The sequence below is a fragment of the Myotis nattereri genome (assembly GCF_964212035.1).
Source record: "Myotis nattereri genome assembly, chromosome: 8".
NCBI classification, from domain to species: Eukaryota; Metazoa; Chordata; class Mammalia; order Chiroptera; family Vespertilionidae; genus Myotis; species Myotis nattereri.
In genome coordinates this window covers 9,599,826-9,744,004 of record NC_138083.1, presented here as the reverse complement: position 1 = coordinate 9,744,004, position 144,179 = coordinate 9,599,826, and the positions used below count along the sequence as shown (strand labels likewise).

General features: G+C 47.8%; 2 protein-coding genes across 5 annotated transcripts; one reads left to right on the top strand and one right to left on the bottom strand.

The window, feature by feature from the left end:
* Positions 1 to 49,232: 49,232 nt before the first annotated feature.
* BCAS1 (brain enriched myelin associated protein 1) lies at positions 49,233 to 117,067 on the bottom strand (the record flags this gene model as incomplete). Of its 4 annotated transcripts, none has more annotated exons than XM_081096539.1 (12): positions 49,233 to 50,369; positions 52,978 to 53,274; positions 55,829 to 55,894; positions 63,194 to 63,367; positions 68,242 to 68,283; positions 73,778 to 73,954; positions 81,167 to 81,211; positions 82,104 to 82,259; positions 98,617 to 99,197; positions 105,342 to 105,420; positions 108,004 to 108,080; positions 116,920 to 117,067. In XM_081096539.1, the coding sequence occupies 11 exons, from the start codon at positions 108,073 to 108,075 to the stop codon at positions 50,295 to 50,297; spliced, it is 1,764 nt and encodes a 587-aa protein (XP_080952665.1). In that variant the 3' UTR covers positions 49,233 to 50,294. The 4 variants fall into 4 exon arrangements, with proteins under 4 accessions (XP_080952665.1, XP_080952664.1, XP_080952666.1 ...); XM_081096538.1 differs by lacking the exon at positions 116,920 to 117,067 and adding an exon at positions 78,263 to 78,397 and having other exon boundaries at positions 108,004 to 108,075; XM_081096540.1 differs by lacking the exon at positions 63,194 to 63,367 and having other exon boundaries at positions 116,920 to 117,053.
* A 16,416-nt stretch (positions 117,068 to 133,483) lies between these two features.
* Positions 133,484 to 134,928, top strand: LOC308523559 (polyadenylate-binding protein 2-like). The gene has a single exon (XM_081097599.1). It carries the CDS (start codon positions 133,512 to 133,514, stop codon positions 134,046 to 134,048), a length of 537 nt encoding a protein of 178 aa, XP_080953725.1. The 5' UTR covers positions 133,484 to 133,511; the 3' UTR covers positions 134,049 to 134,928.
* The last annotated feature ends 9,251 nt before the right edge of the window (positions 134,929 to 144,179 follow it).

The window sequence follows — 144,179 nt, the reverse complement described above, 5'->3', positions numbered from 1 at the left end:
CCAGGGGGCAGCTCCTGCATTGAGCATCTGACCCCCTGGTGGTCAGTGCACGTCATAGTGACCAGTCATTCCATTGTCCAGTCGATTTGCATATTAGCCTTTTATTATACAGGATTGACTATCCTTCCCATGCTGTACTTGACATCCCGTGATTCTTTTGTAACTACCTATATGTTCTTGTCAATTCCTTCAGCTTTTTCACCGGGTCCTCCAACCACCCTCTCATCCGACAACCATCAGTCTGTTGTCTGTACCTATGAATCTGACAAAACAGGCTCTAAAAAAGGAGGTACGTCCACATGATAGACTACTGCTCAGCAATAGGATGGGATGAGCTGGTGAGTTACGCAATGGCATGGATGAATCTCACATTGTGCAAAGTGAAGGAAAACAGCCACAAAGGGGCACACGCTGTAGGATGCCATTTCTATGAGAGTCTAGAAAAGACTAATCTCGTCTACAGCGACAGAAAGCAGATCTGTAGTTGCCTCTGCGGGCGCTGGTGGTGTTGGTGCTGCCTAGAAAAGGGCATGGGGGTAGGGGGACTTTCTGGAGTAATGAGCACATTCCATCCTTTGTTTTGGGGGGATGCTAATTACAGGCTTGTATATAATTGTCAAAACTGAGAACAAAACTGAAGACCTGCATGGTATTGTATGTAAATGATCCTGCCATTTACATAGGGGCGAGGAAGAGCTGGCCTTAACTGGAGGAAATGCCCTCTACAGCCCATCAGACTCAGTGAGCCTCTCCCGCCCTTGGTGGGCACAGCCACACTTGGAAGGAAAAGGAGACACTTTGGTGTTCTGATGTCTGCCAGCTGCAAAGGGCGCGGGGCAGCACGTTTCCTGTCTTAACCAGGCTCTCGCTGAAGGAAATAGCAGCGATCACTCCTCTGAGCCCTGGAACTTGGGGACGAGAAAGCCACTTCCGGGCCCCGCAAGCACTCTTGGCTCAGCTGGGAACGGCTTCCACCTGCTCCCTCCTGGAGCCTGCTGGTGGCTGGGCCCACTGACAGCCTCACTGTCTGTCTCTGGCCAGAGCCTGCTCCACCCCGCGCTGCACAGACCCCCTGAGTGAGCACATGGTCCCCCACACAGGGGAGGTGGAGAAGCAGAAGGCATCTAGTTTATTCTCAGAGGCCAAGTGCAACACAGCTGCCTCCATCAGGCAAGTTGTTAAGACCTCTGACTTCCTTACAAATCTGAGGCCAAAGTCTGAATCGTTCCTGGAAGGTAAGAGCTTCCTATGGCTGCTGTAACAAATGACTTCAAGTGGAATGGCTTAAAACAATAGAAGCTTATTAACTTGCAGTCCCTGGGGTCAGACTTCCGACACAGGCCTCCTTGGGCTAAAATCAAGTGTTGGCAGGGCTCACTCCTTCTGGAGGTTCTAGAGGAGTGTCCATCTCCTGGCCTTTCCCAGCTTCAGAGCTGCTGGCATTCCTTGGCTCCTGGCCCCTTCCTCCAGCCTCAAAGCAGCAACATTGGATCTCTGTGCCGCTCTTCCATGGTCACATTTCCCCTGACGCCTTCCTGCCTCTCTCTTCCAATTTTAAAGACCCCTTGTGCTTACACTGGGCCCACCTGGAGAATCCAGGATTGTCTCCCGAGGCTACCTCAGCTGATGAGAGACCTTGGTTCTATCTGCAAGCATAGCTCCCCTTTGCCATTCGAGGTTCTGGAGATAGGATACAGGTTCTTCTCTTTGGGGAGCTGCTATCCTTCCAACTACGCTGCCTGATGTTCAAGTCCGACTTCAACTCACAACCTCCTTACTCTCTTAAAATGGACCCGGATTGATAGTTTGGGTCTGAGATTTACAAGTTGTATGGATAATGACAGCAACAATGATAGTGCTCACACATGGAGAACAAGACACAGAGCAGGCACAAGGCGCACACATTTGATCCTTCTAGACCCCTCTGGAGTAGATATCATCACCCCCATTACAGATGGGGAAACTGAGGCCCAGGCCGTATAAATAACCAGCCCAAGGTTACTCAGCTTTTAAATGCAGGTCCAAGGTGGGAATCCTAGTTTGTCTGACTTTAGAGTTTTTGGCCTTAACAGCAAATGTCTTAATAATAAACCTTTACAACATTACCGACCACCCTTTCTCTGAGCAGGGACTTTATATGAATGAAGATTAAAGATAATGTGTGTCCAATGCTTATCAAATAGGAGAACCCAAGATATAGGTGGCTCAAAAATAGCCTTGTTACCTCTTTATGCCTTTCCTGCTCCTCCCTCCCTCCCTCCCTCCCTCCCTCCCTCCCTCCCTCCCTCCCTCCCTCCCTCCCATCTTCTTATCCATGCAAGACATCTAAAAAAGTGGATGCCATGTGGTGTAGTAGTTAAGACCTAGGGTTGAAGTTCAGGCTGCCTGGGTTCAAATTCCTCTTGGGCCTACATCCCCTCTGTAAGCCTCACTTCTTCCCTGTTTGTAAAACTTGGCACCTTATCTACCTTACCAAGCTGTTGGGAGGATTAAGAACCCTCAGGCATGGACACAACACACGGAAAACTATCATGATTAAGCCCCTTGTGTGTGTCCATTACTGAAGTAGGTAGTGTGAGTAAGGAAAGGGAGTGTGACCTTTGTTCTTCACACACACACACACACACACACACACACACACACGTTAATGACATAGAATGGGAAATTAGGAAGAACTGAACACTGGAGGCCAAGACAGTCGATAACATGGTTCTAACTGTGGTTAGGAACTCCATGAAGGACGAGGAAGGAGAGGCAGGACTCACTAATAAAGAACGCCGGGCGAATCACACAAACCGTTGTTGTATGCAGTCCTCGGCGGGGCCCCTTGACCACCGTGCTGGGCTATTTTACTCGGCAGATGTGGCCTACCACAGCGCCTCTCAGCACAGCGCCTCGTGTACGAACTTTATGATTTTTGCTGTATCTGTCGCTGCTTCGTCTAGCACAGTGATGGCGAACGTATGACACGCGTGTCAGAGGTGACACAAAACTCATTTTTTTGGTTGATTTTTCTTTGTTAAATGGCATTTAAATATATAAAATAAATATCAAAAGTATGTCTTTGTTTTACTATGGTTGCAAATATCAAAAAATTTCTGTATGTGACACGGCACCAGAGTTAAGTTAGGGTTTTTCAAAATGCTGACACCCCGAGCTCAAAAGGTTCGCCATCACTGGCCTAGTACTTACTTAATATTTTTCTTTAAGTCCACCCACTACTTACACTTAACTACATTTATGTAAAAAGGAAGCTCTGCATCACGATAGTAAATGGGAGACCGATTTGCTTGTCACAGATAGAAATTGGAAATAAATACATGACTTAAAAGTAATAATAATTTTGCCCAGACGCCGGCTAACGCCATTCTGGAGCCCACCAGCGGTCCCATAACACACTGGGGATGCAGCATTCTCGTGGGAAGAACTGGGGACTGTGCGCCTTGAGGTCCTTGCTGCCTGGCCTCTCTGCTGCTCAGATGCTTGTCTTTGGCGATGTTCACAAACATGGCCACCGTTGCTGAGGAATGACTGAGCTGAGCAGTTGACACCCAACAGCTCACTCAGTTCTGACGAAGGTTCCAGAAGGAGGTTGGATCTGTGAGGAAACTGAGGCACAGAGAGGGAAAGTGGTTTCACCTCGCCACGCAGCTCATGACTGGAAGAGCAGGAGAGTGAACCCCAGAGCCTTAACTGTTGGGCAAGATGGCTCACTGGGCTGGCCACTTATGGTAGCTGAGAACCCTCCATTGAGCTAATGGGCGCTGAGCATGGGCCAAACACTCTTCTAAGCATTTTTTTGGTATGAACTCATCTTGTCGTCATAGCAGCCTGTGAGGGAGGTCTCAGCATTATCCCATTTTACAAATGAGAGGTCTGAGGTGCAGAACCTTAATGAACTTGCAGTTAGTAAACGGTGAACCTGGATTGGAACCCAAAGGGTCTGGCACCAGAGCCCACGTCCCCACAACTGATAAAGGCACCCCTGTTCATGTTATCGCCTTGACGGTTTCAACTCTACAACGGAACATTTATTGTTGGTCCCGGGACTTATCTAGCCCCTGCCAAGCCCTCCCTTGCTTTATTTCCTGTTGAAGGTGAAACTCAGATGACCTTGGCCTTCTCAGAAATTCCCCTCATGCCCGGGAAGGGGCACATTCATTCATTCATCTAACCGACATCATGGATATCTGCCCTGCCAGGCGCTGTGCTGTGTGCTACAAACCAGCAAACAAGACAGCAGTTAGGGTGCTGGCTCAGATGGGAGACACTGCAATCGCACGACCCCGGCCAGCCCGGCACCAGCCTCCGCCAGCCGTGGGACTTGGGGTTCCAAACCCTCTGAGCACCTGTTCCCTCAACTGTAGAGTCAGATGACTACAGCAGCCCATACGTTTCTGTTTTCATTTTTTCCACAATTCACTTCTTTGGAGAGAGTTTTTGGGTGAGTGTTTACTTACTAATACCTCCTTAATTCATTTATCCTGTCGAGTAGAGGAGTTTCATGATGCTTATCATAAGTTTTTTTGTTGGTTTGTTTAGCTGACTGTAACAGTAATACAGGCTCCCAGCCCTTTGTCTCCGAACCGAGGGGCCAGATTCATTTTGTGAGCCAGATTTTTTTTTCAGATTTTAGATGCATTTTGCTTACACTGAATATCAAATAACACGTCACTATTTCTTCAGAGAAATGTATAAGAATCCCCACCACCTGAGGTCATGAAAGCCCTCACGTAAACTTAGAGGAGTCCAGATTTGCTGCCAGATGAGGTTTGTGGATTTTGGAATTATGTGTGAAAAATTATGAAAGGGACTAACATGGTTATGGTGGAAAATTTGAAAAAATACAATAATGTACTGAAGAGAAAATAATCATAGTAGTGAGAGATAACTACTGAAATTTCCCTGTATCTTTTCTAACTCATTAAACTATCCAACAATATTACCTAACACCTACTATACATTCTAGGCCAGGGTGCTAAACCAGGGTTGATTTTGTCCCCAAGAGACATTTGGCAACATCTAGAGACGTTTTGGTTGTCTCAATTGGGTCGGGGGATAGGTACTACTGACATCTACTGGGTAGAGGCCAGGGATGCTGCTAAACATCCTACAGTGCACAGGACGGCCCCACAACAAAAAAATTATCCAGCCCCAAATGTCAATTGTGTCATGATTGAGAAACCCAGGTCTAGGTTCTGGGCATACAGCAGTGAACAAAACATTAAAAAACTAACCTGCTTATTATGCACTGATAAAATATATGTAATGAATACACACAAATATATGTATTTTACAGATTTAGTATTATTTGCATATAGTTGTTTTTTAAAAATATATTTTTATTGATTTCAGAGAGGAAGGGAGTGGGAGAGAGAGAGAAACATCAGTGATGAGATTCATTGATCGGCTGTCTCCTGCACACCCCCTACTGGGGGTTGAGCCCACAACCCAGGCATGTGCCTTTGACTGGAATCGACCTCAGGACCCTTCAGTTAGCAGGCCAACGGTCCATCCACTGAGCCAAACCAGCTAGGGCTTGCATATAGTTTTTTTTAAAAAGTATATATTTTATTGATTTTTTACAGAGGGGAAGGGAGAGGGATAGCGAGTTAGAAACATCAATGAGAGAGAAACATCGATCAGCTGCCTCCTGCACACCCCCTGTTGGGGATGTGCCTGCAACCAAGGTACATGCCCTTGACCGGAATCGAACTTGGCTCCCTTCAGTCTGCAGGCTCTATCCACTGAGTCAAACTGGTTAGGGCATGCATATAGTTTTTTACTTAACATTGCTTCATAAACCTTTTACAATATTATCAAAAATTCTTCAAAGACATATTCTTTATGCCTATAAAATGTTTCTTCATCCCTGGCTGGGTGGCTCAGTTGGTTGGAACATTGTCCTGTACACCAAAAGGTTGCCGGTTCAATCCCTGGTTGGGGTGTGTACTGGAGTCAATCGATAGATGTTGCTCTCTCACATCGATATTTCTCTCTTTCTCTCTCTGTCTCTCTCTTTCTTTTCCTCTCTTTCTAAAAATCAATAAACATATCCTCAGGTGAGGATAAAAAAAGTTCCTTCAGAAAGATGTGAAGTTATTTTTTAAGTTCTGCTATATTAAAATAGATTTATTTCCATTTTCCCTATTATTTAAAACTAGAGGCCTGGTGAACGAATTCATGCACCAGCGGGGTTCCTGGGCCTGGCCTGCGGGATTAGGCCAAAATGGCTCTCTGATATCCCCCGAGGGGTCCTGGACTGCTAGAGGGTGCAGGCCAGGCTGAAGGATCCCACAGGTGCACGATTGGGGCCAGGGAGGGACGTGGGAGGTTGGCCAGCTGGGGAGGGACTGCAGGAGGGCTCCAGGGCATGTCCAGCCCATCTTGCTCAGTTCTGATCAGCTGGACTCCAGCAGCAAGTTAACCTACCAGTCAGAGCCCCTGCCCCCTGGTGGTCAGTGCACGTCATAGTGAGCAGTTGAGTGGCCTTAGCATATCATTAGCATATTATGCTTTGCTTGGTTGAATGGATGACCAGATGACCAGACACTTACCATATCAGGCTCTTATTATATAAGATAATACTGTGATGGACATTCTTACATCCACATCATTGGTGGCACTTCTAATTATTTTATTTGATTCTGAGCCTTGGGGTTCATCCCAGAAGTGATGTGACTGAGTCAAAGGGCAGAGCCTTAAAAAAAGTCCTTGTTGTACATGATTAAATTGCTTTGCAAAAAGTTTGTCCCAAGTTTTACTTTGTGTTGTTTACATTTAAAAGTCTGGGGTCTTATGGTGTTAAATAACAAATAAGCTACCATAACACATCTAGAAAATTCTGGAAGAGGCTTTCAGAAGGAGGAAAGTAGTATGTTGGGTTCAAATTCAACTCGCCATCTGAACCTGAATGGAGGGGGTCTGTTTCCTCCCCATAAGCCCCATGGTGCTCATTGTATTTTAATCATCCTAGAATGCAAACAGATTGACTACAGTTCTAAGACTAGGCAACAATTAAGAAGGGACTGACTTAAGGGAAAAGACAAAGAGAGATCAAAGTTGGAAAGCTGTGCGGCAGAAAACCCTGGAAGGAGGTGATCCCCATTTCCAAGCATTGAAATTCAGTAATTAAACGGGGAGAGGAGGAACTTCTTGTGGGGACACAGATGGGCCAAAAGGTTATGGGATACGCTGAACAATGAGACTTCCGGAGGGAAATGTCGAGAAGAAACTTCTGTGTGGTTCTGTATGAGAATAATCTGTTGAGGAAATGCTAGCATTCCTTACAGAGTCAGGAGGCGAAGCAGCAGGGGAGCAGGGCGGGTCGCATGATGGCATCTGTCCTCCCGCAAGTGTTGAAGGAGAACAGCTCGGACTCACCCCCGTCAGCGAGCAGTCTCTGCTGAAACCGCAGTTGACCGGAGAACCTTGATTTGAAGGGAGGAGATTTCACATTTTCTCTCTTTTTTCTTAATAACTTTTTCTATTTTTTCCATTTCACTTGCCATGCAGTATCGTATTAGTTTCAGGTGTACAACGTGTATATGCCTCACGAAGGGATCACCTCACGGGTTAGCAGCTGACTCCCTACAGAGTTACTACGATCTTATCGACTATATTCATTCTGTTGTATTTTACATCCCTGTAGCTGTTTTCATAACTGGCAATGTCAACTTCACCTCTTCCGCTCACATTTTCTCTTTACCTGCTGCTAAAGGACAGCAACAATGACAGAAAGCTCATCATCTTAGAGACGGGGTTGGCACATATTTTCTATAAAGTGAAGGATCCTAGATATTTTTGGCTGTGCAGACCTCCAGGCTCTATGTCAACCGCTCACCTCTGCCTTTGAAGGCTGAAAGCAGTCATGGCCATATGCCAATAATGCAGATGGCTGTGTTTCAATAAAACCTATTTACAAAACAGACAGTGCCCAGAGAGTGTAATTTGCTGACCCTTGACCTAGAGAAGTAGGAAAGAGTTTCTGAGAGATCTGGGTTCAAATATCCTCTCATTTTTCTTGAGTCTAAAAAGGAGTTAATCACCCTGGCCCATATTGCTCAGTGGTTAGAGCCTCTGCCCATGCACCCTAAGGGTCACAGGCTCAATTCCAGGTCATGGGAACATACCTGGGTTGCAGGCTCAATCTCCGGCCCCAGTAGAGGCTCGCAAGAGAGGCAAACATTCGAGGTGTCTCTCTCACATTGATGTTTCTTTTTCTTCTGTCTCTCTTCAGCTTCTTCCCTCCTTTCCACTCTCTCTGAAAAGCAATGGAAAAAATATCCTTGAGTGAGGGTTAACAACAACAAATATTAAACAAACAAGCAAACAAAAAGCGTTAATAAAAATATCTACCTTATGGCCCTAGCTTGTTTGGCTCAGTGGATAGAGCGTTGGCCTGCAGACTGAAGGGTCCCAGGTTCAATTCCTGTCAAGGGCACATGCCCAGGTTTCGGCTCTATCCTCAGTAGGGGGCGTGCAGGAGGCAACCAATCAATGATTCGTTCTCATCATTGATGTTTTTATCTCTCTTTCCCTCTCCCTTCCTCTCTGAAATCAATAAAAATATATTAAAAAATATCTACCTTATGAATTTGTTCTCAGAATCAAATCGAACAAGTCCTAAATAATGTTTAGCCTAAGCCCGGGCACACAGAGCTCTGTAATAAGAGAAGGGAATAAAAACGAAGGCGGGTGTTGCTCTGGTTCTTATCCCACTGGTTGTGAGTTTGGGCAGCTGTTTGCTCCACTAGCACGCACTCCTGAAGTTCAAGGCCCACATCTCAGTTAACACATGTCCCAGCCCCTGTGCGCGGGCACAGCGCAATGGTGTTCTTGCGGGCTGTCTAAAGGCAGAGGGGCTGGAGAGGTGGTGTACTTAGGAAAGGCAGCTGGGGAAGGCAGCGAAGGGCAGGGCAGGGCCCGAGAAGGAGCTAAGCAGAGACCCTTCTCCACGTGCCCAGCTTCAGCCGGACCCTGCAGCCTGAGTCTCCCTGGAGGCAGAGCGGCTGGCCTTTCACCCGGGAGAGTCAGCTACGCTCCCCGCTGGGGGGTGAAGGACAATCTCCCAGGTCAATGGGCTCCTGAGGAGCTGAGGATTGACAGCTGGAAGCTGTTAGCTGTCAGCATCGGCCTTACCGCAGCCTGCGAGGGTGCCCTGCCCTAAGGGTGGTCTGGGGGGACACGACAGTCTTCCATACAGTGCCCGTGTTCTGAGGTTATGCTCTAAGCCACCCATGACACAGCTGGCTTATGGCAAAAGGGAGATGGCAGAGCCAGGGTGACTAAGTCATCTCCTGTCACGCCAAAGAGAAGTTGTTCAGCTTAGAGGCTGGACCCAGGGACGGGGAGGACCTTGGTGGCGATGCTCTCACTCTGCAGGGACGGGAAGTGGCTGCTTTCCCAGTGGCCCGTGACAGTTCCTTTGCCCGGAGGAGCGAGTGGCATATTCAGATGACCCAGCACTGCTGGGCACAGAAATTAAAAATTCTAACCGGGATCTCAGAAAATGAGGTCACAGTTCACACCTCCCCGGGTTCTCACGTCTAGTGGGAGTGGAGTCAAATTCTAGCTCTTGTCACTTTAGCTTGTGATCCCGAGCCAATTATTTAGCATCACTAAGCCTTGGTTTCCTCACCTGTAAAATGGGAGTAACAGTATTTCCTAATTCACAGTTGTTAGTGTGTGTGTGTGTGTGTGTGTGTGTGTGTGTGTGTATTAGAATTAATGCTTATAAAATACTTAATACAGCGCCAGGCATGCAATTAAGGTTTAATACATGGTAGTTGTTGTTTTTTAACTTTCTTTGTTGTGGTGGGGTTTTTGTTTTCTGAGAAATGGTATTGCCTCAAAAAGAGAAAGAGAAAGAGAAAGAGAGAGAGAGAGAGAGAGATGGTATTGTCTAGTACACTGTTTCTCAATTGTCATTTGCATATTGCTTTGGATGTTAGCCATATCTGTTACCTCGCGTACTACTATTTATCTAATATACATTAATGGACTCTAAAAAAAGAACCTTCAACACTATAAACTTGCAAATCGGACCAGTGTTCTCACGGTGCAGGTGAGCGGTGCCTGACCCACCGGGAGTTAGCCGCGAGCCTGTGGACACGGCAGCCCCGACACTGCTGACGGTCAGTTGCATCCTACCTGGGAGCCTGCCTCGCTCCATTTCATTCCTTCCTGTCTGGATCCAGGCCCTTCACCCCCTCCCCCGAGTGAGGTCACCCTGCTTCTGCATGAGCTCATTGCGTGCTCCTGCTCGGCGAGGCGTTTTATGCGTCATGTCAGGGGCATTGGCTCCATTCAGCATCGGGCCCGGACAGACTATGAGGGAGGGTGACTGGGATGACAGGAACGTGGGAATCCCCCTTCTTTGCCTGAAACAGCCGGGACTGGAACCCGACTGGAATATGAGCTTTGTCCGGGCTGGAAACAATCTCCTTTCCCAGTGACTTTTGCACGGAAGTACTTGCCAATACGTGCTGGCAAGCCTCGCAGACAGGCTGGAGAACGCTTAGGCGTCTGGGCTCCGCAGCAGAAAGAGTCATTGTTGGTAACGATGTGTCCCAGGGGAGTGGCATGTCAGGACGCGGGCGGGGGAGTATTGGATTCACCTGACTCTCCCTGCCCCTTATCCCATTTGATTTCTTTACTGTTGCAAGAGTCTAATTGGGGAAATAGGCTTGCTCTCCGTGGATTTGATTATTGTTATTGGCAGCCTGTTCGTGACAACCTTCCCCGGGAACTCCGGAGCCGCCTCGGAGGAAATGAGAGCAGGAAATGCCCATGTCCTTACACGGAGCCCGGTTCAGAGGGGCTGAGTCAGGACCCAGGTCTGTGGCTCAGATTCCACGGCAGTTTTAACCCCGTGCCTGGACCTGCGTCAGAAGGTCCGTAATTGGAATGAGGGCAGGTGTCCAGCCTGCACCCAACTCGGGAGGCACACAGCCGGGATATGGTGTTGATGACTCCCGACACTGAAATGTTATTCTGACTATTATAGACTCTAAAAATAAAAATAAAAAGTAGATGGGGCAGGATCTCGAGAAAGGCTTCATTCTGCTTTTAAGAATTTTTATTTGTTATCATTTATTAGCATGTGTTCAAGGCTAAAAGGAAAAAAGGAGGGGGGCAGGCATAAAAGTGGGGAGCCATAAATACACTGGTTTTTAGGCTCCAAGAAAAGTAGTCTTGGCTATTACATCCTCCTCCTTCTGACCTGAACTCTAAATAGATAGCTAAATACTTATTTGGGTTTATGACCAAACTTTGCAAGCAGAAAATCCACTAAACCAAGAAATAAGTGCTTCCGCCCATCCATGCTCAAGGTCGGACACTGATGTTGAGGAGACGGCCTGTTTCAATTGCAGACAGTTTGTCTACGGAACCCTAGAAGGTGTTCTAATCGCTGATGAATAGTCATTTATGTATCACCTGGGATCAGTCCACGCCATCAAATGCGGATATCTGCGATGTGTCCAAAAGAATCTTCAACAATCGGTTTCCATCACAGACCTGTAAACTCACCCCGACTCACTGGTTGGTTATACTTCTTTCCTGCCTTCTGCGATGTCTATTCACCCACATTTTTAGTTTATGACAAGCACACACTCCCAAATATCTGTCCTTACTGAGCCTCTATGTCACGCTCTGGCACGTGGGGTGCTGCCCCATGACCCTGTAGCTTAGGTATAGATAGGCAGGTACCCTTTTCCGTGGCTGCCCACTGAATGGGTGGTGATTTCACCATCAGAGGCATCAGCCTTGGACTTGTTTTTCTTGTGTAGACAACGCTTTATGCTGAGTTACCCACAGAACAGCATGCAACCAGGAACAGGGCTGAGCGGTCTAGAGCTGCAAAGGAACATTTTGTAAGCCAGTTGCATAACCACCGGCTCCTGTTAGAGCTTGTGCCTGAGAAGACTCTTCCTCGCTCAGCCTTCCAGAGAGCTGTGTGCCCCCAGGGCACAAGGACACTGGGCGCTGTCTCCAACAATGTGGACAGGTAGGGGCCCAGGACCACACAGAGGCCGGGAGAGGCCCAGGCCACCCCTGCTCCACCCAGCTTCTGGCATCTCAAGAAATGAAAATGAAGCGTTGCCAAAGCAAGGGTTACCAAAAATGATGGAATGTTTTCAATGTTTACATTAAACAGAATAAGAGCTTGGATATACATAAACTACTGTTGACTGTAACAACATTGTGCTGTATACAGGATTATAGGATTTATAGGACGAATTATCTTAAAATGAGCTACAGGCGACATAATTCTGCGAATGGGACACCAGTTTCAAGTTGTCTTATTATTGCTTCCCTGAAGCCTGTGATCTTTTTGAAGATGACCTTGAAAGTTTGATAAGAGGCCAAGGATCTCTCGACCCCTCGCTGCCAGCCCTACTGCATGACATTAACATTAATTTTTAAAAAATTTAGATTAAAAAATGATTACGTTGTGTCTTGGGCCTCCTGCCTTCTTAGACCTGGACATAAAAGGCAATGTGAAGTAGCAGAACCATTACTTGATAGGGATCCAAAAAATTCAAAGCTTGCTCTGCGGCTTTGCCCCGCGGCTTTGCCCCAACCAGTTGTGTGGCCTTGGAGCAGTCACTTAACCTCTCTGGGTTTCCCCATCTATAAAAATGTAAGTGTTGGATGATGATGGTCTTGTACATTCCTTCCAGAACTTTATGATTATACCAGTTCCATGTGAATGGCCTAGGTAGGAGGGATACAGCGGTGGGGTAAAAACAGAACAAAACACAGTGTTCCACACAGATCCAGTCCTGCCTACAGGGAGCTTACATTCTATGTGGGGGTGGCATAGGATGGGAGTAGATAGTGGTGTGTGTGTGTGTGTGTGTGTGTGTCTGTGTGTGTGTGTGTGTTGACAATCAGCAAAAATGATAGCTGTACAATGTCACAGAGGGTGGAGGCCATGAAGAACACTACAGATAGAGTGGTCAGGGAAGGCCTCTATGGAGAGATGAACTCTAATGCTTCCCATCTGCTGGAATGCTGTTGAAGCAAGACAACAACAAAGGAGGTGCCATAGAGGTGGGTGGAGGACTCAGTGGGCAGAAGGGCCATTGAAGGATCTGATGGATACAGGAAATGACTCCTTGGTGAGTCAAGAGGAGGAGAGGAGAAAAAAGAGAAAGGAGAGCGCAGGGAGGGTCAGAATGGGATTTCTGTGACACTGCTGAGTACCCAGGAGTGAGGCAGGTCTGGATTTGAATCTGGACTCTAAGTACTTAGCTGCTGTATGACCAGCCTGATCCTTAGCCTTTCTTTTTTTGCAAGAGGAGATTAAGAAGCCCCGCCTTGTGAGGGAGAATGAACTTTGTTTCCAAAGACAAAGCCCAGGGTTGGGCACATCAATAAACGCCCAACCTGTTATTAGCATAGTGTTTGCTAATATTGATTGTGCATCAGCCAAATCCTCCTTCACCTGTATTCCTTCCTCTCACTCTCTCTCAAACCAGCCTAGGAGGCAGGCACTGCTATGGTCCCATTTTACAGAAGGGGTGTGATTGTGAGTCATCTTTATTACTTGTCCTCGGGCAACACCAGAGGGGTTAGGTGACCCAGCAGCTTAACAAGAATGTCAGCACAGACAGGCTGGACTTTAGCTGGAGGTAGAGAGCGAAGAGATACCAACTTCGTCAGATACTCATTTATTTTTCCCCATCCGACATGCATGTCTTTTATTGAGGTATAATTTCCATATGACACAATTCCCAGGGCTAAAATCTTGTGGTGAATTTTGACAAGTAGTTCCAGCCACATAATCTTCATCCAACCACCGTGATAGTGGATTTGCTTTCTCGCTCTAGTTTTCCCTTTCCTAGAATTTTAAATAAAGGAACTTGTGTACTTCTTTCATTGAATATGTTTTTGGGATTCACCCATGTACTTGAGCAGATGAGTAATCCCTTCCCTTCTGGTGCTGAGTGGTATTCCATCACCGGGATGTACTGCTATTTGTCTTTCATCTCTCACCAGTTGATGGGCATTTGGGTGTTTTCCAGTTTGGGGGCTGTGATGGATAGGACTGCCATGAATGACTGAGTTCAAGTTTTTGTGCAGACAAACGCTTTTATTTCTCCCAGGTAACACCTTGTGGGGGGTCGCTGGGTGGTATGCAAAATGTATGTTTCACTTTATAGAGACACCAACCTGTTTGACACTGCAGCGGCACTGTTTTTGCATTCCCATCAGCCCTGTACAGAAGTTCTCATTGCTCTGCATCCTTGCCAATAGCTGGTATTATCAATCTTAAATTTTAGCCATTTTAGTGGATGTATGGAAATATCTCACTGTGTTTTCATTAGTATTTCACTAATGACTGATGATATGTGCTTATTTGATGTTTTTTTAATTTATCTGTTTAAATATTTTGCCCATTACAAATTGTTTGTCTTCTTATTATTTTAAGGAGTTTTAAAGAGGTTTTTTTAAAAAAATATATTCTGGATTTTCATCTAATACATATACTCTCTGCAAATATTTTCCCATTTGTGACTTGCATTTTTGTTTTCTTAACTAGTAACTTTTAAAGATCATAAGTTTTAAAATTTTATGAAGACTAACTTATTCATTTTTTAAAAATATGGATGACCTTATAGCCTAAGACATTTTAAAAATATGTTTTTACTAATTTTAGAGAAAGAGGAAGGGAGAGGGATAGAGAGATAGAAACATCAATGAGAAACATTGATTGGCTGCCTCCTGCAGGCCCCCTACTGGGGATCAAGCCCACAACCCAGGCATGTGCTTTGACGGGGAATTGAACCGGCAACCTGTCTGTGCATGGGTCCACCCTCAACCATTAAGCCACATTGGCTGGACCCTAAGTCATCTTTACCTAGTGCAAAGCCACAAAGATTTTTCTCCTATGTTCTTCTGGGTGTTTTATAAGTTTATCTCTCACATTTAGGTCTATTAGCTTTATGGTCCATTTCAATTTTTTGAAATTGAATTTATTGGGATGACATCCTATATAATAAAGAGGTAATATGCAAATTGACCCTCACACCCTCACAAAATGGCTGCCTATGACCAGGCTGGCAGAGGGGGTTAGTGAGGGATGACCAAACAACTGAACAGCAGGCTGCGTGGGGCGACCAGGCCAGTGGGGGGGAGGGAGGGGACAGTCGAGGGCGACCAGGCTGGCAGGGGGGGCAGTAAGAGGCAACCAGGCCAGTGAGGGGGGCAGTTAGGGGCAACCAGGCTGGCAGGGGGGTGCAGTTGGGGGCAACCAGGCCATTAGGGGGGACAGTTAGGGGTGATTAGGCTGGCAGGGGGGCAGTGAGGGGTGACTAGGCTGGTGTGGGGGGCAGTTGGGGGCAACCAGGCCAGCAAGGGGAGGGGGCAGTTAGGGGCAACCAGGTTGGTGGGGGGGGGCAGTAAGTGGTGACGAGGCAGGCAGGCAGGTGAGTAATTAGGAGCCAGAGGTCCAGGATTGTGAGAGGGATGTCCAATTGCTGGTTTAGGCCTGATCCCTGGGAGTCAGACATCCCCCAAGAGGTCCCGGATTGGAGAGTGCAGGCTGGGCTGAGGAGGACCCCCTCCCCCCAGCACGAATTTCATGCACTGGGCCTCTAGTATAAAAAATATAATCATCCTGCCCTGGCTGGCTTGGCTCAGTGGATAGAGCATCGGCCTGTGGACTGAAAGAAAGGTACCAGGTTCGATTCTGGTCAAGGGCACCTGCCTGGGTTGCGGGCTCAATCCCCAGTAGGGTGCATGCAGGAGGCAGCCAGTCAATGATTCTCTCTCATCATTGATGTTTCTATCTCTCTCTCCCTCTTCCTTCCTCCCTTAAATCAATAAAAATATATTAAAATAAATAAATAATAAAAATAAAAATATAATCATCCTTATTTATTGTTGGCCTGGTTCAGGGTTTGTGCCACATCACATGACCCAACATCAGGCAATCCTATCTCTGTTTAGGGACTGGGTTCTGAGTAGCATAGTCCTTCCCATTTAAAAACAAATTGGGGAGGGTTATCAAGAGGGAGATGAATCCTAATATATAAAAACCCAGGGTCCATAACGACTGAAGGCTTGACCCAGTGGAAGTCAGTCCTGCAGTCAGTGCTGGGTTGCCATGGTGATGGCGACCTAGCACCGACTGCCGCTGCTGGAGCGGCAACCCAGCACTGACTGCTGACGGGGGCTGCGGATCAGGCCCGGAAAGAGGCCTGAAGAGAGAGGCAGGGTCTTATTCGCAGCATCTGTGGCAGCTGTTGGTCAGCCATTGCCTCTCTCTTTCTCTCTGGGCTTCGCCAGCAGCTGCACCTCTGTTTCTCTTCCAGGCTGTTGATGAGCCCCGCCTCTCTGATCAGGACTGTAGATAGGCCCGGAGATGTTGACTGGCATAGAAACTGACCAATCAGAACCAAATCTGGGTGAAGTGCGAGGAGCCAATGGCTGCCTAGGAGGCGGGGCTTTTGACACTGATTGGCATAGAAACCGACCAATCAGAACCCAATCTGGGTGAACTGTGAAAGCAGAACCTAAGGTGGGGGCTGAGGAGGGTTTTTAAGGGCAACAGCTGTTTGGTGTAAGGTGCAAGAAAGCGGTTCAATATTTTAATGACTGGTTTGGCAGTATAGTGCAAATGGCTGGCTATCAGTCCAGATATAGTGATTATGTATTTTTGTCTGCCAAGAGCATCTCCTCCTGCTGGAAGAGCCCCCCCCCCCCCACATTTAAGCAATCCTATCCTATATAATCTATCTATACTAATAAAAGGGAAATATGCTAATTACACCAACCATCTTCCAAACGTCCAACTTCCTTCCCAACAAAGCCAGGGTGGTGGGGGCCGAGGCAGAGAGGGCAGTTGGGGGCGAGATCAGGCCAGCAGGGGAGGCAGTTGGGAGCAACCAGGCTGGCAGGAAAGGGCCATTGGCGGCGTGATCAGGCTGGCAGGGGAGGGCAGTTAGGGACGATCAGGCAGGCAGGCAGAGGCAGTTGGGGGCAATCAGGCAGGCAAGCAGGTGAGCGGTTAGGAGCCAGTGGGCCCAGATAGCAAGAGGGATGTCCGATTGGAGAGGGTGCAGCCTGGGCTGAGGGAACCCCCCCTCCCCCCCCCCCCCCCCCCGCACAAATTTCGTGCACCGGGCCACTAGTTGGTTAATAACTTTATATATGTTTCAGGTATACAGTTCTACAATATATCATCTGTATATTGTGTGTTTAACCCCAAGTTGAGAGTCTCCTTCCCTTAGACTGCTGAGTGGCATTCCATCATGGGTGGTCCATCACCATCCCCCCTTTTCCCTCTGGTCCATTTCAAAGTAATGCTTTATGTATACTGTGAGGCAAGGGTCAGGATTCGTTATTTTTGCATATAGATACCCAATTGCCCCAGCATTGTTGTGGAGAAGACTACCATTGTCCCATTAAATTCAGTTGGCACCTCTTGACAAACTCAGCTGATGATATCTGGGTGGGTATATTTCTGCATGTTCCATTGCTCTCCATATCTATCCTCACACCAGTAACACCCTGCGTTAGCTACAGTACCTTTACAGTGAGTCTGGAACTCAGGTCATTGAAGTCTTCTAACTGTGTTCTTTTCAATGTTCATTTATGGAGTGCCAACTGTATCCAGCCTGCTCACTGTTCACTGACTCAGTCATGGAGTTTATAATCTATTGGGAGTTTGGGGTGGGGAGCTGGAATGATAATCAGAAATATATAATACTGGGGGCCCCATGCATGAAATTCGTACACTGGGGGTGGGGGTGGGGTCCCTCAGCCCGGCCTGTGCTGTCTCACAGTCCGGGACCCATCACTCCTTATCGCCCACCTGCTCACTGCTCCTTACCACTCAGATTGCTATTCCTTTCCACTGTCACTGGGCTCGCCAGCCGTGAGCCCGGCTTCTGGCTGAGTGGTGCTCCCTCTGTGGGAGTGCACTGACCACCAGGAGACAGCTCCTGTGTTGAGCATCTGTCTCCTGGTGGTCAGTGCACATCATAGTGACCTGTTGTTCTGCTGGTTGTTCCGCTGTTTGGTCGATTTGCATATTAGGGTTTTATTATATAGGATGTTTCATTTGTCAGATATGCACTGTGTGTGTGATGTATGTTGTGTGTGTGTTTGTGTGTGTGTGTTTGTTCAGATAGAAATTGCTGTGAAGAAAATTAAAGTAATAGGAGGAAGAGAGTGGTGAGGGAGGGGCTCTCTGTGGAGCTGAGAGTGAGCATAACCCCACGGAGCTGGGGAGGGGGTGGGGTCTGTATGCATGTGAGGTGTGGGGGCTGAGCCAAGTAAGGCATTCTCCTCAGGGCAGAAGGGACCAGGGCCTCAGAGCCTGAGTAGAGTAGGGAATGTTAGATAAGCTTTCTGCACCGTATTTGTAGAGAGGAAACAACCCAAGTTTTCAATATTTCCACTTAGTGGTCATTTCTATAAACAAAATAAAGAGGCTGGACAGCATTGGAAGTAAATGAGGAGATACAAGCAACTACGGGAAGCACTGGACAAGAGCTTGCCAGGAGAGGGAACAGCACGTGCAAAGGTCTGGAGGTAAGAAAGGGCATGGCCTGTTCAAGAACCAAGATGCAGGCTAATATGGGAGAGTCTTCGCAATGAAGTGCGACGGACAGACGGAGAGCGGACGCCCATCGGGCTTCCTGAGGCAGGTGAAGGTTAGGATGTTTTCACTGTTACTTAGTGGCCTGTATTTCAGAAACTTCCAGAGTCCTGAGAAACCGCTGACGTGGGGTGGTGCCATCTGGCAGCTTCCTGCAACCCCCGAATTTGGGAGAATTAAAGATACTGTTCAGAGATGGGTGTCCCTCACATCTTGACTGTTGAGGAGTCTTGGGTGCAAACAGGAACCTTGATTGTATTGGGATGAGTGAGTGTTCCTGTATGGGCCGTGTGTGCGCATGTGCGTTTCAGATTCTGAAGCTGGATGACTCATGAAATGTATTTGCACATTCTGTTTATTGTTTCTAATCGTTCTTTGTTCCCAGCTTCTAAAAACACCTTACATATGAAAGTAATTTCAAATTTACCAAAAAAGTTGCAAATGTAGGAATAACATAAAGAATACCTGTATAATCCTTATGAGATTACCTATTAATAATTTACTTCATTTGCTTGATGGGTTGAGTTCTCTGTCTCTCTCTCTCTCTCTCTCTCTCTACACACACACACACACACACACACACACACACACACACACACATTTTTTTTTCCAGAACTATTTGTGGCTGTTATATTTATCATGGCCCTTTACTTCTAAATTCTTCAAGTGTGTAATTGCTAAGAATGGGGCAGTCTCGGCCTAGCCTGTTTGCCTCAGTGGATAGAGCATCAGCCTGCAGACTGAAGGGTCCGGGTTTGATTCTGGTCAAGGACACATGCCCAGGTTGCAGGCTTGATCTTCCCAAGAGGTGGTGGTGGTGGGGGGGGATCTCATCATTGATATTTCTATCTCTCTCTCCCTCTCCTTTCCTCTCTGAAATCAATAAAAATATAGTTAAAAAAGGAAGAAAGAATGGGGCAGTTTCTCACATAGATAGCGCCAGTAAACAACTTCACCCACTTATACTGGTGAGCCTTTGATCTAATTTATCATCTACACTCTGGGTCATCAGTTGACCTTACACCATTCTTTAGGACATCCCCCCTCCAGCACAGGGTCTAGTCGAGGGGCAGGGCTGGCATTTAACTTTGATGTCCTTTTAGCCTCATTTAATCTAGAACATTTCCACAGCCTTTCTTTGTCTTTTGCGATGTTAGCATTTTTGAAGAATCCAGTCCCTCCCCTCCCCTCTGCCCCATATAATGGAGTGTTTCTCAGTTTGTGTTTGTCTGATGTTTCCTCGTGATTAGATATAGGTTATGCGTGCTTGGCTGGAATGTGGGGCTTAGAGGATGTTGTATCCTTCTCAGGATATCTCTGCCAGAGGCACATGATGTCCATCTGTCTGTCATTAGTGATGTGAAATACCCACAACCTTTCATCCAATGTTGGTGGATGACAGGAGGAGGGGGAGGAAGGAAGAAAGTGGAAAAAAAAACAAACTAGGAGGCACATGACTCAGCACTTAGTTCAGCTCTTGAGTCATGCGTGTTGCTGACTTAACCACCCAAAAGCCAGGTTTTGTCTAATCACAGGGGTGTGCGAATTGCATATGCACACACACACACATACACGCACACATGCACACACACACACAGACACAGGCTCAGTTCCATGTTGCCTTTTTAAAAGCTATCATCCAAATCCTGTCTTCGCACATGGGGCATTGGGAGAAATCATTTGGAGAGATTTTCAAATTCTGCATGAAGGCCTCACCTATAATCATTACTCCCTAATGATTCCTTGAGTCTTAAAGGACTTGTGCTCTGGTTAGGGGCTTGGGGGCACCGGGCCAAATGAATGCATTTGCTTAAAGCAGGAGTTTTCAGCCCTGGCGGCTCATTCCATTCATTTACGCAGACCCCACCCTGATCAACTGCATCAGGGCCTGAGGGTGGGGCTGGGGTAGAAGAGGTTTAAAAACTCTGCAGAAACTTCTAGTGGCCTGCCAGGGAGAGACCCACCTGCTCACAGGCATGGTTCCAGCACGTCACTGGTCCCCAACGGTCCTTACCGTTTTGCCGGGGTTCGTATCCCAGCATCAAGAAGGGTTCAGGAATCTGGAGAAGGCTGTGCGTAGATGTTAAATAGGAATCCGGAGACTAATAAAAAGTCCGGAGACGAAATATAATTTTGAAAGGCATTGGGGGTCAGAGGAGTTTAGCTAAAGGAGCTAAGTTCTAAGGTCTTAAGTCTAAGTTCTAAGGCCTTAGATTCTCTCATCGTCCCAGGACTCCATGCTTTTTATGAACACAACTTGTCCTGAGGCGAGGCAGAGATATACACTTCAAAGGGTCAGGGTTTGGTACAGAGTCCATTGTCAGAATGGGGGTGGGGGGATTAGCCTACGGCTGTACAGGTGTTTGGCCAGTAGGAGGCAATAACATGTAGATTAAGATGCCTTTTAGCTGCCTGGCAGCCAAGCAATAATCCCTTTTCAGGTTTGGGGAAATGCCCTCAGCCATTCCCAACAGGTGACTACATGTGTGACCCAACCCTGTTGAGTCCCCAAGTCACCTTTTGATGAGACTCTTGAAATTGTGACATGCTGGAATTGGTCTCCGGCACCGTTTGGTCAGGTGGCCCCTGCAATAGTACAGGATACTGAGCACCTACTCTGGGTCATAGATCCCGTGTTCACAGCGCCCACATCCACGTCTCTTCTCTGGGTAAAAGCTCCTGCTGTTCCTCTGGCTCATGACCAGCCCCTGCTTGCAGCTCATGGGGTTTTGGGGGGCTGCCCCTGACCCCCAACTTCGGGGGTGGGCGTTGGTGCCTATGCTTGGCAAACTGGTCTAAGTTGTTCTGATGAGAATCGAGCCGAGACTTTTGCTGGAATTACTGGCAGCAAGGTGTTCTGTTTCACATGGAGAGAATGTAAATGTGAAGCTCCCGGGGGCTGCTAGGGAAGGGGACCATCCCAGGAGTGGAGTGGACACAGAAGCAGCAGCAAAAGGGATGCGCGTGGTGGCTACAGGCTGAGCCCTGGGTCCGGCTGTGCCAGAAGCTACCGAGTCCTAGATCTTTAAGTGAGATGAGCCCTTCCATTTCTATGTTGCTTACGTCCGTTGGAGTTGAAGTCTAAGGAGCAGGTAAGACAAATCTTACTCAGATGCTGATACCTTGGCCGGAGGCGGGAAGTTCTCAGGCAGCAAGGCCTCATGGAAGGAGGAGAATGCAGAGCCTGGTGCTCTGGCCTGCAGCTGTGGGACACCCTGGTTGTCTAGTCTCCCTGGCTCCAGCTGCCCTCGGTGGGGCCGGGGATGGGCCGGGGGGCTGGCCCCACAGGTTGCCTCAGGCTTCCATGACACAGCCTGGTCTGGCCTTGGCCGCACGTGACTGCTGCTGCCATATTTAGGAGCCTGAGTAACATCCAAAGAGGTGTTGGGAGAGCTGGTGGAACAGGGAATATGGACGTTTCTAAATGAAAGCTGTGCCTCCCTCCGCCACCGCCTCACCCACTCTGGGGCAGAGCAAACAGGATGTGGGCCGGAGTCTGGGCTCATTCCAAAGGCCCTTTTCTGTGCGCTCTGTCCTCCGTCCCCCTACTTCCCCCCAGCGTAGGCTGCAGCCGTCACTCCATCACCTTTGCCCTGCACTCAGCCCCCCTCCTGTTGCTGTGCAGTTGTCACTGTGGGTGACACACAATCTAACAGAGGAGGCAGGCCGAGCCCCGACACTTTGCAAGGCCATGTGAGCGGCCTCAGCGTGCCAATGCGGCCCTCTCCCACACTCCAAATGGGGTTCAAAGGAAAAAGTATTAAAGCATAAAATAGAATGATGGCTTTTGAAATGCCACGTGAAGTTATGTGCTACAACGAAGTTACTTTCCTTTGAGGCGCCTCTTTCTTTCTCAGGGAGGGACATCCCTCCTTTGCTGGGGCCTCACTGTGTGCCTGGTCAGTGCCCGCGGAGAAGCCTGCATGGCCTGGGCACCAGCACCTGCCATTCAGGCAGCACACCGGCCCGTGGGCACAGCGGTGAGCCCCGCTTGCCAGGTGAAGTGGGTGGTTTGTCCATGGTCACCTGGCCGCTCAGCTGTGGGAGTAGGATTTCATGCCAGGTCTTAATCTCCCCTCTCTCTCATTTCTATCTATCTATCTATCTATCTATCTATCTATCTATCTATCTATCTATCTACCTATCTACCTATCTATCTATCATCTATCATCATCTACCTACATACCTACCTACCTACTTACTGATAAACCCATCAATCATCTAACTATTATCTATTTATCATCTATTTATCTATCTACCTACCTACCTATGAATCATCTATCTTTCTATCATCTACCGATTTATTTATCTGTCCGTCTATCTATTATCGCTCTACCTCCCTCCCTACCTATCAATCATCTATTTTTCTATTATCTATCTATTTATTTATCTGTCCATCTATCTATCATCTATCTTCTATCTATCTATCATCTATCTATCTATCTATCTATCTATCTATCTATCTATCTATCTATCTCCTGTCCCTGACTTTGAACTTAGCCAGGTCTGTGTTATGTGTCTGTAGAGTGACCTTATTTATCATCCAATCTACGTGGCACCTTTAGTGCCGGCGCTGCCCCTGGCACCCTGGGAGCATGGGGTGGGGGTGGCCAGGAATTTTTCTCCCTCAAGTTGTGCTGAGTGCTTTATCAACAGTCTCAGAAGAGGTGATCAGCAAAGCTTGTTTGCTTTATTCAGAGAGAAGCTGAATCACAACGCGATGACTTACAAAGTCCCAGAGAGGAAGTCTCAGGTGAGGTGGGCCAAACCTCTCCCTCAAGCATTTGTGTGCGGAAGCTACGCTCCAGGCCTGCTGAGGGAGGTCATGGCGAGGAAATAATAAAATAGCAACACCCAGTGTTCACCCATACCACATGCCTTCGTTGTTTATTGCCTGGTCTTACTTATTCCTAAGGAAGGTGCGATTATTACAGAAAAGAAAACGCGATTCAGTGGACAAATGTCCCGCTCGGCCCAGCTGCCAGGGCCCAGGGGACCTGCTGCTCTCATTCCGAAAGGTCCAGACGCTGAGTGTTTGCCATTCACAAGCTCCTCCAAAGTGTCCTGGCATCTTCCCAAGAGCAGCGAACATCCATGATGCCCTCAGTATGTGCCATGCCCCCAAACAGCAAACCAGGCAACCCCGCTCACAGCTGGCCTTGTGCCTCACTCAGCCCTTAGATTCATAGGACAGAGCTCAACTTTGCTCACTAGTCAATCAGCCACAGGAGGAGCTAAGCTGGAATCCAGTCAGCGGGACCGCACCCCTGGCGGGGTGGGGGTGGGGGTGGGGCAGCGGGTGGGGGGGGGGTGGGGAAGGCTCCTCTGAGGACAGGCGGGGAGAAGGAGGGGGGAGTGGAGAGAGAGAAAAGGAGGGGGTGGACAGAGAGAACAGAGACAGAGAGGCAGACTGAGAAGGTGGGAGAAAGGAGAAGAGAGAGAGAAGTAGGGACACACACACACACACACACACACACACACACACACACACAGAAGGAATGGGGAAGGGCAGATAGGAAATAGAATGGAGCAGTGGGGATGGGGGAGAGAGAGAAGCAGAAAGAGAAATGGAGGAGGGGGAGGGGAGAGAGATTTCGGGATTGAGAAAGGCTGAGGGAGTGGGGGAGAACAGAGATTGAGAGAGATTGAGAGAAGGGGAGAAAGAGAAAGGTTGAGAGAGGGTGACATAGATAGATGGATGGACAAATAGGTAGATGATAGTGAATGTGGACTGACGAGGCGGGAGGCAGCCCAGCAGGTTGAACAAAGGTCCCCTGAGGCCCCTGCCGCCGCCCTGCAGGGCCACCACCATTTTGTTGCCTGGCCAGGGAGTGACATGCTGGGCTGCTCCTGGAGCCCCACAGAGGGGTGCCAGCCCCAGGGGGTGCAGCCCGGGGGCAGCGTCTCGTCCCCCAGGCCTCCTCACTGGGCCGCACGGACATCTGTGCCAGTTTAGACCTCACTTCTCAGGTTCTGCAAAATGGTGTCTGCCCAGGTCCCCCCTGCAGGCTGCATCCCTGAGCCCAGGCGGGACCCACCGAGCGGGCTGCAGCCCCCACGGCTCTCGGCTCCCAGGTCCAACCACATGTCCTTCAGGTGACCTCTGTTATCTGGTACCTCAGACTGCTGCTCACAGAAAAGTGTCACTGAAGGAAAAAAAAAAAAATCCCTAACGATCCTGTAAATATTCTTTACCCAGAATATTAGACTTGGATGCCCTCTGCTGGGCGAGATGGGCAGGGGCGGAGGCCAGCGTGGCGCTGGTGGCTGGTGGCTGGGGGCTGGTGGCTGGGAGCTGGTGGCTGGGGGCCCCAGGTGAGGGGCCCTGGATGGAAGCTGCGCTGGGAGCTCAGAGGGAAAGCCACAGCAGGCCTGTCCCCCTCTTCCATGACCCCGGGCAACTTTCAGAGCAAAAGGGCCCATCTGAGCTCTTTCCAGCGAGGGGAAATGATAAAACAAGCCCAAAGCAGCTCACACGTTAGTCATGCATTTGGGAGAACTGAAAATTCCTTCACCTGGTTTTTTTCTTCTGTTCCTGACATTGTTAGATTTGGCAGGCGGGAGAGAAGCAGAAAGAAACGACAGGAGCTCTGCTGACACTTCCAACGGTTTCATCAAGACAAAACTTTTGGGTCTCAGGGAAGTCGTGGCAAAGACTGTGGCTCATGGGGTTGCATAGAGACGGTGGCCAAGTTCATTTTCATTACCGCTAGGTTTCCCAACCAGGATGTGATCAGAGTGAAAGAGGGTGCCATTCATAATTACACCAGGTCAATAGGTGTGATTCAGGATGTCCCAGGCCGGTCACACAATCTAGTCACATGGTCCCAAAAGAACTTTTCCACGACGATAAAAATATTCCAGATCTGTGCCATCTAATACGGCCACCGCTAGCAGCCACGTGACTACTGAGCATCTGAGATGTGGCTCTGAAAACCAAGACGCATGGATAGCTTCCTTTCCTGTCTGTTCATCTCAGTTTAAATGGAAATACTTGCATGTGTGCAGGGCGAGCGCATTAGTGGAACTCTCTCGCCACATTATCCATGGGAGGAGATGACAGCCATGGACAGCAGCAGCGAATCCCCAGACATAGGACTTGCTGAGAGAGGCCCTCAAGAAGAACTGGTTGAACAATAAAAAAATCAATAATCAAAAGTCACTGTGGTCTGTCTCCACAGTGGCAGGAGCTCAGGCCACTTCTCGAGAGGCCCAGTTTTGCCTGGGAGAGCCAGGAGCCCATCAAGTGTCTGAGCCTAAGCCCAGGTCTGGAGGGTGAGCTTACGACATGGCACTGGGACCAGCCGTTGGAAAGGTTATTTGCCACCTCTTTTTCTTTCTTTTTTAAAAATATATATTTTATTGATTTTTTTACAGAGAGGAAAGGAGAGGGATAGAGAGTTAGAAACATCGACCAGCTGCCTCCTGCACACTCCCCACTGGGGATGTGCCCGCAACCAAGGTACATGCCCTTGACCAGAATCAAACCTGGGACCCTTGAGTCTGCAGGCCGAGGCTCTATCCACTGAGCCAAACTGGTTAGGGCTATTTGCCACTTCTTTCCAGTCCTTTCCTGCTGGTGTCCTGAAAGCCAGTGGAGTTTCCATCTGGCCAGAGAAGACCTCTTCCTTGGACAATTTTTCTAAAGTTCTCCTGGTGTCACAGATTCGGAAAGAGGCGTGTTTGTTTCTAATTATACATTCCTGGGTGATGTCGTTCAGCCCTGACGCCCAGCGGGGCTATGCTGAATAGGGGGAGACATATGCTAACAAGCTATCTCAGGGTGTCAGGAAGGAATGATGAGACACAGTCCAGTTTGGGGAAATGTTTTCCAGCCTGCTTTCTGGTTTTAGCAACTGCTTTGGGGGAGATAAGACACACATGGCTTTTATGGAGGCCACGGGATCGCCAGGGGACATGAGGCAGGAGAAAAGAATCAGGCTGAAACATGCAATCATCACAGATTCACTGAGAAACAGATTACAATACAGCAGAGGAAGCTCTTTAAGGAAGGGCTCCTGCAGGGACCATTGGGGCAAAGATTCCGTGGGCGCTGGGACAACTTGACTTCAACTCAATGGTATTTGAATAATGCGCCAGAGAGAAAACAGATATAGCACACACAGTCGCATTTAGCGTCGAAGCTCTCGGTTTGATTATGAGTAATGTTCCACCGTGCCCAGAGGTCAGGTCTACACTCACGCAGAAACAAGTGGGGAATTGAAGCAGTTATTCAGATAGCCACAGACACAGCTACTGGCCAGGGTTGCAGCCCCAACTGAGCCCTGAAACAGTAATCTTATTACAATCTGATTGTGATTTGTGGCGCTATCTTGAATTTCTTAAGGAGGGGAGATTACAGAAAAATCCAGAATGGCACTGGGAGCATGTTCGGGTTGAGTCACACAATCAGAGTAAAGTGAGAATCGAGAGCCTTGCAGCATCTAGCTTTCAGCCAAAATGGAACTAAAGATTTGGGTTTAAATTTTTTCAGATGGCTCAGGCTTCCACATGACTGTTTATTACACGCACAGTTGATAAATTTCATGTTGGATTGCATTTAGGCCAAAAGGCAGAAAATGGTGAAATAGCACATGAGGAATTTTGAGATACTATGAATAAAGTAATAGTGTTTACAGCTGTCCCTTACTTAGTCTTTTGCTGTGACGTTTGGTGGGATATGCCAATGGGGGATATGTCCTCCCAACCCCGTTGTGTAGAGTAGCTTGGAATAGAATACAACTTATCTGCTTACAAGAGAAAAACCAAATAGCAGCAGCTTAAATAAGAGTTATTTCCCCCTATTCAGTAAGGATCCGGAGGTAGGTGGTTGCTGGTGGTGGTGTGGTATGGACTTTAATGCCAGACGTTTTGGCCTTTTTCTCATAGTCTCATGGCCTTTCAGGTAGCAGAAAAGGAGGAGGGAAAAGGAGATCAACTGAGTGTTCACCTGCCCCCCACTGCCTCTAATAAGCTTTTTGGGAAGTCCACCCAATGAGTTCTGACAGCTCATTGATCAGACCCATTTAAATGGGCACATATAGCTGCAAAGGACTCTGGGAAATGTAGTTTTCAAAGCTCATAGTCTTAAAGCTACTGCGCCCTCCCCTCCATTAAAGTTGTGTCCTGTTGATAAACATCAAACAGACTTTACCGCTTTAAAGAATCTTAAAACAAAACAAATTTTAAAAAATTTAATCTAGTTTTGCAAAAATAAGCCTGACTCAATAGCCTTCATGAACAACTAATCACCATGTAATAAAACAACGGTTGTTTATATTGTCAAATTTGTAAAGGAAGAAAACCAGTTCGTTCAGAGGTGTGTGTCTGTGTGTGTGTGTTCTCCATGAACGTGAGCCGCACTCTTACTGAAGGATCTTCAGTATATTTCTCCTGGGGTTTCGATGAATTAGGGGTGACTCTGTCAGTCGGCAGCGCAGTCTCCTTCTGTTAGAATCTGACACGAGCAGGATACTCCTGAGAACTAAATAAAGAGCTCCAGTAGGAGTTTCTTCAACCTGAAAAGCACTGTCTAGAGCAAGTTCAACTTCATTAGTGATTTGAAGAGAGATTTATTGAGCCACAGGGAAGACCTCTCTGAACGGAGTGTGTCTGCCTTGATTTAAGTAAGTAAAACAGTCATGGCATTTGAGTGGTTCAAGTCTGAAACAATTTCTTAGAGAGTCAGCCAGTGTTAGTGATGGGGAAAAGGAAGGGGGTGAGGGGAAGGGCTGGGGGTGGGAGCGTCAGGGCCATATCACACAGGGTCTTAAGTGCACAGAAACAGAATGGATTTAGCTCGTGGTTCAGAGGTTGCAACCCGCTTTAGGACCAGTAACATGGGTGCATGAGGCTGACTGAGGTCAGGAAATAGGAAAGGGAGCCAAGTGCTTGGCTTACCAAAGCCATGGTCACTCCTGGGTTCAGGCCAATTGAGTCCATGTAACCACTTTTGTTTACAACTAACTACCATGTAATAAAACAATGATCGTGTGTTTTATCAAACATGCAGACCCAGGGCTGTCAGTCAGTCAGACCTTTCAGGAAATATCTGAATCCAGTATCTGAATATTTATGTGAAACCTGACTTGATAATGTTGGGTCAAATTTTATATTGCTGGGCCAAGTGCTGATCAAACGTGGCCACCATCGGCAACTTTCTTTATGGGGGATATGGCGCCAGGAAGGCTGTCTGAGCAGAGGCGGGGCCTGGACACTTGCCCCTCCTTCTCCTCGTCCTTCTCTCACTCCATCAGCCATGGGGAGTATGTTCTAGAATGGACAGGAGGGTAGCACATGGGAGGGAGGGGTGCAGGGTGGTATCAGTTGGGGGCAGGATGCTCTAGTCACAGCCAGGATTCGGCTTGGTGAGCGTTGGGATGAAGGCCACGGCAGTGAGGAGGGAAGGGTGGGCTGAATCCGGGAACAATTTCTGTGGTGGAATCAGGAGGTAAGGGACAGAGCCAGTTTAGAAAAAGGGGGATTTGAGGAAGGGAACGGCTTTGTTTGAGGTAGAAGTTCCAATCTGACATCTTGGCAGCTGAATCAGCCTCAGAGGTGGGTTTTACGGACCACATGGGATTAAAATTCCCCTTAATTTTATTTTCAACTCTTAAAAACTGTGAGCATTCACATACAATTCTAGAGTTCTAGCTCCTTTTGTAAAAAAATCTGAGAGTAGAAGGCACAGATTCCAAAAATGCAAGAACAGCTGGAGGTCGGGATGGCAGGGCTTGGTGGTGGGGGACCCGTGGAATATTTTTACCCACTGGGCTCCTGTAAGCGTTTGAGTCTGTGCCCCCTGCAGGAGCTGTTGTGCCAACCACAGGAGTAGATGTGGTCACCCAGTCAGAGCAAGACAGGAATTCCCAGCTCCAACCACAGTTCAGGACACTCGGGGAACATTGCAAAGGAGACTTATGGATTGTGGATGAAAAGGGGCCCAGTGCTAGCCTGACCAGCTCACGGAGGCCTGCGTGGCAGCCTTGCAAACTCAGAGACCTAAGTAACCACAAAGGATGCTCTGAAATGAAAACTTCTTAAACTAAAAAGCAGCTTATGGTGGGTAGTCAGTTCCTAGGCCGGTATCTTCCCTGACAAAGGTCAACCTTGACCTTAACTGAGCCCGTGTATTGTCTTTCTGCATCTACGATATCGTTGGGATGTCAAAGTAGTTTTCCTTTTCAAGACCCTCAAAGCACAGGCACAAATCCCCTCACTGTCACTGAGTTAATTGTTGACTGTTAACTACGCTGCCGCCGCCTGAAACGTCTATCATTTTACTTTTTATCCAATCCCAGGGTCCCCCCTCCTCCCACCACAGCCCTTTGCTTTCTCCCACCTTCTAACCTGTCACCAACGGATTTCAGGTGGCCCACTTGCGTCTTCTCTTCTGGTTGTAACGCATAAAACAAGGCACGAACCTGCCGTTTTCCAGAACATTATCTCAAACTGTTGAGATTCTGTGTCTGGGCAATGGTTGACATTTTGGCTCAAATAAACTCACAGAAATTCCTCACAGGTCTGAACGTTTCTTACGTTGACAAAACGATAGCCTGGGAGAACGAAAAAGCAACAGGAAGACGTGGAGGAGGAAACCGCAGCGGCCGCCTGCTGCCTGCTGCCTGCTGCTCCGGGGAGCTCAGGAGTTGAAGGGTGAAATGGGGTGTTCACGTGGACCCTGCAGCCCTCTTGGAGGGGCTGGTTCATCAACGCCTCTTAACCCCAAGAGGAAAACGAGGCGCTCAATGGCCTGGAGGCCCAGCGCTCTGTCGCCGCCCTGGAGAGACAGGTAGAGTGCTCCTTCTCTGTGTAGAGATGAAGTAGAAATGCTCTAAATGCCCATCAGTAGAGTTCCAGGTGCATAAACCATGGTCCATGCTACATCTGTGCTGTGGGGACCCAAGGATTAGTGAAAAAGATAAGCTACACTGAAAAACTTCCCAACAATACATAGCACCATAGCAGTATTCTTATATCCTCCCCCTCCCCCCGCCACCCTTCTCTCTCTCCCTCTCTCTCAGACCTGAGGACCCACCACCACACTTAGAATGCTAGATGTCCTTGTTGAAGGAGAAAGTGTCCAAGATCAGGAATAAGTGGTTAGAAGGGAATCTACCTTTATCTTAAAATTGTTAATTATTTTAACTGGGAAAATGCATTTCGGTATCATCTGTGCAGTAAAACATGAACTGAAAGCATAGAACTCTGCATTTGGCAGTTTGCAAGGTCTGGTCTGTCTCAGCGAAGCAGTGGGATGAAGAAGGGTTGACAATATCTTGAGTAAATGGCAGGTAAGGAGTGGTGATCCAGGCTAAGGGAACGAGGAACAGACAGCGATGGCGAACCTTTTGAGCTCGGCGTGTCAGCATTTTGAAAAACCCTAACTTAACTCTGGTGCCGTGTCACATATAGAAATTTTTAGATATTTGCAACCATAGTAAAACAAAGACTTATATTTTTTATATTTATTTTATATATTTAAATGCCATTTAACAAAGAGAAATCAACCAAAAAAATGAGTTCGTGTGTCACCTCTGACACCTGTGTCATAGGTTCGCCATCACTGCTATAGGCTGAGTTGGGGTGAGGGGATAGGGAAAGTTCTCTGTTGGTTTGCCTTTTTTTTTTTTTTTTTTTTAATAGAGAGAGGTAGGGAGAGAGAGAGAGAGAGAGAGAGAGAGAGAGAGAGAGAGAGAGAAACATTGATGAGCTGCCTCTCGCACATCCCCAGTGGGACTGAGCCCACAACCTGGGTATGTGCCCTGAATGGGTATGGAACCAGCAACCCTTCAGTGCATGGATGGTGCCCAATTAATTGAGCCACACCTGCCAGGGCTGGTTTGCTTTTAATTGGGTAACAGAAAACTCAATGTAAGGGCATTTTGGCTTCTCCTACAGGGCATTGCTTTTACAGTAGAGCATGGGTTTGCTTCTGAGCCGAGATCGCACCTATAAATTGCATCTCGACTCTTCTGATGTAGTAAAATCTAGAAGGGTTTTGATAGGAAATGAAAAGTGTTCGATTGGGCCCTAGCCGGTTAGCTCAGCAGTTAGAGTGTCGGACTGCAGACTGAAAGGTCCCAGGTTTGATTCCACTCAAGGGCACATACCTTGGTTGCAAGCTCAATCCCTGGCCCTGGTCAGGCGCGTGCAGGAGGCAACTAATCGATGTGTCTCTCTCACATCGATGTTTCTCTCTGTCTCTCTTCTTCCCTTCCACTCTCTTTAAAAATCAATGGAAAAATATCCTGGGGTGAGGATTAACAAGAACAACAAAAAAAAGTGTTTGATTGGTGGGATAGGACCCCAATACCGGTGTAAAGGCGAAACATTCATATGGGGATAATGTGGCTTGAAATAGAATACAAAGGAATGTCCACCAATGGAAAAATGATTAGATATGTTTTAATAACCACTGGGGTAGACTATTAGGTAGTAATTTAAAAAATCACGTTCTCCAAATTTTAAAGTTTAAAACATAGAGAAATGCTTGTATCTGAGGTTTGATTAAAAACTGCATGCCGGGAGACTTTTTATGCAGTCGAGTCCCATTGCACTGACAAAATTAAGTTTCTGTGCCTAAGGAAAACAGAAAGAAAAGCCCTCGACTGTTAACAGTGCTTCTCTCTGGGTGATGGGGAAACTGGTGATTTTATTTTTCATGCATTTCTGTTGACACAACCATTTTCTAGCAAAAACACGATCGCTTTTATAATTCCCAGAAGGAACTGTTTTTAAAACTGCAGTTTGGGAATCCTTTCCAAGGGAACGTCGCCAAGGAAGGATTCCTGTTTGGCAAGGAATTGGGCAGGCAGGCCCCAGGCAGCCTCGTGGAGACTTTCCCCCCCTTTTCCCAAATGCCAATGTCAGGCTCCCATACAGTTAAAAGGATCTAGAACTGTCATCAACTCCCAGACACTGGCGACAAATGCTCCCCCGCCCGCTCCCAGCCGGGGCTGCTGTGTGTTCCTACACTTACAAGAGAAAACTCAGAACTCCGCTGGGCTGGAGCCACCGGCTACCGCGGAGGTGCGGCCCCGCCGCCCAGGCTGCCCCTGAAAGTGTCCTGTGACCTGCAGAGAAGCGAAGGCCGGCCTGTTCCTCACCGAGATCCCCTCCTTCCCGCCAGCATGGCAGGCAGCTCACGATGAAGCCTACAAACTCTGGAATCAAACAAACCCCTTGGAATCCTTGCCCTTTTACTTCACAGCTCTGTGGCTTCCGGCAAGTTCCGTAACTTCTTTGTACTTGAGTTTTCTCATGTGTAAGAAGGGGGTGAAGATCCCTGCTTCACTGGGTCCCTTTGAAGATGAATGAATGAAATAAAATACATGGAGTGGGCCTGTGGCAGCCATCGAATGGGCGGTCTTATTCTCAGGTGGAATCTCATTTTATTTTCTGCTCACCACACCTTAGGGCCATCACCCACGGGCTGAAATAAGAAAGGGTAGTTTGGGGAGAAAGATAGTCTTGTTAACCTGCAGGTCTTCCTGTGAAAGGCAAAGGCACCCAATTCCACCTCGGTATCCATTGGGGGCCAATGACCCAATTTGCTGAGCGCTGCGACCTTCCAGGTGGTGTGCTTACGCCCCCTTCAGGTGCATGTGTGGGTTGCACATAGACTACATTATTCTGTCACATTTTATTCAAACCAATCCTGAAAACAGGGGCTTCCCACCACTTCTTAAGCACCCACACTAATGTAAGCTACCACCCTCTCTCAAGAAGAGAGCGCATTAGCCCTGTCCTTGGCTGTTCTTCCTGGTGAAGTTCTGAATCAACCAAAACAAGAGAAGAACCAATCTGGACAGAGGAGCTTTATGTGTGGGAGCCCAGGAAGTTTGGAGGCAGGGAGACTTGGGACGGAACCCCGCCTTGGTCAGTTACTAACTTACCTGCGGTCACAGGTAGCCCGTGGCAAAAGCCGCTCTTCACACCCATGGCTGACCGCCTCCGAGACCCCACTCTGGACCAGCAGGCTTGCAGCCCCCATGGTTGCTATGAGAAGCAAGCATCGATGTGCAACGGGCTGTCTCACTCCTGTGCATGGCTGTACTCAGCTTCCTCTTGCTTTCCCAAGACCAGGAGGGAGGAATTTATCCGCCCAACACATCATAAGATTTTGGGGGTGCTGCTTCAGGAAACATAATACATAGCTGAAAAATTTTCTTTGTAGCTTTTTAAAGCCAGTCTTTGAATTAATCAGGTCTGATGAGAGCCTACATATATACTCAGGGTGGATTTGTCAGTTTTGTTCATGAATACATCAACATACTCATATCTTTTCTTGATCTGTGTTGGGGGATTTGTGAATTTTACTACATTTTTCTTTTGAAAGAGTGAAAAGCAAAGCTTCAAATGAAACTAGGATCACCTCATAATCTCATCACCTTGTGGACTTACTGTTATTACAACCCAGTCTTATGGAAGGAACTCCATTTTGGTTTCAACTTTTTTGGGCTCCCTTCCAGCTAACTTAAAGGGAAAAGAGAAATGGCTTAGCCAACATTTGCAGAGTGACACAACAAGATATCCTGGAGCCAAAAGAATTATAATCATGTAGCTTATAAAAAAAATAAGGGGAATGTACAAACTATAATTATAATACCATAATATAGTATTATATCATATACTAGATTTGTGCACCAGTGAGGTCCCTTTGACCTGGCCTGTACCTCTTGCAATCTGGACCCCTCAGGTGATATCCAACTGCCGGTTTCAGCCCGATCCCTGCAGGCCAAGCTGAGGGACCCCACTGGTGCACAAATCCATGCACTGGGCCTCTAGTATGCATATAAGATCTTTGGCTAATCTCTTCCCTTCCCCCCCACCCCCCTGAGATTCATCAGTCTGTTCCATGTTTCCATGCCTGTGTTTTGAGCGTCTGCCCCCTGGTGGTTAGTGCATGTCATAGCTACCGGTCAAATGGTCAGATGGTCAGATGATCTCTTAGGCTTATATATATATATACTAGAGGCCCGGTGCACAAAAATTTGTGCACTCGGGGGGGGGAGGGGGGTTACTCAGCCCAGCCTGTGCCCTCTTGCAGTCTGAGACCCCTCGGGAGATAACGACCTGCTGGCTTAGGCCTGCTCCCAGGTGGCAGAGGGCAGGCCCAATCCCTAGGTGCAGCCCCTGGTCGGGCTCAGAGCAGGGCCGATTGGGGAGTTGGGGCGCCGCTCCCTGTCATACACAGAGCAGGGCGGATCGGGAGGTTGCAGAGCCACCCCCTGTCACGCACAGAGCAGGGCCAATCAGGGGGTTGGGGCACCACCACTGTTACACTCAGGGCAGGGCCGATAGGGAGGTTATGGCTCTACCCTGTCACACACAGAGCAGGGACTGTGGGGGGTGGGGGGTTGGGGCGCCACACACTGTCACACACAGAGCCGCAGGGCGATCAGGGCATTTGGGAGCTCCCCCATATCAGGCACAGAGCAGGGCTGATCAGGGGGTTGGGGCGCCTTCCCCTGTCACGAACAGAGCAGGGAGGATAGGGAGGTTGTGGCCCTGCCCCCTGTCACACACAGAGCTGCAGGGTGATCAGGGGGTTTGGGTGCTGCCCCCTGTCACGCTGATCCCAGTGCTGGGAGGCCTCGCAGCTCTGCTGATCCTGGTGCTGGGAGGCATATTACCCTTTTACTATATTGGATAGAGGCCTGGTGCATGGGTGGGGGCTGGCTGGTTTGCCCTGAAGGGTGTCCTGGATCAGGGTGGGGGTCCCCACTGGGGTGCCTGGCCAGTCTGGGTGAGGGGCTGAGGGCTGTTTTCAGGCTGGTGGGTGACTGAAGCTCCCAACTGCTCCTTTTTTTCTTTTTCTTTTTTTATTCTGAGCCAGCTTTAGCTCTGGCTCCAGCTCTGAGGCCTCTGCTGCTGAAAGCAGGTATCTGGTTTGTTTGGGTTCTATAATCGAAACACTGTATCAACTCCAGCTCTGAGATCCTGGTTGGCTGAAAGCAGGTTTCTGGGGTTTTGTTTAGCTTCTATATTTGTAACAATGTTTCAAACTGCAAGCTCAGAGGCCGGCAAGGCAGGCGGGGAACGTTGGTTTCCTCCGTCACTGAAGCAAGCAAGTCTCATGTTAGCTTCAAGCTGCCTGGCTGCCGGCCGCCATCTTGGCTGGCATTTAATTTGCATATCTCTTTGATTAGCCAATGGGAAGGGTAGCAGATGTACGCTAATTACCATGTTTCTCTTTTATTAGATAGGATAATCCTATATAATAGAAGGCTAATATGCAAACTGTCCTCTCAGGAGTTGGCCCGACTGGGAGTTCAACTGCTCACTATGACATGCGCTGACTACCAGGGAGCGACACAGAATGAAGGAAGGCCCCGGCCGGCAGCCGGCAGTTGGGGGAAGGAAGGCCCCAATAGGCCCTGATCACTGGCCAGGCCTAGGGACCCTACCTGTGCACAGATTTTGTGCACTGGGCCTCTAGTATCATTATAATTAAGGTACAAAGAACATAAAACAAATAGTTTACATTGAATTGGACAATTAGGCAGTAAGCATGCATTTTATTGAGCACCTGTTATATACCTGCTTTCATGAAAAGGTCAATATAAAAAATATTTGAAAGGACTATTTAAAAATAAGATTGATTCAGGGAGATGGGATTATGATGGTCTATTTTACCTTTATTCTCCCCTAAGATTAAAAAATATTATGTTGAGACAGCATAGAGGGACCTAGAGAGTATTATGCTAAGTGAAATAAGTCAGTCAGAGAAAGACAAGTGTCATATGATTTCACTTATATGTGGAATTTAATGAACAAAATAGATCCAGAGACATAGATGCATGGAACAGACTGTGGAATTTCAGAAGGAAGGCAGGGGAGGGTGGGTGGATGGGAAGAGATCAACCAAAGAACTTGCATGCATATATGTAGAACTATGGACACAGACAATAGGGTGGTGGAGGCCTGTGGGGGGCGGCGGGATGGGGAAGGCTAGAAGAGGTCTATGGGGGGAAAGGGACATATGTAATACTTTCAACAATAAAGATTTTAAAAAAATATGGTGTTAGCCTAGCTGGTGTGGCTCAGCGGTTGAGCGTTGACTTATGAACCAGGAGGTCACAGTTCATTCTATTCATGGTCAGGGCACATGCCTGGGTTGCTGGCTCAGTCCCCAGTAGGGGGCGTGCAGGAGGCAGCTGATCAGTGATTGTCATCATTGATGTTTTTCTCTTTCTCTCTTCCTCTCCCTTCCTCTCTGAAATCAATAAAAATACATTTTTAAAAATATTATGGTTTTATAATAAAAAAGGAAAGAAATATTTGAAACAGCACAATGATAAAAGTTGCACATGCTAACTCTGTGCTGACTTAATCCCAGGCACTGCTCCGAGAAGTCTGTGTGTATTATCTGATTTACTTTAAAACGATGGTGGCCTCAGGTCCGTCAGCCCATTTTACAGTGAAGAAACGGAGATGTACTATTTCTTATCAAGTCCAATGTCTCAGAACTAGTTCGTAGAACTGAGTTCTAGAATGTTCTTAGCTGCTACTGCAAACACATCACACAAGGGCACATGACCCAATGATGCATGGGAGATTTCCCCCCGTGTCTCCTTGTTGTATGGCCTTTGGAATGGATGCTTCCTTGGCTATACTGGAGTGTTCTCCACTTCTCTTGTTTATCATTCTCCCAGACCCAGACTCACAGCTGATAGTCAGTCGAGGAATCAACCAAGCCCACTCTGGTAAAAGAGGCCAGGAATGGGGTTGACACTTCATTTTTTCAGAAGTGTCTGTAACTTTGTGGGACTTTCATAGAGTTTTTTCTGTGTACCCACCATTCCAAATTGAAACAAGTGATGCCAGTTCAGTTCACACAAAAAACACTTAGGCCGAGAAGACAGTGATTAAAACAGGAAATTATTTCACCCTGGGGATATTCCGGAAACCAAGTCTGAAAAATTGCTTCATGTTCAGTTGGACACAGGTTCATTCCCAGGTTGACTCACACATGTAAATACTCCTGACTACTTTATGACTGTCACACATGCACGCATGCATGAACACACACACACACACACACACACACACACACATCTTTCCAAAATGCTAACATGAATCAGTCACTCCTTTTTTCTTTTTACCATAAAAAAATATATTTTATTGATTTTCAGGGAGAGAGAGAGGAAGGGAGAGGGAGAGGGAGAAACATTGATGTGAGAGTGAAACATCGATCAGCTGCCTCCTGCATGCCCCCTATTGGAAATCGAGCTTGCAATCCCAGACATATGCTCTGACAGGGAATTGAACTGGCAACCTTTTGGTACACAGGATGACACCTAACCAACTGAGCCACACTGGCCAGGCTACAAGTCAGTCACAATTAGGTTAAATGTGTTGGTCAAAATTTTTCTATTCCTACTGATGTATTTTTATTGGTTAGTTTATTAATTACTGATAAAGGAATGTTAAAGACTATCAGTATGATTGTGGGGTTTCTTTACTTCTCCTTTTAGATCTGGTATTTTCTCTGTTTTACATATATGGAAGCTATATTAGCAGGTGTTTGTAGATTGAGAAGTTTTCTATCTTTCTGATGGGACTGGCTCTTTTTGTTATTTTAAAATATCTCCCTTGTATTGTATTTCTTCTTACCTTAAAATCTACTTAATTTGGTATTAGAATAACTAATCAGCCTTCTTTTAGCTAGTGTGTGTAGGCAATACCTTTTTACATCCCTTTTATTTTCATCCTTTCTGTATGTTTAAGGTTTGCCTCTTGTAAGCAGGATATAGTTTTAAAAATTTTAGTATGACAATGTCTTTTAATTGGAGTATTTAGTTCATTTACATTTAGTGCAATTGTTCATATATTATGAACACAATACTAATATATTATTAGCTGTTTTCAATTAGTTCTATCTGTTATGCATTTCTTTCTTTCTCTTTTATGACCCTTTTTGTTGCCCTAGCCAGTGTGGCTCTACATTAATGAGGTCTTATTTTTTTAGATTATTCTATTTTTCCTCTCTATTAGCTTGTTATTTTCATGTTTTCTTTTCTTTTTATTATTATCCTACAGAGTATAAGTGTGATCCTTGACTGAATAGAGTCTAATAAAATTAGTGCTTTTACTTCTTCTCAGGCAATGCAAGGAATTTAGGACATGTTTAATTCCCTGTCCTTTCTTGCCTACCTTTTGTGCTATTGCTGTAATATATTTTAATTCTACATCTGTTTTTAATCCCAAGAGATATTATTATTATGTTTTAATACAGTTAGTATTTATTTAGACTTACTAATACCTGTATCCTTCTGCTGCTCTTTATTCTTTCCTAAATTTTTATTCTTGTATCTGAGATAATGATTTTTCTCCCTAAAAAACTTTCTTTAGCCTTTGTTTAGAGTCTATTGGTAATGCATTACTCATTTTTTGTCTGAAAATGTATTTATTTCATCTTAAATATTGATGTGTTGTTTTTTTTTTGTTTGTTTTATTTTTTACTGGGTATAGAATTATAGATGGGCAGTTATTTTCTTCCAGCCTTTAATTTTTTCTTAAAGAATTTGTCTTCTAGCTGCTATCAGTTCTACTGAAGAGTCAGGCCAGTCTCCTTGTCCTCTCCAGGGAGGTGAACATAGTGTATCTGTGCTCAGGTGCCTTCAGAACAATTATTTTGTCTAGCTTTTCTAGTTGTTCTCAGTAGATGAGATGGTCTGAAACTAGTTATCTGGTCAATTTTCCAGAGAACTTTTATACATTAAATGGCTCGGGTTTCCCCTCAAAAGATTAGAAGTAATCTAGAGGCAAAGGAGAGATATAGGGGACAGAATGGCACTTTCTTAAAATAGATGGCCCCAGAACCTCAGAGATGGTGATATCCAATATCACATTTTTTTTAAAAAATATATTTTAATTGATTTTTTACAGAGAGGAAGGGAGAGGGATAGAGAGTTAGAAACATCAATGAGGGAGAAACATCAATCAGCTGCTTCCTGCACAACCCCTACTGGGGATGTGCCCACAACCAAGGTACATGCCCTTGTCCAGAATCGAACCCGGGACCCTTCAGTCTGCAGGCCAACTCTCTATTCACTGAGCCAAACCAGTCAGGGCCAATATCACATCTTATAGTTCTCTTTATTGTGTTACTAGAGGCTTGGTGCATGAATTCATGCATGGGTGGGGTCCAGCTGGCCAGCCCCAATTGAGGCCATTGGGGCCAACCTGCCAGTGGGAGGAGATGGGAGGTTGGCCGGCTGGCCCCACCGGCCCTGACCAGGGTTGGGGGGGGGGGAGGCAATTGGGGAGGGGCTGGCCAGGGGGAGGGGCCGTGGGAGATTGGCTGGCAGGCCTCACCCCCATTGAGCCAGTTGGCTGGCCACAGTGTACATCATAGCGACTGGTTGTTCTGGTCGTTCTGGTCGCTTGGCTTTTCTATATATAGACTAGAGGCCCGGTGCATGAAATTTGTGTGCAGGTACGGTCCCTAGGCCTGGCCTGTGATCAGGGCCATCTTCCTCGGCTGCCCACAGTCTGCTCCCCCCTCACTGCCACCCCCGCCCCCCCGGTTCCCCGTTCGCCACGGGGTGATTGGTGCCTGACGGCCCGGGTAAGAGACTGAGAGGTCAGCTGTTCCCGCCTGCTCGCTGGCCCCGCCCCCGCCGAGTCACCCTCTGTGTGTGTGGGGTGACCGGTGGGGTGGGGGCCTTGGCCTGGCGCCGCCTGCGTCCCCTGCCATTCACCCCTGGTTCCCATTCGCCATCGGGTGATTGGTGCCTGCCGGCTAGGGGAAGGGACCAAGAGGTGTTTAGTGTGCCTCATAGTGATGGGCCCAGTGGTCATTCTAATCTTTCTGCTGTTAGGGTCAATTTTCATATTACCCTTTTATTATATAGAATAGAAGCCTGGTGCAAGAGTGGGGGCCGGCTGGCCTGCCCTGATGGAGGCCCTGGATTGGGGTGTGGGTCCCTGCTGGGGAATGGGGCTGGCAGGGCAAGGGGCTGCAGGCAGTTTGCAGGCTGGCCATGCCCTGATTGGGGTGTGGGTCCCCACTGGGGGTGGGGCCAGCAGGGCGAGGAGCTGCAGTCTTTCTGGTCTCTGATTGTTCTGGTCGTTCTGCCATTTCGGTAGCTGGGCTTTTACTATATAGGACTAGAGGCCTGGTGCATGAAAATTCGTGCACTGGGCTGGGGGTCCCTCAGCCCGGCCTGTGCCCTCTCACAGTTCAGGAGTCCTCAGGGAATGTCCCCTGGGGGAGCGGGCCTAAGCCACAGTCTGGCCTCCCGCTGCAGGAGGCGATTGGGCTGGCCAATCAGGGGACAGCACCACTCCCATCACCCTGCCATTGCCGCCTGGCCTCCCTCTGTAGGAGGCGAGTAGACGGTGATTAGGGGACGGTGCCAGCCCCCCCATCACTCCTCCACTGCTGTTGGTCACTGCTCAACTGCCCCCATTGCCGTTCCCTCCCTCTGCTCGCTGGCACGCGCCATGCCTGGCCTGCTGTGGCCTGCTTGCCGGCCCCGCCCCCCACCAACTGGTCGTTCCGCTATTCAGTCGATTTGCATATTATGCTTTTATTCTATAGGATACCTCCCTGAAGTAACTGAGATCCAGGGGGGTAAGTGAACTTGCCCAATCTCACACAACTAGTACAGCTACTGAGATTCAAACCCATGCCAGTAGACTCCAGAGCCCACATGTTTAACCACTAAACTATCCTAAAGGTCAGAGACTTTTAAACTTTTCTGATTAGAAACCATAGTAAGAAATAGATATTTAATCTATATATACATATTCATAATAGAAAAATTTGACCCTTCACTAATCACTATTACCTATATTACCTATAATTAGACATGAAATGTTCTATCCCATCCCATCCCATCCCATCCCATCCCATCCCATCCCATATACTGGCTCAACATTAATGGGTTGGTCCCCAGTTGCAGATAAAAATCACAGGTAAGACTGTGCCTTCCCTTAAGGATTAATAGAGCACATAGCTCTGATTTGCCAGGGAAAGCTCAGAAAGTGAGGGGGAGAAAGGAAAAGAAGCCACTTGTGATTGTCTTTCAGGGATTTTAATGACACAACAGCTTTGGATCAGCCACTGCAGGTTCTGGTAGAAGGCAGCCTCCTGGAGGCCCTTGAACTTTCACCTGGCATGAGGGGGGGGGGGGGGAGTTACTCTGCCTGTCTGGAGCCCCCTGTAGTCCTCTCTACACAGCACGGGGGACAGTGAGCACTCAACAAATGTTTGCTGCCTGAGTCAACTAAAGGGTCGGATGAATCTTTGCTGCTCCAATACTCTCTATGAAGCCCCTGACTGAAGAAGGCCACACATTTCCCTGAGTGAGCATCAACAGCAAAAGAATATGCTAGAATGGCCATTTTGCCCAGAGCGGCTGTCTTAGGCTGCTGTGGCTCTCACTGAGAGATTAAAGAAAAATGCTCCCCTCATTCCAGAATTTCCTGTCCCGTCTTGTGGTTGACGTAAAGCATTTTCAGCTCCCGCCTCCCTCTTTCTCACCGTCTCTTTTCCATTCCAGAGTCAAAGAGGTGGTACATTTGCAAAGGAAGTGATTAAGCAGACCAGGAGATCTTGGCGAGGGGACCTGGTTTCCAAGGCCCCAGGTTCTGAGAGCGGGAGCAATCTGCCTGATGAAGGGTTTGCATAAGATCTTGCCCTAGTCAGAGCTGTGCATAATTTCCTGTTTTGTATCCTCAAAACTGCTCAGCTACTTGTGAACAACTGGCCTGGGAGAGGGCGGGGGTGGGGCTGTGGCGAGAGGACTCAGCCCAGGAGGGAGGGGAAGGCAGAACTTCTGTGAGAGTGGAAATATTTTTTAAAAAGGCAATAAAATAGAGATGAGAGGCAGATTCTAGACATTGACATTGGGGGTTTGGGTAGCAAAGAAAAGAAACAAGGTTGAGCAGGAATTTGAATGGGCTGCCAGATAGCCAGAGAGCAGCTAAGTCTTCAGATGTTCTGATAAGCATGAGCATTTATTTGGCACTTACTGTGTGCCAGGCACAGTGCTAACTGCTTCCCCTGGAGTCTATCATTCAATCCCCATGGCAACGCAACGCCACAGGTGGATTCTGCTGTCACCTCTGTTTCATGGCTGTGAAAGCGAGGCTTGAAGGTGTTGAGTGATTTGGGATTCCAACCAAGGCCTTTGGACCAGGAGCCTGCGTGGTTAACCATTACTAGGATCTGAAGATAAAGGAAGTGGCAGGGCCATCCCTGGAGCCATAAGCTCCATGGTCACCCTCCAGGCTAGGGAGTAGGGCCCTAGTCACGGTGGCGCCCTGATTTCTATCTTCCCTCAAAGCAGGGCTTCTGAGTGTGCCCAGCATTTGCCTATTCGCTCTTATTGCCTATTTGCCATGTTGCCCTTCAAACTGCTCTGCGCAGGTTCCATTGTCAACTGGCACCCTCTCGTCGTCATCAAGCCGGGCTTCTGAAGAGCCCCCTAGTCCCGGCTACCCTCCCCACCCCCACATGGTGCTCTGTTTCTCCTCCGGCCCAGGTTCCCTGGCTCCGGGCACATCACTTCTTTGTGGCTGCCTGGCACTAATGTAGTTGCCGCTTCCTTCTCTGTCTAATGTCTCCTTGTCACAGGCCTGCCTGCTCCACTCTTCCAGCACCTTTCCAACTGGTGCCCATGTGGGTTCCCTCCATGGAACCCCTTGGCACCAGCTGGGTTTTCCAGACAGGACCCTACGTGAGACACTGACGTGTGTGCCTTAGACACAGACCCTGAGACAAGAACATGGGTGCAGGTAGTTTATTGGGAAGAGATCCCAGGACGTACACATGGGGGTGGTGTGTTCATGAGTATGTTACTGCTGGGGGCAGCTAGGCTTCGATCTTGCTGGGGACCCTTTTGGGAACATGGATAAGAGGCCTCCAAATTGTCCTGCTGAGAAATGGGGAGCTGAGATATTGCCTGCTGTCTTCCATGCCTCATTGGTTGAGAGATGCCCAGGGGCATGAAACCTCAATCATTCCCACAATGCCCTGCAACCTGGGCTGAACAAATCCCCACCACCCCTGGGCAAGGCCACCCAGAAGGAAAGCAAACAAGGGAGGGCTCTCTGAGGTGGGAGGCTGTCGTTGCTGCAGGTGAACTCAGAGGTGGGCCGGAGAGATGCCACCATGGCAACCTGGCTAATATTATAGATACATACAACCGAGGAAAGCCAAGGGCAGTCCCTTCCCACAGAGGGGACTTTACTTTAGAAGGAGTTAAACACCAGGGAAAATCAACATTATTTTTTCTTCTCTCCTCCCTTTCTCTTGCTTTGGATAAGCCAGCCAGCCAACTGTTACCTGGGACACACTTTAAGGGTGTCCCAAAGATTCGGTGGTCTCTCAGCCTGGGCCAGAGAACACATACATTCTACGGTGGGCAGATGTCATCAATAATGCTGGGTGAGCACTTATCGCGCACCAGGCACTGTGGGTACTTGCTATAAATGCATTGTCTCCTTCCTCTTCCCTCGGACTCTCGGGGATAAGTACCCTTGTTATTCCCATTCTGCAGGGACAAAACTCAGGCTCTGAGAAGTGAAGTCACTTGATCAAGATCTCACAGCCTCGGGTCATAGGCGTGGAACATCTGAGTGGTTGGGGCCAACTTCCAGGCTCACACCTATGACGCTGGGAAATAAGCATTTAAGTATCCACGTAAGGACCAAAGCCATTTAGAAGTTTTATGTAGGTGAGAATTTATTATTATTATTATTATTTTAATCCTCACCCAAGGACATGCTTAGAGGAAGGAAGGGAGAGAGAAAGAGAGAGAAACATCGATGTGAGAGAGAAACATTGATCAGTTGCCTTCTGTACGCTCCCTGACTGGGGATCAAACCCACACCCCAGGTATGTGCCCTGACAGGGAATTGAACCAGCAACCTTTCAGTCTACGAGATGACACTCAACCAACTGAGCCACTCCGGCAGGGCAAAGTGGGAATTCCTTATACTCTTCAGAAAGGCTTAAGAAAATGATTATGAATTATTTCTAGTATACAGTTCAGGTCACTCAATGACTATTAGTTGAATTGACTTTGTATTGGGTCCTATCTGCAACCAAAACACAAATCTGAGTCAGTCAGATCTCTCCCATGGCTCCCGATTGCCCTTGGGAGAAAGTTTAAACTTCCTATGGGCTCCTTTCCACGTGTCCTGATATCAGGTCTGAGCCGCCTCTCCAGCCCCCACCATCCTATCTGTCCTCCCTCAGCCTCACGCCAGCCACACTGAGCTACTTGCTTTTGCATTCCTCTTCTACTGAGAACCCCTCTGGCTCTTATCTGTGCCTTCCTGAGTCCTACAGCTCCTGCATCTACCTCTCTTACATGACATTATTACTGCCTTTTGCTCGCCTGTCTCTCCCACAAACATGAAAACATGCCTTTAAGAGCTTAGGTTAAGTTTCAACCTGGAATAGACTCAGACCCAATAGCTGCTATCTTTGCATCTTCAGGGCTGTTTTTCTAAAGTTGATGTTCAGTGAAGTGGTAGCTCTACTACCCTGATCAGTGATTTTCAAATTTTCTTGTGCATCAGAACCATCTGGGTCCCAACTCCAGAGGTTTTGATCTAGCGGCCTGGAGTGGATCCAGTAATTTGCATCGTTACCTAGTTCTTAGGTGATGCTGCTCATTATGGGACCACGCTTTGAGAACCACTGGGCTGCCCACCTGGGGAGGTGGATGTCTGATTAGAGTGACCAAACACTTGGAGCTAAAATCAACTCATACCAGAGGCAACTCAACTTCTAGTGGATGTGGCATAGAATATTGATCTACCGATTTATCCATTCAGCCGATATTGATGGAGAATCTACTATGTCCAGGTCTCCTGTGAGTCCCAGCCCAAAGATCAAGATCAAGTTGGTTGGTTTGTTTTTCCATCCCCATCAGCTCAGTCTTGGAAGAAGGTAAGGAAGGGTAGTGTGATTGCAAACATTTAAGTTGGTGTCGTAGCAAAGCATTTAAGTCATCCTCACCAGCCTTCCCTCCCACACTCGGCTGGAGGGCAGGAGACCTAACCTCTAGTTCCCTTCCTGAGCAGCGGGGTAGCAGTGGTGCCTGCTTGGCAGAGCTGAGTGCGAAGGGAGTTGGAGCATGCCCAGTTTGGCCCCTTTTTTTAGTTCTCTTCATTCAACTTGACTGCTCTCTAGAAGTCAATCAAGAAACACATTCTTAAGAGCTGCTTCTCCCCAACCTCCATTTCCAGTGGTTCTCAATCTCCTGGCCCTTTAAATACAGTTCCTCATGTTGTGACCCAACCATAAAATTATTTTCGTTGCTACTGCATAACTGTAATGTTGCTACTGTCATAAATCGTCATGTAAATATCTGATATGCAGGATGGTCTTAGGTGATCCCTGTGAAAGGGTCGTTCGACCGCCAAAGGGGTCGCGACCCACAGGTTGAGAACCGCTGATTTAGGCAATCAGGGAAAAGAGCCTGGCTAGAGATTCCAGACCCCCGGTCCTGGAACTCCCCCGTGTGGCCAGATTTAAAGAAAACGTCCTTCTGGAGAGTAAATTAAGCAAGCAAGGTGCTCCTTCCGTGGCCACCATTGTCAGCAATGCAGCTGGGGGCCATTTTGTCAAGAAGTGATCCTTTGGGGTGGGGGCGGGAGGGATATCAGGGGAGGGGAGGGGAGGGTGAGCCATACAGGTACACGACAGTCTCCTCATAATGAATGAAATATAACAAAGGGAGCATTTAAGTTCAGTGAGGGGCACAGCTTCAAATTAGATAATGCATTCAAAAACCATTCTACAAGCTGTGAAATGTGGTCGCCTAAGGTATTACTGTGACTTCCCTTATTTCAGTGAAATTGCTTGGGCTGTTATGTCTAGTTAAAGGGCTGAGAGATGGAGAGGCTCCAAGAGTAGCTTTCTGGGGAAGGGAAACAGAGGCGAAAGGGTTAAACTCCCCAGAAAACCAATGTATGCAAAGGGCTGGATGCTGACCGGCCTCGGGCCAGCGCTAAGGGTCTGAATTACAAATGTACCCCCTTTGCTGCTCCGTCGGGAATCTCTGCTCTTCCTGACAGAGCCCTTCCTTTCTGTTCTCTCCACTGAGAGTGAACGAGATCTAGGTTCTAGACCGCGGAGGAGCCTGACTGTACTCACCTGGGAAGCGCCTTTGGCAAAGGCTTAAGGGGCACGTTGGGAGGATGGTGAGAACCGACCCTTACCATTTCCGTTTCTGCGAGCCATGCTCCGCGCTTGCTCCTTGGGGGAGGGAATCATTGCAATCGCTTTCCTGCTCTTTAAGGAAGGTGGGCTAGCCGACTGCATTTTTTTTTTTTTCTAAAGCTGAAGATCAATTTGGGACTCTGACATAAGAAATGACGTTTGCCAGGTTCAGTGGGTAGGAATCTGCTCCCGCTTTGAGAAGGAGCCAGCGGGGCTGGGAACAGAGGCTGCGATTCCGGCCTCCTGGAATCTAATCGAATCTGGGCTGTTTGCAAACAAACTAGGGCAATCAGCTACCGTGTCTGTGTGTTTAAATCCCTGATCATTTGTTTAAAGAGGGGAGGGGGTGGGGAAGGGGTGACAACAAAAATAAAAGAACTTCACTTTCTTTCCCTTTTTCCTCCCTTGGGGCATTTTTGGGGTATGTGTTCCCTTCCCCTCAGTGGTGCCGTGAAGGGGTTAATATGTGGGCATCGGTCAGTCACCATCAGCTGGCCTGGGAGCGGAGATTTCCTGTTTTGTTTTCCCAGTGGCAGCCATTTCAGCTCAATAGCTCAATTCTTGGGAAAGGCCACTTCTTGACTTTGGAGAAGACACACTTCCCTGTGCACCTAAAAGTAAATAAGCAAACAAGTAAATGAGAGCACAGACTGACAAGGCCCCGTGTCCCTCCCCAGGCCACGGCTCTCAGTTTCGGGTGTTCGAAGGCTTTGCTGAGGCAGTTTTGCTGCCCGAGTGGCTTAGTTTGAGGAACATCAGTCCCTCTTCGTGTTTATTGTAAATGCTCAGGAATAGGCTCTCAACTAAAACACACACAACCAAAAGCACAACCACCCCCTCCCCATAAAACAGCAACCACACAACACTCAAACTTGCTTCCTAGCGCTGTATTAACAATTCAATATAGAGCTCCCCACATAAGTCAGCTGGGTTCAATGTTCATGCCGTAGAAAGCGAGCAATTTCATGAAAAGATTGCTTTCCTTCTTGGCCAGGAGGATGGGAAGCCAGTTATAGAAACTGTTGGCTTGCTCTGCAGGGGGATTCTCAGCAAAGGACCTCTTTAAAGATTTTACATTTTTTTTTGGGGGGGGGGGGAGATGGCAGGTGGGAGGGCTCCTTCTGCATATGACTCAGTTCCTCCTGCGTATGCTCATCAGGCCCAAAGCCCCAGCCTCCAGTGAGGCGAAACTTGCAAACGATACTCTCACCCTCTCACGGTTCTCAGTGGACTGGTGTGGCCCGCAAACCCCCGCTGGTTCCTGACACAAAGGAATCCCCAGCGGCCTGGCTCCCTGCCCTCTTCCCATGCTCTGTGACCCTGGGCTGGGGAGCGCCACCCCCTGCAAAGTCTTCCCCCAGAGGGTTTTTCCCTGATTTGTGCCAAGTTAAGCTTTGGGACATGAGGTGCCATGAGGTCATTCTCAAAGTAACGCCCAGGCTCAGGCAGGCGGTCTGAGGAAGTCACTCAGCCTCATGGGAGACACCTCGGGTCTTTATTTGAAACCTAGCACCCAGCGGGCCCAGCAGCAAAGGCCCCCTAATCTGTTTCCTTAGAGATACCATTGTTCTGCTTCTCCCAAACACACGTTCTAAACACCTTGTTGCCCAATCCATGGTTTTATTTGGCTAAAGTGCAGTCTTAGAATATATTCAATTTATTTCCAATCAACGTGTGATGGATCACACGTGATGGATTTGTATGGGCAAGTGTGTGTGTCTATCTGTGTTAGTTACATACACTATTTGTATGTGTGTATGCATGTATTTATCGATCCCTGTATGCATTTATGTTTATATGTATACACATGTGCATGCATTTATTTCTGTATGTATATATGTATAAACACATGCATTTATGCTCAGGGGTGTGAATGTGAATCCCCGTGGGTGTATCTGTGAGCGGACGCTGCCCATGCAGACGGCCTCTAGCTGCTCAGGGAGCCCAGCTTCTCAGCGCAATGGAAGAGCTTGCCTTCCTGCCTTGAAGGGTGGCCCCTTGGCTGGAGGAAGCACCTGCTGTGGGGTGCACTTCATGCCGCAGCGCCCCAGGCAGCATGCAGCCCAGCTCCAGCCGAGCCCAGGCTTTGCTCAGCTCCTCCCCAGCCCTGCTCTCTTCCTCCCTTTCTGACGGGAGTCCTCCCTCAGGATTTCACATGCATCGGGACGAATCCCATCTCAGGCTCAGCTCTAGGCAGCCCGGCCCAAGACAGCACTTCTATACAGGTGCGTGTGCATATGCAAATGTACATGCGCACACGGTGGTCTTCCTGTGTGCCCACATACAGGGAACCTGGGAGGAGCTGGGACAGAGGGCAAGCTGGAGGAAGGGCACTGATATATATATATTTTACTGGGGAAGATAAAGGCGTCTCAGACATAGGATGTGAGAGACCTGCTTTAAAAGTGGAAAATTAAAAGATGCTTTAGATGTCAATGTATTTTTTTTATTAACTCAGAGAAAGAAAGATACAGTACATGATATCAGCCAATCATATGCGACTTTTGAATGACATTTTAATAGACTCATGGTCCTATTTATTCCTCTGTACAAGTATTAAAAAACTCATATGTGAATAATCTTCTGTAAATTTTTATTAATTGGGGTTATAGGGAAGGTTTTACCAGAGCACATCCTGAGAACATTAGGAAATTACAGACAGACGTGAGACAAGTGCCAGACAAGAACAGATGAAGCAAGCCCCTCAGCCACCTGAGAAACATGAACGTAAGATCGCAGGGACCACATCTTTGTTAGGGACACAGGATGCAGGAGTCACATGGAGCCCTGGGCGCCCCCTTGTGTTGCAAAATAAACTAGCAACTGCATTTATTTGTTTTTTTCTGTGTGTTTTGTTTTTTAAGTTGTAATCCTCGCCTTTGTCACTGAGCCTCAAAAAAGCAATTGTTTACCCAAACTGTTTCAAGCTCTCTCCAGTCAATCTTGCCCCTCTCGTCAATAACTTTCAAGGACCCTATGTAAAAAACAACTCTTATTCACTCCTTTTCTCATTCCCCACACTTTCCACTCCAGGAAATTGGCAACCTCCCAATACACAGCCATGTCCTTCCTCCTTGAAAGGTGAACCTAAACAAACAGATTTTCCTCTCTTCTTGGATGAGCCCATTTAAGACAAAGCTTAATTACGCAAATTACACAAGGCAGCCATTTCTTTCCTGCAACTTGTCGCTGCCACGCTTCATAGTTTAACCAGAAAGATCCCTCTACCCTACCCCACCATCCACTCTTCTGACCTGACAAGTTAACCTGCTAAACCATCCTTACGATTATTTACCAGCAAAGATCGGACCAGAGACGTAAATAGTACACCTCAATATACAACAGCTCAGGCTTGGTTTGTAGGCAGAATTTCATTCGATGGCCATCAGAAGAAAAAATATATACATGGAGTGGGTTGGGGAGGAGATGGATAGGGAGGAGGCCTCTTGGTGGCAGGAGGACGTGGTGGGAACTGTGGCGATTTGTTTACTTGGATTTGCCAACTGGTCCAATGGATACGGGGTCTGTTTGCACTTGAGCGTCCAACATCCGCTTTGGTCCCTGGAGAAAAATATCAGAAAGTATGTCCTAATGAGGCTCTGTAATATCAATATAGCAACAACTGCCATTTATTTAGCACTTACTCTGGGCCAAGCGCTGTGCTCAATAAATGCACCTTACTCGCCAGTGGTGGGTAAGAGAATAGTCTCCCATGAGATGCCCAAATCCAATGCCTAGTTTTATTACTTTCTAGCTCTGTGAAATCTTAGACAAATAACTGGTTGTGCTTCAGTCAGCTTCTTTCTTTTTCTTTCTTCTTCTTCTTTTTTTTTTTTTGAGAGAGAGAAGCATTGATTTGTTGTTCCACTTATTTATGCATTCATTGGTTGAGTTTTGTTTGTGCCATGACTAGGGATCGAACCCACAACCTTGGCATATAAGGACAATGCTCCAGCCAACTGAGCTACCTGGCCAGGGCCAGTTTCTTCATGTTTAAAATGGGGTGACAGCCCTGGCTGGTGTGGCTCAATTGGTTGAGTGTCATCCAGTGCACTGAAAGGTTGTGGGCTTGATCCCTGGCTGGGGTGTGCAGGAGGCAGTGATCGATGTTAGGCTCTCACATTGACATTTCTCTCTCTCTCTAAATCAATAAACTATTATTTAAAAAAAAATAAAATTGTGGGTGATACAAGTCATCTCAGAGAATTGTTCTAAGATGCAGTGAGTTTGTACTTGTAATGCACTTAGCGCCGTGCCTGGGGCGTAGAAAACCCTCCATGATTATAGCTCATGTCAGTCATCCTCTCTAACCACTCTCTGTCCACACTGTCTCCACCTGCATGGAGCGCTGTGGACTGCCGGCTGTATCCGGTGCCCAGTACCTGCCCGGCACACAGTAGGCACCACCTGAATGCGGCTGAATAAACTCTAGGAATCAAGTACTATTATTACTGTTATTATTATTATTTAACCTTTTCTGTCCAGTATAATTTACATACAATGAAATTAATCCTTGTTTGTGTACAGTTCTATGTTCTTTGACCAATACAAGTAGCCATGTAACCACCACCAAAACCAAAATAGGGTGTTCAATCACTTACAAATCCCTAGGCCTTCAGAGTCAACCCCTCCCCCAGCCCCAGACACCAGTAACCAGGGGCTGTTCTCCAGACCTAGACCTTTGCCTCTTTCAGGATGCCATAGCAATGGGATCACAGAGCATAGAGCTCTGTCCCTCTCACAATCCAGGACTGCTGGCTCCTAACTGCTCACCTGGCTGCCTGCCTGATCGCCCCTAACCACCTCTGCTGACCTGATTGCCACCTAACCGCTCCCCTGCTGGCCTGATGGCCCCCAACTGCCCTCCCCTGCTGGCCTGATTGCCCCTAACTGCCTCTGCCTCAGCCCCCACCACTGTGGCTTTGTCTGGAAGGAAGCTGGACATCCAGAAGATGGCCAATTACCCAGTCTAATTAGCATATTACACTTTTATTAGTATAGATACATACATATAGAAACCTAGTATGGTTAATATAGCATAACATATAGTATATATAGTACAGTGTAGTAAACCATGTATATGTAATATAAATATATATAGGGTAACACAGTATAGTATGGTATATACAGGGGTAGGCAAAAGTAGTTTTAATTGTATTTTTTGTATGGAAAATACAATATTTAATAAATCCATGCATCCATCCATTTATCCATCCGTCCATGCATCCAGCCACCCCTGCATCCATGCATCCATCCATGCATCCATCTGCCCATCCACCCATCATCTACTCACACATCCCCTCACCCATCCTCCACCCACTCATCCATCCATGAGGCATGCATCCAGCCAGCCACCACACCAGGGAGGACAGGACATTGGCCATGACAGATATGGTCACGGCCCTCCCAAAGCCAATAGCCTAGGGAGGAAACAACTAAACAGACAGAAATAAAGAACACAAAAAGGTTGATTGATTATTTAATGTCTGGCCTCCTCTCATGCCATCCAGGCTTCCTTGGATGGAAGGAGCTAAGTTTACTGGTAGTTACCTCTGTGTACCCAGCCTGCAGGGTCAGGCTTAGAGCAATCTCCCTGGGTTAAATTCTTCAAGACTCCCTTTGGCCACAGACAGCCATCCATGCTTCTAGTCGTCTCCTGCCCCTGCCAACATCTCCCGCCCTTGCTTTCTCTCATCCAGCCAGATTGAACTCCAGTTCTCTGCCACCTCTCCAGCACACCTTGGTACCTGTCTTCCCTCTGCCTAACACACATTCTGCCTTCAGACCTCCCCTTGTCCCTCTGTCCGCAGACTAGTTCGAGACTCCACTTCCTCTGAGAGGCGCTCCCTGACACTCCTCTCAAGGCTAAGGCCAGGCCATGCCCTCACCCTCAGGCTCCCCTCACAGGCCTGCCTTCTGCCTCCCAGCTGTTTCCAGACTTGGCTCCCCCTCTCCCCCCATCCATCCTACCAGGACTGTCACTCCAGACAGCAAGGCCTGTGCCCACCTTCTCTCTCTGTGCCCAGCACAGCGCCTGGCACAGAGCAGGTGCTCCATAAATACTGTTTGACAAATGTCCCGCCAGCCCCTAGCCAATGGTCCCCTCAGGAGGTGAGCAGCACACCCCTGGCCGGAGAGCCCAGAAAGAAATGCTGAAAGCTCCGCCTACCAGGCCCTTGAAGAAGCCCCTGAAGGACTGGCTCCGCTTCTCGCGTCTCCTGTGGGGCCTGTCCCCGTTCTGCAGCGCGTTGGCCTGGGCCACGGCCACGGCCACGGCCGGCTCCGCACACGCACAGGGGGCCGGCTCTTTGGCTTCCTGCTTGTTGTTCCTCTGCTTGTTGCTCTCGGAGGCGGCCGTCTTCTTGTCCTTGGCGGAGCCCTCCTTGCCCTTCAGGCTTGCTCCTGCCGGCTGGGGCTGGGGCTGGGGCTCGGGCGGCGTGGTGGCCTTCTGCGCGGAGTGCGAGGTCTACAGCAAGTTCAAACAAATGCATCTCAGTGGCTGCAAGACAACTCTCAAAAATACGTTAAAACAGAGATACTCAAACGTTGGATGGGATCTAGGTTTTCAGGAGTCCTGGGTGAAATGAAGAAAATAAAAAGAAAACCAAGAAATGTGCCAATACTTATTACGGTACAGTCACAGCAGGGAACAGTTATTTGTTCATCTAATAATTTGTTAATTTCATGCTTTCCCAGCAAGCATTCTTCTTCCTTTTTTCTGGTACCAGAACCTGGGTTTTCCTTGGGGAACCACTCTCCCCTCTTGTCTATTCCTTAGGGTTGAGGCAAACTAATGATACCCCTGGACAGAAGCACGTGACCCAGCCTGGCCAATCAAACCATTGCATGTGATTGGGCTGCTGTGATTGGTTCAGGATGGCCAAACAGATGAAAACTGAGCTAATCTCAGAGCTTTGTTCAAACAGCTGTGTGAGAGAGTCCTGCTCCTTTCCTGCCGGGTTTAAAAATAAAAGCCTGCAGCTTCCATAGTCACGGGCACTTCCAGGAAAAACACGTTTGAAAAGTTAGCTAACACAGAGGAAAGCTGAGAGAGGAAGAGAGGAAGAGCCCACATATTGATGGCTTTGTGTGTGCACCTGGATCTAGCTGTTCCTGAAGCCCTTCATGCTAATGCTAGTTTTGAGATGTTTCTGCATGTACAACTGCATGCGACTCTTTTCTTGGGGATACCTTTTCTATTCTATGTCTACCTTGATTTCTGGTGTGAAATTGTCCCTTTGCTTCATAAAACAGTGATAAAGAAGATGATTGTTTTATTTTTAGTTTTGAACTTACATCCTTTCATGCTAAAGTGAAATGTTTATAATCCTACTTGGTTTCTACAATTTGGAGAGATGAGGCTGTAAAATCCAAAATTCTAGAAAATACTGAGTAAATTAATGACAGATTAAAAAAAAAATCTACTAGGAAGTAAAAGCATTTCTCCACAATTTTCTTGAACTGAAATGCCTACAGGGGCGAGACAGATAAAATAAAACATGACCGAGGCTACAGGTAAGAATAATTTTTTTGGAGACCTTATTCCTCCAGTTGCGAAACCAAAGTAGGGACAAGGAACTATTTCTCTAGTGTAAGAAGACACCAGTTCAAGCAATGCTGTCTTTGATGTTTTAGGGAGACAATTTGGAGTAGGGGGACTGTGGTGTGCTGAATGTCACACGTCCTATTTAAACAGCTGCTCAGACCCAGCCTAGAGAGGCTAGGTAGGATCCCAGCCCAGTGTAATCGTCAGATCTGGCTTTTCAATGGAAACTTTACATTTATTTTTTAAAATGTGACATATGTGTATTTTTAAGTACTGACTTCTCAAGTTTTAAAGCGCTGTTTACAGCCAACCACAGCCCCAGTACCCTGTGAGCCACGTTCGATCTACTGGATATATGTTCGCAATCTCTGATTTATGAAGTTATTACTGTCCCAAGGCCCAGAAATTCTATGACAAGGTGGCAGTTTGATTGAGAAGAAGCAGCCAGAGAGCTGTCACTGACGTTGTGGATTGAGCACGCCTCTTGGAAGGAAGTAGGAAGACAGCGAAGTCCCCAGTCCCCAGGTCTCGGCAGGTTGCAGCCCCCAGAGGGCAGCCTCCCCTGCAGAAAGCAGCATCAGACACTCAGTGCACCCGAGAAGCTGTTCTGCAACTGTGTGTCCTCAGTATTTCTGTCCAACCCCTGCTGCCTACGTTCTAGCAAATGCTAAGGCACAGAAGGTCCAAGTACAGCAGACAATGAGCCAGAGGCTCCCACCAGAAAAGATCAGTAACCAGGGACCCCATTCAAACAGCTCCCCCACTGTTTTTGTTGCATGGACAATTTTAAGATACAGCGAATAGCTAAGAGCTTGGTGTGTGAAGTCAAAGGGACCAGGTTCTAGTGCTGTCACCACCTGGCTGTGTGGCCTTGCTGTGTGTTCGGTCCTTCAGCTTCCTCCTCTGTATGGAGGTAACTAAAGAAATCATACCTGTGCCGCTGGGAGGACTACCTGAGCTGGTAATGACACCGTGCCGGGCCCATGTGACTAAGGGGGCCAATTGTCTTGGTTGGTTTGAGTATGGCGGGGCGGGGGGGGGGGGTCAGGACATGGAACAGTTTTAAAACTGGGAAAGTCCTGGGAAAACTGCCCATCTGGTTTAACATCGCCAGAGGTGATCCTGAGCGACTGTGTGGATCCGAGGGCCAGTACAGAGGAGGCACTCAGGAAATACTCGTTGATTCAAGTCCCCGTGTGATGTTTAGGTCATGACGTAAAGGACAGGGAGGCATCTTCCATGTGGAGAAGAGGGAAGAGCATGTGGGAAAGCTTTGCAATAAGAAATAGCCGGGGAACTCTGGCTTGTTCCTGCTGTATCTGCAGAGCCCATTAGTGCTGGTAGACAGCAGGCGCTTAACCTGGAGACACTGCCTGAGCTGGCATGGTTGAGGACTGCACTGGGAACGAGGCTGGAAAGAACCGAGGGCCCGACAGCTAAACCCACCACCGAACCGAGGTCACCCGGCACTTACTTGGTAGCTGGCGTCTTTCCCATGTATGTCTTCGGAGTGGGTGGTCCCTCCATCCCCTTTCACTGACTAAAATAACAAACAGACAATGGCTGTTCAGCTACCGCTCGCACAGCAAAATAGAGCAGGCAAAGGCCATTCTGATACGGGTGGCCGCAGTCATTCGTTGTTGAGAATCAGATCAAGACAAGTGGAAGACCAAGTGGAAATGGATTACTTATGAGATATACACTTTCCACACGGTCTGCACCCAGAGAGTCTAATAAAGTCAAGCATCAGCATCCAAAAATGACAACAACAAGACAAGTCTCCGACTGCAGGGTTAGGTCATTCTGGGATAAATAAGTGGTGATGAAAATACCAATGTTGGAACCAGGAAGTGACTGAAAACATCGATGAATGAGTCAATGAACAAACAGGTGTCCCAAAGGTACAAACACCCAGTTATAAGATAATAAGTATTAGGGTGTGATGTACAACGAGATGACTACAGTGTCCTCTGCTGTGTGACATAGAAAAGATGTTAAGACACTAAGTCCTAAGAATTCTCATCTCTAGAAGAAACATTTTTTCTCCCCCCCCCATTTCTTCTCATTGTACCTGTATGAGATCATGAATGCTAACTAAACTTTCAAACCTTTATGCTGTACACCTGAAAGTCATACAGTGATATATGTCCATCATATCTTAATAAAACTGGGACAAATAAAAATAAAGTAGATGCATAAACAATTAAACCATTGGTAGCCTTTCATTGGTGACATTTGGTGGTTCTTCATTGCTCCCTCCCTCCTTAATTCCTTCCCTTGTCCCTTGTTCAATTTCTCTCTATTCCCCTTCTCTCTTTTGGGCAGAACTCCTCTTCAGAGACGAATTGGAATAGTTCATCTTGGGCTCTGTATTAAAAGGACCACAACCACGGAAACTTATTTTTTCCAGCTGTCAAAAATAGCAGAGTTCCTGTTTAAAGAGACTAAAATTCTTTCAGAGACAAATACTTTAAAGAACAGTCTGAAGACTCTGAAATAATTTCAGAAATTTTCCAACATGATACAGAGCAACTGTCTTCATGGAGTTTATTTCTGTTCATGATCGTCAAAGGGTGGAGACGGGACCTGGTTGTGACACCCAAGCCTTAGGTCTGCATAAAGTTATTTTCTGTTCCTTTTGCTGGGTCGTACATTCCTACAGCTTGATGCTCTGAGGCATGTCTGAACCATTTCCAATACATATATCTCTTAGGTACTCAGAATTCTCATGGGGACGTTTGGTGTGTATTTTGATGGAGATGTTATCCAACCCAAATTGAGATTTACAAGAAAAATTGGGAAGCCATTTAAATGTGGTGTAAGCATATCAGCAACACTGTTTACTTGATCGGCCTCACTACAATACATCCCAGGAACGGAACCTGCTAGAAATTTCTAGGATAAACAAAGGCTATGAGTCCAAACTTGGTGTTTTACCAAGATGCTCACTTGAAACGAAATTGGACAATTCAGACAAAATTACACAGTGGAGGCAAATCTCATTTTAGTGACAAAAACTTTCAGAAAACTATGTCCAAGCTTTACACCCGTCATGTATTCATTCCTCCCCTTTTGCCTTGTAATTCCAAGTGAGTGTAATTTTAGGGAATTTCAGGTAGGACCACGACATAAAAATGATGTTTGCTCAGAAAGCATTACTCAGAGAATCGCCAAAATGGAGCTATGGCTGTCCTATCTCCAGGTCGTCTCAGAGAAAGCCAGTTTCCAGGAGAAGCCCAGGAAGCAGAAATAACACGAGTAGAAGGGCGAATCAACAAAAACCGAGTGTGAGCTCTGGCTTGGCCAGTTAGCAGCTCTGTGACCTCGGGCAGGTCGCTTCAGCCCCGAGTCTCTGTGCCCTCACCCGCACAGCAGGGCAGGAGGAGTGCTTGTTCCGCGGGGTTTTTATATTATTAAGTGAGTGGTACACGCGATGTGCTGATTAGCACAGTACCAGCCACACCCTCTGCACGCAACAAATGGAAGCTATTATCATTACTATTAATCACTGAGAAGTGCAGAATTCATCCCCTTTAAGAGGAGAGAGAAATGCAAATTGCTGGTGAAGACAGAACTTGCTCAAACAAGCACTGCTTCCAGAAACCCTTCGTTATGAGCAGTTCAGCATTTATAGTTCATATTCAGGGAAGAATTTGGGATTAAGAACTTTGGCTAGAAACTCCCATTTGACCCAGTGATCTCACTTCTAGGACTATATCCCAAGAAACCAAAAACACCAATCAGAAAGGATATACACACCCCTATGTTGATAGCAGCACAATTTACAATAGCTAAGACTTGGAAACAGCCTAAGGGCCCATCAGCAGATGAGTGTATTAAAAAAATGTGTTACATCTACACAATGGAATACTACGCTGCTATAAAAAAGAAGGAACTTTCACCATTTGCAATAGCATGGATCAAACTGGAGAGCATTATGCTAAGCGAAATAAGCCAGTCAGAGAAAGATAAATATCACATGATCTCACTCATATGTGGGATATAATGATCAGCATAATTTGACAAACAAGAATAGATCCAGAGACAACTGGTAGGGCAGGGGGGTTAGAGAGCAACCAAAGGACTTGTATGCATGCATATTAGCATAGCCAATGGACACAGACACTGGGGCAGTGGGGGCCTGCCAGGGGTGGGAATGGCTGGGGGCGGGGGGAAGGGAAGGAGTCAATTGGGGAAAAAGGAGACATATGTAAAACTTTAGGAAAAAAAAAAGAATAAAAAAAGAACTTTGGCTAGCCTGACCGGCGTGGCTCAGTGGTTGAGCGTCGACCTATGAACCAGGAGGTCAGGGTTCAATTTCTGGTCAGGGCACATGCCTGGGTTGTGGGCTCGATCCCCAGAGTGGGGCATGCAGGAGGCAGCCGATCAATGATTCTCTCTCATCATTGATATTTTTATCTCTCTTTCCCTCTCCCTTCCTCCCTGAAATCAATAAAAATATATTAAAAAAAAAACAACAGCAACAAAAAAACCCCCAGAACTTTGGCTAGAAAGCTCTTGTGTTTTGTTTTATAGTTACCATTACAAACCATCATCTTCCCCACCCCGTTCCAGATAGTAAATCTCAACAGGTTTTCTTAGACTCATTAGATTGAATGTATTTTGCCCAATACGGAAGCTCACAGTCTTTCTCACCTAAGCCCGAGAATGTTACTCTAACAAAGAGTTTCCTTCAAAACGAATGGTCTAAGGAGACTGGAGGAGGATTCAGTGAAACAATGTATGTGACACTAATTTGGAGGAGGAACGTACTGTACTTTTCAAGTACAGGGTGTTATTAATATTGACAAATGATAGATCTGTATGTCTCTATTTCTCTCTACCACTTTTATGGTTTCATCTGCCTACCTGGTTTGCAGGTACATGAATACAGTCCTCTACCCACTCACTTTATAAAAATATAATGCTTCAACTATCCAATTTCTTGACATACAGTTGACTTAATGCATAGAAGCATCATTTTTGATTGGGGCATGACAGATGTTTCAGCTGTTCCTTGCAATTATGCTGAAGATCTGTAGGATCCCAAAGGGTCTTTGTGAAGTGCTATATCTACTTGTAAGGTAAGTACTTACATGACTCTATTTTTTTCCCCCCCTCTCTGAAATAAAATTATTTGGAAAAAAATGATATTCTTTCTATTTTTACTTTTATGAGGTTAATTTCTGGAAGGAAAAAGCTCTCTTTAGAAATGAACTGGGCAATACATTTATTAAAATAAAAACTCAACCAAGAGTTACTTTGTCATGGGATGGTGAATGCATTATCAGAAGGAAACTTAAGGGTGACAAAGACTAGAAGGTGGAAAATCAATGATCTGGTGACTGGAGACATAGCTTACAAACAAGGGGATTCATTTGAAATTGAGTTTTCTCTTCTATTAAGTCAATTATTTAAAAAAAACCTATATTATGTAACAATATCTAAAATCAGTGGAAACATTTCCTTATTTTACTCAAAAAACAAAACAACAACACAAAAAACAAAGAATGCCATAGGGATGGACCAGATACTGTCTCTATTTTCAAGCCCTTAGAGCAGCTTATTTTTTTCCTTCCTGCATAAATACAAAGACTTTAGATTAGTTTGGAAGCCATTAAATATAATCTAAAAATATTTCCTCAAAATAATTGCTGAAGCTGACTTCCAGGAGGCTACACTAAGGGCATATTAACACAGATGCATAAAAGCAGGGGGCAGGGGTGTTCATGCCAGTTAGCGAAGTAGGTGAGACCTTGTGTGCAAGACACATGATTTGTGCTCACTCAATGCGTCAGAGAGAGAAAAATAAACGCCTGTTTTCTTCCTTAGCTTTCGTCTCCATGAGGACAAGAACCATGTCTGATGCTCACGGCTGTATCCCTTGTGCCTGAGTAAAGTGGGTGCTCAATAATTATTTGTTCAATAAGTGAATGAATGAAATGCAACGAGCTTGCAACAAACCAAAAATTGTCCACCAACAGAGCAAGGGCAAATCAGAGTCTAATAAATCCAGACAATGAGACTCAATGAAGTTGTTATAAAGGATGATGTGGCTCAGTATCAGGGACTTCAAACTCAAATGCTCACAGGGGTAGGGCCAGCGACATAAATGAGTGAGCTGGGCTGGATGTGACAATAGGAAGTAGTGGGGATTGTGGTAAACTAGCAAACCCAAGTCTTTTGTGGATTTGAATTAATCACAATCTATAATAATAAAAGTGTAATATGCTAATTAGATCGGACAGCCAAATGACCTTCCGGACGAAGCCCCTTGCATGAATTTTGTGCATCTGGCCTCTAGTAGTAATATAATGTTATAATGAAATCAAAACAGAATGTAAGACAAGGGTCATTAGGATATCTGGAATTTTAGGGGAAATCCCAACAGTCATGGAAGCTTTGGAGTTTACACAATCAAAGGAACAATGTTTAAGCTCCCAGGCACCACCCTTTTCTTGGGCAACAGATATTAAAAACAATGGACATTGTGAGACCTGACACTATGAATCCCCTGAAGTCTGCTTCGGAAAATAAAAGGCATCTACCTCTATCCCTATCCTATCCTATGGAAAATCAATTCCAAAGGACTTTTGTTTCCAATTTTGTTCCCCTAACAGTTCAGATTACTCAGTTTCTACTGCTAGAAAATATCACCAAGCAATGGATGGCTCTGGAGGATGAATTTAAGTAACATGGGACTCACTGGAATGTAAGGATTTGTTTTGAATGGATGGTTTACACGTCTTTCATGCTTTATTTGGAGTCTCTTGTGTTTTCCTCTCTCTTAAGTGAAGAAGTTGAGCATGTTGGTTATTTGGAAGAGAAAGTCATTCTGTTTGACATACATGTTATCTCTCAACTCCATTCAGACATGGGCCAGCTGGATCACACTCAAGGCTCTGACGAGCTATTTGGGGACCCCATTTGTGATGCAGGTGGGTTTCCAGAAACAGGCCAAATGTTCTTTTCTTTCCTGACATTGTGTACAAATTGGTTTAAACATCTCCAATCTTGATCCCCATTTTCAGAGCCAAATTTCAGAGCAAATGGCCAGGAATATGGATGGGGTTCCAGCCACATAGGCTGCCCATGCCTTCTCCTACGCAGCTTCTCCGTGAGAAACCAGCAATGAAAGAGAACAGTTCCTGCCAACAGTTTCTAAGAGTTATTTCGCATATGCCTCAACTCCCACTGGCAAGGGTGTTGTGTTGTTTCATTTTGAGGACTAGAAAGAATTCCTTAACAGGTTGGGCCTGTGAAATTAGAGTTGCTTTCTTAAAGGATTAAATTCCCAAATACTCATGAACATGAAGGCACACGATAATGAAATTCTTGTTTTTCATTAAAAGAGAATTAAACCAATGACCTTTTACGTGCATTGTTGTCTTTTGTCTTCCGACTGATTTGGGTGTTAGTTCATTATATTATTTAGGTTCTTGGATCTTTAGATATTTAATGTGGATGGTGCTTTATAGACACCAAAGGCTGTATGCCTAAATTCTTTCCATTCTATATAACTAAGAGCATGGCGAATTTACCAACTAAGTTATACATATTCATTCTTAGAAAATTATGTTCTCATTTCCTTATTTGAATATCTACAAGTCAGCTTTATCCAAGTCTGTGCCACCTTCAGAATTATTTCAACATCAATATATAACTTTGATATTCATTACTTAATCCTTTAAAAATGCTTATGTTCTTTATGTCATAAATGTGTTTTCAAAGGAAATGGCATATAATTCCCATAATAAGAAAAGCAGTGTCTTTTGCCATAAACAGGTAGAACCTTCACAAATAAATAAAAGTAAACAATAATATTAACTTCTAGGTGGATACTGTTGTCTGCTAAAACTCAGGATCCAAGGCCAGCTTTTTCTTTGTTAAGAAAGGAGTTAGTAGAGCCATGTCTGGTGTGGCTCAGTTGGTTGACCATCATCCTGTGTACCAAGAGGGCACCGGTTTGATTCCCTGTTGGGGCACAACCCCTGGTGGGGGGTGTGCAGGAGGCAACTGATGGATGTTCTTGCATTGATGTTTCTGTCTCCCTCTCCCTTCCTCTCTCTGAAATCAATAAAAAAGGAGTTAGTAGAGGTTAACAAAAGGTTATGAAATACTAGTGGCCTGGTGCACGAAATTTGTGCACACCAAAAGGGGATTAATGAGAGGAAATACTTTAATATTGCTATTTGCCCTTTCTCTATAACAGAAGTGTCAGAAATGGAAGAAAATTAGTAAAATGTATATGAAAATCTTCCTCCTGTCAGAGTCTGGGGCACACCATGGGACCCAGAGTCAAGTCCCCACCCACCCACGTGCATCTCGAAATCGCGTGAGACCCAGACCTGGCCGGCCCCACCCTCATTGGGTGAGATCCAGACCTGGCTGGTCCCACCCTTGTCAAGCCCCGCTGGGTGGGGGGGCGGGGCGCAGCCTCATGTCCCCTGGTCTGGTGCTGGGACAGGGGGCATGGCCTGAGGTCCCCTGTCAAGCCCCACGTTGGGGGTGGGGTGGGTGGGTGCAGTCTCAGGTCCCTGCTGATTGCTTGTTAAGGGTTAAGGCTCATTATGGAAACCCTGCCTCTGCTGTGGGCACCACCATCTTTGTGACAGAGCAACGGTCAATTTGCATATTCCCTCTTTATTATATAGGATTAGCAATAAACAGACTTTCTCTGTGATTGAATCTGAAGCATAAAAGGGAATTTTCTCACTGCACAATTCACATGCCCTCCACCCCGCCTGTAATTCTATCTCATGCACGTGTACATGCAATTTTAGCCTCGGAAGCTGTGCAAGGGGTACGGGTTTGCCTGCACCGGAAGCGAGCGGCTTACCATTTGTCTGAGGAATGCCATCAGGGAGTTTGTTGGTGGCTTGCGTTCTTCTCTTTTGAGTTTTCCTTCTGGGGGTGCAGGTGTGGCCTCCGCCTCTTCGTTGAGATCCACTGTTTGTAAGGCGGAGTCTACTTCCTGGGACCTTCTAACCTCTACCGGTGACTCACACACCACCTGGATTGTTTTGCCAGGTAATAAGACAGTAAAAAAACATTGCCCCCAACCATGTTTTATAAAGCGGGGTCCTGGTTGCCCTGCATCGGTCCAGCGGCTACAGGTTTGAGTCTATGACTGTTTCTACGCAGGCAAATCTTCAAGAGGGGGCACTCATGTCTTACAAGGTGCGCTCACAGCTGCTTTCTCCACAGCTGCCAACAGGCGGCCTGGAAGCAAAACCCGCCCCAGGAAGGTATATGCTTGGACAGGAAGTGCCTTTTGGGGACGGGCCCTCAAAGCTGCCCCAAACGCTTCCCCTTCTAGGAGGCCCACCTCTGATGTGATGTAGGTGACCTGCACCTGCCTGTGTAAACATCGGGGGAATCATTCCCCTAAGAATTCGGCTTCAGAGACCATGACCTGGACAACTTCCACTCCACATCCTTGCTCCCTGCACCTGGGGGTAACTGTCCTCTGTGCAGAAAGGATCATGAGAAAGCCCCTCCATCAATAGACTCCACGTCCTCGCTAACTCATTTCCTTCTCCACCCCAGACCGTCATTGTTGCTTAGCTGAAGTTCAGATTTCCAGAAGAGAAATGAACTTGGCAAAGTTGTTTACAGCCCCCAGCATGGTGCCTGGTGAGCTCAGTGTCCCTGATTGTCTGTGGGGATGGCTAGCCAGCCCTGGTGCACAGCTGGGAGGTCCGGGTCACCTGCCTCTGATCCCACACATGTCCTTGTGCATGGCCTGCCTTTGTGCTGGGTCCTGGTCACATCTGGGGCAGTTTCTGCATTGGTTGTGGTCCCTGCAACAGGACCAAAGTTAACTGAGAGGGTTTATAACTTTTGTTTGCTAGTTTGTTTCCTCAGGCAGGATTGGCAAACCATTACCGGATCCATCCGCGTCCGTTGAGATATGGCCTCCAAACTAAGAATGGGTCCACATTTTTAAAGGTTGTAAATATATTTTTAACTGAGAGATATGTCCATCAGAGACTGTGTGTGGCCTGTGAAGTCTAAAATCTTGACTCTCTGGCCCTTGACATATGGTTGCTGTCCCTGCCTTGGAGGGAAACAGTGTTTGGTTTCCTGGTGCCAGACCCCAGCTTCCTCGGTCTTGCCCTCACTGCAGGGAGTAGGGGGAGGAACTTACTTCCAAAGCAGAGCAGGCTGTGGGGAAACCCCTCTCCTGTCCTTCAGGATTTGCAAATGACCCAAATGATGACCTTGGGCATCTATCTCAGTATTGTTAATGGGAACAGGAAGTTGTCTGTCCACCAACACATCAGCATGCAGGAACATCCCGAAATGAGGCAGTTACATCTCCGCTGTTTCCCCCACTTTTTCTTTCTTAAAATATTGGCATGGCTTCCAGCATCTTTGCTTTGTAAACAAAGTTCTCGGTTGGAGAGTTACAAACTCAAAAGTCCCAGGAGCTAAGACGCTGGCTTTCAGCAGGGACTCTCAGCTTGGACTGACCAGATGAAGACAAGGAGGAGTGGTGGGAACTGCCATGAACAAAAGACAGGTTGCTCCATTTACAGGGGTTTGAAGAACAAAGCACGGGGCCAGCCAAAGAAAACACGTTCGTGAGGAGGCTTCTGCGGGGCCTGGGACCCGGTTCTGGCTTTAGGAAACCAGCTCAGACTGGAGCCAAAGGAGAGACTGGCCTGGCAGTCAGGGGTGGGCGTGGACTCCCACGTCTAGGCCCAATTTAATTCAATTGCATTTCTGAACAGTACACTTTAGCCACAGGAGCCCTGGGTCAGCCTGCAGTGCAGCCAGGGGACACGGTGATTATGAGCGCAGCCTCCAGCACCAGCCTGCCTGGGCCTACGTCCGACTCTGCCCCTCCCAGCGGCTCTCACACACCAAGTCCCCACTCAGCATTGCTGGGCCTGCATTTGCTCACCTTTCCATGGGAACAGCGTACACATCAGAAAGCTGTTTTCAGAATCAAACCGGGCAAAGCAGGTAAAGTGCCTAGAACAGCCGTGGGCAAACTACGGCCCGCGGGCCGGATTCGGCCCGTTTGAAATGAATATAACTAAAAAAAAATAAGACCGTACCCTTTTATGTAATGATGTTTACTTTGAATTTATATTAGTTCACACAAACACTCCATCCATGTTTTTGTTCCAGCCCTCCAGTCCAGTTTAAGAACCCATTGTGGCCCTCGAGTCAAAAAGTTTGCCCACCCCTGGCCTAGAACAGCGCCTGGTGCGTGATACGCTCAGTTCACACTCCTCCTGCTGCGTGTGCTGTTAAGAGAGCTGTTTGCCATGTGGGCACAGGTTCCCTGGAATCACCCCCCATGCACATGTGCCCCGTTTAGAGATGATGCTAATAACTACCTGTTTACTGCGCCTGTCACTGTGCAAGGCAGTTTAATACTGGCTTCGGTAAGTAGTTCAGAGACAGCTCAGCGCAGGCAGCGTTACCTCTACCGACAGGGGAAGCATCGGAATGACTGAATGACTTGGCCCATGTCACACTGCAGGTCAGTAGCCATTTCAGTGAGGATGAAGTTGTCTACCAGTAACTGAATAGCTAATAGTGACCTAACCAATAATGCTATGGAACAAAACATTTCAAAGTCAGAAGTTCTGGGATTGGTTTAGTGGCTCCACAATTTCTCTGAGAACCTGAGCTCTTTCTACCCTTGGGCTCTGACATCCTTGGCATGCTGGCTTTTATTTGCTACCTCATGGATATAAAGTAGCTGCCACAGGCCCAGGCATCACATCCTCCACCCAGGGTCCTAAGAAGGAAGGAAGATCACAGCAAAAGATTTTGCTCCAAATGAACTTCTGTACTTTAATTCTCTACCTCAGGAGCCATTTCGTTGGCCAAAAGTCGGTAACATTTTTACTCCTACACTGATTACTGGGGAAGAATATGGAATTATTGGTTTAGACTAATCATGATCAAATACTTTGGGGATGTAGTAGTTACCAACCGTGCCTAAGATGAAGGGAAGCCAGGTGGAGAAAGAGAAATGGCCTTAGGTAAGTAATGAACAGTCTGATCCACGGACTCTGGTTCGGAATTATTCTGGCTTTGAGGCCAGGCTGGAGGGAAAATTACTCACACAATAAAGCGATCAGGTTGTATGGTGATACCTCTATAAATCAACTTGATCTGCTTGCCAGTGGTTCTCTTGCTGGGCCTTTCTTAAGGTTGCCAGGTGTCAACTCATAAATCCTGGACCAGAGTCTATTCTAAAAAAAAAAGACTCCCCAAAAAGTTGGCTTTCAGCAGCCAAGGAAAGTCCAGTGTGGAAACACAGAAGGATTTAAGCTAAGTTAGGAGCTTATTTGAATATATAGACATGAGAATTTCACTTTTATTTGGATAGTTTTCTGATTTCCTTCCAGGCCAGGGCTTTGGAAAAAGTTGTTCCTTATTTAGAATGTATGATTGCATCTGCACATTTTAATGAACACAATTAGAGTCAGATTTACACTATAATTTAGGATTAAATCCCCCTTGCTTGATGCCAGGAGGGGATATTAGATGTTGCATGAAGATACATATTTTGGCCAAATACAGTTTCACTTTCTGCCTCAAATATTATACCATACTTACTCTTAAAATTTGGTTTATACAGTTTTTACTAGAGCTGTGAGTTTTGTAAACTGATTTATAGCCAATTTTTGTAATGCTTCTTTATTTTCTTGAGAAAATATTTTGCTTTTTTTTCATTTATCTCTCAGCTTTTGCATTTATCTTTGGTATCAGTAATTTAACTTATGTTTATATTCCTGTTTTAAATTCCTCACTAGAAAGTGAAATACTTCCTGTTTGCCCACTAGACATTAACTCTGCATCGCGGCCTGTGAACTGTGGGAGACCCGGTGCCTCAGACAGGCCACCACTCACGAATGCCTAAAGGAAGTTTCTCTGCAAAAAACCTCAGGGCCACGCAGTTTTTGCAGAGAAAAACACACACACAAGAATGATAACGTAGCCATTCTAATTTCTATTCCACATCGCCAACAATATTTCTGGAATGTGCTTGGATTTTCAGTATTTGTTCAGTTCCAGCAACTAAATGAAAACGAAAACGCAACCCTATCCATGGCAAGTACACAAGAGACACCCAGAAGAGCGGAGTATATTTTGCTCCGGCAAAACGATGGTGCTCGGTTTCTAAGTTGAGGAGCAGTGAACTCACCATCCCCACTCATTAAAGTTTCCAGGGACTGCCACTTTCAGAGCACGAGGCCAATTCACTCATTCCCGGGAAGATGTTTTGGAAAGATAACATTTTCGTGGCGTCTGGTGTGGAGCCAGCTCCTTCAGACATGAGTGCACAGTCTTGAAAACTTTGGCCATTGCTCCGAAGATCAAGGCCAAAAAGACAGTGGGGCTCCACCTCAGCCTCTCAGGTACAGACTCACGGAGTTGGCTCTCCCACCCAAGACCAACAGTCTCAGCACCTATTGCAGGAAGAGGCTCTCATGCCTGAGGCAAGTGCCTGTCCTGGGTACCACCCACGGTTAGTAGAGAATCTGGGTTGTCATGCAAATGAACGTGAAAGAAAAGAAGCAACCAGAGCAGAATGGAGCAGAGGGTGTGGCATCCTTGTCCCGGAAGGAAGGAAGTATAAAGATGCTCTTATAGTTAGTAGACTCTTTCAGCCCCTAAAGGATAACAAATGATAAAAGCGTGTGCTCTGATTTTGCACTTAGTTGGCACTGATTCAATGGGCATTACAAATGTTCACCCCAAGTTATTCCCCAGAGTCCCTGATCCCGTGCAAGGGTGAAAGAGTCCACGGCAGAGGAGCAACCCTGGGAGCATGCAGGAACACAGCTCGGGAGCTGAGCGGCCCCTGTCCAACATGCAGATGAGAATGGAATGAGTCTCACATCATGCGTCACTTACATTCTCCTCTGCACCTGTGGGGACGGGCTCCTCTTTAACCGACTGAAGGGAAGATAAAAACAAAAGCAAGAGTCAGAACGTTACAGACACCGGGGCTGACAGCCTCCGGGTGCAACTCCAGGACGTTGCTTATGTGCCTTGTTCCAGAAAGAACTCAAAGGAGCTGACACAAATGTACACAGAAGAGCAAGATCATACATACTATGTAGTTTTAAATGCAACAAAGGGAAAATGAACAGCCAGATGCAGCCTGGAGAGGGGTCACTATAGAGAGCACAAGCCGCAGTCTTGGCTGTAACACGTTTATGGTGACATGTCCTGGCAGCTGTTGGAAAGGGGGAAATATGTTCGGTCGCACAATACATGGACACTGTTAGGTAAAAACAAATGATGATCAGGAAAATTCTGCAGCAGGACCAGAGAGAGTCATCCACGGTCCTCAGAGAGCAGCAGGCGCCGCGTAACAAGCAGGCCCTTGGCCTTGTCCTGACCATCGCACAGCGGCCAGAGTCAGAAGCTGCTCATGTCAGCCCTCAATAGGGGCCATGTTCCTATGTCCAAGCCTAATTCTGGTAAAACACGTCAATGGACAGCCAGAGGGCTGGGGCCCAACACATCCAAGTTCAGACACGGTTACTCCCTGTCCTGCCCCAAACAGGAGCGGAGTTATCCCTATTCTATCCAAAGTCGATGCCACAATCGTTATGTCGGTTTGCCAAGCTCCAGCTGCAGAGCTCACCTTTGCGTCTTTCCTGCAGCTGTTCCTAAACTTTCCGGGTGGTGGTGTTTACAGGCCACTTCAGTCCAGGTTCACTGGACAGATCGGGCTGTCTTCCTGGAAAGTGAGCATGAAGAACATATTCTGCACATGGTTTCCAGGTGTTCATTCACTCTCACATCTCTGCTCTTGGATTCAGGTTAAGAACTCCTCCCCATATCTACTTAGTTCCCAGTCCTGCCTTTATTTTTACCTTTAAAACATCCAGTGGAAGGGGAGACAGGAACTGACATTTACAAATCCATCTTTTGCCCTTGGCACTTTGTATATGTTCTCTCACTTACTGTGGCCCCGAGCAGTAAGAATGGGGACCCTCATTTACACAGCAGGAAACGGAGGCTCAGAGAGGGGCAGTCACTTGTCCCAGGTGGAACAGCTAAAAAGTGGTGGAGGTGGTTCTTGGACCAAGTTTTCTTCCTGCCACGATGACTTCCAGGATCAGAAACATTTTTTTTTTTTTTTTTTGGTGGTGGTGGTGGGTGTTTGTTTGAGTGTCTTTTCCCATTACCAGACTTCTTTCTCTCTAGACTTCGGTGTGGATCATTTATTGTATTTATCTTCTTATAATGACATTTACCTGGGCACAAACATGCCCCTAAAAAGGACTGTGGGTTTTCTGGAAGCTTCTGATTGTCAAGAAACCATAGGCCATCCAGAAGAGTAGCTTTCTTGGAATTACACTCTTTCTCCTTGAGAACAGTTGCATGCTACTTAATATTATGAACAGGTGAGGAATTAAACAATATTTTGAAACCCAGACCGCCTCCAACCTGACCTGCTAAAGTTCCAAGAGGCAATATACTGCCCGCTTTAGGCGGAGACAGTCCTCCCACCATTTCCAAAGAGCAGTTTTCAGTTCTTCAAGCCTCTTTGCCAGCCCAGCTGGCTGGGATGAGCTTAGCTTGTGTCTGGTTTCTGTGCCTGGGGAGTCCTGGCCGTTGTCGCTCACGGTGTTCGAGATGGGACTGGGAACCTGGTGCAGGTGATGGTGAGAAGCAGGAGCTGCTTTGGGACACGATGCTTCTGTGATCGTTGTCATGATTTCAGACTTCCAGGTCTTCCTGACATTTCGCAAATGCTCATTAAGTTCTAGTTAAAGTCCTGTTGAAAGGGAGGTGGGCACGTGTGGCACAGAGAGAGGTGCCTGCCAATGGCAAGGGGAGACCTTCTCAGTGTCACTGAGGAGTGGGGGTTGGGAAAAGGAGGTGATGGGTTACCTTCTAAGGCAGCGTCCAAGAGCTGCGCAAACCCCTTTCGCACACTGGCCGTGCGTGTCGCCCTTAGGTCAGCAGGGGCTGACCTATCCAGTTGGGATAATTGGATAAATGACTGGCTGGGCTCCTGCCCCTCCCGTGTTGGTCACATGTCAGAGACACCCGCTCAGAGCCCATGTCTGGAGCAGCTTGCACAGCGGGTTTGTGGCTGGAAACACCAGAATTTTCTAGTGCTTGTCAGCATTTTACAGAATTTTTACAAGAACGATTTTATAACTAAAACATTTTAATTAATTAATTACTTTGTTTACTTTTTATCTTTATTGTTTAAAGTATTACATACATCACCCTTTTCCACAACTGACCCCTTCTAGCTGTCCCGCCCTCTCACCCCAGGCCTTCACCACCCTATTGTCTGTGTCCATGGCTTGTGCATATATGCATATGAGTTCCTTGGTTAATCTCTCCGCACCCACCCACTACCCCACCTTCCTTCTGAGGTTTTACAGTCTGTTCGGTGCTTCTATGTCTCTGAATCTATTTTGTTCATCAGTTTATTTCGTTCATTAGATTCCACATATGAATGAGACCATGTGATACTTGTCTTTCTCTGACGGGCTTGTTTCTCTCAGAGTACCATCAGCAGTAAAAGAGAAGGATCTCTTACCCTTTGAGATGGCATGGAGGGACCTGGAGAGTATTACGCTAAACTTATTTTAATTTAAAGAAAACGAAGGTCTCAATATTATTTCCAATTAGAAGAGAAGTTCCCGTGAGACTGTAAACTGCAAGAGGTCAGCAATCTCCCCACTGCTGTCTTTTCTTATTGATGGATCGATTGATTGAATTTATTGGGGTGACACTGGTTAATAAAATTAGGTTTCAGGGGTGCAATTCTACAACACGCCATCAGTATACTGTACTGTGTGTTCACTACCAACTCCCATCACCCTTTACCCTCTTCTGCCTCCCCCACCCCCCTTTCCCTCTGGCAATCCCATAAGGTTGTCTGACTATGAGGCTTTTGTTTTGTTTTTTCTTAATCCCGTCACCTTTTCCACCCAGCCCCTCCCCCTCCCCTCTGACAGCTGCATGTCTGTTCTCCGAAGCTATGAGTCTGTTTCTATTTTGTTTTTTTAGAGAAAGACAAGACCCATATGATTTCACTTATAAGTAGAATCTAACGAACAAAATAAAGGCACTGCTGTCTTTTCAATGCTGATTACTTGACACAAAGTATTTAGCACAAAAAAAGTCAGCACTGATGAAAGAAACCAATTAAAAATACTGTCACGGGAGTGAATCGTTCCATTTTACCTCCAGAGGGCACGGTTCTTTCTGACCCGGTGAAAGAAGGAAAAACAAGATTCAGCTTTTAGTAATTTTTATAATCGACTAAAGAAGTAAAACCAGATAATGTTGGAAAAAAAGAGTGGAATGGAAATAAATGAAATTCTGTTATTAGGGAGATAAATGTCCAGTACCCGCCTTTTATCTCCATGGGAAAAGCTTGAATTTCAAAGCACACCTCCGAGAGAGCCCTAAGGGAAGAAAGGAGGAAGCACGGAGGCTTGTTGGCTTAGAGACGCCCCCAAACCGGGCGGCCCAGAAGGATGAGAAGCGGATATGGGCAGTGCCCAACCCTCCCGAGCGGAGGCCAGGAAATCAATGACCTGGGGACAGCACCCACCGGCCACTTCTGCGCTGGGCACGTGTTAGGGTTTTACCAGAATTATTTCACCGAACCCTGGCTTCCTTTCCATGACGTGGTGCTCTTCTTATTTGCATTTTACAGCTTAGGAAACTGAGGCTCATCCAACAGGGACTCAAAGTCAGATCTGTCTTACAACAGACTTTTAACCCTTGCGTAAGGGATCCTCCAACGTCTGATACTTGCCGGCCTCCTGTGAGGTTTTTGCCTTGTTGTATGCGCCATCGGGTGGCGCCTTCAGCATCCTCGATGCCCAGGCTGGCTCTCCCCGGCTGCTCCCAGCCCATGACTGAGCACTGGGGGTGCTGGGCTATTTCTGTCCAAAGTGTGGCCCCAGAACGCCCAGTGTCTGTGCTGGGAACCCCTCTGGCTCAGCCCACCCTCAGGCTGAGGGACCTTCTCCCTCTCCATTCCCTCCCTCAGCCACAGGTCACGGGTGTCCGGCTCTGATCGGTGGGCAGGCTCTGTGCCTCCTCCTGCCACTCCCGTTACCCTTCACACTCATTCTCCTCTTGCACCTCACTTCTGTCTCGGGGTCTGCTTCCTGGAGGATCCACTTTACCTTTACTTACTTACTGTCAGTACCGTGACTTACGCTGCACTTGCCCTGCAATTGGGCTGCTTTTGAAACCTATCTCTTACCTTGAACAAAATATATGTTAAACCAAGTTCAATGTGCCAGTTCTGTTTTTCCTAAAACACTTTAAATGCATATATATTTAAATAAAAGTAAACCTGTTTGACTACGGGCCACCAAACTCATGTGCCCTGCCGCCCCTATGTGGATGTCACTCACTAGAAACTGTCCCCTACCTTATAGTGCTGATAAAAGATTTTTAAAAGTAAGTCATCGGTGGTCGGTGAGGGAAGAGGGTTTGAACTGAACACCAAATGGCATCACCCTGAGTTTTCACTCGGTGTTGGAGTTTGTTCCTGGGCAGAACCTGGAAGGAAGAATTCCTCACGGCAGGAAAACACACAGGAGGACATTCAGAAACCAGCTAGGAATCCAGGATTCCAGATGAGAGAACAAACTAACTCCACAGCGGCACCTGTATCATCCCCTGCCTGGCCGTGTGTGCAAGTGGCATGGGTTTTGATGAAATTACTAAATTGGATTTTCCCAGCTCTACGGATCACACCCACCGCCCGCCTCACCCATCACCTCTTGCTCATCGTTTGGCCACATTGAAAACACGCAAGACTTGAGAACATGTGTGGCAGCTGTGATGACCGAACAATAGCTCTCAGAATGACTCAGCCCCACCCAAACCCCTCCCTCCCACGGCTCCTCCGTTCTAGAGAGGAACAAATCAGACCGGGGTTTACATTTTCCCATCACAGAGCACGCTGTGTGCTTGCCCCGTGGGAAGCCGGTGGACACCTTGGCTTTTCCAAAGGACCGTGAAACCTGGTGCTTCTAGTGACTGCTTACAACTGGCTGGGCAAACAGAGCCCGGGGGGGCTCATCTCGCCAGGGACAGAGTGCTCAGAGGAAGCCGGGGCAGGGAGGGGGTCAAGTAATAAGTGATTTTCCAAAGACAATGAAGTCATGAAATACCACAACCCGCAGTCATGAACCGGAGTAATTCCAAGAATGAAGTATTCTCCTTGTTCCTTCCCCTTCCTTTCCCACGAAACACATGTTTATTCTATGCGAGGCATGTCATTCTGAGTCAATGAGCAAGTCTTCCACTCAATGGCTACTTGAGTCATTTTGCAGAAGAGAAAGAAACACCACATGTTGCTGAGTTCGTTGATTGGCCCAACGGAAATAATTTCTCAAGTCATCCCGGCCCCACGCCCTCTCCACATCTTGAGACCAGCACTTACCTTTTTCCAGAACAGTTTGCCCAGAGGCAGAGGGGAGGGCCCCCCCTTCTGCTTGGCACCCTCCTTTGCTGTTTCTGTGGGTGTAGGATTCTTGGCTGCCCCTTGGGTCTCCTGGGGTACAAAGGTGGCTTTGTCTGACTTCAGGTCTGCTGACGTAGCAGGTGACTTTTCAGCCCCCTATAGAGTTTTAAGCAAAATTGAAAATGATCTCCAGATCTCAAAAGTGAAAGATCTCTCTTTTATAAACATGGGCTGGGGTTGTGCATGTTAATTTTCTTCATACTTTTCCAAATATGCTACTATGAATGTGGGTTTGTGTTAAAATCTTGGAAAAAGTCAAGAGACTTTCCTTTTGGACAAAAATACCTACGGAACCGTTATTGATCATGTTTATGTAAGTAGCTCATTAGGAACCCAGCTGATTGTAAGAGAAACTTTGCTGTTAGAAGGTTAATGCGCACCCAGGCCGTTGGTCTTCAGGTGATATTGATTATGCTCCTATCAGTACAAATATTTTGAACATGCACCTCCAACACGCATGTCTGTTTATCTTATAGAGATGCATTGTTTTACTAACCCCAGTTCAAAATTACAGAAGGGTTAAAATAAATTTAATTTAAAATGGAAGTTTTCGATTTTTCTCCCACACTCCACTGTGGAGATAGCTGACCTAGGCTATGAGTACATATGAGACAGACTGAGTGAAAGGCTCTTGAGTGGGGAGAGCCCCCACAAACCCCATTTCTTCACCTTTAGATGGAGCCTCTATATCTAAATTAGAAGTAATTGAATAGATTGTAATTGACTCAAAACTTCAAGTGTTATTCATTTGACCCCTATTTTCTCTCTCTCTTTCTTCCTTCCTTCCTTCCTTCCTTCCTTCCTTCCTTCCTTCCTTCCTTCCTTCCTTCCCTCCTTCTCTCTTTTCCTCTCTCCCCCTCCTGTCTCTTTCTCTTCCTGTCCTCCTCCCCATTCTCTCTCTCTCTCTCTCTCTCTCTCTCTCTCTCTCTCTCCCTGTCCCCCTCTGGGCCACGCTGAGGTCCAATTCCAGGATGTCTGACTTCCTCAGGGACAGGACCATGAGCTCCCATGCTCTGCCTCCTCCTGAGTCATGGGGTAAAGGGAGTTAGGAGGAAGAGAGTCTCAACTGATCTCAACATGAGTGAGCACCAGCATTAGCAATTATTTTCTCTTAAAAAATATTTTTACTGATTTCAGAGAGGAAGGGAGAAGGAGAGAGAGATAGAAACATCAATGATGAGAGAGCATCATTGATCGGCTGCCTCCTCGATGCCCTCCACTGAGGATTGAGCCCAGGCATGTGTTCTGACCGGGAATTGAACCATGACCTCCGGGTTCAGAGGTTGACACTCAGCCATTGATTGAGCCACATGGGTCTGGCCAGCATAACCAATTTTAACACTCGGTCCTTCTGACCTGACCTCTTTTAAGCATCTTCATTTTATGATTTGTGCTCCAGGAGTTAGTGACACAAGCCCTTTCAATTCTAGGGATGTCAGATCTCTGACTAAAAGAAAAAAATCCGGCAGTAAAACTGGGGTGTGGAAATTCAGGAAGCTTCATGGTACTTTTGATGTTGGACAGAGTCTTAGAGACCCTCTGGGCCAATGCCCGAATTTTCACGGACGGGGAAACTGAGCCCCATGATCTGCTCGACATTAATTAGGGGCCACAGCCTGGCCTCAGCTCTGAACGTTGGCTTTCTTTCCACAAAGCACATCGCCTCTCCATAGGGTGTTTGCAAAGGACATCAATTTGACCATCTGAAGCCACACGCTGTGTTTTCTGTGCTTCTTTGAAGAGGGAGAAATTCTAGAACTTCAGAATCTGGGGGCTTCGGTTGTGTGTGTGGAACCCTCATGCAGCTTTGGCTGAACGGGCTGAGCACAATGACGGGGCAGCCTCGAGCTGGACAGATGCCCCAGCACCTCAGGGTAAGTAGCAAGCACTGATTTACCGTCCAAACAGTGTGGGTGGGGTCGTAAGGGCACTAGCAGGATTGATGACTGCCCCTCGGGAAAACCTGAGTGGGGATGGGGCACTTCTGGGCGTGGCCAAAGCACTAAAACAACGCCCGCCACTGAGCCTGTGGCCACGCCCAGTGTTTGGGGACGCATGAGAAGGTTCCAATCTGAGGCACTGCGGATTCAGATTCAGCCCAAGGAGAGCTGACACTTTTATTCTTTATAGCAAGAATGTTATTCTATTTATTAATTCCAGGCTTCTCCACTTTTTTAGGTTAAATAGTTCTTTTTATAGGAAGAAAATTGAGACTTAGAGAAACAAACCTAGGCATTAACCAGAATTGGTAACCATTTAGAGCAAAACTAGAAGATAGTATTTCATCCTTGAATTTCTTTTCTTTTGTTTTGTTAATCCTCACCCCAGGATATTTTCCCATTGGTTTTTAGAGAGAGTGGAAGTGACTGGGAGAGACACACAGAGAGAAACATTGATGTGAGAGAGACATGTCAATTGGTTGCCTCCTGCACGTGCCCCGACCAGGCCAGGGATGGAGCGTGCAACAGAGGTACATGCCCTTGACCAGAATCACACCCAAACCTGAGACCTTTCCATTCTCGGGACGATGCTCTATCCACTGAGCAAAACCAGCTAGGGCTTGGATTTCTTCTTTTCTGTTCTAGGTTATAATAAAACCAAGAAGAATGATTTTAATCACACCTCCTGTAATCATGCCACAAGGGTTATTGATAGAATCTGCCGGGTCAGTTTCAATGGCCCTATTTTCCTTTTTTTTTTTTTTTTTTTTTTTTTGCACAACAGGATAATCAAGTAAAGAAAATAAACAAACTGTCCTAGGTCTGGAGATAAGAGCCGGGGAGAGCTACCAAACTGCTGCATCTGAGAATTAAGAACATTTGGGAATCCCCTTACTCCACTTTTACACGAAAAGAGACTGAGTGTGACTCGAGGCAAAACCCCAAAGTCCTTGCATGCGAATTACAGCATCCCAGAAAGGGACTGCCTCTGCACCTTCCAGTCGTTTCTGACCCCGTCCTACCCAATATGCACCTCAGGGGCAGGAGGGGAGGCCAGTGATTTGGGGAGGCCCTAGGAAGATTGAACTTGGGGGGTCCAGGGAAAGGGGAGGGATTCTGGGTGTGAGATGAATGTCATCGTGAAATGCAGGGCTGGGGCTGAGTACTCATCTCACACTCCAAGGCCCCTACTCATCAGGGCTCCAGAGGAGCTCAGCTGGATCCCCTGCATGAGGCCTATGGCGTTTTACTAGCTGTTACCAAACGGGCTCCCGCACACAGTACCACTGCTTTTTAACGTTCCCCCTTCCATCGCAAATTCTATCACCCCTTTCTCTCTTTACAGAACAAAACAAGCCTGTATGGAAATTGAAGGGTGGCTTCCTAACACGTTTATGCAAATATAGATTCACCCATGAGAATTTCTATGGAGCTTTTATTTGCATACACAATCCTGGGACTATCACATCCAGCTGGGGACATTTTTTAATAAGATCATTCAACTTAGTGCAGAATGGTTGATATTTTAGACACATTCCCAAGCCTGCTGGCCCAATTCAAGGGTGCTTTTAATTGATGGTTTCAGACCAACACTGACATCTTCTTAGCCATGAGAAGAGTGAAGTCTCCCGAGGACTCCTAAGGACATGGAGATAGAACTTGTTCTGCCCCTTCATTGTTTTGTTCTGCCTGGGTTTTCATGTGGGTTCAGTATAAGCTCAGTTAATACAGGCAATGGATAGAGCAGGCCACAGAAAGATAAAATTGTTATCTTTAAGTTAGAAGAGTATTTCCCAAAGTGTAGAAAGCATACCACTGATGATATCAGAAAGGATTTTACGTTGCACAGAGATATGACATGACATGACACTCAAATAGTGAAAATGCTTTTTCTTTTTCAACTCTCACTGAATTATTCCAAAAAGATCTGGGGGAAATTCTTGGTCTGCTGGTGGCTAACTGCCTTTAAAGGGCATTAGATTTGGACTTAACACAAACAAAAATGTAAGCTCTTTTTTTTTATTAGCCATATTAACAGTTACCTTCCTCGTCTGAGGATTCTGATTTCCTACGTAAAATGTAATATAAAGTTTCTTTTAAAGAAGCCTTTAGGAAATGGGTTGACTTCAATATAAAAATATCAAGTAAATAATAGTGTATATGACAAAAGTGATGACGGTGGCATGCATACTTTCAACATTTGGGAAACACTGGGTTAGAAGAATAGTTTCAGAACCCTGGTCCACGCTAGGAAGAAACCAGTGTGAGATGTTTATAAATATGGAGACTTTTAAAAAAATTTACTGAAATTTGATTCACAGAATCTTGAATCCCCCTTTAATAGTCCCAATCACCCAAGGTTCTCTCCTCCCCGAAGCGGAGCTGGGTGGATACGGAATGGCACGTGCATTGCGTGGTGAAGACCAGGGTTCTTTGTTCCCCTCCTAGTTCAACAAATACAGACCTTATGCCTAAAGAACCGTCTAAAGGCGAGTCCTAGCCTGGGGCTGTCCAGGTGCTTTTTCTTGGCGCCTTTCGCCTGGATCTCGAGTGTCCTCTGCCCAGCTTGCCCATCACAGACACTTTCTGCTTTGCACGCCTTTTGGGCAACAGCAGTCACAGCTTAGCACTTTGTTTTTAAACAAAACCCATTCCCTCCATTGTTTTTAAGTACATTCAAACACTTCGACAATTCGCAGCATATCACCTGCATCCCCCAACCACAGACGTCATGTGGCTGTGTCTCTCTTTGAGACTCTCAAAGGTGATTTGCTAAAGAGCACAGTCCATGGCAGGCACACATGGGTTTTCATCAGGGCACCTTGGTTCAATGACCCAGATGAACACAACTTTATTTGCTAAAGACAATGACAGAACATTTCAACTCTGTCTATAGGACATAAAATACCCAGATGAAAAATCTACCAAGTTAAAAAGGTAACACAGTCTCTACTTGACAGTTTTAAATATCTAAGTCAGTGGTTCTCAACCTTTTGGCCCTTTAAATACAGTTCCTCATGTTGTGACCCAACCATAAAATTATTTTCGTTGCTACCTCATAACCGTAATGTTGCTACTGTTATGGATCGTAATGTAAATATCTGATATGCAGGATGGTCTTAGGCGACCCCTGTGAAAGGGTCGTTCGACTGCCAAAGGGGTCACGACCCACAGGTTGAGAACCGCTGATCTAAGTGGTACTGCCACATGGGAAAGAAAACAAATATTTGAAGACAACAAATGATAGATTTTTGTGTCCTAGAATCAAGAGACTTTCATTCCCAAACGAACCTCCTTTAATTCAGTGCTAGGGACTTCAGGGAAGCAGTATCACCCACAAAAATGTTAGCTGACTTCTAGATGGGCAGATCTCCCAGGCCAAAGAAGTTTCTAGTCTGAGCCAGTTCACTGAGCCAAAGTGGGGAGAGGTTGGAACTGAAGTAGTCCAGCCACAACCACTCAGAATTGTTGACTCAAGTTACAAATGGGGGGGGGGCGATTTTGTGTGGGGTGTGCAGTGTGCTAAAAATTCCCCAAATGGAAGGATGGACAAATGGCACAGACATTTCAAAAGTATGATTCCAAGAACTGCAATAGAAAACATGTCACAAAGACCAGGTATGAGAACCAGGGCTGTAGAAAGAGGTCTGTGGGTGTCAAGGACAACCTACATTCGCAAAACCCTCCTTTGAAACCGGGTTCCACCAGCAGGGACCCCACAGCTGTCAGGGCTGGACAGTGAGATTTTATCAGCCAGGCCCGTTCAGTTGGGACCACATTCTGGGTGGAGGACTAGCCTGGTGTCTGAGCAGCTGAAGGGAGTGTGAGAGCATCAGGTCACTTAAGCCACAAAACACACCCACATACCCCACTATTTACAGCCTATTGTGCCATGTGTCCTCAAACAATACAAAACACAGACCCAAAAGAGAAACTTTGGACCCGAAATATTCATTGAACTTGACACTGGCTGTCTTATAGCAAATGAATAATTCCACAGGAAAACACATGTATATGACTCAGATACCTATTTTTTCTTTTACTTTTTTTTTTTAAAGTATGTTTTTATTGATTTCAGAGAGGAAGGGAGAGGGAAGAGAGATAGAAACATCAATGATGAGAGGAAAATCATTGATCGGCTGCCTCCTGCACGCCCCACACTGGGGATTGAGCCTGCAACCTGGGCATGTGCCCTGACTGGGAATTGAACCATGACCTCCTGGTCCACAGGTCGACACTCAACCACTGAGCCACACCGGCTGTGCTCTATTTTTTCAATAAAAGCATAAAGTTCTAGAGAAACGAGTCAATACCAGACAAATGTAGTCACGGTGCTGTCTGCCTTACAGTGGTTATGGAAAGAGGGATCACTGACATTTGAACAGAGCTCCATGGTTTACCAACTTTTTTTACTGTCCCCATTTTATAAATGTGGAGATTTGGGTTCAGACAGGTTAGGATGACATAGCAATTGGATTGAAGGACCAGAGCTCAAACACAGGTCTGTGACAAATTCTAGGATCCTTTTCATAACGTAGCCCCTTCAAATATGGGCAGCAGATGCATCAGGCTGGCCAAGCCATTTATTTGGTCCTGGTGTCTTTCAAAACACTCTCAGTTATTAAAAGGAGGACGAAAGACCCTTAGCTGTCACCAAGCTAAACTGTCCTTCGGAGCCCTGCGGACTTTAAGCCACGTGACCCACTAGAGATAATCAGTTTTGTCAGGTGTGAAGGGAAAACATCTCTAGAAAGTAGTCATTCCAAACAAGTTTAGTTTGAGGGGAATTGGCTGAATTTCAGGATGATAGTGAAAAAATCCCGGGTCTCTAGGGCATCCTAACTCCTTGGGTGTGTCCACTGGTGACTACTTCATTTCATCAAATAAGTGCCTTTGCAATGAGATTTATTTTTCCCCCAAACGACATGAAAAACAAGGAACATATTTTTTAAAGACCAAAAATATAGCAGCCTTTACTTCCACTATAAATTGAGTCTCACCTCTTCCTCATTTCCATGAGCTAATTTTGACTATATTCCCTGGGTCTCTCTACATACAGCTAAAGAGACCAAGATGATAGATAATTATTAGTACTCTGCGCTTCTTCCATATAAGAAATGGATTGTTGTGACATTATTTAGTCAGAATTGGCATATATTTCAAGCTTCCCCCTAACATTTTTATTAAAATGCCATTAACATAAATGAGACATTTAAAGACAATCTAACAGTGCTATTAAATTGCTAAAAATGTACATATGTGCATAAGCATATCCACACACAAAAATTCAAGAAACAAAGAAGCAGATACCAATTCAAATCCAATTCTATACACAAACCCAAACACAAACACACTTCAAACTACCTACCGTGTCTTCCAGATCTTTTTTTGTTTCAGCTTTGTTAGGTGACACCTTAAAAGTTTGAGAAATCAAATGTTAAAAGTTATAGCTCTTTAGGGTGATTTTATTTCATAGACACATAGATTTTAGGTCATTCTAATTCACTCTACAGGTAAAGAATGTAACCCAAAATCCTTTTAATAGAGCAGAAGCCCACAGACTTCTGGTATATCTACTATACAGAAGTTAACAAAAGAGAATGTTTTATAATGAAATGCATCAGATCTCATACATTCACCAAGAGTTTGACCACATTAAAAAATTGACTGGTGGAATGCCACAGACTTTCCATCGATTCTGCCACTAATCCAACAAATGCACAACCCTTTGGTGTTTTTTGGGTTTTCCCTCTGAAGTCAGTCTTGGCCTTTGGAAGTAGCTCAGACACACTTGGAGCTGTCTGCTTAATGACTTCATTTACCAGCCCCTTTCTGAGTATCTGGCATGTGCCAGGCCGTAGGCTCTTCCCCTCAGGGTCAGAGATGAGCCAGCCATGGGAGACAGGGTTCCTGCCTCCATCCAATTCAAATGGTTGACTGAGCTGGAACAAGATAGAAAGTGGTTTCTATCATATTTGCCATGTGAGTGTCAAAATGCTTTGACAGGTTAAGAACTTGAGGAAGTATTCTCCAGGTATTTTCATGATCAATGACCATCCAGTTGCAATAGAGTTCCATTACAATCCAGCTCAACGTTATGGAATTTGGGCACCCATGGCTCCCATTTCCGAAGTCTCCCTCATTGAAGGCCTGCTATAACAATTTCCTTGCAAAACACCTCTTGTCGCTGTTCTCCAGTGTCCCAGCTGCATCAGTCAGAACAATGACACTCAAATGTGCATTATTCTTAGAATAACAAAACTTTGAGCAATAGAATTGAGGGGAAAAGGAAGGAAATGACTTACCAGTGTTTTAAAGAAGCTCATGATGGGATTGTTATCCTCAGTGATAGCTGTTGTCTGGGGGTCCTCCTTGGCAATCTCCAATTCTTCAGGGTCCCGGGGGAGAGAGCAACTCACGGGTGTGACTTCCTGTCCCTTGTCTTGGCCTTCAACTATGTCCTAGGAGCAAAACAGCATTTTCACAGTTGCAACTTGTTGAATGTAGACTCTCAAAGTAATATTTTTGGTTCACACCCCTCTCTCCCTTGCCCCCTAATTCCAGCCATACTTCGTCTGCCCACGGGTGTGTAGAACAATCAAGAGCTTATGAGAGTCACTCTTCCTCCCCCTTCCGCTCTTTCTAACATATTCAGCATTTGCAGCTAGTTGGAGGGACATTGTTTGGAGGGTAACAAACACAGCCGTGCACGTTGCATTCCAAACAAAAACCCTTTTCTCCCAATTCTGCAAAGAGGTTGTGCATGATGCCAATGGTCTCCATCTTTGTGGTCTCCTAGTCCAATGATCCCCAGAGACGTGTCTGAGTTCTCATAATCCACACAATGGTGAATCATAGCAACTAAAAAAAAAAAGAACTGATATTTTAAAATAATAATTGTGTTGTCTGGATCTGGTTGTTTATTGGTGCCAGGAAGGTGATATAGGGACTGAGTTTCTCTCTAACTCAGCCAAGGGGTAGCATGCATTCTGACTCTGCTCTCCTGTCTCATCTCCACTTCTGTGACTCTGGGTCAAGTCCTGGCCATCTCTCCACCCCATGACTGCAATCCCCCGCCCCCCGCTGCCCCGGTCTGCTTGGCCTCCTCCAATCCATTACTGACTCAGCAAACCCTAGCCTCCCACTCCTTCCCACCCTCCAAAGGCTTCCTACGGCCCATGGAATCAGGGGCTCCCATGTCTTACATGGTCTGGCCCATGTCCTCATCTCCAGTCTCTGGGTGGCACTCTCTCCTTCATTCCACTCTCTCCCGCCACCTTTCTTTGAGTTTCTCAAACATACCGGAAGCTAGTTCCAACCTCAAGGCTTTCTCTCTGGAACATTGTCCCTCTCTGTCTGCCCATGCATAATTTCCATTCATCCTTCAAGCCTTAAGTCACCTCCCCAATCCCCCCACCCCCCGCAACCCACTGTTCTAAGACTGTCCCTTGCCCTTTTCTGTCTTAGCTATGACAACATTTTCCTTTATTTACTCTGTATCTATCCCGTTCTTCCTATTCCCACAAGACTGGAAGCTCGACAAAGACGGGTTACATCGACTTTGCTCACTGCTGTTTCTTTAATATCTAGGGCAGGGAGGGCCACAGCAGGCATTCAATACATATGGACCATTTGACTACTTAATAGATGAATGGATGTAAATAAATTTTTTATCAATGGGATGGTGCTACCTGTATCAACTTATTTTTCCCCCCACGTAATAAAATAGCACAAACACCTTTCCATTGCAATACATTTAGATCTGTATCATCCTTCATGTCTCACGTGCTATTCTATTGTCTGGTTGTGACATTATTTACTGTCTCATATCCTTATTGATGGGCACTTATGGTTTTACATCTAGGATGTTATAAACAGTGGTTTTAATCAATCATGTGTATCTACATTTCCTTTGAGTAAATTCCCAGAAGTGAAATTTCTGGGTCAAGAAGTGTGCAAATTTGCCGAAACCGGTTTGGCTCAGTGGATAGAGCGTCGGCCTGCGGACTGAAGGGTCCCAGGTTCGATTCCGGTCAGGGGCATGTACCTGGGTTGCGGGCATATCCCCAGTAGGAGATGTGCAGGAGGCAGCTGATCGATGTTTCTCTCTCATCGATGTTTCTAACTCTCTATCTCTCTCCCTTCCTCTCTGTAAAAAAATCAATAAAATATATTTAAAAAAAAAAAGAAGTGTGCAAATTTTACAACTTTATATTCTCACACAAAAAGGAAAATTTCACCAGGTATGACTTTGGGTCTGAAAAGCTGTTTGGTTCATTGGCAGGGGTGGCAGGTGATATATGGAACACATCCAGGACAGGCAGGGCGGTGCCTGGGGAATGTGGACCCAGAGAGGGGAGCTTGGCCTGGAGGTGGATAAAGTGAGGGAAGCTGATCCCTTGACCCCCCCCCCCCCCCCCCGCTGCAAAACAAATAAATCAGTAAATGTGACATATGACTCAGGCAGTGAGGACTGCAAGGGAGAAACTAAAGACGAGGAACAGGCTTCTTTAAGAGGCTGTGTGTGGGGATGTGGGGGAGGCGTCTATTCTGGAAGGTCCCTGGCTCCTAGGCTGGGCCAGCTGCTCTGAGCCACTCCGGTCTCACAGCCCATCGGCTGGGCCCCAGTGCTCACAGGGGATGGGAGGATCTGAGTCTCAGTCAGCCTGCTCCCAGGACTAAACACAAGGGAACATTTATCGAACTTCTTGGAAATAACATGAAATACAGCGAAATCAACTGAAAAGGAAATGAACTGGTAGAATGTCAGGTGATCCCTATGGACCAGGTTGGGTCTGCACGGACCAGGTTGGGTCGCATAGACCAAGTTGAATCACATGGACCACATGGACCAGGTTGGGTCGCATGGACCAGGTTGGATCCGCATGGACCAGGTTGGGTCACATGGACAAGGTTACTATCAGGGAAAACCTGCCATGATGGGTCTCCTCTGAGCAAGGGAAAGGGGACCCTTAGTACTTCTTCACGGAGGAAAGGGACTCTGAAGGGGGATGCAGCTCCACAGAACGCAGGAAGAGAGGAGCCCTCCAGCCTTCCCGTCTGCCCCAGGAGTTTCCACCTGAAGGTGTTTCCCTGGGAGTCCTTTTCACCTCTGACTCCGGTGCAGCAACGTCTCAGGGCTTGGACAGCAACTGAGGATGACCAGGCGCTCAGTGCAAGGAGGTGGTTTGCTTACAGGGGCCTCTTTCTGAGGGAGAGTTCTATTATTTTTCAAATTGAAACTAAGCTTGAACTTGAGCCCTGTTTTTCTTCTTAGACTGCCTTTTAACAAAGAACATAAGAATTCTTCTTCCAGGAAGATGGAGAATATACGCATTCCCTCATCCTTCTATTCCCCACAATGGAAAATTCTCGATATTAGATAGAAAACAAACACAAAGGCTTCTGAAAGGTGGAGAGGAGAAGCAGACCAGCTGGGACCTGAGGAACAACATGGCGTGAATTCACCAGGGTTCCTTTTGGCCTCATACATCCTAGACTTGGAATTAAAGAGGCTGGCTATCTGAAAATACCAGTGGGCACTGACCAAAAAAATCCTCTCAAAAAGCTACTCTCTCAACTGAAGGGCCAGTCTAGCGACACAAAGCTTTCACACAATAACTGCTCTGCATCAGCCAAACACCAACGATGTGAATCTTCAAGAATTTCAAGGCTAAAAAGTTTTTAAAAAGCATTATAGGGTACAATAATATTTAATAACTAGGCATGGTGCTGGATGGGTGAGGGATTTATTGGGGTGATCACGTCTTAAGTTATATAATAAGTAATTAAGTCTGGTCACTGAGGTGTACACCTGAAGCTAATATAATAATGTAGGTCAACTGAAAGTGAAAATAAAAAAAAATGATTAAAATGATTAAATAAATAAATAAATAAATACCAAAAAAAAAAAAAAAGGATTATAGGGTAGTGCTGGAAGAGTAAGGCTTAAGATCCATGAAAAAGTCTGGAATTTATAATTATAAAAGGGTAATATGCTAATTAGACTGGATGTCCTTCCAGATCTCATTCTGGACATCCTTCCTGACCAAGCTGGGGCTGGAGGGAAGCCAGCCCGGGTCCGAGTGCCTGAGGGCAGCCCAAGGGAAGCTAGCCCGGGTCCCGGGTGCCAGAGGGAAGTCAGTGCCAGCAGCTGGGGGAAGGAAGGCCTACTCTTGCAGGAATTTTCATGCATCGGGCCCCTAGTAGGTAAATAAAGCAGCACGTGGATATTAACACTTGAGATTTACCTATGACCACACAATGGAATATTTTGAAGCCATGAATTCTTTCAGGAATGTATAATGAGAAGGACAAATGTCCGTGATAATAAGAAAAATGACCAAATTTTATGGGTCAGGCTCAATGCTAAGCTAGTTAAAAAGATCAAATTTAATTTTCAGAATGATCCCATAAAGTATGTAGTATTTGTAATTTCATGTTTACTGATTAATAAATTGATGCAAACTTGCCTATAGTCATATAATGGAGCTGGGATTTATTTGACCCAATACCCAAGTGATTTTAGAGGCAAAAAGCTCTTTTATTGAGAGAGAGAGAGAGAGAGAGAGAGAGAGAGAGAGAGAGAGAGAGAGATTGCTTTGTTGTTGTACTCATTTATGCATTCATTGGTTGATTCCTGTATGTGCCCTGGTCGGGATTGAACCTGCAAACTTAGTATATTGGGATGACACTCTAACCAACTGAGCTATCTGGTATCTGGCCAGGGCCAAAAAGCTTGTTTAAAGTATCACATTGCATTGCCTCAATCATCTCTCTTCCTTCAGGTGTTTACTTAAATATCATCTTCTCACCAAAGATTTTCCTATTTTACTTCCTTGTATTCCTTTTCCCTGCTATATATATTTTCCCCATTTTTTTCATCATTCATATACAATATATTTTATCCAAAGACATATGGGAATTTAGTGTATAATAAAGCTGACATCTCAAATCTATCAAAGTGAAGAAGGACTTTTTAAATAAATAATGCAGGGACAACAAGGTGGCCATTTGAAAAAAAAATTAACCTGTTGTTATTACTCAACGCTATAATAAGATAAAATCCAAAGGAATAAAAATACTAGAAGAAAACATGGAAAAATGTTTTATAATTTTGGATCAAAAAGGCTTTTGTAACTTTGACTCAAAATCCAGAGGTTATGAAAAGAAAGATTGAAAGTAAAAACAACCAAATGTTTGGAAACATTCAGTTGGGAGGCTCGGGTGAGACACAGGCACTCACTCAGACAATGCTGACTGGAATCTAAATTAATTCAGTCCTGATAACATTTCGACATTATCAACCAAAATTTAAGAAAAGAATATGTTCTTTTAGCCAGCAATTTCACTTTTAAGAGTTAATACTAAACCCCAATTCACACACATGTGAAATAACAAAGATATGAGATTTGCAGTGAGGCAATAGTGAATGTTTGGAAACCAACCAAATGTCATTAATAAAGTCCTAGTTAAATATGTTACGGTACATCTACTCAACAGAAAACTATGTAAGTGTTGCAAATGAGCAAGTGGTACAGCAATAGAAAGCAGTGTTCTTTCTATACAGATATGGAAAGCAGCGCTAACTGAAAAAGAGTACAGAATGAGCAGTGTATATTATATTACCTTTTGTGCAAAAAAAAAAAAAAAAGGAGAAAGAATGCTTGTATTTACTTGTGGATGCTCCAAAAACCCTAGAAGGATACATTTAAAAATACAAACAATGATCATCTATTAGGGTGGTGTTGGTAGACAAGTATACCATTCTATAATTTCTTAATTTTCATTAAAAATTACAATGATCACATAATGTGGGCCACTAATTCCAAATTTTAAAAACTCTCCCGCGGGCCAGACTTCACCTGGTTGGGAAGATGACCAACTGAAGGCCAGCAGTGTGTGGCCTGTGCCTTAACTATTAGGTTGTTGGTAGGATCTTGGTCCTTAACTACAAATAGAGTTTTGCTCTTCTCATCAGGCCACCAGATCATTCTCAGCAAACAGAAAAATTAGACAGATGCACACACATTCTCCAGGCAACGTCTGGAAGCTTCTTTGAAGCCAACAGGTGTTCCTGGTGTCCGCTTGTGCTGCATCGTGTGGATGAAGCCTGCATCTCCCCCCTTTCTGTTGGCTTCAAAGAGCAATCAGAAAGGAACGCTGGTTAAGTGATCACAATTTGTCATGTTGAAAGATAATGCTGCTGTATCATAATTTGATTGTCTGTAATAAAACCCATATGGAACTTCTGAGGCCTTCTTTCATCCGTAAATTGTCAACTGGATTTCAGGCTCCTTTAAGCTAAGTCGACAGTGTCAAAGTGAAAGTATAAGTTAAGGCAAGACGATCAAGGCTGAAAAGCGCCTCGTCTGGAACACTTTGTGATAAACGTCTGTCCCGTCTACAGTTCCCCATTGATTGTACCTCACTGGTTTCATGTTGTACCGCTGTACCAAGAGTCAGGCCTAACGTACCTACCATTTAACACAGGGAAATTTGTTTGAGAAATGTTGACTGGTACAAAACCCACTACTCTGCTCCTCTCCATCTGTTAGAAATTTGAGCCACGTGCTGCCTAAAATAAAAGGAAAAGCCCAGCTTCCTCTCCCACTTGGATGCCCCAACAGCACAAAGGGCACGACTTGCTGGGCAACAGTGGTCTCCGGGCAATCGCTACATCTTTCCTTTCCTCCTTCTGAGAGCACCGCCACCTGCATAGAGCCTTTGTCAGATTTAGGGAGAAAAATGGCATTGGGGTCATTCTTGAAGGTGGGATTTACGTCTTCCAATTTGCCTTGAAAAAAGAAAGCAAGTTAATAAACAAGCGGGAACTCACTCCAAACCCAAAGTCTACTAAAAAATGTTTTGTGGAACATCACAATTCCCTAAGCAGATTGGCATTAATTAGGTAATTAATATTATCATTTTCCTTTGCTTTACTACAAATCTGAATTTCACCCAAGGAGGGCCTATCACTGCAGCTGATTTTGTATGTTTATTTCCCCCACGATTCCTGCCCCATTTGCATCAGAGGGTGCAAATGTATCCCCATCTTTGAACCCTCTGGTAAAAAAGAGGAATGAACACCAACAGCACCACCATAAGAACTGCCAGTTGTGAGAGGGCTCCCCAAGCTGCCCAGCAACAACAAAATCTCCCCTTCCCATCTCCTCCTGGGGGTTACTGCACGCGAGCTCTACGTGTATCTTTAAAAGTCAGCGTGATTTCTGAACAAGGACTTGCCACGCAGGCTCAGGGCTGCACAGTGTGGGAATGATTGTAAGCATAAAGTAACGTTAAAGAAGCCGTTAGATTTGTAATACCTTAACCAATAAAGAAATTAAAGATAAAAAAATAAAAGCTAAAAAAAAAAAAGAAGCCTTTAGTAGCTGCTGTTGCAATTTCTACTGAACTCAGGATGCCTCAAGCCTCACAGCGCAGCCTAGTGGAGAAATCAGGAAGTTACCTAGATTGTAGTGTTTTGTTTTTAATTAGGTAGGCAGTATGTGGAGCTTTCTCCTTTTCTAAAAAAAGAGAAAATATAGATGAACAAAGAGGAAAAATGTGAAATTCTCCCTTTATACCCCTACCTTTTGAAGCAGTCATTAGTTTGGGGACATTTTTAAGGACACATAAGTTGGCACGCTCTTAAACAAAGTCCATTGAGCATGAGATGGAACAGAAACGTACATTTGCTCTGGGCACAGAGTGGGTGGACAGTGATTCCCAGGGAAGTCATGTGGGCAAAGAGATTCGTGGAAGCTTCTTCTGTTCTACGATTAGTCCCAACAGGTTCTGACATTGGCATTCACATTTATTACAGGAAAAATATCTGTTAAAAATGACTTCGAAATGCACAAGCAATAACTTAACCCAAAGCCTAGAACGTGTTTGTCACCTGTTTAACAGACCCTTTCCCGTGGTGGGAGAACTGGCGAATGCTGGCGGAATCAGGCGGCAGGCTCTCTAAGAGTGGTTTGGCATTGTGCGAAAAGGGAAAGAAATCACAGCCTTTCCCCCTGAATTTCCTGATCAGACCACACTCCCCCCTCACCCCATTTTAATGACCAGCCTCCTACTTTCTTGTGGTGAAGCACAGGCCTGGGTTGGAAGGTCTGTAAGGAGGATTCTCCGAAAGGCTGGGCCTCTGAGGGGACCTTGCCGAAGGCGGCAGCCCCTACCTTGGCTTTTCCAAACAAGTCCGATCCCCCGGGGTGTTTTGCTAGAATCTCTATGGTTAGTCTTTAAAGACCTGACCTTGTAGAAGCATGTGCTTTCTCAAGGATGCTTACCCTGCTGATTGTATCCAGAGCTTAGTTTTAGTTCAAGCTGTTGTGACAATAAAAGCCAAAGGAGGCCGGCGAACAGGGCTACTTGGCGGCGATAGCCAAGTAGTGCCTTAGCGTCTCTTTCACAGCAACGTGTGTTAGAGCAATCTGTTCATCCATCTCTCAGGGGCTGCCGGTCAGTCCCGCACTTTCTATCATTTCAAAACTCGATTATTTCACTTATAGCCCTTTTTATAGCCAGGAACGATTTGTTTTGGTTACTAATTTTCTTGTTTATTGTTTATAGAACGAAAGCTCCCCTGAGGTATGTGGTTCTATCACCCCAGAACCTAACTCCATTCCTGGCACAGAGAAAGCACTCAGATGTTTGTTGAATGAATAAATAGAAGTGTTCATGTCTCCTATTTATTGTGTGACACCTGTCAACGGATGGACTCGGGCTGGATTTACAGTTTATTAACCAGATGGTCACCTTAAGTGGCTTCAAATTGTGATCAGTGCTGTGAAGGAAGTAAATATTTTAATTTACGCTCCACTCTACCACAGACAATGACAGGGCAGTGCTGCAGTAAGGGACACGGCCCCTGGCTGCCCCGCAGGGAATCATGGAGGGGTGGGGACTCAGGTGAACAGGAGAGCGAATGCCCCATCTCAAGGGAGAGTCACAATTCACGTCCCACAAAATGTCCCATTTTTCAGGAATGTCTGAAATGTGGAATTGTATTGAGATCTTGTAATTTAAAAATATTGTCAACTTTGCCAATTAAAATGCTATCAATTAATTAAAATATTGTTTAACACACTACAGGTCAAACAAAACCATTTCCCAACATTGGTCTACATGCCTAACAGCATTTCTTCGAGCGGTTCCGTGGAAGACATGGCCGGCTGATTAGACAACTAATAGTTACATGGACATTTACACTTGAGAAACACTCAGCTAAACCAAGTGAAGTGGGTGGCTTGCTGCAGGACTTCTCAGAGCCTTTGGTAGACTGGTGTCCATTGTGAACCCATAGTTTAAAGCAAGTAGTATTTTCCAAAGTTACTTGATGGTGGAGTCCTATTTCTAGGTCGATTTTATTGGACCGATGTTTCCAGAAATTTTATACAGATATTAGATGTCTCAAAAGGTTCAAAGTGTTCCTTCTTTTTGAACTTACAGACACAGAGGCTAGGCATGTAGGCTTTCTAGCTGTGTGATTCTATGCAACTGACTTCACCTCCCTGTGAGTTAGTAACTGCTCAGTAATTAGGGCTTTGTTAGCACCCTGGAAGGAGTGAATCAAACTGGATAACGTGAAAGGGACAGTTAATTCAAAATTCATTTTGCAAACTCTGCATCATAGCCTTCACTTGATATTTCAGCCATGATTAACACCACGGCAGGTTAAAGTCTGAATTAAAAACACCAACTAAATGGTACACATATATGATTGTACCTAGTTTACCTAAGTGAACGCATTTATGTCAGACACATATTTTGAAACCATGTTCTATTTAAAGGAGTGCTAGGCAGAGCTGACAATGAGATTGGGATAATATATTCGAGCACCCACTGGAAGGTGGTAACGTAGGTGTCATCCTCGCCCTGGTCAGGCAGCTGGGAAACGTGAGTGCCTGCTGTGTGTGCTGGGCACGGGGCACCCAGGGCATCAGAAACAGTCAGGCAGCAAGACCACTGTCTCCATGTCTGAAAAGAAGGTGGTTACGGGAGAATAGAGTTTTGCAAACTTTAGATTGTGACTCTTAGTGGATTAGAAACTAATTTAGTAGTTCAAAACTGACATCGAACAAAGTGAATAAAAAGAAAATAGCAGCCTGTGTTAGCGCTGTACGAATAGCATCATTCTGTGAATTCTTTGTTTCATGTATGTACATGTATCTATGGTCAAGATGTGAAATCTATTCTTCTTGTGGGTCACAGTCAAGGTAAAAGTTAGTGCAATAGTGTATTTAATAAATGATGCTGCAGCAGCTCTATCAATTCCACACACTTCATGACTTCCTGATACAAAGTTGGGTAGGAAAAAATGTATCTGTTTTCTATCTGTGGTACATCATCTTTGCTGGCAGAGCCTGCCTTCTTTTCATTTCTTTTGTTAATCCTCACCTGAGGATATTTTCCCATTGATTTTTAAAGAGAGTGGAAGGGAGGGGGAGAGACAGAGAGAAACAACCAACATCGATTGGTTGTCTCCCGCATGCACCCTGACCAGGGCCGGGGATCAAACCACAACTGGTCTGTGCCCTTGACTGGAATCGAACCCAGGACCTTTCAGTCTGCAGGCTAACCGCTAGGGCAGAGCCTGCTTTCTGCTGAAGAAACTTCCCAAGCCTCCCTTCTACCTAATCATAGACACGTGGCTCAATGTCACCCCTGGGTAAGTCTTAGGAAACCCCTTTCATTTGATAGGACATTGTGATGATGACAACTTGCAACCAAGGCAGCCATCTGAAACCACAGGGCCGACCCTGTGAGCCTAGCCAGTCCACGGAGGACCCTGGAGAAGAGGGACTGGACCCCGGGGCTGTGACACCCCTGAGCCAGCCCAAGCACCCTGCCTGGGGCTCTGGCTGCCTCAGGAACTAAGCCCGATGGCCTGGCCTTGGGGCCCTGACGTAAACAAACCAAATCAAACCAAAACAAACCAAAACAAAACACACAGATTATAATTCACTTGGCCTTCTAATGTTAGAATCAGGTGGTTCTTTTTAATTTTTTTTATTTTTTTAATATATTTTATTGATTTTTTTACAGAGAGGAAGGGAGAGAGATAGTTAGAAACATCGATGAGAGAGAAACATCGATCAGGTGCCTCCTGCACATCTCCCACTGGGGATGTGCCCGCAACCCAGGTACATGCCCTTGACCGGAATCGAACCCAGGACCCTTGAGTCCGCAGGCTGATGTTCTATCCACTGAGCCAAACCGGTTTCGGCCAGGTGGTTCTTTTTTAATTATTATTTTAAATTTGAGATTAACTTGGTATTTATGATTTTCTATTTACTAATATTTTTGAATAGCACTTCCTCAAAGTAACAGTTTTCCATTTTGCCTAGTTGCAACCTTACGCACACGTTTCAAATAATTGGTAAAAACATAATGTTGACCATGGTCAGTATGGAGTTGGCCAATTCTCCTTTAGCTGTGAAACTTGGAATAAGTGAGTTGGTTTCTCTCAGGCTTTGATTTCTTCATCTCTATAAATGCTAAAAACGCAGACATCCCCTGGCGCAGTGGTCGGCAAACTCATTAGTCAACAGAGCCAAATAGCAACAGTACTCCTTCAAAATAGACTCGCCCAGGTTGAAAACGGACTTCTGCGCATGGGCCACGAAGTTTCAATCGCACTATACGCGCGCCCGCACATGGTATTTTGTGGAAGAGCCACACTCAAGGGGCCAAAGAGCCGCACGTGGCTCACAAGCCGCAGTTTGCCGACCATGGCCCTGGCGAGTTGTGGTGTTTTAATGAGATGATTCCTTCAAAGTGATTTTATCACATAATTTGACGTAAGATAGAGAGCATGCTGCCAGAAGCCCCTCAGGAGGAGGGACGTCTGGTCAGTTTCAGAACTTGGGTTGAAGGTGAAGTAAACTTTTGATAAACAGAGAGAAAAAGAAATACCGGCAGAGAAAACGGGGAAGCAGTGGACATCGGCCAGGGTCAAGGCTGGCCGTGATGACGGGAGAAGTTTAAGGAAAGAGTGGAAAGTACACTTGGAAATACAGAGTGAAGTGTGTAGAGACCCTTAAACAGCAGACTAAGAAAGCAGGTATAATGGGCATGGGCATTTAAATTCTATTGTTTCTAAAATAATTTCACAACTCCTGCACTTTTTAAAACTTACATTTGAACTTATGTCTTTGGTTATGTAGCTTTCAAATTAGATTCAACTGTGCTGCCTCTGGAGTTCTGGTTGAGGACTACGGAAAGGAGGAACAAAAACACTAAAATGTGGAGTGGCAGACAGGGAGAAAAACCAATATCCTAATAATAGCTACATTTTCTTTTTCTCAAAATGCAGTATCTCTATGTTAAGTATTTTACATGACATTTAATTTTCCCAAGTGTGAGTCATGTGAGCACATGCTGGATACTATTATTATCTCCCTTTTACAGGTGAGGAAACTGAGGCTGAGAGAGGTTAAGTAACTTGCACAAGGTCACACAGCCAGTAGGCGACAGAGGCAGAGCTGAAATCGAGTCTCCTTGACTGCAATGCTTCTGTTTGGATTGACTACTTTACTAAAGATATTGATTTTATAATTCCAATCCTAAATGACAGCTGCAGGACGGAGTCGCCCTTCACTGAGGTGAGGGACCTGTGCATTCAGCATGTCGGCACGTTGTGGTTGTGGTTTTGGACATATGGAGGTTGAGAGGCTCAGTGAGCGCTCAGATGGAGATGCAGTGAGCAGTCAACTAGAAGAGGCAGCTGGATAGTGCAGCCTGGATTCAGGGGTAGATCTAGGCTGGAGATAGAAATTTAGGACTTGTCAGCAAATACTAATATTTAAATCCCTGGTCCCAGGGGGAGATTTGTAAGGAAGTGAGGGCAGTGAGAGACGACAACTAGGAGCTGAACTCTGGGGGACACCAAGGGGGGAGGGCAAGATCCAGCCGAGGAGATAAAGGAGAGCAGCCAGGCAGGGGGGGCCTGGGAAGCAGGTGCGGACGCTGCTTCAAGGAGGGGCCTGTTGTGTCAGGTGTGAGGGCACGGCCAGGAGGGCAAGGACTGAGACACACCTGAGCTGGCAGCTGCCCTCAGTGTGGGAGGTGCCACACGTCGGCCGCTTTGACAAGAGCACTTTTTGTGGAGGACAAAACCTGAACGGAGTGTGTTCATGACAGAAAAGAGGAGGAGGACACCAAACCATTGAGTATCTTCATATCTGTAGTCAGAACGAATTTGCGGATCAATGTATCATAATTCTCCTTTAAGAAATGGTGCCTCTTAGGAAACGGTATGATCATTGAAGGGCTAGAATGATGATTTATCTCCTAAATGCCTTGTACAAGCTTGGTGTTTAAATAACAACTGCAGAATTTAATTAAACGTTGAAAAGAAAAGGAATATTCCTGCTTCCATCTCACACATCTGTGCTTGACAACACTTTTGAGGGACCTCCTCCTGCCCCCAACACTAAGACACTTCTTGAAGCCTGGCTGACAACAGAAATTGTGTGTGCGCATGTGTGCGTGTGTGTGCACGTGTGTGTGTGTGTGTGTGTGTGTGTGTGTGTGTGTGTGTGTGTTAACCAGTAAAGGTCAAATTGTCATTTTGTGTGTGTGATGAATCTTCAATGCGTAGCTCTGGTCCAGTTGCTGAGAGGAGAGCAAAATTAAGAAAGGAAGTCTTATCCTTGCCCACATGCTGGCCCGTGGGAATCCCAGCGCAGCGAAACCTTCCAGGCACAGACTTTATCCTTCCTCGGCCTGCGCAGTAAATGCTGCGTTTGTTCATGAATCCTGGCCTTGTTTGAGTCCTGCTTGGCCCTGAATGTAGTTTTATGAGGCACAAAAATCAGACTGTCGTCCTGAAAACAGAAGATTTGTGTTCCCCCCCAGAATGAAATGGTGGCATCTTTCTCCCAATTCGCAGCTCGGTGGGTTTGTGGCTGGAATGCCAATCCGGTGGCGAGGGGCTGGGCACACCGCTCGGATTGCCTGGGGGAGGGGAGAGGGAGCTGGCATGGCTGAGCCCGAGGCATCATTCACTCTGCAGGCTCTGAATCAGTACACTGACAGCCATTTATGCATAAGTGTTACTCCCCCAGAAGGCCATGGATCGAGTAGTCTTTTTCCTACTACTTTCTCAGGGCTGTGTTTCTCATGACACATCTAGAACAATTGATGTGTGTGTGTGTGTGTGTGTGTGTGTGTGTGCGCGTCGCTCCAGAGACACACTGTGCTGCCAGCAACCAGAGGAGAAACCTTAGCAATCAGAAGGCTGCTTTCTTGTGTGAAGATCTTTGCAGACCTATGTACATACATATCCCCAAGTTCACAGACTGAAGGAGAACAAGGAATGGCTAGTTCACGCCGTGTCTGTGTTTCATATGCAGAGTACAGAGTGGCATCCATTCCAAGGATACCACCAGCAATGACTGGAGGTTGGTAGTGTCACAAAATCAGATGCACATTTTGTTTGTGGACTAAGGGTGTGGACTCACTCAGAGAGGAAGACAAGTTACAACGGGGGGCGGGGGGTATCTTCTGAGAGGTCACTGTGCCTTCAGAGCATCTCTGGGGCTTGACTATATCAGACACCGGCCATGCTCCCTACACACACCCCTCTCTTCTGACTCCAGCCTCATTTTGAAACTCATTCCACTTAAATCGAGGGGCTCCCCCTAAGAGTCGTCAGTGAAAAGGAAAGCTGAGCCGAGAAAGCACCGCTTGGAGACGTCTGCACTTTTCCTGAAACAGGAATGGGCTGGGTGCGCTGGGTTCTATGGGGACGCGCGTGTGTGCGTGTGAGGCGTGGCGATGGGATGCTGACCTGGCTTACTTCCTTAAGATGGGGATTAGGAGGAGGCCCTCGACACCTGCCCCAAGGTGGGTCTCCCACCAGCAGCTCAGTCTTTCCCTAAGGCAGGCAACGGTGGGCTTCGGATGCCCCTGCGAACAGTGGCTATGCAGTGGGTCACCCGCCCGGGATGGGCTTTGGAGCCCATGACCAATGGCGCGAGCTCCCTCAGTGTCCGCACTCGGAGCGAAGTAGCACATAGCTCCTCAGACATCCATGAATTTCGATGACCCGTTTATAGCCCCGACACAAGCACCGTTCTGCGAGGGGGTTATACAGTGAGGGACTGTTCCCTGGGCTAGCGAGGTAGTTCTCCCATGTTGGGGCTCCCTCTCCAACATCTGCCCCCCTTAACTTCCTCCCTCCTCCCCCCCCCAGCAGACACCTGACACCTCGTATAACACCTGTGGGGCTTTTATCCTCTTCCCTGCTGAACTGCACACTCTCTGAGGACAGGAGCGCTCTGACCTGTCCACCATGAGGCCGGGCCTCCCCCGGCCTCGCTGTGGCACACTCAGCAAAGATTTGGGGCCTGGATGCATGGACAGACCTACTTTGAATTAGACAGAAAGCAGGTCAATGGGCTCCCGAACTGGTACATTTGGGGAAGAGGGCATTTGAAGGGCACTTGTTCTAAACTTTTGAAGGAACATTTGAATATCGTATTTCTTGGAATCAACTTTTACAGGACAGCAAGAATACTGATAGTTAAGAAACTAAACACATGAGCCTAGTGATCTTTTCCCAGTTTTAACAGTTCGGAATTTTCAGCTGCTGTTTAATATTTACAATGTAACTCTTCACACTACCCCAGATGCGGTGAAACTGCAGAGCAATGCACACCATCTATGTACCGTGCTTAGAACAAAGCCTGGCACACAGTAGGCAGTGAAACTGCAGAGCAATGCACACCATCTATGTACCGTGCTTAGAACAAAGCCTGGCACACAGTAGGTGGTGAAACTGCAGAGCAATGCACACCATCTATGTACCGTGCTTAGAACAAAGCCTGGCACACAGTAGGTACTCAACAAACAGCAGCCAGTGTCAGCATCCGCAGCATGGCCGTGGAGTTAGCTGTTATTAAGACAAATATATTGGTCGTCTTGACACATGAGCGCATAATCAATAACTCAGCCCCGCTAATGCTTTCCTGGTTCTAACCTCAAATAGAGGCACTTGATTTAACCCCAAAGTCTGAAAAATACTGTCATTTAAAAGTCCATTAACTAAGGAAACAAATCCCTTAAGAGGCAAGGTATTCATTTTTATTTCCTTCTTCATACAAGGATCGCTTCTCTCTTCCCTGAACACAAACAAATATTTCCATGGTTCAAAGCTCATGCTCTTCTTAAGATCAAAAGAACTGGCGCCTTTCTTTGTACAGGCGAAAAAGTGTCAAGAAAAGAAAATGAATTCTGGATGCCTCCTTTAAAAAAAAAATCTAGTTTTTACAAAGGTATTACTCCGGGTTGTTGGAAAATAATTAGTACATAACAGAGTCAGCCCATAGCAGTAAAAGCTCTTTACATAAACCCACCCTTTACTGCAAAAGACAGTTAAAAGATCAATCCGGGCTATGAAACGTAAGAAACGAAATGTGTTCCACGGGAAGCCCCTAAGCCGCGGAGGCTAGTTAAGTCTTCAGGAACCATTTTTATTCTGCCAACGCCTTTCCCTCCGGCCGCCATCAATCACAGATGCAACCTGTCTCTCTTCCCCTTTGATACATGGAAGGACAGATTCATCTGTATGTAGCTCACCTCCGCTGGCTTTTACATAAAACAGATGCCACAGCTGGGACTGTTTGCAAACAGATGTTTCTGCCCCGACGCCCGGGAGGCACCCCTACAATGTGCTGCTTGTTGCGGGGGGCGAGGGCCTGACACCTGCCAGGGCCCGGCGCCTGCAGAGGCCTGTGTGTGCCCTCGTCCTACCCAGCGGCCCGAGCTCGCACCCAGAGCAGGACGGGCTGTCCCGCCAGCACTTACCCTCTCTGCGGGGACATCGTGGGCCGGCCCGGGGCACGCAGGGATGTCGAAGACCCGGTCCTCGCGCGCCGCACACTCGGCCTCCTGGTGGCTGGCAGCGGGGGCCTGGTCCTGCCCCTTGTCCAGTTTGAAGAGTTTGTTAAAAAAGCCGGCGTCCTTAGGCTTGGAGGGGGCCGCCCCCCCTGACTCAGGTGGCCGAGGCGCGGGTCCCCGAGTGGCAGCGAGGCCGTGGTGGTCGGCGGGGGTGCGGCCGGGGGTTTTATCGGGGCCGGGGCCCCGCGCAGCTGCCGGCCGCAGGGCCATGCTGTCACTCGCGCCTTTGTCCCCTAGGCCGCCCGCGGAGCTGACATCGGGCCGCCCTGGCGCGCGGGGTGGCTCCGATGAATCCTCGCCGCGGTCTCCGGCACGCCCTGGTACCGGCCGCGAGAGAGGCCAGAAAAAATGCGATTTAGCAGCTGGTGCCCGGGGCTTGGCCTCCTTCCCGAGATTCTGCCCGCCGGCACCCGCGACGGCGCCGGTCTCCACTGTCTTGGGGGAAGAAGCGGCCGCACTGTCTTCCTGGGCGCTGATTCCCAAATCCACTGCAAACACAAACACACACAAACTGCCGCTATTCAGCCCAGCCCCGCGAGGAAACGCAAGGGTGGGTGACGGAGGACACCCGCTTCACACACAAACGCCACCGCGCACATGGGCCCGTGGCCATCACCCTGCAGAGCAGAGGGTGGCTGTCAGCTGTCCCGGACCCTACTCCTCCCGGGAGAGAGGAACAGAAGGTCCGAGGAGGAAGCCGTGGTGGAAAGCCCCTCCAGGTGCTGCATTCCCCGGGCTCAGGCTCAGGACCTCCAGCATCTCCGCAGGGACCCCTGAGGACAATGCTGTCCCGATGTCCCTGGGAGGCAGGAGCGGGAGGAGCCTGGGCTCGGCATCTGGAAGAGGCTGCTCAGCCTTGGGACTCCTGGCACCTGGGTGGGTCCTTTGTTACGGGGCCCACCTCGTTCATTGGGGTGTTTAGCAGCATCCCTGGCCTCAACCCACCAGATGCCAGTAGCGCCCCCAAGTTGTCACAACCAAAAATGTCACTGCCAATTGCCCCCTGGTGGCAGGCGGGTGGTGAGGGTGGGGGATGGGGAAGGGGGGGGGGCACGACTCGCATTTGGGAACCACTGGGCTTGAATGCCTATTTGAATCCAGGTTACTTACCTGTCCTGTGCCTCGGCGGTCTGGTAAAAGGAGGCGTTTTGTTAGGAAGATGCATGAGTTAGCATTCTTAGAGCACGTAGAACAGTGCCTGGAACACTAGCTATTGTCAGGACTCATGAGTGAGGAGACAGCCAGGGAGGTTACAGTTAGAAATCTGCTGAGAATACGAAAGGATTTCAAAAACGAAGACTCAGAAGTTTCTATTTTAAGGCTAGAAGAGCAGATGTCCACACAAGAAAGCAACTCGGACCCCAGGCCTGCGTGGCCTCAGGCACGTGGGGTCAGACACGAGAGGTGAGCTGCCCGGGACCGCCCCTTCTGCAAGGAGGACTCTGCTGCCGGCATCTCTTTTGCTTTGACCTCTGCATTGACCTTCAACTGCCTTCTTCTCTAGGTCCCTGTTATAAAGCAATGCGATGTACCACACATTTTGGAACCACAGTTAAAGATCAAGATTTTCTACTGCTAAGTTGTATGGCCTTGGACGAGTCACTAAACATTTGGAATGTCCTCGTATGTAAAATGGGAATAACAGTAGCTACCTTGCAGGGCTGTTGAGGCATTTGAAGGAGAAAACTCTTGCCAAGGACCTGGCACACCGCCTTTTCCATAGTGGGTCTTGGTAGTTGGCAGATGCTGTGATTATTATTAAGGTTTCTGCCATGCCTTTGCCAACATTGCTTTCTGATTTATAATTTGCTGACAGCTACTGCTTTAAATATATTGATTTGAGAGAGAGAGAGAGAGGAAGGGAGAGGGAGAGAGAGAAACATCTATCCGCTGCCTCCTGCACGCCCTCTACTGGGAATTGAGCCTGCAACCTGGGCATATGCCCTGACCGGGAATCGAACCAGCGACTTCCTGCATGGGTTGACGCTCAACCACTGAGCCACACTGTCTGGGCGACAGCTACTTCTTAAATATCTGATTGTAGGAAGACAGAGAGAAAGAGAAGGGGGAACTGAGGATCTTTTGGTCTGCTCATAGTGGGCATGAACATGGAGTGAGGCATACTACATACATCCATCCTTTAGCAATTGTTGCCAGATTCTAGTATCTTCCAGTGTCTACAGTCAGGAACAGAGAGAGAGAGAGAGAGAGAGAGAGAGAGAGAGAGAGAGAGAGAGCTGGATTCTTGTGCAGAAGGACAGCCTCCCCATTAAGCTCTGAGGAGCACAGAGGAAACCCACCGGGGACCCATGGCAAGCACCAGGGTTTCCTCCTAAACTCGGACCTCAAGGAACCGCCTGCAGGAACATTGACCATAACTTCTAGCTCTTCTTAGCCTTTCCCCTGTGGTCCCGGAATTCATCATCACGGTCAATGTTACTCTCAGGGGGACAGGAGGGAGGGGAAGCGCAGGAGTAAGAAAGTGATAGATGAGTATGTTGGGTGCCAAGAAAGCCAGTAAGCGGCTGAAGTGTCAGAGTGAATATAAATGAATTGCGGGGCTGGTCCATGCCAGGAGAAAAGGAAACAGCTGACAGAAAGGGAGAGACTACGATTCAGAAGAAGGAAGGGCTTTTCAAAATGCCAAGAGCATCACTGATCTCTCTCGGTCCTTTTCCTCTCTTCCTCTCTCTCTGGCTGGAAACAGTTCCTCATGTTGTGACCCAACCATAAAATTATTTTTGTTGCTACTTCATAACTGTAATGTTGCTACTGTTATGAATCGTAATGTAAATATCTGATATGCAGGATGGTCTTAGGTGACCCCTGTGAAAGGGTCGTTCGACTGCCTAAGGGGCCGTGACCCACAGGTTGAAAACCGCTGCCTTAGATAAACATTAAAAACAAACATGTTTGAAAACATTAACTTACACATACACATACTCACACACATAAATCCAATCTGTGTGAGTGAGCAGAAGGAGATCCACTGGAGCCCTGGCCGGGTAGCTCAGTTGGTTAGAGCGTTGTCCCGACATGCCAAGGTTGCGGGTTCGAACCCTGGTCAGGGCACATATAAGAACCAATCAATGAACGCATAAATAAGTGGAATGACACACTGGTGTGTCTCTCTTTCTGCCTCCCTTCCTCTCTCTCTAAAATCAGTAAAAAATTAAAATAAAAACCCATTGGAGTGACAGGTTTTATGCTCTTGCAAAGATGGGGATAGTTTACGTGCTATGCCAACATTATTCTGGAAAGAATAAAATTCCCCTTCCGATGAGCAGAACCGAGCTTTCATTCCCGAGGAGGAAGCTTGGGAAAACCCAGCCCATCTTGAATCTGGTTTCAATAAAAGGTTTTCTCCTAGAGCAAACAGACGACATACCAAAGAGTTTCACTTTCCATGAAAAAAATGTGCAAGAGTTTAAAGAAGATGAAACGGCATCAAGTACAGGCCAAGGGCAGCGCGGCGTCAGGAGGGAGGGACATTGACCTCTTCAGTGCAGGAAAGACACTGTGTGTCGTGTGCCTGGTTTTCTTTCCTAAGAAAGTCATGCTATCCCGCGGGGGACTGAGCACTGGCTTCCAGGGCAGCTCAGGGCAATTGTTAAAGAATTCACATTGTGGATGGGAAGGGCCTGGGTTTAACGCTGAACCCGTCATTTATTAAACACCTGATCTGGTCAGGCTACGTCAGCGGTTCTCAACCTGTGGATCGCGACCCCTTTGGCAGTCAAACGACCTTTTCACAGGGGTCGCCTAAGACCATCCTGCATATCAGATATTTACATTATGATTCATAACAGTAGCAACATTACAGTTATGAAGTAGCAACGAAAATAATGTTATGGTTGGGTCACAACATGAGAAACTGTATTTAAAGGGCCAGCAGGTTGAGAGCCACTGGGCGACGTCTTCCCTTTGTGCCTCAATATGATTATAAAACGAGCAAGGAAATCACAGTGCCTTCTTCACAGAGTGGCTGTAAGGATTAAATGACATATTTCCTGGAAGACACTGAACACGGCAGGTGGCAGGTGGTGGGTATTCAGTAAACATCAGTTGTTTCATAATATTTACATATTATTACTACAATCACCAGCTTACATTCCTAGATATCAGTCATAAAACAACGAGTTATTCCAAGGGGTCAGCCTACAAACCCGAGGGCTCTGGAAAGACTTTAAAAATAGAAATGCATTGCATTAATTTATCCTCAGAAATCTGAGAATCTGGGCCAGAGAAGTTTCAGGTAGGGGTATCATTTAGGCACCGAGTATTCTGCGTCAAAGCAAGCTGCTTCATCAGAGTTCTAATGAGATATTTAAAAACTATATACAGTTTGTATTACAATATGGAGAACTTTGGAGGAAGGATTATCTTCTCAGAGGTCATTTTAAAAAGAACTCATGGCTGTGGCTGGTTTGCTCAATGGCTAGAGTGTTGGCCTACAGACCGAAGGGTTGAGGGTTTGATTCCTGGTCAAGGGCACATACCTTGGTTGCAGGTTCCCCAGCCCTGGGGAGGGGCGTAGGGGTGGATGTAGGAGGCAACCAATCGATATGTCTCTCACAGGTCAATGTTTCTCTGTTTCTCTCTCTCTCTCTCTCTCTCTCTCTCTCTCTCTCTCTCTCTCCCCCCCCCCCCCCCATCCTCTCTCCCTTCTACTCTCTCTAGAAATCAATGGGAAAATATCTTCAGGTGAGGATTTAAGCTTAAAATAAAATAAAAAGAACTCATGATTTAACCCCCTGGGCAGTCTATTGGTTTAAGAGGAGAAAATAGAGCTGAAAAGGGGACCGGCCACTGGTGGCCTCCCACCAGGCGGCCCCTCCCTGTGGGCACACACACAGGAACACTTTATCGTGGGCAGGATGCCTGGTGAGCCCGGAGCCAAGCAAGCACGCGTGGAGTTGGCTATAGGGCTTAAATGTTTAACGCTTCCTGCTGGGACAACCTGGTGGTGGTGATTAAAGAAAGAAGCGACCTTTGTTAAGAGATGTGAAGTAGGAAAAAACTACAATAGCAGAGGTTGGCATTTATGATGTGGCCCGCTTGGGGTTTGGCCCGCAGTGTTTAGATTGTTTTGAACTGGGAAACTTCATTTGAAATTCCTAAAATCCAGCTTTCATTGCAACCTCTTGGTTTTTTTTGTTGTTTTTTTTTTCACATATATTTTTTTATTATTAGTTAAGGTATTACAAATGTGTCCTCATCCCCCCCCATTCACCCCCAACCTCCCCCTCCCTCCCCCCCCCCCCCCGCCCCGCACACTCATGCTCCCATCCCCCTGTTGTCCATGTCCATTGGTTTGGCTTATATACATGTATACAACCTCTTGTTATCAGCTGAGGGATTCCTGCAGGGCAGTCGTCCGGGAGCTGAGTGGCTCCTTCTAGACCAGTGGTTCTCAACCTGTGGGTCGCGACCCCTTTGGGGGTCGAATGACCCTTTCACAGGGGTTGCTTAAGACCATTGGAAAACACATATAAAATTACATATTGTTTTTGTGATTAATCACTATGTTTTAATTATGTTCAATTTGTAACAATGAACATACATCCTGCATATCAGATATTTACATGACGATTCACAACAGTAGCAACGTTACAGTTATGAAGTAGCAATGAAAGTTATTGTATGGTTGGGGGTCACCACAACATGAGGAACTGTATTAAAGGGTCGCGGCATTAGGAAGGTTGAGAACCACTGTTCTAGATGGAGCGATTCCAGTCCTCTCTATGCCACCCAGGGGCGCACGCGGGGCCTCAGAAGCAGGGGTCAGAGGGAGAGTCTGAATCCCTGGGGGGCATGCGAGAAAACATGGGGTTCACCACCACCAGCACTTCTGACCCAGGAGGTCTGGCTGGGGCCCCGGAATCTGCAGGTCTGACGGTTCCCGCTGTGGCCGGGATGCTCTGGCCCAGGCCGCCCTGGGAGTCAGGGGCACGGGCACAGCCTGCGCAGTGACGGAGGGAGCCAGGCTCGGCTTACAGGGAAGGTCAGAGCAGCGGTTTTAACCAGGGGCCTGTCTGCCTCCACAGGCCACACTCAGTGATTTTACTCCGATGCTTGCATCTCACCGGCCTCCTCAGCTGCCCCGCACCAGGAGAGCTGAGAGCTGTTCAAGTTGAATTGTGTGCCCACAGAGGATGGAGTCCTCACCCTCAGTGCCCGTGACCCCCTTTGCAGATGACCAGGTACAGATGAGGTCACCAAGGAGGAAAACCTGGTGTGGCCGCACCTTATACAAGGGGGGATTTGGACAGAGACAGACGCACAGAAGGACGGTGCTGTGGGGACACAGACACCACGTGGAAGCCGAGGAAGCCTGAGGCCCCAGGAGCTCGCACAGAAGCGGGGAACGGCCCCCCACAGGCCTCAGAAGGGAACAGCCCCCCCACAGCCCGCAGAAGGCACCACCCCTGCGACACCTCGAGCTGGGACTTCTGGCCTCCGCACTGCCCGACAACCCATTTCAGTGGCGTAAACCGCCTGCTGGGACACTGTTAGGCACCCCCGGCGACAGACACAGGTGTGTCCAGGTGAGCCTGGGCCTCCGATCCTCCATCTCACTTCTCTGTCACCAGGATCAGCAGTCCCGGCCCCGAGAGGCCCCGTGCACTGACCTTCGTCGTAGAGTTGAACCGTGTAGGTCGACACCATCACTGGAGTCCCATTGAGAACACAGTCCCTCTTCGACGCCACCTGCACAGACACGTGTCAGTATCAGTCAAGTCAGACCTCAAGGCCACGGGGTGCCTCCCAAGATGAAACTTAATTTAAAGGCCATGTTTCTGGGAACTCCCAGCATTTCCTCTGAGAAATGCCATCTCCCCACTAAAGACTGGATTCCCGGGACCCTGAGAACACCACTTGTCTGCATCTCAGCTCAGGAGCCCGCGGGCGCAGCAGTGGGGGACCCATGGGCAATGGAACGCCCAGGCTGACTGATCAGTGGGGAACATTCAGCATGTGACTCCGAAGCCTGTGAGGTTAACCTCGCCCCACCGTCCTGCACACACAGCCGGGCCCTTAGTCAACACACCTGTCACACCCAGGGAGCTCGCTGCAGCCTTTGCCTGCTCCACACTCCCCTCACCTCATGCTACAGCCTTTTTCCAGTTTTAGGGCCCTGACCTGATATTTTTCTCTCCTGTTATTTATTGTAGATATTAAAGAAGATTGTGTGTGTGTGTGTGTGTGTGTGTACACACACATACAGACATACACATATACACACGGAAAGCAAAAAGTCACAAAAGAGAAAATAATGGTATGTCATGTCATCTACACTAATAAAAGACAAAGATGCTAATTGACCGTACCTTCACTACACCCATCAGCCAATCAGAAGAGTATGCAAATTAACCCAACTAAGATGGCCGTTAAATTTGCATACTGCAGGCAGGGCGGGACAGCACAATCCACTGCCTGCCCCGCCTCCATCCGGGCCTCCTGTGTGCGACCTGGGGCAGCTGGGCAGGAAGCAGTGATCCGCCGCCCATCCGGCCACCATCCGGCCCTCCCGTGTGCGACCCGGAGCGAAGCCGGATGATTCGGGGCTGGTTCTGGCTGGAGCCTGGCCAGAGAGAAGGCCTAGTTCCCGGGTGCCAGAGGCAAACCAGTGCCAGCAGCCAAGGGAAGGGAAGGCCTATTGCACGAATCTCTTCGTGCAACAGGCCTCTAGTTTAAGTAATAAAATCATCTGAATTATACCACTAATAGTTGACATTAATTGAAGACTGATGTTATGCTAAGTGCTTTGCACATTGTGTCTTATTTTGCAGATTCTGTTAGTGGTGTAAGCCGTTAGCAAGTGTAGAGAAAAATGAAAACAAAAAGACTAAACAGCAGCAACCAACTAAAAGGTGGGACCTTCCTGGGGGGACACAGAAGACTTTTCCTTTCTTTACATTTTTAAATGGTTTTCCTTGTTTAAAGTAAGCCCGTGTTCTCGAGTTTATTGTGAACTCTACCAAGAATTCACGAAAGTGAAACATCAAGCCCACGTGACCATGTGGTCCTGAGGTTACAGCCAGCTTTCCCGGGCCAATACATGGGGTGCAAAGTGGATTTATTTGGCTCACAGAATTTTAAAAAGCATTTTGGAATCAGCTGCCAATATCTAAAAATCAGGCGATTCCATCAACACTGTTTTCCAACTCCTGATGGAAGTAACAGTCGGGAACCTCTTAGCAGTGTACATTGGGCAGAGCTCGCACCTCCGAATGGGCTCAGCACACGGCTCAGCTCCCTGTGACCACCTCGCCCTGGAGGCCAGAGGCTCCCGGGCCAGACAGACATGGACTCACAGGGCAGCTTAGAACCTGCTGCTGCCGGGCCCCACCCGGAGGGTTTCAGCCGGCCGTGGGGCCAGCCCTCAGGGTTTTAAAAGTCCGGGGTAATGAAAGTGTGCGGTCAGGTTGAACACCTGCTATGAGTTTTCAGCCGTTTCTTCAAACCCAGCCTTCCATTCCGAGCAGGAATTCCCCCTGTGACCTGATCCGTACTCGCTCACAGGCATCATCTTCCTCCTGGAGGAATTCCAGGTCTCACACTGACGCCATCTCTGACACCCTGATGGTGGAAGTGCCGGCTCTCCGCTCCCTGGCCACGGAGACCTGAGGAGAAGCCTCCCAGAGAAGTCTTTCAAAGACGAATTCCTAAATGAATAGCCCCTGCCCCCTTGGCTGCACAAGCAACAGGCGAGGGGCTCTGGCCTCCCTCCCTCACAGGTTCCTATGCACTTGGTCCTGGGTGGCCGCTGGCTCCCGGCTGACTCTGATGTGCAGCGAGGCTTCGAACGACGGGTTGTCCCGGGGGCTGTCATCCTCGCACGGAGACACTGACCCCTGTTCTGTGCACGGAGGACGTTTAGCGGCATCCCCAGCCTCTGCCCACTAGGCCAGTGGCACTACCTGAGTTGTGACGACCAGAAATATCTCCAGACATTGCCAAGTGCCCCCTGGTGGGGACGGGCAAAATCACCCCCTGTTGAGAACCACTGGCCCAAACCCACCTGGGAGCAGGTGTCACATGGGCTCCAGAGGGATCACCTTGGAGGTCCTTAAGGACACAGGATCCGGAGGCTCCCAGCCCTGCCGCTTCTGATTCAGGGAGTCTCCGTGGGGCCCTAGAGCCTGCGTTTCTGCCAAGCTCCGTGATGGATTCCGGAGGTTTCAATGCAACAGGACAAGCCATGGGGAGAGCGGGCCCATGGAGTGAGCGCTGAGCAGGCCATTTATTCATCCCCCCTGCCTCCTGCCCTCCCCTCCGCAACTACTCTACCTCGTGAGCGTCTGTTTCTGAATCGTTCTCTTGCTCTTCAGCTCTTTGGTGAACACTCATTTGGTTACCCATGGTTCCTGCAAGAGAGAAAAAAGAGAGAGAAATTAAAATTCAAGACAAACAAAAGTAGAGACCGGACAGGTGGCTGTGGCATGTCATCACAACGGCCTGCATTTATTTGGGGGAGAGAGACATTTTAGACCGTTAATCCACCAAGTTCAAGTCAAATGCAGCCCCAGTTTTCAATTGCGTTTCATTTCTGGGGTAAATATTTATCATGATGAACAGTGTGTTCAGTGTGGATAGCATTTCTTCCCTCTCGGTCACAGCTTTCATACCCAGGAGATTTTAGGATGAAGATAGTTAAAGGAATACTTACAATTTTTAGCGTTCTCTGACCCTCAAACTAAATTAGGCCCCCTGTTAAAACCCATCCTAGCACGAGATTTTTTTTTTACAGCATTCGGCACTACTTGTAATTATATATTTACTTGGCTGTATTTTCCTCATTCACTGATTCAACAAATATATACTGAGCACCAACTCTGCATCTTACGCTGCCCCAGGCACTAGGGTTACAACTATGAATTAAAGAGATGAGGCCCCTGACCTCACAGAGCTGCAACCTATGGGTGGGGGAGGGGGGGCCGGGGGGGGGGGGAAAGTGGTGGTGGGTGGACAAACAATAAACAAATAAACAAGAAACCCACAAACCAGGCCATTTCTGATGACAAGGCAGCTTGGTAGGTGGTTATGAGCACAAAGCTGGAGCAAGACAACCTGAGCTTCAACCCTCTTTCTGCCTCTTGTCGCTGTGTGTCCTCGGGTGAGTGAATTAGCCTCTCTGTGCCTCACAGGAATCCTACGTACTAAATCAATTAATTCTTGCTAAGTGGTTAGAATAATGTCTAGCTCATAAGAAGCAATATAGAAGTGTTTGTTAAACAAAGGACACAGGATACGATGCTAGGAGTAAAATAAATTGCTAACATAGCAAGAGGGGGCCACGGTAGAGGACAAGAGGCCCAAGTAACGACTGGCCCAGGCTTGGAGGGCAAAACTGAATATGTAACTTCTGCCCCTCCCCCAGTACATCGTAAGAACCACGAGGGCAGGACCGTCTGTCTTACCCATCGTTGCATCTCCTGTTCTCCGCACAGCATTTACACGCATCACGTGCTAATCATTACTTATTGGTTGGAGGGAGGGACGCCTCATTGGTAACTACCCTCACCTGGCAAGCTCACACCACCGCGCGCCTCTGAGCCTTGTTATAATCACAATAACAGCCAGCAATTACTCAGCATGCTGTCCTCCACGCTCTGTTTTCCAAGTGCCTTTCCTGCATCTTCTCATGTGGCCCCACAGCACCTGTGAGACAGGTGTCATCATCTCTCTCTGAGTCCCAGGAGGCTCCATTACGTCCCAAAGGTCACCCAGGTGTATGGCAGAGGCAAGATGCAAACACAGGCTGCCGCGCTCCTGACCGCTGGGAAGCTCCTCGCTTTATCACCTTCCTTGAGAGGAGGTAGTTGAGTCTCCCAAACCCACCCAGGACACGTGGCCGAGCGCAGATCTGACCCAGAGTCCGTCCGGTCACCGGAGTGGGCTCTTCCAGCTGCTCTAGACCTGCTGCCTGGCTACCTAATCACTACTTCACACACCACAAGCGATTCCAGCGGAGCCCCACCTCCAACACCTGGCCGCGGGCCCACCCGCTCTGGCGGCTTTCAGAATACAAGCCGGGCCTGATTTCTGTCTGAAAGCAGCCAGTGCACCTCCAAGGGTCCCATGGGCCTCTCACCCGCTGTGTGAGTTTTTATGGCCCGGATTACCGAGGCTGAAAGGGGCGTAGATCTCACCTCCCGTTCTCTCGGGGAATCTGGTAGATAACAGGAGCTGGGGATTTGACATGCTCTTTAATTGCACCAGGTAATACAGCTGAGCAGCACTAACACATACAGGACGCTCGGTATTTCACAGTTTTTCTATTTGTAAAATCCACGGTGTGCGTAATCTCAATAGGTCATCACTCCATCTACAAAGGGGGCATTATGAATATAACACTGAATCCGCAAGACCAGGTCGGCACATGGCAGCTGAGGGACAGAGCCCGCCCGCAGGCTGTTTGGTCCAGCCAGTGAGCTCAGCACGGGTTTTACATTCAGAAGTGGTTGGAAAAATCAGAAGAATCATGGATTGCGACTCATCATAATGATATGAAATTCAAATGTTGGTTTTATTGGAAGACAGCCATGGGGGCAACTCACCTCTCGAATCTGCCCACACTCCCTGATCTGAGAGTGTACTTTTGTTTTAATTAATCTCTGTGCTTTACTAGGGGGAAAAAAAAAAAGGAAGACAGCCACACTCATCTTCTTAATTTTTTTTTTTTTATCATCGATGTACAGCTTTCTGGAAAGCTTATCAATCCCTGCTCAAGATCACTCTGGGTAATATACACTCATTTTGCAAATAAGTGGATTGAGGCGGCTGAGAAATTGTATGTTACCCATAGTAAGACTGACCAGGATTTGAACCCACTGTGTATAAAAGTAACGACAATAACAGCTCTAACAACCATACTAATCAAATAGTAACAACATATTTGGTGAGTGCTGTCCATGTGTTGAGAAACTGTTCTAAGAGGGTTGCTTGCAGTAAACTAACTCACTCCTTTACAGCCAATCAGCATGACCATTTTACAGATGGGAAAGCTGAGGCTCCTAGGTTAAAGGTTGTGACCCAGGCAACATGCACAAATACACATACACCAAACTCTGTCTCCCCAAATGCAGCTTTTTACACAACCTTTAAAGCTCCTAGTATTCAAGTTAAGTTCAGTCCAAGTGGGGGTTTGAGGTTATGAAAACAGTTTGAGGCCACCTATTGGCCAATGTCAGTATCAGCAGAAATGAATATTCGGCCTACACAAGGTGAGGTCAAAACGTCTGCGGAGGGCAGAGAAAATGCTTCCCAATTAAGCCTTCCCAATTAAAACATCAGTTAAAAGTTTAGCAATTAATGTTGTCAACGGAATGGAAGTCTTTTAATGCCCAAAAGCTAGTACAAAGAATAGAGCGCTGACGATAATCACAACAGACATGCGGGACGGGCCTACCATGTGCCAGCCAGTGCTGGGCACTCTGGGTAGAGAGCAGTGTAGAATGTAGGCAGGGATGTGGGCTCTGGGGATGAACCCTGAGTCTGGAATCCCTGCCAGGCTTCATTCTGAGTACGTGACCCTGGGCAAGTTACTGAGCCTTGCTGGGCCTCAGTTTCCTAGTCTGTATAATGGGATAACCACAGCCCCCATTTTAAGAGGTTGTTGTGAGAATTAAATTAATCTATGCAAGATGCCCTGGGAAGAGCCTGGCAAAGGATGATGCCCATGCAAGTGTCGCCATGGTTAGGATTATTGCCATCATTATTATTGGTACTAGAGGCCCGGTGCATGAAATTCGTGCATGGGTAGGGTCCCTAGGCCTGGCTGGCGATCAGGGCCAATCTGTGGGGTGACCAGCAGTGTGATCGGGGCCTCTGCTCGCACCTGTCTTGGCCTGGTGCCACCCAGTTGCTGGCCTCCCCCCCACCGTTGGTCGTTGTCTGTGGGGTGACTGGCAGGGCGATTGGGGCCCCCGCTAGCACCCACTTAGGCCTGGTGCCACCTACTCACCTGCTTCACCAACCAGGCATGGTCCTGCACTTGTTGGGGCCCATTGGGGCCGGCATCGCCTCTACTGTTGCCCACTGCCAGCACCACATCGCTGACACCTGCCATGTTCCACACCACCCCCTGGTGGTCAGTGCAAGTCTAACTCCCAGTTGGTCAAACCCCCACCCGTGGGGACAATTTGCATATTAGCCTTTTATTATATAGGATTTTCTGTCAGTGCCCCCCCAAAAGCTCCCTGATGGTAAGACTCAACTGAGGAACATGCCAGCAATTCAGATTCTCACCAAAAAGCCAGGTTGGGGCCCTGGAGCTGTAGTTTTAGCAAATACACAGGTACAGTGATGGTGACATCTGTCCCAGGGACAAGGGTGTTCTGGGAGGCAGGACTTTGCTGTTACAACTAGGATGGGCTGAACACCTTATTAGCCGCTCCAGGACTCTGTGAAGTAAGGACTCTTTTTATCCCCATTTAACGGATGGCAAAACGGAGGCGCAGGGCAGTTCAGGCAATGATTCCTGTGAAATTTTCTCAAGTCTCCAACAAAAGACACAAATAAATCAGATAGAGGTTTTCATCCAGGAAAATGTCTTCATTTGAAAGAGCTAGCTTCTATTTGGAGAAGGGCAACGTTTGAAGGTGGTGTCACATTCCCCTTTCTTTCAGGAGCTGATGGTGTTAGTTGTTTTGCTTTGGTGACCGTGGCTGACATTAAACACGAGCTGCCCTATGGCAGAGCGTTTTGTTTTTGAAATTGGACTCGTTTTTGAGGGCCTCGCATTTTGAGAATGTGGGGTAAATCTTTCTCTGGGTGGAGGTCATTCAGGTGAGGAAGTCCCTTTATTTCTCCACTTCCCGGCTGTGTCCTTGAGGCCAGTCCTCAAACCGGACCACACTTAAGAATCACCAGTGACATTCCAATCCCGTGCTCAGGCCCCAGCCAGACCGATCCCATCAGCCTCTTCAGGGCTGGGGCCCGGCATCCCTGTAGTTTCAAGATCTCGAGGTGGTTTCCATGACAGCCAACGCTGAGAGCCACTGTTTTGGGTATTTTGAGGTGAAAGCGTGTCCCTGGCTGGGAACCTCTTGGGTGCAGCCTTCCCTGACTCACAGAGCCAGGCTGGGGATTCCCAGACGCAGGCAGGGCCCTGGGGACCAATCACCACCAGCCGGGGCACCTGAGCATGTCCCCAACCTTCCAGGCACGCCTTCTTGGCCGGTTGTGTCAGCCTGCAGAGACACACCTGGTCTGAAGCGTTCTTTTCCTGAAACGTGTGCAGGCCATGCTTGCTCCTGGGCAGCCTGCCTTCCCACTTGGCTGTGAGAAGGGAGGAGGGTATGGGTGCCCCCCGGGAGGACGGCGGAAGGGCTGCCTGATTGGGGACCACTCACCCTCCTCCTCCGGGAGAAAGCTAAGGCCTGAGCCAGCCTCCGTCAGTCTCACCATGATGAGGCTTGCAGCAAGGCATGCGCTCTCCGGATGCATTTGCCTTGTGGAAGGGGCCAGTATTCACCATGATGACAACATTAAACACCTTGCGTGTTTGCTGTTGTGTGTGTCCTCACTTCCCTGGCCTGGGCAACCACCCTCTGGGTTAGATGCTATTATTTACTCAAGTTTCTGGTGAGAAACTGAGGCACAGAGAGGTCGTGGCACCAGCCCAACAGGCCTTGTACATCACAGTGTTTCAGGGAAGGTTAAATGAGGCGGGCACCCAAGTGGTCCTGGGACAGATGTAGAGATATACGGGAGATCTCTCTCTCTATGATCTTATTAAAATGTTCTCCTTAGAAATGTGCTGCCCTCCGTTCTGACTCTCAGTAACTCACAGGCAGTGTTTCTCGAACTGGGGGTAGTTTTGCCCCCCTCCCCCCCCCTCCCACACACACGTAGACATTTCTGCAGACAGGTTTGAGCGTCAGGACTCAGAGTGAGCGGCCACAGTGCACAGGATGCCGGCCGGCGGCAGAGGACGATCTGCCCCAAATATCGCCAGTGTCGCGGTGGAGGGACCTGCTCCAGGACTGGACCTAGTGATTTTCTCCTTGTGGTGGCCCAGTGCCTCCTGGGACCTGCTTTTCTGAGATCTGGTTAGGGAGCCGTCCCTGGTGATGAAACAGCATACCCTCCGCCTGGGGTGAGGCCCTCCGCCTGGGGTCAGGTCCTGCTGGCACCAGCTGCGGGCAGATGCCTCCGCTCCTGTCTGTGAGGTGAGGGCCGGAGAGAGGAAATTGCAGACCCAACCTCATCGGGCTCCTGTGAGGTGACAGTGGCCTTTACACCCACGATTGACATTCACTGGGTTTACATGCAGGTTAACAGTGAGCCCACCTCCTGGGAACCCATCAAACAGCAAACCCGGTCCCAGAGGCCGGAGAAAGAGCAATCAGTCTGCAGCCGTGGCAGCGAAATGACTGTCACAGGGAGGGGCAGGTCCTTGGAGGGTGGATGGTGACAGAATTAGTCACCGAGCAAACAGAAATGCCTTGAATGATGGCAAACTGTGAGCCCTCCACACCCCCCAGTGGAGGGCGGTGCCAACATGGCCAGCCTGGCATACGCAGCAGAACAAGCCCTGTGCCCCCATCTCCAAAGGCAAGGTCAAGGTGAGTGAAGAGAGCAGACTTGCTCCCCCACGCCCGGTGGTCCTGCATTTCCCCGAGTTCCCCAGCACCACACCGCCAGTGCAGTGGTACCACCTGTCTCCTCCACAAGGGGGCGCATGAGGACTGACCGCCCTGCATCCTGCTATGGGACCACCTGGGTCCAGGGAAGGGGTGCCTTCAATAAAACAGAACTGCGTGTTTTTGGTATACTTGCTAACTGATGTCTTAGTCAATTATCCTATATAATAAAAGCCCAATATGCTAAGTGTCCAGCTGTCTGGTCAGCCATTCAACCAATCAAAGCATAATATGCTAATGATATGCTAAGGCTGCTCAACTGCTCGCTATGATGTGCATTGACCACCAGGGGGAAGACACTCTGACTGGTAGGTTAGCTTGCTGCTGGAATTCAGCCAATTGGGACTGAGTGAGATGGGCCAGACACACCCTGTAGCCCTCCTGTGGTCCCTCCCAGGCTGGCCAATCTCCCCGGCCCTGATAATGCACCAGTGGGGTCCCTTGGCCTGGCCTATGCCCTCTTGCAATCTGGGCTGAGGGACACCCCCCCCCCCACAAGTGCATGAATTTCATGCACTGGGCCTCTAGTGTTTATATAAATGGTTGATGCTCCCAGTGTCTTAGAGCTCACTACCTATTCTCAGCATTGCCCAAACGTCGTTGAGCTAAGGGCAGCAGGTAACACTGACCGAAGAATTATTGATGAAGAGCCAGGCAGGGCCAGGATCAGGGAGAGGCCCAGGAGCAAATGCAAACAGGCGCCCTCTCAGGATTGGGCAGGCTCGGCCAGGGAGTGTCTCCCTGCTTTGCCCCAGGGGCCTGGTTGGCCTCACCCTAGTCCCGGCCCTGGGGCAGGCATTTTCTTTCCATCAGCTGCATTTTCCTTGCAGCAGCGGTCACTCCCCATTACACAGATAAAGACTCCCAGACTGTGATGCAGTGCCCTCACCCCCAGAAGGTGAACTGCGTGAGGGCAGGTACCTCGCTTGTCCTGCTTGCTCATGGTGAGCCCCCAATCCAGATTTGGTGATTAAGTGGAGAAGTGGTCCCCAGGCCAGAAGCTGTGAAGAGGCAGTTAGGGTCAGACCTGTTTCCACGTGACTCAGGCACTCGAATCCTTAACCTCTTCCCGCCCAGCTCTGGGCAGAGGCCAGAGGCGCTGCTGACACCGACAGCCAACAGCTTCACACTGGAGAGGACAGGTGAGCCTGCGTGGACTGGGCCCCCGAGCCTCCCCAGGCCTCCCACGCCGCCCCGTGCACCTCCTGCCATCAGACACCAGCCTTCGTGGGCTCTTCCGGGCCAGCACTCCCCAAGTGCCTGCCTTCTCCCTGAAAAGCCCTCCCTCCCAGGGCTCCGAGCGCTCGGGGAAAGCATCTCCCAGGACTTGGGGTGCTGGCTTGGTGGCCCACTCTCCTTAAACCTTAGTGTGCCCCTCTCCCCTCTTATATACGGAGGGAGCAGGACTGCACACCCCAGGCCTGAAGCGGAGCCATCACAGCTTGGATGAGGTGGGGGGAGTGAGCCACTAGTGCGAAATGTAAGGAGGATCCAGAAAACTTAGTCCTCAAGATGAACAACGTATTTTCACACAACCTTTAACGAACCAGAATGAGTGCTATGACTATCCCATCTGTACCTAACATGTTATTCTGCTCACCATAGATCTCTTGGCATTGGTTTAAAATTTTTTAAATATTGCCTTAAAGTATCATTTATTCTGGTGACTGAGTTTCTGGTATTGCTTAAGTCTGCTCCTGCGGGGAGTGCCTCACCCACGTCACTCAAGTCCTGGTCTTGACGTGACCTCCTTTCTGTGAGACCCAGAGGTGCCCTCCCCCTGCCCAGCCTCAGCTTTCTAAATGTAAGTGGAGAAGACGACAGGACAGCAGCAACAAAAATCACAGCTCACATACGTCACGTGCACACGTGTTCGCGCCCTGGTCCTTCCGCCCTCACGGCCTTGGCTTTGATCGTGGCACTATTATTACCCCGTTTTACAGATCAGGAGCCTGAAGCTCCAGGGCCCCCCGCCCTCCAATCACCATGACTCTCCAGGCAGAGAACGAGGCTGCAGACGATGCAAGTTCCTGGAGTCGTGCAGCTGGGATTACAACCGTGAGTGTTAAATAAGACAAATTGCGCAAAAAGCCAGGCTCGCAAATGACACTCAAGGTTTCTTCTCCCTTCTCCTCCCCGTCTCAGACAATGCTCCCAGGGACCCCCAAAGTCAGCTTTACCGTGGGCATCCTTGTCCTGACAGAGGTCTCCAAATCGCATACCTCACTCCCCCACTGCTGGTTACCCCACCCCCACCCCAAATTTCACACTGAAAATGACCCTCGGCGGTTCTCTGCAAATAGGAGCTATTTCTGTTGCTTTGCACCTGGCACTGCCCACATAAGCGTGGCATTCTCTGCAGACCTTTCTGGTAAGGCTGTCTTTGGATCCATCTCACAGAAGTTGAAACAGAGGCTCACAGACCCCCAAGGCCACACAATGAGTCAAGGGCAGGGCTGGGGTCAAACAACCCTCGCTGACCCCTGCTTCTGCAGGTCCCTGCCCGCCACAAACGGCAAACCCTCACGCCGAGCTCGAAGGACCTAGGAGAGTTCACCTGTTGAGTCCCTGGAGGGAGTGTCTTCAGTCCCCCGGTGTCACTTGGAGCTGCTCTGGTGCAGGGCGCCTTGTCTGCAGCTGGTTCGGCCCAGTACCAGCTGCCAACTGAGCCGGCTCCTTGCCCTTTGCTTCCTCATCCGGAGCCTGCTGGCTGAATACACAGGCAGGGCAAACACGGTCTGGGTGGGGCCACCTGTGCCCCGACTGCCCTATGGCAGCAGCGTCTCTTCAATAAAAGCCAACCAATTGATTTCTCTCGCTCTAGTGCCTCCCTGGCACTCCAAGCATCCCATCCAGGGCCCCTCACCCACTGCGGCTGCTCAGGTTGACCTGGGTAGCTGATTCCTTCCCCAGTTACCATGAGTCATGGGCAGAGCAGGGAAAACACGTTCTGTGGGGTTTTGCAGTTCTGTCCACCTTTCACCTTCATTTATTCCGGAACACCACCTCCACCACCACTAACCAAACCATTAGATTCGGAGGAAATAACATCTTACTCACTGAACTGCCCTGCTCATGTAAACATCGCTCCCCAAGGGCTCTGGGCACCTGAAAGCAGATAACCCTCATTGCTCTGGGGTCAGAGCGTGGCATTGGAAGGCCAGGACAGGCTGTTTAATTTATTTCATTCCAGGAGGGGTATTTATTAAAATGTCCCACAAGGACCATGCAATACAGTCTGAGAGCATACATTAAAAATAGCTAAAGGAGAGAGAAAAACAAAAATGGGTACAGCAATGGGACGAGAGTCATCAAAAATGTGCATGTTGATTTACAGACTTGGTATGAAGATACTAGAGGCCTGGTGCATGAAATTGGTAAACGGGAGGCGGGGGGGGGGGGGGCGGGGGGGGCGTCCCTCAGCCCAGCCTGCACCTTCTCCATCTGGTAACCCTCGGGGGATGTCCAACTGCTGGTTTAGTGGGATCTGGCCTAAACAGGCAGTTGGACATCCCTCTCACAATCTGGGACCACTGGCTCCTAACCACTCGCCTGCCTGCCTGCCTGATCTCCCCTAACCCCTCTGCCTGCCTGCCTGGTTGCCCCTAACCACTCTGCCTGCCGGCCTGATCGCACGTACCTTGCCCCCCTGCTGGCCTGATTGCCCCTACCTTGCCTCCCTGCCAGCCTGAATGCCCCTACCTTGCCCCCCAGCTGGCCTGGTTGCCCCTAACCACTCTGCCTGCCAGCCTGATCGCACCTACCTTGCCCCCCTGCTGGCCTGAACGCCCTTACCTTGGCCCCTGCTGGCCTGATCACCCCTACCTTTCTCCCCTGCCGGCCTGATTGCCCCTAACCGCCTCTGCCTGGGCCCCCAGCCTAAGCCGCAGTCTGGCCTCCCTCTGCCGGAGGCAATCTGGCTGATCAGGGGAAGGCCCCTCCCCCATTACCCTGCTACTGCTGCCACTGGCAGCAACCATGGCTGCCTGAGCCTTGGGCCAGCCCTGGGCAGCAGCAGCCACCATCCGCAGCTTGCCTGAGCCTCAGGTAGCCACTGTGGCTTTGTCCGGAAGGATGTTGGGATAGTCGTCTGGAAGACGTCCGCCCTAATTAGCATATTACCCTTTTATTAGTATGGATTGAGCTTCCTAACAGCCAGGGCAAAAAGGGAAACATGGTAAATTATACTCTACAGTGTTCTTGAAAAAACATGTAGGAGAAATGCAGACTAGTAATTACTGTGGCTTCATTCATTAATATGCTCCTCCAAGCATCCATCATGAATACCTGTTGGGTACCAGGCTATAAATAGACTCCGGTTTAGAGAGGTGAGGAGAGAGGCCCTGCCCCACCCTCCTGGGCTCCTTGTGACTGAACACAGAGTCCTGCAAATAAACAGAACCACAGAGTGTGATCCCCACCATGAAGCAAAAGGCAAGGCTGCTGAGAGAGAAACAGGGCGAGCCAGAGAAGACCCCTTTCAGAATGCAACATGGAAGGGGCCAAAATGGTATTTAAATAAACACTGAATTCACAAAGGGATGCCCCATAACGAGGGCTGTGAACTTGACTCCAGCTCTGTGCTGTACCTTTAAGCCTGAAATGTCATCGACCCCTTTATTGAGCAGCCGCCATGCACACACACTGTGCCTAGGAGCCGAGGCAGAGCGGCTGCAGGTGCGACGGCGTGGGCTCTGGCCTGGCTCAGCCCGTCTTAGACCGACAGCTGCTCTGCCCCCTAAGCCCCCGTCGCTGCCCTTGGTCTTGAGCGCCTTTGTGCTTATTTTTGTATCCCCAACCCCCAGCACCCTGCAAACCATGACAGGCTGTCTTCCCACCACAGAGCCGGTGCTGGGACTACCATTCCTGACTGGACCGGCTCACTCTGAATTATTTGGGACAACAATCGCCGCGTGAATGGGATTTGACGCTTCGCGAAGCCTTCTGCATCCCTCCCTCTCAGTTGTGTCCACACTGTGACTGGGATCCTTGCACCCATTTTACAGAAGAAGAATGTGGGGCTCAGGGATCGGAGTGACTTGGGCCGGGAGGGAGGGAGGGCACGGAGCAGCGAGTCTATTGCAGACTCTCACCAAGTGTTAACCTAGCGGTAGTGGCAGAGGCAGGGCCGGTGACAGAATTTGCAGGACCAGGTGCAAACAAATAAAAAAGCAAAGTCCCTTATAGGAGAGGAAGAAGCATGGCTGAGGCACTAGGTGTGCAAACAGCTTTTCCTTCCTCCACGATCTCTCTCTCTCTCTCTCTCTCTCTCTCTCTCTCTCTCTCTCTCCTTGTCATACCTTTCATTTGCTATACAAAGTCATTCTAAGAAAGGAAAAAATAAAATTTCAAGTTATTAGCATGAATTTTTTAAACCCTCACCCAAGGATGTGTTTTCATTGATTTTAGAGAGAAAGAGGAAGGGGGGGGGTAGGAAAAGAGAGAGAGAGAGAGAGAGAGAGAGAGAGAGAGAGACCCATTGCCTCCTGTACACACCCCAACTGAGGATCAAACCCATAACCTAGGTATGTGCCTTGACCAGGAATCAAACCCGCAACCGTTTGGCACACAGATGACGCTCCAACCACCCGAGCCCTGGCCAGGGCATCGGCATGAACATTACCATTCCCGTGTGCTGTGCTCTGCCGCCTTCAAAAGCCCGAACTCACGGGCAGACGCCCCGCACTCCCACGGCTCCTAGCTCCTTCTTACCAACACACAGCGAGTGCCACACAAGCCGACCCAGTGGCTGCCATGTTCCCTCTAGACACTCACACTTCCTCCCGACACCCTCTGCCTTCAGCTCATGACGAGGGCTGAAGGGAGGGAAGCCAGGGGTCATGTCTTTTCCTTCTGTGCCATGTCCCCAGCAGAGGGGCTGTCACAGGGCGGGAACTGAGTCGGCAGGGATCTGATACTGTTCTTCAGTTGCTCATGTTTCTTAGAAAGACCTTCTTTCTGTATCTGAGATACTTTCTGATTTGGACGGAAGGTGTGGCTTCTCACGGCTGTCAGGGCCCCTACAACCCAGTTGCACACGTGACACACAGACCTTATACTCCCTGTAGGGCTTGCTGAGAGGGTGGCCACCGGGCCCTCTGCCTGTGGGATGCCCAGTGCGAACGAGGCGGCAACAGACAGGGCATGTATATTGTACATCTCTCCCCTGGCCACAGCATGGCTCCCTGTCCATAGATTTGACCCCCTTTACCCAATTCCAATTCTCCCCAGTCCCCTCCCCTTCCGGTAACCCCCTATTAATCTTTTAAAATATATATATGTTTTTATTTATATTTTTTATTTTTTATATATATGTTTATATATATTTATATATATATTATTTTTATTTAAAATATATATATGATTTCAGGGAAAGGGAGAGAGAGAGAGAAACATCAATGATGAGAGAGACTCATTGATCAGCTGCTTCCCACATGCCCCCTACTGGTGTTGAGCCCACAGCCCGGGCATGTGCCCTGACTGGGAATCAAACTATGACCTCCTGGTTTATGGGTTGATGCTCAACCACTGAGCAACCCTAGCTGGGCACCCCCATTAATCTTTTAAATGTCTCCATAGGTTTGCCATTTCCAGAAGGTCCAATAGTTGGGGTCCTACAGCCTGTTCAGATTGGCTTCTTACACTTAGTCATATGCAATCAAGGTTCCTCCATGCCTTTTCATGGCCTCAAGGCTCATGTATGTTTGCCATTATGAGCAAAGCTGCTGTAAGCATCCGTGTGCAGGTGTTTCTGTGGACGCATGTTTCCAAGTCCTTTGGGCAACCACCAAGGAGAGTGGCTGCTGGTCATATGTCAGAGCGTGTTCGGTTTATAAGAAACCGCCAGGCTCTCCCACAGCGGCCGTGCCTTCTGCATGGCCACCAGCAGCGGGCGGGACTTCCCGTGCTCCCCCTGCCCCCCCCCCCCCAACGTCAGCTTTGGGGCTGCCAGTGTTCTGCTTCGGGACCTTCTACCAGGTTGCCCATGAGATTTACTCCCACAACACAAGTTCAAAGATAAAACTCTTCAAAACTCTAAAGGTGGTGACCCTGGAGCATTAAACCCACGCAGAGCCCTGGCTGCGGGCATCAGGGAGTCCCCGGGCCCACACCTCAGGGTGGGGAACCGCCTCCCAGCGCCCACTCAGCGGCTCCCTGGGGACAGGCTTCCCCGCCGGACATGCTTTAGGTGGTGCTCACCGTCACACCTGCTTGGTTGGCCTCATAATCTCCCAGCTCGATGGCCTCCACCCTCTTCAAATATTGACGGACTCGTGGAGCTGTCAGCTCTGTTATCCACGGGCGCCCTGGGATCCGGGCTGGAGCGGGTCGCTGTGCTGAGAAGAGGCCCGGGAACCTCTCGGACCCTGTCCCAGGCCTCCCTCACGGGCTGCCCCGCAGACACGCCTCCTCCTGCACGCAGGCCTCCACGCACTGCTCTTGATCACCGAGCCGGAGGCGCTTGACCCAGACACTTCAGGGTGGTCCTGCGAGCCCACCTGCATCGGCTGAGATGGGGAATCTGACGTGTCCTTTGTCGGTTGTGTGCACCATCACTTAGCATTTTCCAGATCGCTCTCCTGTCCACGTGCTCCTTATTAGACCTTAAGAAGGATGGGCAAGGAGGAAACGTGGCTCAGAGAGGACAGATATCTCACCCCAAACTGAGCCATGGACCGATGCTTGGGTCAGTCGCTCAAGGCCTAACCCGGGGCCCAGCCCTGTGAGAACCGGGCTTTGGGGTCACGCATCTGAGCAAGAATCTCGCTGCAGCAGCTGGTAGCTGCGTGACGGTGGGCAGGTGGCCTGCCCTTTCTGTGCTTCCGTCTTATCATCTGTACAATGGGATACTGGCAGGGCCCAAGTCATGGAGTTTTCTGGGAATTAAATGAGGTAATTCACAGGCACTTAGCACGGTGCCTGGCGCATCGTATGATTAACAAAATGACAGCTACATACCCTCTGACTTCAGGAGCTGCTCTTAATTAAATGTTCAGTATGCATATGTAAAAATAGGATATGCTCCTTCCTGCACACATAAACCAAAAAACAAACACAAACACAGGTAATTCAAGGGACAGACACATAGTAACAAAACCCACATGTAACCTAAAAGCTGCCTGCCGCCCTCATTTTATGCTCACATAAATCCCTGAATCTCTGAGGAACCTTTTTTTTAAAAAAATTTTTTTTTAAATATTTTTATTGATTTTAGAGAGGCAGGGAGAAGAAGAGAGAGATAGAAACATCAATGACGAGAGAGAATCATTGATTGGCTGCCTCCTGCACGCCCCCTACTGGGAATCGAGCCTGCAACCTGGGCACGTACCCTTGACTGGAATCGAACCCAGGACCCTTGAGTCCACAGGCTAACACTCTACCCACGGAGCCAAACGGGCCAGGGCTCTGAGGCACATTTTTAACAGAAGCACTATTTTGGGAACTACACTGGGTATAGTGAGACAGTCTGACCCTCCGGCTCTGTGAGCGAGAGGGTACCTGGCAAAGCACAAGCCAGGCCCACGCGACTCAGTTCAGAGCACAGCTTCTTGTTGGTCTCAGTCGATGTCCCTGGAGATTCGCTGCCATCATCTGCGAAGGCCCATCTGCCATCTCCCGGAATCCCAAACCACGGCTCCCACCATTTCATGCTATTCGTTGGCCTCTATGGGGGGCTGGCGACTAGCCGAGGGGCTGAGATCAGGGCCCTGGCATCGGACCCCATGTGGGGTGGGTCCTCCTCAGCGCTGGAACCTGGTGCTGCCTTAGAGTAGCCCTGGGAACGTGGGCAACTTCCCCACAGGCCCCAGGACTAAGTGTCTTCAGGTCACATTGGGATCGATGCCTGATGTGTATAAAATATTTAGCAAACAGCGGAGGGTAGGTCCTGTTTTTATTACTATGGAAAGGAAGACGCCACCTATGTTGGGCGCGGTGGACTGGGGTTTTACAGCGTCAGCACTGTTGACATTTGGGGCCGGGTCGTTCTCCGAGGTGTGACTGTCCGGCGTATTGTGGCGTGTTTAGCAGCATCTCTGGCCCCACTGGGTGCCAGCAGCACCTCCCTCCCCCCGTTGTGGCAACCCTGAAAGTCTCTGGACATTGTCAAATGATCCCTCGGGGCCAAAATTGCTCCAGTGGAGAAGCGCTGGGGTAGGAAGATGGGTGGCATCATATTCTGCCTCTACAAGCTGCCAGGTGAGGACACGTGGCTTGGAGCATGGAGGACAGAAATACCAGAGCAGGGAGGAGCGGGCCCTGGGGTTACCCTCGCCCAGCGGGGACACAGGACATGGTGACTCCAGTTACTATTGTCACTGTTCACACAGACAATAAAGGCTGGGATGCAGCCAGGACCAGACCGGTAGAGCTTGCCACCCACACTCTTAAAAAAAAAATATATATATATATATATATATATATATATTATATATAAATATATATATAAATATATATATATTTTATATATGTTTTTTATATATATATAATATATATATTTTATATATATTATATATATTTTTTTTTTTTCAGAGAGGAAGGGAGAGAGAAAGAGATATAGAAACATCAATGATGAAAGAGAATCATTGATTGGCTACCTCCTGCACATCCCAACTGGGGATCGAGTATGTGCCTTGACTGGAAATTGAACCCTGACCTCCTGGTTCATAGGTAGATAGATGTTCAACCACTGAGCCATGCTGGCTGGGCACTGCCTACACTTGATGAATAGAGCCTGCATGAGATGAAGCAGTGTTCAGAGGTCCCTCCCAGAGTCAAACAGAGGGACGGGGTTTCTTTTTTTAAAAAAAAATATTTTTATTGATTTCAGAGAGGAAGGGAGAGGGAGAAAGAGATAGAAACATCAATGATGAGAGGGAATCATTGATTGGCTGCCTCCTGCACGCTCCCAACTGGGGATCAAGCCTGCAACTCAGTCATGTGCCCTTGACCAGAATCGAACCTGGGACCCTTTAGTCCGCAGGTTGACACTCTATCCACTGAGCCAAACCGGTTTCTAATTCCAGACCTGGTGTTGACTAGCCCTGGCTGCAGTGGAGGCCGGTACCCGGCCCCAATTACCCCTCCAGTCCCGAGGGCTCAGCGCCCAATTCTGGAAGGGAGGCTGTGATTGGTCTTCCTCTCTCCAGCACTGGCCATCCCCAGATCAGGCCCCTTCCCTGGGCAGTCAGTGCGCAGAGACTGGTGGGTGCAGACATAGTAGGGCCTGGTGGCCTTGCCTCATGGGAACAGCTCCGGAGGGTGACCAGCTCTGAGCTCCCGGTCAGATGGACTGAGGCCTCAATGCGACTATGTAATGGAGTCCACCCTCTTCCTCCCATAGGTTCTGCTTCTGTCCCTCCCTCACAGGGTGGGTTACACGATCACACCCGATAAACTCCCTACAGACAAACCTCCCCCTCTGTGGCTGCTTCTCATAGAGCCAAGCTGTGACAATGGCCTTAGGAAAGTTGATTTCTAAAATTGAAATGCACATGGGAAAAAGTGCAATAAACCATTCAAAAGGTTATCCAAACGCACAAACCGAAAAAGCGGACCTATTTCTCCAGCTCTTAGAGCCACGTACTTTTCCCCATTAATTGAGTTTATTGGGGTGACATTGGTCAATAAAATTACATAGGTTTCAGGTGTACTGTTCTGTAATACATCATCTGAATATTGTTTTGTGTGTTCACCACCCCAAGTCAAATCTCCTTCCATCACCATTTATACCCCCTGTACTCTCTGCGACCTCCCCCATCTCCTTTAGCCACATACTTTCTTATGCATAATTAAACAGGGATTCTCAGTGTGGTCCAGGAATCCAGGAATGTCCCTGACCCTTTCAGGGGATCCAAGAGGTCACACGCTGTTTACAATAATACCGACATGCTATTTCCCCTTTTCTCTCTCTCCCAGCCTGCAAGGGTTGTGTCAGGATTCAAGAAAAATAGCACTGGGTAGTAATTGTTCAATCAATAACCCGTTGACACAGTAGCTGGTAGGTAGAAGTAACCCAAGTAGTCATACAGATATTTTCAACTCAGTTAGTTAATGATTAATAGTTCACAATAAGACACCTTATGTTCTGAGAAAGGGGAAGTGTGGCTGGGGCTTTCTTCACAGTGGAGAAAGCTGTTTCTAGCACAGAGTGCCACATGTGCAAAGGCCTGTGAAGATGCAAATATAAAAAGAGTGTAGTTCCTGTCTGGGCCACAGGATTTACATAATTTTATGGACCAATTATAGTGGGAGAAGACATGATTTTTTGAATTCCAGAAAATGGAAACTTCTGTCACTCCTGCTAGAGGCATCTATCCATCCACTCAATCATCCATTCACCCAACCATCCATCCAAGTGCCATTCACACACATATGAATGCACAGGTGGATGCACGGGTGGATGCATGGGTGTGTGGGCTGAGCTCTAAAGGTTAATTGCTCTGAGTAATATTGTGGCACTTCATCCTGATGCCAAATGAACTAAGACAATATTGATCAAACCCATGCACCCACCCGTGCACCCACCTATGCACCACCCATGCACCCACCCACCCTCCCATGCATGCATCCATCCATGCATCCATTTGTGCATCCATCCATGCAGCCCATGCACCCATCCATGCATGCATGTAAATATCCATCCATCCATCCATCCATCCATCCATCCATCCATCCATGCAGCCATCTAATCATCTATTCATTCATTTGTTCACTCATCCTTTTTTCCTTCCAACATTTATCAAGCACTTACATACCAGGCACTGTGTTAAGTGCTAAGATTACAAAAGGATGCAAATATAAAAAGAGTGTAGTTTCTGTCTGGGCCACAGACTAACAGGGAGAAAGACATGTGTATAAACTGGGGAAAAAAAATGTTCAAACAGCAGTCAACAAAGGGGGGTTATGCAGCTCGAAGAGGTGTCTAGCTCAGCCTAGCGTGGGGAAACACTTCCCCAAAAGAAGTCCTCATGTATAAGAGTTGAATAAAAACTGGCATTCGTCCGGAGAAAGCCAGGGTCCAGCAGAGTGGAGAAAGCTGTTTCTAGCACAGAGTGCCACGGGTGCAAAGGCCCGGCACATGCAAAGCTCCTAGCAGCACAATGCTGGCATGCATGGCCCTAGGTCAGTGATGGCGAACCTTTTGAGCTCGGCATGCCAGCATTTTGAAAAACCCTAACTTAACTCTGGTGCCGTGTCACATATAGAAATTTTTTGATATTTGCAACCATCGTAAAACAAAGACTTATATTTTTGATATTTATTTTATATATTTAAATGCCATTTAACAAAGAAAAATCAACCAAAAATATGAGTTCTCGTGTCAACTCTGACACGCGTGTCATAGGCTCGCCATCATTGCCCTAGGTCTTAGGTTCTGAGGGGGCTGCCTCACCCTCGGCCGATCTTGCTGGCATTCAGATTCCTGCTTGGACTCTCTCTGCCTGAGGACTTGGATGTCCATGTGTGTTTGCATTCTGATGTTGGCTGACTCTTGGTCAATATTGTCTTAGTCCACTTGGCACCAGGACCAAGTGCCACAATGTAACGCAGAGCAATTAGCCTTTAGAGCTCAGCGCTGCATACCCACTGTCTCCCTGTCCAACAAGAGCCTGGGCTCTTCTCCAGCTCCTGCTCCCCGCCACCCCCACCCCCCAGGGCTGCCTGGTGGCTGACATTTAATCCAGAATTATTTTGCCTACAGACAAGTGGGTGGAGGCTCTCGGATGTCTGCGGTGAAGCCAGCAGAGCACAGGGCTTGCTTTTGCATCTTTTTGGCATTCCCACTGAGGCCAGCGTCCACCCCCAGCTGTTTTACGGCGAAGTCCAGGGTTGAAAACCAATGTTTGTTTTCTTCACCCTTCTGCAAAGGGTACGGTTTGATTGCATGGCCGCACAAATCAGTAAGTCTGTGGGCAACCCAAACCTGTCACTCCCCAAAACCCTGGCATTGGCTTCATCTGTAACCTTGAGCAAAAGTGGATTTGGAGTTGGAAAAGCTGTGAGATCTTAGGAAAGTTACCTAGCCTCTCTGGGCTTGAGTTTTCTCTGCTTGTAAAAATGAGGGTGATAACAGCATCTAGCCCAGGACAGTTTTATGAGGATTAAATAAGTTAATATTTGAAGTGTCCGGAACAGCTCCTGGCATAGAGTAAGCATAGAAATGTTCCTTAAATGCAATCAGAAATAGGAATGTAAGGGAGAGAGGCCCCAGAACCTCTCGGCTTTATCCCACCTCGGGATAAAGGGCAATGGTTAGGAGTAGTGGTGCAGGAGTGAGGCAGATCTGGGCTCTGGTGTGAGTTCTGCCACCTCCCAGCTGCGTAGCCTGGGGCAAGTTACTTAATCTCTCTGGTACTCAGTTCAGTCACTGCTAACATGAGGACAATAATAGTCCCTCCCTTGTAGCCTTGTGTGGGGTGGAATGCGGTAGCGCACACAGCACCCTAGGCACAATGCTTGCATAAGATAAGTGCTGGTTGTTTTGTTCAATGTTACTCTTATTCCTCAGTGTAAACCCCAGGTGGCCAAAATAAAGAGTTACAAAATCTGATGTGGAAAAGCAGAGACCCTCCATGCCCTTGGGGCCTGCGCATCCTCCAGCATCCACCAGGCGGCAGGCGTCTCTGTAGGGACAGAGGGGACATGGGTTCATCTTGACAGCAGGCCTGGCCACAGGTAATAGTAGTCTTATTTTATAAATGTGGGTTCTGAGTCTTGGTGACCTGCCCAAGGTGACCCAAACCCTAAGTGACAAAGACAGCCTGGAACCCAGTCTGCATTTTGCTCACCTGGTGCCGTGCCCTTGGCAGGACAGGAACCAGACAGACCTGGGTTTGAACACTGTCCCTGCCATCTGCTGTGTGAGCGATTGCGAGTCTTCTCAGAGCCCTCAGCCTGGGATCCCTCAGCTGTGAACGTGAAGAACAATAGAGGCCACGGTCAGGGCTTTGGTGAAGTTCAGGTGAGTCAGGGCAGGGAGGGCACCACACGGTGCCTGGCACACAGCGCTCGATCAGTGTTCACAATGATTAAGTGTGCAACTAGTAATTTTTGCTACTCACGACTTAGCACGTTCCCAACGCTACCTGACGTCCCCAAAGGAAGGGAGAAGAGGCTTTGGGCCAGCCAGGGCCCACCGCTGTCTCGCCCGGTAGTGGCATCTGCGATGACTCACTGATTGCTTCGGATTTCCTGGGAATCAGTTTTTATCATTTAAGTGATAGTGTGTAAACTTCCATAGAGGACGCCACCTTGTCTGACAGCCAGGACAGCTGTGCAGAGAGTGGGCGCGCCAGTCTGACAGCCAGGACAGCTGTGCAGAGAGCGGGCATGCCAGGCGCCTCTCCAACCACCCCATGCCCTGCCACCTCGCTTGTTTGCCCGAGAGCAGCTCGGGATGCTTGACAATGTCTCCTAAGGGGAACTGGATCATCCCCCACCAGAGTCCTCCCCCCGCATTCCAGACAGCCATCCCATGGTGCACCCGTCTCTGTCAAAAGGAGACCGAAGGTGCACGCAAATGAGGACAATCGAAGGCAGCTTTATCGCCTGCAAGATTGGTCAAGGTGTGGGTGGAGACAGGACAGCATGAATCCCAAGGGCAGCTGCGGGGGCCCAGAGTGGGATAAAGCCTGCTGCTGTCAGGTGAACAGTGGCTTTCTGTAGAACAGTGGTTCTCAACCTTCTGGCCCTTTAAATACAGTTGCTCATGTTGTGACCCAACCATAAAATTATTTTCGTTGCTACTTCATAACTGTCATGTTGCTACTGTGATGAATCACAATGTAAATATCTGATATGCAGGGTGGTCTTAGGCGACCCCTGTGAAAGGGTCGTTCGACCGCCAAAGGGGTCGCGACCCACAGGTTGAGAACCGCTGCTGTAGAAGGTCACAGCCAGCCTGCGGCCACCTCACTCTCCCCTCTTCCTCTAATTTCCTGCCAGGCACCCCGATTGACCACACCCAACCTGAAGCCCAAGGGCAGGCACCACATCACTGACACAATCCATCCAGACTGGCCTCGGGGGCAGAGCGCAGGTGGAAAGGGGTAGGCAGTCAATGGGGGTGGGGAGCTGCCCCAGTGGGGCGAGCTAATGAGCTGCCTGGGTTGGAAGGCATTGGAGAAGCTGGTCCTGGGAGATCAATTATCAATCGATTGCTGAGCTAGCAACTCAAGGTACCAATTCAACTGGGGCAAATCTTCATCCAAGAACTAGCATATCTGTCTCAGGGAGGTATATTGTGAAGCCCAGGTAACAGATGGCTGACTGAAGTAAACCAGATCTTGTTATTCACTCTGGATGGACCTCGCCTCCTGCTCTCAGCGTACAGGTGAGTCTTTCCTCTGCACACACCCAGCCGGAGGACACACTGCGGGAGCCCCAGCAGCTGCGGCCCATGGGGCTCGGTAATTCCTGGGTCTGGGCACCCTGTGTGTCCACCTGTTGAATTGTATGCTGAGCACAGGAGAGCCTGGCTTGCTGGGTGATGGACAGCTGTCCAGTCCCGCCCACCTGCCCGCCTGCTCTGTGGCTCTCAGCCGGGAATGGGACGCACGTTGGCGCCGCCCTCCCAGGGATGAATTTCCACAGGTGCCGGCGGGCGGGCCTGGGCCAGGTCCGGGGCATGATTTTAAGCTGCTCAGGTCATTGCGATGTGCACCCAGGGAGAGCACCCTGCGGGGGGAGGCGTGCCGGCTCACTTCTCTCTGTTCTGTTGGGGGCTGAGGTGCAGTCTTGCTAATTTGCATCGATAACCAGGGAGATCATTAAAGCAAGCGTCCGTGCAGAACACAGTGGTGTACCTTCCGATCGATCGCAGGGTACCGGCTCCTCTCCCCAGCTGGCTCCCCAGGGCGGATGGGCCCCGGCAGCCTAGGCCAAGGGCAGAGAACTCGGGCATGTGCCCCTGAGTGCGTCTGCCACAGCCTCTCCTCCCAGCCTTCCCCGGGAGGAACAATGCCCCATTGAAGCGCTCGGAGACTTGAGTCTGAATCTGCTGCACTAGTTCCGGCTCTTCTGTGTGTGTGCAATTATTTAAACACGCTGAGTCACAGGTCCTCGTCTGAACTGGAAGGCTGCCTTATGTTCCTATCCGTGGCATAAGAAGACCAAAGAATGCAAATTGAATTTCTTCTCCCAAATAGATGGGAGAATTTATGAATTCTACGTGGTTTCTCCACAGGAATGATTTATTTTCAGAGCAAGGGAACTGTCCGTCATGAATCTTGGGGAGACCATCCTCCAGCAGGCGGAGTCCACTCCATTCTTAGGGAGCAGCATTAAGGATTCATGGGTTGCTTGTTTCCTGATATGGGAAGACTGCACACTCTTTTAACAGCATAAACTCCCAACCCACAGATCTGACAATGCCCATAGTCCTACTGAGTTGTGCAAAGACTTTAGGGAAATAATTATAATGACTTTTTAAAAAATTATTAAATTGACTAGTGGCCCGGTGCATGAAATTCATGCACATTAAAAGGGAATTAATTAGAGGAAATACTTTAATATTGCTATTTGCCCTTTCTCTATAATAGAAGTGTTAGAGATTAAAGAAAATTAGTAAAATTATGTGGGGCACGGCTACAGTGTTTTGGCCAGGTTCAAGCCTCGGACTAATGAAAGGACAGGGTCCTCTCATTGCCACGTGCAAGTCCCAGCTGGAGGGCAGGGCCCTCCCAGCACAATCACAGCCAACGGCTGTGGTTGTAAGCTTGAACCTATGGTCCGAACACGTGGCCCCACGTGCCTTGTGCTAGAGTTCAGGTGCATGTAGTTGAGTGAGGTTGAAACTCACGAGAATGCTGTAAACAACGTGATCACTCCCCTACTTTGCCTTGTGGCATCTGCTAAAAAATAAAGACATGGCTTGTGGGCGCTGGCGCTGTCTCCTCATCAGGGAGCAGTGTCCCACCAAGACCCAGCTTTCATTCTCTTGTCTGTCTTTTCTCAATCCTTTCACCCCCCCCCCCCCCCCCACTCAGGGTCACTGAACCAGGCTGAGCTGGCATGGCACATAAGGCGCCCTGGGGCTGAGTATGCCTTGGCCATGCCGGCTCCCCACAAAATTATATGAAAATCTTTCTCCTGTCAGAGTCTGGGGCCCGTCTCGGGACCCAGAGTCAAGTCCCTGCCCACCCGTGTGCACCTTGAAATTGTATGAGACCCAGACCCAGCCAGCCCCACCCCATTGGGCAAGATCCAGACCTGGCCAGCCCCACCCATGTCAAGCCCTGCCAGGTGGGGGGTGCAGCCTCAGGTCCCTTGGCCCAGGGCGAAGGGCATGGCCTGAGGTACCTAGTCAAGTTCTGCTGGGCGGGGGGGTGCAGCCTCAGGTCCCCAGCCCTGGCCCGGTGCCATGCAGCCTCAGGTCCCTGCTGATCACTCATTACAAGAACCCAGCCTCTGCTGTGGGGGTGCAGCCATCTTGTCTTACAGGAACCCTGCCTCTGCTGTGGGTGCAGCCATCTTGTGATGGCATGAGGATTAATTTGCATATTACCTCTTTATTATATAGGATTGGGATGACATTAGTAATAAAATTAGATAGGTTTCAGGTGTACAATTCTACAACACATCATCTGTGTGTTCACTACTCAAAATCAAATCTCCTTCCGTCATCATATATATATTTGACCCTCTTTATCCTTTTCTACACCCCACCCTCTTTCCCTCTGGTAACCACGATACCATAAAAAACAGTTTTACACACATGCTTGCTTCAATCATATGCTTTGTGTTTCTGCTTGTAGATCTTACTTGTCTGTGTCTGTGAGTTTTTGTTTTTTGTCTTATTTGTTTGTTGCTTTCAGTTTTATATCCCACATATGAGTGAAAAGAACAATTCACTTTTTCCATCTGACTTATTTCTCTTAGCATGATACTCTCAAGATCCATCCAGGTTGTAGCAAATGGCAGTATTTCACTGTTTCTGATGGCTGAGTAGTATTCCATTGTATGTGTGTACCACATCTTCTTCATCCAACCATCCATCTAAAGCACTTAGGTTGTTTCCATATCTTGGCCATCATAAATAATGCTGCAATGAACATAGGGATGCATAGGTCGTTGTCTATAAATGTTTTTGAGTTTTTCAGGTAGACATTCAGAAGAAGGGTTGCTGGATCATATGGTAACTCTATTTATAATGACACTAGAGGCCCGATGCATGAAATTCATGCAAGGGGCTTAGCCCCGGCTTTGTCCGGAAAGTCGTCCAGATGGTTGCTGTTTGGTGTAATTAGCATATTAGCTCTTTATTATACAGGATATGCCTCTGTGTGTCCAGCTGTTAAAAGGGTAACATAGTCCCTTCTTCCAAATAGAGATCTATATCCTCAAAGAAGATGATGAAGTGCAACATTGATGACTAGCCTTGAAATTCACAGTTCATTTTAAAAGGTGCAATGTCATGCCTCAGAAGAGCAATTATTAATGCTCATTAGAATATTGGCATTGATTGGATATTTGCTATGTGTGGGGCATCTTGTCAAATTCTGATGTGGAGTATTTATTACCTTTAATCCCAATAGTGACCATATCAGATAAGAAATGGCATTAACCTCACTTTTCAGATGACAAAACCGGGATTCAGTGAGGTCATAGCCTGGCCCACATCACACGACCTACAGGTGTCATTGCCAAGAGAGGAATGCAGGTCCCAGGCTAACTGAAGGCCCGGCCACTTCTCCCCAAAACATGGTGGGTTGTCGCTGGTGGGGAGCAGGACACTTTTAGGCATTACACAAATGAATTCTGAGTATTTCAAAAGAATAAATCAAACAGTAACTTTAGCAGGTGATGTCATGCACAATTTGACAGATATGATTGCTTAGGACAAGGACAAATAAAACCAAAATGAGTAGATTACAGGAAAAGTCTTGAGTCAATAATAATCCATGTAGCTGGAGATGCCCGGCCGGGTGGATTCGGTCGTCATGGGTGCCTGGTGTTGTTGCACAGAAGATTGTCTGCGTTTCTTCTCGTAATGACCCTCGCGTGGGGTGAGGAAAATGGCCAAGCACGGCCGGGGCCGCGTGCGGTGCGAGAGCAGGCAGAGCCCTGCGGTGGTTCCTCTTCAGCTCTTCTCCATACCTTCCCCGCTCATTGTAGGAGCTGGAAGCGATTAAAGCTCGAGTCAGGGAGATGGAGGAAGAAGCTGAGAAGCTAAAACAGCTGCAGAACGAGGTGGAGAAGCAGATGAATATGAGTCCACCTCCGGGCAATGCTGGCCCAGTGATCATGTCTATCGAAGAGAAGATGGAGGCTGATGCCCGTTCCATCTATGTTGGCAATGTGGACTATGGTGCAACAGCAGAAGAGCTGGAAGCACACTTTCATGGCTGTGGTTCAGTCAACCGTGTTACCATACTCTGTGACAAATTTAGTGGCCATCCCAAAGGGTTTGCATATATAGAGTTCTCAGACAAAGAGTCAGTGAGGACTTCCCTGGCCTTAGATGAATCCCTATTTAGAGGAAGACAAATCAAGGTAATCCCAAAACAAACCAACAGACCAGGGATCAGCACAACAGACCGGGGTTTCCCACGAGCCCGATACCGTGCCCGGACCACCAACTACAACAGTTCCCGAGCTCGATTCTACAGTGGTTTTAACAGCAGGCCCCGGGGTCGTGTCTACAGGGGCCGGGCTAGAGCGACTTCATGGTATTCCCCTTACTAAAAAAAGTGTGTATTAGGAGGAGAGAGAGGAAAAAAAGAGGAAAGAAGGAAAAAAAAAAGAATTAAAAAAAAAAAAAAAGAAAACAGAAGATGACCTTGATGGAAAAAAAATATTAAAAAAAAAAAAGATATACTGTGGAAGGGGGGAAAATCCCATAACTAACTGCTGAGGAGGGACCTGCTTTGGGGAGTAGGGGAAGGCCCAGGGTGTGGGGCAGGGGGCTGCTTATTCACTCTGGGCATTCGCCATGGACTCGACTCAACTGCGCAAGCTGCTCCCACTGTTTCCCTGTCCCACTTCACCCCTTTGGGGGCTGCTCAAGGGTAGGTGGGCATGGATGGTAGGAGGGATTTTTTTTTAAACCCAGGGCTCTGGAAGGACACCAAACTGTTCTGCTTGTTACCTTCCCTCCATCTTCCTCACTTTCACAGTACCCTCCTGCCTGCTCCTGTCCTGCCAGGTCAACCACCCACCCCACCCCTCTTTTCTGGCTCACTGTTCCTTCAGATTGCCTGGTGATCTATTTTGTTTCCTTTTGTGTTTCTTTTTCTGTTTTGAGTGTCTTTCTTTGCAGGTTTCTGTAGCCGGAAGATCTCCGATCCGCTCCCAGCGGCTCCAGTGTAAATTCCCCTCCCCCCTGGGGAAATGCACTACCTTGTTTTGGGGGGTTTGGTGACTTTTTTTGTTTTTCAGTTTTGTTTTTTTTTCCCTTTGCTTTTTTTTTTTTCCCTTTTATTTGGAGGGAATGGGAGGAAGTGGGCACAGGGAGGTGGGAGGTGGATTTTGTTTATTTTTCTAGCTCATTTCCAGCGGGTGGGAGTTTTTTTAAAATGTGTCATGAATAAAGTTGTTTTTGAAAATAAAAAATAATAATAATAATAATAATAATAATCCATGTAGTACATGTCAGAAGTGTTAATAGCTTATCTGAGTGACTGGGGAATGTTTTTTTAAATGGCAGAATATATATATACAGGGTATCCCCAAAAATGTAGTCTCACTTTGAATGATTATAAAGTTAATGTGTATTAAAACAGTTCATTTTCAAAATTTAAAAGAATCTACAGAAATGAATAATTTTTTTTGCCAATGCCTGTTTTCAAACTGATGACTATTCTGGTCCAGGAACTGCTGATAATGAGAAGCAATGGAATCGAGAACATTAAGAATCATCTCACTTGGTATTTGTACATGCTCAGTTCATTGACTTTGCCAGGTTTGTACGGTAAAGTTTATCTCTTGTGTACCCTCATAAAAAAAAGTCTAGTGGCACTTTAGGATAAATTTGCTTTGTTCAAAGCTTAGTCCGGCTTCACCCATTATTTCAAATCAGTTAAATCTGAAAAGGAGTGAAAATTAAGTGAGGTATCCACTTTTAACGTGTGTATTCAGTTTTTTGAACACCTTGTATTTTTAGTGAGTTGTTATTATTTCTAGAGTTTAGTCTCCAAAGATAACTCAAAGAGTCCTGGCCTTTACCCGCAGTAAACGCTGCTGAAAGTGCGTGTGGCTGAAGGAGCCCGAGTGACCACAGGCAAGTCACTGCACCTCTCTGTGCCCACGTGGCTTTCTTTTTATAAAATAAAGGGGATGGAAAATTTCGGATCTAAAGCACCTTTCAGTGCTAAATTTCTGGGAAGGGTGAGTTAATTAATCCAAAACATATGTAATTGGGCACTTCTCTCTGGCTAGTTTTTGAGGTCACCCAGCAGGCTACCTTGATTTCTGTCTTCACCACTGTGTTGTTGTTGTTTTTTAATCCTCACCTGTGGATATTTTTTCCATTGACTTTTTTTGTTTGTTTTGTTTTAATTAGAGACAGTGGAAGGAAGAGGGGAGGAAGAGGGAGAGAGAGAGAGAAAAAAAGAAAGAGAGGCACCAATTGGTTGCCTCCCACATGGGCCTGACTGGGTTCAGAAATGGAACCTGCAGCACAGTTATGTGCCCTTGACCAGGAGTTGAACCTGCGACCCTCTGGTGTGTGGGCCAAGGCTCCAATCATTGAGCCACACTGGCCAGGGTCTCTTCACCACTCTGCTGTGTGACAGTAAGCAAGTTCCTTAGAGTCTCTGTGCCTGAGTTTCCCATAGGAAGCCCGGGAGCAGTGGAGTTCATCCACATTGCTGACGTGCAGATGACTGGCTCATTGCAAAGGGTGGCAAATATTCGCTATCACTTTTATTTCTAGGTGCCAGGTGCCAGGTGCCAGGTGCCAGGTGCCAGGTGCCATGTAGTGAGAATCCCGAGACTGATTCCTTACCTACACAAATCATATTTATTCTCTAAAGAAAGAAAGGTGAGGAGGGTGGTGCTTAGTGTCTAGCACATACTGTGTTTGCCAATGTTAATTTGCAAGGAGCCATTTTCACTCAGGACTGTCTGCACCCCTTGCATTTCCTGAGACAACCAGCAGGTGGTGGAGTTGCATTATATTTTTAGATGGTCAGGGCTTGGTGCTTCTCCTGCCCTGGGTTTTGTCAAACAATAAATTGTTTTTGTTTTTGTTTTTTAATCAACACTAGGAATTATTAGCATCTGGAATAAATAAGGGCTATCTTTGCCACTTGATGCTATAAAAATATCAGGAAATGCCCTGCTGGTTAGAGAATATGATACCAGAGGGACTTGTTAGAAATGCAAAATTTTCAGCCCCACCCCCAGAGGGTTGAATGGGAGACTCTGCGTAGATGCCTGGGGCCCAGCGCTGGGCGTCATGAGCCTCCTGGTGACGCCTGTGGCAGGGTGGGGACACCTCTGTGCTGAGCAAAGCTCGCTCTCAGTTTTAACTCCAAATACGAGTCTGTAAAGAGAGGACACTCGGTGAGCCCAGGGACCAGCAGTTTGCACCCCGACCTGGGGGAGTTAAAAATTCAGTCTCACGCCCACACAGCACAATCCAGGTTTTCTGTTTGTTTGTTTTTTGTTAATCCTCACCCGAGGATATTTTTTCATTGATTTGTAGGGAGAGTGGAAGAGAGAGGGAAAGAGAGAGAAGCATCGATGTGAGAGAAACACATTGATTGGTTGCCTCCTGCATGAGCTCTGACCAGGGCCTGGGCCCAGGAGGAGCCTGCAACCAAGGTACGTAACCTTGACCGGAATCGAACCTGGGTCCCTTTGGTCCCCAGGCCGACGCTCTATCCACTGAGCCAAAATAGCGAGGGCCACAATCGAGTTTCAACCAGATCCCGGAGGTTCTGCACAATTTCTTTCTCTTTCCTCTTCTTTTTCCTTCCTCTTCCTCCTCCCCTCCCCTCCCCTCCCTGCCTTTCCCGCGCCGCCTCTTGCTTTTCCCGCACCGATTCTGACTGCGAGCCCTGTAGTTCTGGCTGCCAACGAGGACAGAAACCCAAAGGACGGACAGAAAGGACTTGGCCTTCCAGCTCCGGAAAACTTGCTTGAGAAAGTGGCCCTCCTTGGACACGGACATCACCTCCTTCTGCCAGGAGGGGGCGGGGTGGGCCTCTCGGAGGGAGCAGGCAGTCACCAGTCCGCCACCTCTAAGGCTGCCGTTCTCTGGCCATGGTGCCCATGGGAATCCTCCTGCGCGGGAGGGGAGGGGACAGGGGTGTTAAACGGCCCGAGACTGTCTCTTTCTAACGAGTTCCCAGATGCTGGAGGCGGCTGGGCCAGCGCTGTGAGAGCCACTGATACAGACTCCAGATGTTCATCCCGGGCTGCTGAGTTGGGAGAATGAACTGCCCACCGGTGAGAACTGGTGAGGCGGAGAGAGAGCACGAGACACACAGAGAGGAAGGGGCGGGGGGGGCGGGGAGGAAAGTGCAGGAGGCCCGTTGCTTGGATTTCCGGGTGTTTCTCAGCGGCCGCCCTCTCTGCGGAGCTTGTGGGCCGGGGTACTTATGTTCCAGCGGAGTGTCCTCTCCTCGGCTGCAGCTGGTGGTGCAGGCTGCTGTGTCTGCTCACAACGTGCCCTGCCCCACGAGGTGAAACGCCGTCGGGTGCCCTGCCCCACGGGGTGAAACGCCATCGGGTGCCCTGGCCCCACGGGGTGAAACGCCATTGGTCTAGATCAGGCTTCTTCCTAGACAATGACTGGTCACAGCAAAAGGGCCGCATGGAGCACCTGATGGCAGAGTCAGAACACAGTGACTTAGGAGGAGTTGATGTGAAATAGACTGTTGGTAGAGGTGTGAGATGTGAGACCCCAGAGATGGTGAGGTAACCACAGACTAGCAGCAAGAAAGCTGTGACCGTCCCCAGGCCAAAGGGAGCAGAGGGTCATCGCAGAATGGAGGAGAGTCAAGCAGTGGGCACCCCCGGAGGTGGGCAGTGGCCTATGCTGAAGGTTCCCAGCCAGCCAGCCGGAGGTCATGCCCAGGAGGAAGTCAGGGATCTGGTCCCCTCCCTCCGATCACTGTCTCTCTCCTGACCTCTGCGGGAAACCCTGTTGGCTGAAGCCAATCAGGCTTGATGGGACCCTGAGGTCTCACAGGTAGGCAGTCCTTACTGGCCGTCCTCACTGCTCTCCACGGCGTGTTGAAGAGCAGAGGGTGGGTCTGGGGGGCAAATGAAAGACATATCGGCTCATAGTCTGGGGTGGCAGGTGGAGGGGAATAGCAGGAAGACCTCTAGAGGTTTCCAGATGTTTCTCAGCTATTGCCCTCTCTGTGGCGCTGCAGACCAGTGCGGCCAGTGAGCTACCAGTGGTGCTGGGGGGGAAAAGATCTTCTCCCAAAGATTATAGAAAGAAGGCTCATCCCTTCACTCCTGCTGGGGATGCCAAGGAGAGGGTGGGTTTCTGCAGCCGCCTTAAATCATTTCGTTCTTGTGTTTCCTGGCAGATTGTGGCTCCCGGACTACAGGCCGTGCTTTAATAAGGTTACATGGTATTGTTTCAACCATCGTCATTGGGATAGATTGTAAGGACCCAATTCATCATCCGTTTCCTAGGATATAGTCCAGGCCTCACGGTGAAAGAGCTTGAGCTTGGGCTCCTGTCTTGCGGACCTGGGGCCAAGTCCTGGAGCCTGCTGACCAGCTGGATCCGTAGGTGCTTTCCTTGACTTCTCTGAGCAAACTCGGACAATAATGCCCACCCCAGTGAGTTAAAGTGAGAGTTAACTGTGTGTAACTCAACCTAACCCAAAACTCACCGATGCACCTCAAAGAGTATTTTCCTTTTCCTCTACCTCCATTTTCCTTCTCATTAAAGATACAGCAGAGCCCCGAGACAAACGCGGGGGTTTCACAGCTAACGGAGTTAAAACACCCCAAGGTGAGCACAGGCCCACCCACTCAGATTCGGAAGCGATGAGAGTGATCCTAGCTGTCCCAAGCTTCAAGCTGAGTGAACCGAGCACATGCGAGGCTTGTCACACCCTGTGGCATTAATCTCGCGGATAAGCGTAAAACGATGAGAGTGAGCAGATTTTTTGAAGATTCCAGGCAGGCGACTCCCTAAGAAACAGGATGGGCGCCTGACACACGCTGATCTTCCCCCGACCTTTGGATGATACCTGACAGTTGGCTTTCCTTCAGGTGTGGGCTGCAAGGCCAGCTCTGCTTCAGATAGGGGCTGCGCTCCAGCCCGGAGAGTGGTGCATCCCCAGGTAGGGTCACCAGAGGTTTTTGAGCAGCTATTTCTTCCAGGTCAGTGTGCTCACGGAGGGAGTAGGCCCCGCCTCCACCTGGTCTAGGTGGATAGTGATGGAAAAGCATCTCCATTCTCAGTGTCCTCAGAATAATAGTATCTAAATAGCAGATTTGGTGCAGGGATTCAATGAGATACTAGATGTACTGAAAACAAGTTTCTGACACAGTCAGTACTCAATACATGTTAGCTGCTATTTTTAAATCATTATTATTGTCACTATGTTGACATACTAGGTCGTGTTGGCTATTATTCTATCTCAGAGGTAGGTGCCTTTTACTCAAAATGTAAATCGAAGCCCTGGTTAGAGCATCAGCCAGTGCACTGAAGGGTCTCAGGTTTGATTCCTGGTGAAGGGCATGTACCTGGGTTACAGGTTTGTCCCCCGGCCCTGGTCTGGGCATTTGCGGGAGGCAACCAATCGATGTGTCTCTCTCAAATTGATGTTTCTCTCTCTCATTCTCTCTCTCTCTCTCCCCCCCGCCCCCTCCCTTCCACTCTCTGAAAATCAACAGAAAAGAATATCCTCGAGTGAGGATTTAAAAAAAAAAAAAAGGTAAATATACTAGTAATATGTGCCCATGAAATGACAAGTAAGAGTTATGCTATTTTAACTCATAAGTTTACATAGGCTCCCCCTCCCCCCTTCCAGTGACTTAAAATGGTTAAATACTAAGCATTTGACGTGGACTAAGACTTGGAGTAAAATCCTATTGAAATGTACAGCAGTGGGAGCTTCCTTAGTACTCGCGGGAGCATACAGTGTCCCAGCCACTTTGGAAAGCACTCTGCAAGGCCTGATGCGGGTGAGGAGGCCGCCTCTGCTGCCTGGCCATCCCATGGTGCCCGGAGGATCCTCGTACCAGTGCACAGGGAGACACTGTGGAAATGAATGGAAGCTCCAGCAGCAGGATGACGGGCAAGCAAACTGGGGTAAAGCCGTTCAAGGGGACGTGATACTGAAGGTAAAAGAAATGAATTGGAGCTCTGAGTATCAGCAAGGGAAGAGCTCAACAGCCTCACGTTGAATGGTTAGCAAATTGCAGAAAGATACAGGCCACTCGAAACCTACAAACAATAGCTATATTGATTATGAATATATTCCCAGGTAGCAACTGTAGAAGACATGTTTGGAAATAGCGAAAGAGAGAATCAGGAATTCAGGGTAGCTGTTCTTTCTGGGAAAGGAGGAATGGGACCAGATTTTTAAAAAATAAATCAGGGCAATTCAACTATATCTATGCTTGAGGCCCGATGCACGAAATTGATGCAAGAGGCTCAGTGCTCGCAGCCCTGGCTGCCTCGGCCAGCCCTAACAGCCCTGGCTTCAATCAGAAGGTCATCTGGACGTCGTTCTGCTGTTTGGTCTAATTAGCATATTAGCTCTTTATTATATAGGATTACTTTTTAAAAATAGATATATTTTATTGATTTTTTTACAGAGAGGAAGGGAGAGGGATAGAGAGTTAGAAACATTGATGAGAGAGAAACACATTGATTGGTTGCCTCCTGCACACTCCCTACCTGGGATGTGCCCGCAACCAAGGTACATGCCCTTGACCAGAATCAAACCTGGGACCCTTCAGTCTGCAGGCCAACGCTCTATCCGCTGAGCCAAACCGGTTAGGGCTATAGGATTACTTTTTAAAAAATATATTTTTATTGATTTTTAGAGAGAGGGAGAGGGATAGAGAGAAACATAGATGAGAGAGGAATATCATTGATTGGCTGCCTCCTGCACGCCCCCTACTGGGGATCAAGCCTGTAACCTGTGCATGTGCTCAGACCAGGAATCGAATCTGCAAGCTCTTGTTTCCTGGGAAAATTGCTGAGCCACACAGGCTGGGCTTCTAAATTACTTTATATCTTACAAATATATTGGGGCATCAATGACCAATATTAAGATTCAGCAAAGCTGGCTGCAATTAAACAACAATGAGGTACCATCTCACCTGTCGGAATAGCTCTTATCAACAAATCAACAAATGAAAGTGCTGGAGAGGATGCGGAGAAAAAGGACCCCTCATGAACTGCTGGTGGGAATGCAGACTGGTGCAGCCACTGTGGAGAACAGTATGGCATTTCCTCAAAAAATTAAAAATGGAACTCCCATTTGACCCAGTAATACCACTTCTAAGAATATATACCAAGAAATCAGAAACACCAATTAAACAGGACATATGCATCCTTAGTACATGGCAGCACAATTTAAAATAGCTAAGGTTTGTAAACAGGCTAAGTGCCCATCAGCAGATGAGTGGATTATAAAACGGTGGTACATCTACACAATGGAATACTACACCGCTATAAGAAAGAAGGAACTTTTACCATTTGCAACAGCATGGATGGAACTGGAGAGCATTATGCTAAGCAAAATAAGCCAGTCGGAGAAAGATAAATATCACATGATCTCACTCATTTGTGGAATATAATGAACAACATAAACTGATGAACAAAAATAGAACCAGAGCCATAGAAGCATTGAATAGACTGTACAACCTATGAGGGAAGGCTGAGGGTGAGGGGGTAAGAGATCAACCAAAGGACTTGTACGCATGCATATGAACATAACCAATGGACACAGGCAGTTGGGGGGGGGAGTGAGGGCATGTGCGGGGGGTGGGGGAGGTCAATGGGAGAAAAAAGGAGACTTATGTAATACTTTAAACAATAAAGAATTTAAATAAAAAACAGCTGGATGCTAGATACTTTCCTGTCTGCTTGAAGTGTTTCACAATTTTAAAAAATCATAATTTGTTACTTGTTTTGTCTGTTCTCATTGGACCTTTTCTCTTGGTCTGCTTTGCCATTTTAACGCCCTTGGCGCCTCATGCTGAGATGTGCATTTTTGGGGACAGTGTTTTCTTCCTGCCACGACCCCTCTGTGAAAGGTCGGGGGTTTGCAGATTTCAGTTCCGAGTGTTACAACTTGTTTTCTGCTGGGCTCGGCCGCGAGGTCAGAAAGTGCAGGTTGGAGTCAGGGCTGAGTTAATGATCTCAGGTGCTCCCACGCGGTCTGTGTCTAACCTGAGCTGCCGCGACAGCGGACTCCTTCACACGCGAAGGAGAGGGGCTGGGAGGTGACTCGGCGGCAAGAACAGAAGGCTCGGTCCACAGCATCTTCCCGTCACCTCTCAGTGTCCCCACAGGGCAGATAAGGCTCCCGAGGGAATCGGGCGCCTGCGGAGTTAGGACCTGCCTACCAGGGAAGGCTCAGAGAGGTCAGGGGGTGCGTGACTTCCGTGTTAAAGTGTGACTGCACCCAGGAAAGGCGAGGTGGACACCGGGGGCAGACGAGGCACTGAGTTCATGGATGAGACCCAGAGCCAACAGGGGCAGATCCGACGGGCAACTCTGCATGTGTCTGCATGTGTCTGTGTGTGTGTGTGTGTGTGGGTGTGTGTGTGCGTGCGTGTATATATATGTGAGGCAGGACATGAAAACATACACATTAAATCTAAAGTCACCAGCTCTGTGTATAATGCCTTGTAAGTTCGCCGCTCAGCTGCTGGGAAAGCTAACATGTCTAACCACAGATGGACACTCAGGGGGTGACTCAGCCGGCAGGGAGGGCTCGGGAAGCCAGGTGCAAACACAAGCGCTGGTTAGGTTTAAAAAACTTTAAAAAATGTTATGATGGTGGAGTCCACATACAGTATTGTTGCATAACTGAACCTTCGTACCTGTGCATGAGCAGCCGGCTTCCCCGCCCCAGCACCTGGCCACTGCCTGCCAGTCTTTGCTTCTGTGAGTGTGACTATCCTGGGTCCCTTACAGAAGTGGGTCAGGCAGCATTTGTCCTTCTGCGACCGGCTTATTTCACGGAGCATAGTGTCCTCAAGGGCCACCCGTGTGGTTGACTGTGACAGGATTTCCTTCCTTTTTAAGGTGGAGTAATAGTCTGTTGAGCGTAGACACTGCATTTTCTGCATCCAACACTGGGGCGCTTTAAGAAATTTTTTCCCAATTTTTATTTTGAAAATCTCAAGCTACAAAAACACTGAGAGAATAGCATCATCAAATACCTTTATACCATTCACACAGATTCTTGAAATTGTTCACATTTTACCACCTTTGCTTTCTCTCTCTTTCTTTGTAATATACAGGACATATTATGTAACATGTATAATATATAATAAAATATACATATATTGTTTTTCTGCTAAATCACTGGTGAGTCGATTGCAAACATCATGTCCTTTGACTCCTAAAGAAGCAAGTACCCCCTGAGAGCAAGGGCATTCCCTCATATAAGCACGTGCAATTATCACATTCCTAATTTTTAACATGATACTACTTTTAGTTCTGTTCCTATTCAAATCTCCCCAATTGCCCCACCCACACCCTCAGTGCACTTAAAACAATTCATTTCTGGTGCGGGATCCAGATTTTGAGTTGGTTGCCTACCAAAGAGGAATATGAGGAAAGATCTCTGATTCGATTTTGCAACATGTGAACTGGATGACTCCGCAGCGAGTGGTAGGGGTGATAAGCTCAGCTGTCAATCATTGGCAGACCCC

Coding starts and splice junctions, on each gene's coding strand:
- LOC308523559 (XM_081097599.1), top strand. CDS start 133,512: ATGGAGGAAGAAGCTGAGAAGCTAAAACAGCTGCAGAACGAGGTGGAG.